The sequence below is a fragment of the Rhinoraja longicauda genome, chromosome 15 (assembly GCF_053455715.1).
Source record: "Rhinoraja longicauda isolate Sanriku21f chromosome 15, sRhiLon1.1, whole genome shotgun sequence".
NCBI classification, from domain to species: Eukaryota; Metazoa; Chordata; class Chondrichthyes; order Rajiformes; family Arhynchobatidae; genus Rhinoraja; species Rhinoraja longicauda.
In genome coordinates, this window is record NC_135967.1 from 43397925 (window position 1) to 43542103 (window position 144179).

At 43.9% G+C, this 144179-nt stretch overlaps 4 protein-coding genes across 13 annotated transcripts in view; 3 read left to right on the forward strand and 1 right to left on the reverse strand.

The window, feature by feature from the left end:
* The first annotated feature begins 15799 nt into the window (after nucleotides 1-15799).
* Nucleotides 15800-34397, forward strand: cdx4 (caudal type homeobox 4). Its single transcript, XM_078411855.1, has 4 exons — nucleotides 15800-16226; nucleotides 22665-22810; nucleotides 23804-23983; nucleotides 34290-34397. The coding sequence occupies exons 1-4, from the start codon at nucleotides 15800-15802 to the stop codon at nucleotides 34395-34397; spliced, it is 861 nt and encodes a 286-aa protein (XP_078267981.1).
* A 241-nt stretch (nucleotides 34398-34638) lies between these two features.
* chic1 (cysteine-rich hydrophobic domain 1) lies at nucleotides 34639-59162 on the forward strand. 2 transcript variants are annotated; one of them, XM_078412565.1, is made up of 6 exons: nucleotides 34639-34871; nucleotides 43481-43535; nucleotides 48533-48688; nucleotides 55175-55231; nucleotides 56864-56923; nucleotides 58588-59162. In XM_078412565.1, exons 1-6 carry the CDS (start codon nucleotides 34750-34752, stop codon nucleotides 58636-58638), a joined length of 501 nt encoding a protein of 166 aa, XP_078268691.1. In that variant the 5' UTR covers nucleotides 34639-34749; the 3' UTR covers nucleotides 58639-59162. The 2 variants fall into 2 exon arrangements, with proteins under 2 accessions (XP_078268691.1, XP_078268692.1); XM_078412566.1 differs by lacking the exon at nucleotides 34639-34871 and adding an exon at nucleotides 42950-43006.
* Nucleotides 59163-65621: 6459 nt separating this feature from the next.
* On the forward strand, nucleotides 65622-113487 carry LOC144600685 (pre-mRNA 3'-end-processing factor FIP1-like). Of its 6 annotated transcripts, none has more exons than XM_078412569.1 (16): nucleotides 65622-65961; nucleotides 73329-73371; nucleotides 75164-75239; nucleotides 76367-76470; nucleotides 79544-79599; nucleotides 82023-82133; nucleotides 83141-83271; nucleotides 84982-85106; nucleotides 92689-92806; nucleotides 94626-94764; nucleotides 96635-96661; nucleotides 100270-100327; nucleotides 103951-104009; nucleotides 107436-107628; nucleotides 110078-110223; nucleotides 113177-113487. In XM_078412569.1, exons 1-16 carry the CDS (start codon nucleotides 65874-65876, stop codon nucleotides 113362-113364), a joined length of 1662 nt encoding a protein of 553 aa, XP_078268695.1. In that variant the 5' UTR covers nucleotides 65622-65873; the 3' UTR covers nucleotides 113365-113487. The 6 variants fall into 6 exon arrangements, with proteins under 6 accessions (XP_078268695.1, XP_078268698.1, XP_078268700.1 ...); XM_078412572.1 differs by having other exon boundaries at nucleotides 110101-110223; XM_078412574.1 differs by having other exon boundaries at nucleotides 110104-110223.
* Nucleotides 113488-115327: 1840 nt separating this feature from the next.
* lnx2b (ligand of numb-protein X 2b) overlaps nucleotides 115328-144179 on the reverse strand; it is a 61719-nt gene continuing 32867 nt past the window's right edge. For all 4 annotated transcript variants that reach the window (XM_078412024.1, XM_078412025.1, XM_078412023.1 and 1 more), the window contains 9 exons: nucleotides 139719-140182; nucleotides 133220-133407; nucleotides 128803-128999; nucleotides 125982-126356; nucleotides 123787-123942; nucleotides 121680-121854; nucleotides 119395-119617; nucleotides 118089-118247; nucleotides 115328-115904 (listed from right to left, as the gene is read on the reverse strand). In XM_078412024.1, the coding sequence (XP_078268150.1) occupies nucleotides 115769-115904; nucleotides 118089-118247; nucleotides 119395-119617; nucleotides 121680-121854; nucleotides 123787-123942; nucleotides 125982-126356; nucleotides 128803-128999; nucleotides 133220-133407; nucleotides 139719-140116 (2007 nt within the window). In that variant the 5' untranslated portion in view covers nucleotides 140117-140182 and the 3' untranslated portion in view covers nucleotides 115328-115768. The remainder of the gene's footprint in view (nucleotides 115905-118088; nucleotides 118248-119394; nucleotides 119618-121679; nucleotides 121855-123786; nucleotides 123943-125981; nucleotides 126357-128802; nucleotides 129000-133219; nucleotides 133408-139718; nucleotides 140183-144179) is intronic.

Below are 144179 nucleotides of genomic sequence, written 5' to 3' on the forward strand. Positions count from 1 at the left end.
TGTCTCCACCTATATCCTTCCTTTGTCCCGCCCCCCTGACATCAGTCTGAAGAAGGGTCTCGACTCGAAACGTCACCCATTCCTTCTCTCCTGAGATGCTGCCTGACCTGCTGAGTTACTCCAGCATTTTGTAAATAAATACCTTCGATTTGTACCAGCATCTGCAGTTATTTTCTTATTGTACTTGACTTAAAACATAGAGCTAATGCATTGCATAAGTTACGAATAAACTATAAAAAGTTACTTTTTTACAGCAGCACATCAATCTCCTTCAATGACTAAAACAACAGAAGACTGTGATTTGAATTTTTAAGTAGCTCTAAAATACACATTTAATGGACTAGAGATTAAAACAATGGTAGATCTCACTGAAGAAGGGTCTCGACCCGAAACATGGTCAGTCTGAACAAGGGTCTCGACCCAAAAAGTCACCCATTCCTGTCCCGTTGAGTTACTCCAGCAGTTTGTGTCTATCTTCAGTTTAAACCAGCATCTGCAGTTCCTTCCTGCACATCGATATCAGTTCACTTTTTTAACTCGTCATACATGATATTTTTGCTGCCAAACCTGGTCAAAGTAATGTCAATACCACTCTTACAACTGGAATCTGAGGAAAGACATTCTTGCCATAGAGGGAGTACAGAGAAGGTTCACCAGATTGATTCCTGGGATGGCAGGACTTTCATATGAAGAAAGACTGGATAGACTCGGCTTGTACTCGCTGGAATTTAGAAGATTGAGGGGGGATCTTATAGAAACTTACAAAATTCTTAAGGGGTTGGACAGGCTAGATGCAGGAAGATTGTTCCCGATATTGGGGAAGTCCAGAACAAGGGGTCACAGTTTAAGGATAAGGGGGAAGTCTTTTAGGACCGAGATGAGAACGTTTTTTTTCACACAGGGAGTGGTGAATCTGTGGAATTCTCTGCCACAGAAGGTAGTTGAGGCCAGTTCATTGGCTATATTTAAGAGGGAGTTAGATGTGGCCCTTGTGGCTAAAGGGATGGGGGTATGGAGAGAAGGCAGGTACAGGATACTGAGTTGGATGATCAGCCATGATCATATTGAATGGCGGTGCAGGCTCGAAGGGCCGAATGGCCTACTCCTGCACCTACTTTCTATGTTTCTATGTTTCTATGAACCCAGGGAACTTACAGCCAAAAGTCCATTCCCTTCAAGTTCACTTCGCAAGAATTCGTCCCCCAACCATCCTTTCAAACAGTGAAAGACACAAAGTGCGAGAATAATTCAGTGAGTCAGACAAAGAAGGGTAGGAAAATAACTGCAGATGCTGGTACAAATCGAAGGTATCACAAAATGCTGGAGTAACTCAGCGGATCAGGCAGCATCTCTGGAGAGAGGGAATGGGTGACGTTTCGGGTCGAGACCCTTCTTCAGACAAAGAAGGGTTCTGATCTGAAATGTCACCTATTCTTTTACTCCAGTGAGTCCCGTCGAGTTACTCCAGCACTTCGTATCTTTCTAGTGTACTTCCAGGTGCTCATTTAGCCATCATCGAAATGAGCCAAGATCATGAGACATGACACTCAGCTGGGAACTCCAACGCTGAACCTGGATGGATTTGCATTATAGATACAAAATGCTGGAGTAACTCAACGGGTCAGGCAGCATCTGTGGAGAAAAGGAAGAGGTGACGTTTCGGGTCGAGACCCTGCTTCGGACTGCATTATTCTGCCCTCCCATCAAAACGCATTTGGAATGAAAAATGTCGACCGATTTTTGTTTGGAGACTCAAGGAACTGCAGATGCTGAAATGTTGAGCAAAACGCAAAGAGGAAATGAACAGGAAGACATTTTGGGTTGGGACCCTGCAGATTTTTTCTGAAGCTCTTTGTAAATCTTTTCTGCAGTGATCTCGTGTCACCACATGGTGGCGAGAGAGTCCACGTTAACAGACAGTACCAAGTGAGTTGCCACAGCCAAGGTAAATGATGGAGACAAATATTGGAACTGTCAAATGTCAAAGATCAGTCAGTGTCTTAAAGGAAAAAATCTATGTTCATATTTCTATTTTCTTTGATATTTCTATTGGAAACAATTTATTGCTGTGTGTTCTTTGTGTAAAGCAATTGGTTTTTAGATTTTCACTGGCAAAATAAATTTTATTTCAAGTTTTGGTTATCTTCATTCAGCATTTTGGTTTCATCCACTCCAAGGATGCCACAGAAAGATTTACCACTTGATATTAAACCACACAGCGGGTAATAAGTGCCTGGAAGGCACTGCTGGGGCTGGTGGTGAAGGCAGATATGACAGTGGCATTTACGAGGTATCTGGATAGGCATGTGGACAATCAGAGAATGTAGGGATATTAGAATCAGAATCAGAATTACCTTTATTGTCATCCAAAAAAAACAAGTCTTTTGGACGAGATTTCGTCGCCCACAGTCCAACAGTAAGAGCAATAAAATAAGCAATTACAAAACCACAAACCAACACAAAACAAAAACAAAAAGAAACATCCATCACAGTGAGTCTCCTCCAGGCACCTCCTCACTGTGATGGAAGGCCAGAATGTCTTTTCTCTTCCCCTGCCGTCTTCTCCCGCGGTCAGGCTGTTGAAGTTGCCACGTTCCAGGCCGCACCGGACGGTGAAAGGTCCGCAGCGGGCCAACCCAAGCCCCGCGATCCGTGCAGGCAGAGGAGATTAGTTTAACTTGGCGAACTGTTATCAGGCAACTGAACCATCCTACTAAAGAACAACCCTGAACTATCTACCTCATTGGAGACCCTCGGACTATCTTTGCAGGAAAAAAACTGCAGATGCTGGTTTAAATCGAAGGTGGACACAAAATGCTGGAGTAACTCAGCAGGTCACGCTGCATCTCGGGAGAGAAGGAATGGGAGACGTTTCGGGTCGAGACCCAAAACGTCACCCATTCCTTCTCTTCCGAGATGCTGCCTGGCCCTCTGAGTTACTCCAGCATTTTGTGTCTACCTCGAACTATCTTTGTTTGAACTTTACTGGCTCTATCTTGCACTAAACATTATTCACATTATTCCCTCTATCATGTATCTGTCCACTGTGGACGGCTCGATTGTAATCATGCACTGTCTTTCCGCTGACTGGATAGCAGGCAACAAAAGCTTTTCACTGCACCACGGTACACGTGATAATGAACTAAACTGAAACTTGGCATGATGTTTGGCATGGACATTGTTTGCTGAAGGGCCTGTTCCCGTGCTGTACTGTTCAATGTTCTATGTTTGTTCTCCAGGTGTAGCGCAAGAGTGTGTGTACTGACAATGCTTCTACCTTGCTCAATCTGAGGTTGGATCCCATCTTCCCCATGTTTCCATTTGAAACCACTGGCATTCAGCAATGTAAACTGCAGGGAAACATTGCAGACTGTGTGCATGCTGAGCACTTGAACATCAAAAGGACCCAAAGTGCTGGAGTAACTCGGCAGGTCAGGCAGCATCTCTGGAGAACACGGATAGATGACGTTTCTGGTCAAGACCACCTGACGAAGGGTCACGAACCAAAACGTCACCTAGGCACGTTCTCCAGAGATGCTGCCTGACCCACTGAGTTACTGAAGACGATGATGACGTTTCTGGTCAAGACCATCTGAAGAAGGGTCTCGACCCGAAATGTCACCCATTCCTTCTCTGGTGAGATGCTGCCTGACCTGCTGAATTACTCCAGCATTTTGTGAATAAATACCTTCACTGAGTTACTCCAGCACCTTGTGTCTATCTTTGGTATAAACCAGCATCTGCCATTCTTAATTTTGTAAACGATGTATTAGTACTGGCTTTCTCCAGCCATAGAACTCATCACATAAGAGGCAGGTTGCACTGACAAATATGATGATGCCAACTCAAGTCTAAGAAGTAAATGTGAAAAGCTTCAATTAATTAACATTACAGGTACTCCCCGGCTTACGATGTAGGTCTCCGAATCTGAGGAAAGACATTCTTGCCATAGAGGGAGTACAGAGAAGGTTCACCAGATTGATTCCTGGGATGGCAGGACTTTCATATGAAGAAAGACTGGATAGACTCGGCTTGTACTCGCTGGAATTTAGAAGATTGAGGGGGGATCTTATAGAAACTTACAAACTTCTTAAGGGGTTGGACAGGCTAGATGCAGGAAGATTGTTCCCGATGTTGGGGAAGTCCAGAACAAGGGGTCACAGTTTAAGGATAAGGGGGAAGTCTTTTAGGACCGAGATGAGAACGCTTTTTTTTCACACAGAGAGTGGTGAATCTGTGGAATTCTCTGCCACAGAAGGTAGTTGAGGCCAGTTCATTGGCTATATTTAAGATGGAGTTAGATGTGGCCCTTGTGGCTAAAGGGATCAGGGGGTATGGAGAGAAGGCAGGTACGGGATACTGAGTTGGATGATCAGCCATGATCATATTGAATGGCGGTGCAGGCTCGAAGGGCCGAATGGCCTACTCCTGCACCTATTTTCTATGTTTCTATGTTTCTATGTTTCTATGTTTCTATGTTGCAACTTCCGGCCAAGTGATCGCGTGTATTACAATGCATTTCGACTTACGATACTTTTGGTTTCTAATGGGTTTCTCGGAACAGAACCCCATCCGAAGCTGAGGAGCACCTGTGTTCCCTTGTCATGTATCTGTACAATGTAAATGGATCGATTGTAACCATGCATTGTCTTTCCACTGACTGGTTAGCACGCAACACAAGCTTTTCACTGTACCTCGGTACACGTGGCAATAAACTAGACTCAAACGTAATGAGTGCTACTCACAGCATCACAAAATCCGTCATTCAAAGGCTGGCAACGTTCTACCACGGGCCACTTTTTAACAGGCTCGCTTCCAATTTATTACTCAGGTTTAAAGGACGATTTTCTTTAACGTGTGAGTTTTTTAACAGGGCATTTCCAGGCAGGTTTGTGATAAATTGCTTATAATGTACCTTTTTATATGATTGTCCAGAATGCCGTTAATTATTTTCTTAGCGATTTGCCTCCAGTTAAATTAGTTTGGCTCTTGAAACATGTGGTACATGATAAACGGGGTGGGTTTCATTGATGTAATTGAGTCTGAACAAGGGTCTCGACCTTGTATACACTGGAATTTAGAAGGATGAGAGGGGATCTTATCGAAACGTATAAGATTATTAAGGGGTTGGACACATTAGAGGCAGGAAACATGTTCCCAATGTTGGGGGAGTCCAGAACCAGGGGCCACAGTTTAAGAATAAGGGGTAGGCCATTTAGAACAGAGATGAGGAAAAACCTTTTTCAGTCAGAGAGTTGTGAATCTGTGGAATTCTCTGCCTCAGAAGGCAGTGGAGACCAATTCTCTGAATACATTCAAGGGAGAGCTAGATAGAGCTCTTAAGGATAGCGGAGTCAGGGGGTATGGGGAGAAAGCAGGAATGGGGTACTGATTGAGAATGATCAGCCATGATCACATTGAATGGCGGTGCTGGTTCGAAGGGCCGAATGGCCTACTCCTGCACCTATTGTCTATTGTCTATTGTCTATTGAAACGTCATCCATTCTTTCTCTCCAGAAATGCTGCCTGTCCTGCTGAGTTACTCCAGCATTTAAACCAGCATCTGCAGTTCTTTCCCACGGATTTCATTGATGATGAGCACAGCTTGTACAGAAACTGACCTGGAATCCTTTGCTGAGTTGATCCTTCTTCAGAGCCAAACATGATCCAGCCTCATTAATTTGAAGGAATTTTTTGAAGATATAGCCGAGTGTATCAATAAGCATAGTCTGCAGGAAGGAACTGCAGATGCAGTGGAGTGAGGTGTAGACAGGTACATAGTTCCTTGAAGGTGGAGTCACAGGTAGATAGGGTGGTCAAGAAGGCCTTTGGTACTTTGGCCTTCATCAGTCAGGGCGGCACAGTGGCGCAGCGGTAGAGTTGCTGCCTTACAGCGAATGCAGCGCCGGAGACTCAGGTTCGATCCTGACTACGGGCGCCGTCTGTACGGAGTTTGTACGTTCTCCCCGTGACCTGCGTGGGTTTTCTCCGAGATCTTCGGTTTCCTCCCGCACTCCAAAGACGTACGGGTCTGTAGGTTAATTGACTGGGTAAATGTAAAAATTTGCCCTAGTGTGTGCAGGATAGTGTTAATGTGTGGGGATCGCTGGGCGGCGCGGACTCGGTGGGCCGAAGGGCCTGTTTCCGCGCTGTATCTCTAAATCTAAAAATCAGATTCCTATTAAATCTTCTCCCCCTCACCTTAAAGCTATGTCCTCTGGTCCTCGATTCACCTCCTCTGGGCAAGAGACTGTGCATCTACCCGAAGATAGACACAAAAAGCTGGAGTAACTCAGCGGGACAGGCAGCATCTCTGGAGAGGTCACCCATTCCTTCTCTCCAGAGATGCTGCCTGTCCCGCTGAGTTACTCCAGCTTTCTATGTCTATCTTCGGTTTAAACCAGCATCTGTAGTTCCTTCCTACACTGAGCTTCTACCAGATCTATTCCTCATTTTAATATTTTTTTAGATTTAGAGATACAGCGCGGAAACAGGCCCTTCGGCCCACTGAGGCCGCGCCGCCCAACGATCCCCGCGCACATTAACACTATCCCACACACACTAGGGACAATTTTTACATTTACCCAGTCAATTAATCTACATACCTGTACGTCTTTGGAGTGTGGGAGGAAACCGAAGATCTCGGAGAAAACCCACGCAGGTCACGGGGAGAACGTACAAACTCCGTACAGACGGCGCCCGTAGTCAGGATTGAATCTGAGTCTCCGGCGTTGCATTCGTTGTAAGGCAGCAACTCTACCGCTGCGCCACCGTGCCGCCCTGATTTTGTACACCTCTGTATAATCATCCCTCATCCTCCTGCGCTCCAAGGAATAGAGTCCTAGGCTACTCAACCTCTCCCTGTAGCTCAGACCCTCTAGTCCTGGCAACATCCTCGTAAATCATCTCTGTACCCTTTCCAGCTTGACAATGTCTTTCCTATAACACAATACTCTAAATGCGGTCTCACCAACCTCTTCTACAACTGCAGCATGACCTCCCAACTTCTATACTCAACACTCTGATTGATGAAGGCCAATGTGCCAAAAGCCTCTTTGACCCCCCTATCTACCTGTGACTCCACCTACAAGGAATCATGCACCTGCACTCCTAGTTCCGAACGATGGAGGTTAACAATCTAGTTGTGAATGCAGGAGGTACCATAGGATGTTCACGGGTGGCGTGAACATTGGCGGTGGTGTTGAGAATAAACAGGGCAGGCTTCGGCTACAGAATGAGTGTATTGAGTTGGTCAGAGCATTAGAAATCAAAGGCCTTAAATTAAATTTCATGAATAGTGAAAGCTCCTGGATAGAGTGGATGTGGAGATGTTTCCACTAGTGGGGAAGCCTAGGCCCAGAGGCCGCAGCCTCAGAATAAAAGGGTGTACCTTTAGAAAGGAGATGAGAAGGAATTTCTTTAGTCAAAGGACAGTGAATCTGTGGAATTCGTTGCCACAGACGGCTGTGGAGGCCAAGTCAATGGGTATTTTTTTAAGGCATAGATTGACAGATTCTTAATTAGTGCGGGTGCCGGGAGTTGCGGGGAGAAGGCAGGAGAATGGGGCTGGACGGGAAAGATAGATCAGCCGTGATTGAACGGCAGGGTGGACTTGAAGAGCCGAATGGTCTAATCCCGTTCCTGGAACTTGGGAATGTATGAATTAGCCCTGAAAATCCCGGCAGGCTGCTCTGCAGAAGGACTAAGAAGGCCGGGATATACATAATAAACGGCATGGCCCAGGGAACTTTTTTTATTTTTTTATATCAAAAAATACTTTATTCAAGTAATAAATATTTACTTACAAAACATCTTTTTTAACAAACCCATCCGACATTTCCGGAGGTTACACATTCGATACAGGCATTCACTTCCAAATTTACACACCTTTACACAGTATCCCTTATTTGGAGGGGCGTCTCTCTCCACCACACCCTGCCCCCCATGTCCAGCAGCGGAAGGACCCTAGACTGTGGTCCTCCCCCACAGGGCCTTGGCGTTGGCTGCACTGAGCTTCAGTGCGTCCCTCAGCACGTACTCCTGCAGTCTGCAACGGGCCAGTCGGCAACATTCCCCCACGGACAGCTCGCTCCGCTGGGAGGTCAACAAGGCCCGGGGAACTGCTGAGGAACATTGCATTCCCCAGTCCCACTCCTTCCACAAGCACCTCTGACTGCCCCAGCAAGGGTTACGCTGACTCCTATCGGGGCCACAGTTGCGGTAGATCCGAGGAAAGGCGGCGTTGTGTCTGGGTAAAGTTCTCCCATTGAAGAACGACGCAGCCCCCGCGATCTGGAAAAGGAGCATTAATTCATTCAGATTGAAAGTGAAACCGCGATCAGACGCACATTTCCTTGGACCTGCAAACCTATTCAACAAAGTGTGACTATTAAAACAAAATGTTTGCCTTGAGAGGAGAAAGCGCTTCGCACCTATTGGCACGATGAATACTCGCACGTTGTTGTGTCAGGTCCATTCATCAACTCGTCGGCAGAACAATCTGAAAAACCCTTCAATGAAATCGTCTCTTTTCCCCTTGGTTAAGGACCGAGAACCCTGAACCACACATTACATGGAAATACCACTAACGGGTGTTTAAGACAAACCCATCACTGCAGCACTTTGTGCCAGAGATACTAACTAGCACGTTCCCCCCGTGACTTGCGTGGGTTTTCTCCGGGTTCTCCAGTTTCCTCCCACACGTTAGAGGCAGGAAACATGTTCCCCATGTTGGGGGAGTCCAGAACAAGGGGCCACAGTTTAAGAATAAGGGGTAGGCCATTTAGAACTGAGATGAGGAAAAACTTTTTCAGTCAGAGAGTTGTGAATCTGTGGAATTCTCTGCCTCAGAAGGCAGTGGAGGCCAATTCTCTGAATGCATTCAAGAGAGAGCTAGATAGAGCTCTTAAGGATAGCGGAGTCAGGGGGTATGGGGAGAAGGCAGGAACGGGGTACTGATTGAGAATGATCAGCCATGATCACATTGAATGGCGGTGCTGGCTCGAAGGGCCGAATGGCCTCCTCCTGCACCTATTGTCTATTGTCTATTGTCTATCTCTCATTCCCCTCTCCCCTGACTCTCAGTCGGAAAAAAAAATCTCTCGACCCGAATCGTTGCCTATTCCTTCTCTCCAGAGATGCTGCCTGACCCGCTGAGTTACTCCAGCTTTTTGTGTCTATCTTCGCCAAACCACAGGTCGCACTTGGGCACGTCCAAGACATGGCACGGCCCGGCGACTGGTGTGTCCAAACTGACCAAGGGAAACAGTCTGAAGAAGGGTCTCGACCCGAAACGTCGCCCATCCATCTTCTCCAGAGAAGCTGCCTGTTAGTTACTGTCACGCGCTGAGTTACTCCAGCATTTTATGTCTACATATTTTCGGTATATGCCAGCCTTACTACACAAGGAAAGCTTGCTATCGTTTAAAGTATTTAAACCGTAAAAGAAAAACAAAACCGCAGGATCTTCAGTCTTATTGTTTGAAAAGAATGCTGCATGATTTCTTGACCAGTTTCGCGAATTAAATCTAAAGTCTTAAAACGGGACTGGAGAACGGGTCGCGACCCGAAACCTTGCCTGTCCATTCCTTCCACAGATGCTCCCTGACCCGCTGAGTTCCTCCGGCACTTTGTGTTTTGCTCCTGAGTTGAACGGGTCGCCTGGTCGCCTGCAGGTTCCTACTCCTCAGATCCAGAAGCGAGACGCACCCTGCCTCTGGGGTCGTTTTTATTTTTAATCGATTAGTTATGAATGGGAAATTGTCATTGAAACATTCAGCCCATGTGGAGTCACACAATAAACTGCAGATGCTGGGATCTTGAGCACAAGGCAAAAAGTGTTGGAGGAACTCGTTGGGTCAGGCAGCATCTGTGGGGGGAATGGACGGGCCACGTCTTGGGTTGGAACTCGTCTTCAGACTTCCATTCGCATCTCAGATACTGCCTGAGCCGCTGAGATCCTCCAGCAATTTATTAGACTGACCAATTTGTTAGACCTTTTCATTTTAGTCACAGAGTCATACAGCATGGGAAAAGGCCCTTCGGCCCAACTTGCCCATGCCAATCAATTTGTCCCATCTACACTAGTCCCACCTGCAACCATTTGACCCGTATCCCTCTAAACCTATCCTATCTCTGTATCTGTCTATTCACAAAATGCTGGAGTAACTCAGCAGGTCAGGCAGCATCTCAGGAGAGAAGGAATGGGTGACGTTTCGGGTCGAGACCCTTCTTCAGACTGATGTCAGGGGGGGCGGGACAAAGGAAGGATATAGGTGGAGACAGGAAGATAGAGGGAGAACTGGGAAGGGGGGGGAAGAGAGGGACAGAGGAACTATCTAAAGTTGGAGAAGTCAATGTTCATACCGCTGGGCTGCAAGCTGCCCTAGCGAAATATGAGGTGCTGTTCCTCTAATTTCTGGTGGACCTCACTATGGCACTGGAGGAGGCCCATGACAGAAAGGACAGACTGGGAGTGGGAGGGGGAGTTGAAGTGCTCAGCCACCGGGAGATCAGGTTGGTTAAGGTGGACTGAGCGAAGGTGTTGAGTGAAACAATCGCCGAGCATGCGTTTGGTTTCGCCGATGTAAAGAAGTTGGCATCTAGAGTAGCGGATACAATAGATGAGGTTGGAGGAGGTGCAGGTGAACCTTTGTCTCACCTGGAAAGACTGTTTGGGTCCTTGGATGGAGTTGAGGGGGGAGGTAAAGGGACAGGTGTTGCATCTCGTGCGGTTGCAGGGGAAAGTGCCCGGGGATGGGGTGGTTTGGGTAGGAAGGGACGAGTGGACCAGGGAGTTACGGAGGGAATGTTCTCTGCGGAACGAAGAAAGGGGAGGGGATGGGAAGATATGGCCAGTGGTGGGGTCCCATTAGAGGTGACGGAAATGTTGGAGGATGATTTGTTGGATCCGCTGGCTGGTGGGGTGGAAGCTGAGAATGAGGGGGATTCTGTCCCTGTTACAAATGGGGGGAGGGGGAGCAAGAGCGGTGCTGCGGGATGTAGAAGAGACCCTAGTGAGAGCCTCATCTATAATGGAAGAGGGGAAGCCCCGTTTCCTGAAGAATGAGGACATCTCTGATGCCCTAGTGTGAAACACCTCATCCCGGGTGCAGATGCGGCGTAGATGGAGGAATTGGGAGTAGGGGATAGACTTTTTGCAGGAGACATGGTGGGAAGAAGTGAAGTCCAAATAGCTGTGTGAGGCAGTGGGTTTATAGTATATGTCAGCCACTAGTCTGTCTCCTGTGATGGAGATGGTGAGGTTCAGAAATGGTAGGGAGATGTTGGAGATAGTCCAAGTATATTTAAGAGCAGGATGGAAATTGGAAGTGAAGTGTATGAAGTCAGTGAGTTCTGCATGGGTACAAGAGGTACAAGATTGTTCGACGTACCCGACAAAGAGGCAGGCATAGCTAGGCCCCATGCGAGTGCCCATAGCTACGCCTCTGGTTTGGAGGAAGTGGGAGGAGTCAAAGGAGAAGTTGTTGAGGGTAAGAACCAGCTCTGCTAGGCGGAGGAGAGTGTTGGTAAATGGGGATTGGCTGGTTCTACAGTCGAGGAAGAAACGGAGGGCTTTGAGACCATCCTTGTGGGGGATGGAAGTGTAGAGTGACTGGACATCCATGGTAAAGATGAGGGAGTGGGGGCCTGGGAACCGGAAGTTATTGAGGAGATGGAGAGCATGTGAGGTGTCTTGGACGTAGGTGGGGCGGGATTTAACCAGGGGGGATAGGATGGAGTCAAGGTAGGTGGAAATAAGTTCAATGGGACATGAGCAGGCAGAGACAATGGGTCTGCCAGGACAGTTCTGTTTATGGATTTTAGTTCGAAGGTAAAATCGGGCCGTGCGGGGCTGGGGAACGATAAGTTTGGAGGCATTAGAGGGTAGAGCGCCCGAAATGGTGAGGTCCGTGATGGTGTTGATGATTAAGGTCTGGTGTTCGTCAGTGGGGTCATGGTCCAAGGATAAGTGGGAGGAGGTGTCTGAGAGTTGTCGTCTGCCTCGGTCCGATAGAGGTCAGCTCGCCAGACTACCACAGCACCTCCCTTGTCAGCGGGTTTGATGACTAAGTCAGGGTTGTTGCAGAGTGAGTGGAGGGCTGCACGTTCAGGAGGGGAGAGGTTAGAGTGAGTCAGGGGAGTGGAGAATTTGAGGCGGTTAATGTCACGCCGGCAGTTGGAGATGAAAAGTTCTAGTGAGGGTAGTTGGCCAGCTGGGGGAGTCCAAGAGGAGCACCTGCCCTCTGTATCTGTCTAAGTATCTTTAACTTTTATCGTTCCTGCCTCAACAACTTCCTCTGGCAGCTTGTGCCATATACCCACCACACTCTTATGTGAAAAAGTTGCCACTCAGGTTCCTATTAAGTCTTTCCCCTTTCAACATAAACCTGTGTCCTCTACCGGCACGGTGGCGCAGCGGTAGAGTTGCCGCCTTACAGCGAATGCAGCGCCGGAGACTCAGGTTCGATTCTGACTACGGGCGCTGTCTGTACGGAGTTTGTGCTTTCCCCCTGTGATCTGCGTGGGTTTTCTCCGAGATCTTCGGTTTCCTCCCACACTCCAAAGACGTACAGATATGTAGGTTAATTGACTGGGTAAATGTAAAAATTGTCCCTGGTGTGTGTAGGATAGTGTTAATGTGCGGGGATCGCTGGGCGGCGCGGACCCGGTGGGCCGAAGGGCCTGTTTCCGCGCTGTATCTCTAAATCTAAAATCCTCTACTTCTGGATTCCCCTACTCTTCATCTAGCTTAAAATACTCTTTTAAGTCTTCAGGTCAAAGTCTAAAGGTAAAAGACTCTTCCTCTACCTTATCAATTCCTCTCATGATCTTTTACACCTCTATAAGATCATCCCTCATCCTCCTGTGCTCCGTGGAATAAAGTCCTTGCCTGCTCAACCGCTCCCTAAAGCTCAGGGTCTCAAGGCCTCTAAACCTGCTCGTAAATCTTCTCTGCACTCTTTCCAGCTTAACAGTGTCTTTCTTGTAGCAGGTTGATCAATACTGAACACAAACCACCATTGGTGGTCGCCTCATCAATGTCTTGTACAGCTGTAACATAACATCCCGACGTCTATACTCAGAGACTATTATGGTCAAATAGATAGAATTAGGAGCTCAAATGTTTTCAAATATGTTCAAAAAGGATGCAGGAATAAAGTAGGTAATAACAGACCAGTCATTTATCCGCCATGATGGGGACATTTTTGGAATCAGTAATCAGGAACATATATTTTCTATCTCACTATATCACCATCCATATCTCTCATTTCCCTTTCCCCTAGGATGCTATTCATTGCTGACAACTCAGCGATAATACCAAATATGCTCACCTCTAAACTCCTAGACCTTGGGACATCCATCTTTCAACTGGCTTCTGAATTATAGACAATAAACATAGACAATAGGTGCAGGAGTGGGCCATTCGGCCCTTCGAGCCAGCACCGCCATTCAAAGTGATCATGGCTGATCATTCACAATCAGTACCCCGTTCCTGCCTTCTCCCCATACCCCCCTGACTCCGTTATCATTAAGAGCTCTATCTAGCTGATAGAATTCCTAACCTGCAGACCTCAATTGGTTAGAATTGGCCATAGCATCTCCTCCATCCTGACCCTCAGCACTGGTTTTTTCCCTGTTCTACTCTCTGTACATTTGCATGGCCAGGTACAATGCCGACTGGTTTTGAAGGATATGGGCCAAATGTGGGTAAAATTGAGTTGTTTAGATGGGGCAACTTTGTCTGCATGGGCGAACTCGGTCCATGCTGTGTGACTCTATGCCTCTGTAACCAAGATTATCTGCCAGAGGTGACAGTGATGGCAGATTCAGTGAGAGAGTGCAAAGGGTAGTTGGCTTGTGTATCAATGAACTGCAGATGATGGTTTAAACCAAAGATAGACACATAAAGCTGGAGTAACTCAGCGGGACAGGCAGCATCTCTGGAGGGCGTGCAGCGTAGGTTCACTAGGTTAATTCCCGGAATGGCGGGACTGTCGTATGTTGAAAGGCTGGAGCAATTAGGCTTGTATACACTGGAATTTAGAAGGATGAGGGGGGATCTTATTGAAACATATAAGATAATTAGGGGATTGGACACATTAGAGGCAGGAAACATGTTCCCAATGTTGGGGGAGTCCAGAACAAGGGGCCACAGTTTAAGAATAAGGGGTAGGCCATTTAGAACGGAGATGAGGAAGAACTTTTTCAGTCAGAGAGTGGTGAAGGTGTGGAATTCTCTGCCTCAGAAGGCAATGGAGGCCAGTTCATTGGATGCTTTCAAGAGAGAGCTGGATAGAGCTCTTAAGGATAGCGGAGTGAGGGGGTATGGGGAGAAGGCAGGAACGGGGTACTGATTGAGAGTGATCAGCCATGATCGCATTGAATGGCGGTGCTGGCTCGAAGGGCTGAATGGCCTACTCCTGCACCTATTGTCTATTGTCTATTGAATGGGTGACATTTCTGGTTTAGACCCTTCTTTGGCTGCATGGGCAATCTGGGTTGAAGGGCCTGAGTCCGTGCTGTGTGACTCTATAACCAAGAGTAAAATTAGGTGTGTGGGGGGTTGCTTTACAATTGAGTGGTTGGTATCAGCCAAACCAAAACGTCGCTCATTCCTTCTCTCCAGAGGCGCTGCCTGTCCCGTTGAGTTACTCCAGCTTTTTGTGTCTATCTGCAGTTGGCTTCTTCTATGCAAGCAAAGACTCTGCAAGGCTGAGTAGTGATGCTGGGTCCAACGTGCAGCCTGTGAGAATTCGACAGGCCAATTTACCTCCTTCAGTGTTGCAACCATTTTATGATTCTATAACGTCAGATTAAGTAACAGCCATAGAGTGAAGCAGCGTGGAACAGGCCCTTCAGCCCAACTTGCTCACACCGGCCAACATGTCCCACCTACACTAGTCCCACCTGCCTGTGCTTGGCCCATATCCCTCTAAACCTGTCCTATCCATGTACCTGTCTAAATGTTTCTTAAACGTTGTGAATGTCCCTGCCTCAACTACCTCCGGCAGCTCGTTCCATACACCCACCACCATTTGTGTGTAAAAGTTACACCTCAGGTTCCTATTAAATCTTTTCCCCCCTCCCCTTAAACTTATGTCCTATGTTTCTTAATTCCTCTGCTCTGGGCAAGAGACACTGTGCAAGAGACACCCGATCTATTCCTCTCACGATTTTGTACACCTCTAAAACAATCACCCCTCGTCCTCCTGCGCTCCAAGGAATAGAGTCCCAGCCAGCTCCAAACTCTCCCTGTAGCTCAGGCCCTCTAGTCCTGACAACATCCTCGTAAATCTTCTCAGTTTGGTAAGTGCTCCAGACTAGTCCGTAAATAATCACGCGTGATTTATATCTAAATAAAACTTGGAACTGATTATGGCCAGGGAGATGGATGGATGGACACGAAAAGCTGGAGTAACTCAGCTTCTCTGGAGAGAAGGAATTGGTGAGGTTTCGGGTCGAGACCCTTCTCCAGCATTTTTTTGCGTCTATCTTCGGTTTAAACCAGCACCTGCAGTTTCTTCCTAGACGAGATGGATAGATACGTCTCTTGGAAAGAGGCAGAAAGGTGGGGTTTCGCCAGATCAACGTCGGTTCTTATTTGTATGTAAATGGGTGTCCAGGCGTTGCAATGACGTGGCGGTGCCTTTGGTGGGTGATCGGTAGCAGGGTCCTGTAAAACAATGGTCAGTCGTGCGCGATAGGGCCAAGTCAGTATGAGCCTCGGCAGACCAGTGCCAGTCGGGGCACAGAGCCGCATCTGGCTGCAGCATGCGTGTGAAGCCTAACCTTAGCCATGTACGTGGGCTACATATTGGATAAAGAAGTAAGCATGTACCCGGGGTCAGTTAGACGGTCAAGCATCAATCTGTCCGCACAGAACTTCGTTTCTCCCTCACAGTATTCGGAGTACGCTGGATATCATGTGCCTAACATGGAGCACCATCCACAAGGCTCGGTGTCCTGGACCTCTCCTTATGGTCCACCAAGGGAGGATTGGAGCTCCTACGGGCCAGGTCCATCCAACACAGTGCCGGTCCAGATAAGCAACTCTTCTCCGGTCCAGGTTTCCTACAGTTCGCCCGACTACAATGCCATGACCCCGACATCCGCGGGGATCCTTCCTCCCTTAGACACCATCTCAGTGGGACAAACTTCCCCCGACAGTCAAAGGCGCAATCCATATGAATGGATGAAGAAAACGACACAGATCTCTGCAGCAGGTAAGCAACACTCTCCTAACTTCTGCGGGTTATGTTCACAAGTCAAACGGCGAGCTGTTAAATGATAGGAACAACGCGTGGGACATTGCAACGTCAATTGCTGTGTACAGTTGCAATAATCAATTGGCTAACGGTTGAAATAAACAAGAGTATCTTATTTAAAGGTGTCAACACAGCGACACTTCTTCCTTATAGAAAGTTGTAAGTGTTGGCCCTTTGCTTTTATCGACACTGAAAACTGTCTAAGGGCGATGCTGGTTCAAATCTGGGCAGAGTTCAGAGTTGATTATTTGCTTTACAAAATGTTTCGTGATTTCTTTAGACTTTTATAGACAGCTCTTCACATCTCTTCGGCGGGGTGGACATTCGATGGTCTGTAACAGTTTTACAGGCGCTTTTCCGTTTTTATTTTCCCGCAGTAAAATCATGTTTATTGGCTGTGTACTAAACCTCCTGCATCAAGATCAAGCACTAGGTCTTTCAGATGAGGGAATAATTAGTATTTTTTTCACTGTTTGGCTAATATGGTTGAATTTCTGGCAATTCAGGGTTCTTTTCGTTGGTTTAACAAGATATGAAGTTATTGGCAGGTTAATGAAGGGTAATAATGTTGATCCAAATTGCATCTTACTTAATTGTTACTGTGTGCTCAGTCGGGCTAGACCGGTCCATGCGATCAATTGGATTGAATGGAACAGTTAAGACCAATGTTACAATAGACCGAAAGAACAGTGACAAGGCTACAAGGATACATTACAAGACGAACAAGGGTCTCGACCCGAAACGTCACCCATTCCTTCTCTCCAGAGATGCTGCCTGTCCCGCTGAATTACTCCAGCATTTTGTGTCGACCTGCAATATATGAAATGCTGGACCAATGCTCTAAACAACTTTTTGTGTAAGAAGGAACTGCAGATGCTGGTTACCGAAGATAGACACAAGATGCTGGAGTAACTTTGTGGGTCAAACAGCATCTCTGGAGAACATGAATCGGCGACGCTTCAAAGGGTCTCGACCCAAAACGTAACCCATTCCTTTTCTCCAGAGATGTCGCCTGACCCGCTGAGTTACTCCAACATTTTGTGTCTATAAACACCTATCAGATGCTGGCTGTCAATGTCTGCGTGTGAAAGGAGTGTTTTATTCCGCGTAAAGGTCGCCAGATTAGCAAAGTGCCCTACGTTTGCTTTACTTTAATGTTGAGGGGGGACTGCCAATATGCGGGCCAAGAACGTTTACGAAATCTTGCCCAATCGCATGTAACGAATCCTTCATTGTTTTCGCCACAATATTTCTGACTGAATTAGTCAGGCAGATTTTGATCATATCATAGAATCTTACAGCACGAAATCAGGCCATTCTGCCCAACTCGTCCACGCCGACCACGATGCCCAAAGGGTCCTGATCCGAAACGTCACCAATCCACGTTCTCCAGAGATGCTGCCTGACCCGCTGAGTTACTCCAGCACTTTGTGTCCTTTTACCCCATCGAAGTTAGTCCCATTTGCCCGCGTTTGGCCCATGTCCCTTTCAACCTGTCCATGTACGTCCAGATGTCTTTCAAATATTGTTATTGTTCCTGCCTCAACTTCCACTCTCCAGTGATGCAGCCTGGCCTGCTGAGTTACTCCAGCATTTCGTGTCTTATCTACCTCCTCTTGACAGCTCGTTCCATACTCCCACCATTCCTCGCTCCAACAAATGCAGATAGACGTATCTCATGGTCTTGGATACTATATCATCTAAGGTTGAGAATAACTACACGGAGCCGTCCTTCAAACGTTTTCTCAGCGAGGCCGCTTCGGATGATTAGAAAATACCTGAAATCAATTATTATTGTTCCATATAACCATATAACAATTACAGCACGGAAACAGGCCCGTTCGGCCCTACCAGTCCACGCCGACCACTTTATTCGAAGTCAGTTTACCACTCATTAGTGTCCATTTGGTGACATCTTCGTCATGCCAGCTATATTTCACGTAAAACTCACAAAGAGAATTTCAAGTAGATTGGTTTCTCCGATTAGAACAGTGGAAGAAACTAGGAACAGATCACACGCATCGGCCGAGGTGCCTTCAGCTTCAAAGACGTTTACCAAAGTTGTTGCCCTTCAATCGCTTATGGCGTTTGACAATTATTTCGATATTATCTAAACGTCGTCGTCTGCCAGTGAAATGACACACCTCTGCCGAGTTCGTTTCCTGTGGAATATGGGAAATCAGAGTGTCCCAATATTAACGATCAGATTGGCAAAGAAGGAGGTTTAAGGTGTAGGAAGGAACTGCAGACTCTGGTTTATACCGAGGATAGACACAATATGCTGGGGTAACTCAGCGGGCCAGGCAGCATCTCTCGAGAAAAGGAATGGGTGACGTTTCGGGTCGGGTCTGAAGAAGGGTCCTGACCCTATTCTCTTTCTCTGGAGATTCTGCCTGACCCGCTGAGTTATTCCAGCATTTTGTGTCTATCTAGGAGGTTTGAGGTGTTAGCTCCGGGCATCTTGGTGTTTTGAAGGCAACTGGTGAATGCAGAGAATGCTTCCTCTCCAGCTCCTGTTCGAAGGTCACGCAGAGGTTATTACATAGTGTGTGGGTGTATGTGTGAACAAAGCCTCGTAAGCTGCCAACGTTATTCCTACACATCGTGCAGGGCTCCACCTTATTCCTGTTGTCACTGCCGTGTGACGACTCCTCCGGCACTCCACAAGCATGTTTCAAACCACTTTAGTTTCCACGGATCTCCTCGCAATATTCAGCGATTGGAAAAGGCTTTTGAAGAAAAAATATATATTGAGTTGAGTTCAGTTTCATTTACCGAGCTCATTGCAGGTTGCACCTGGCACATGGTGAACCAAATGCACTCTTTGTGATATTCAATGGAAGTAGAGATGTTGGTTTGTATTCAATCAACAGAAATTGTTAATTGCATAAAATCAATTTAACTCTGCATGCCATTAGCCGACAGCAAATTTGTATCAATTGAACCCAGTAAGTTTAGTTCGAGACAAATATTCCCGATCCAGTGCCGAGAAATCAGATCTACTTTTGCTTTCAGTTTTATCTGTTCTAGATAGCAGTGTTAGAATCCCATGCAAATGGCAGGAGGTTGGATTGAAGTCAGGCGCCGGTCGCGGTTGTAATGCTAATTTGCCATCCTGTAAACGAGCTGTGAGGTCTCGTTTCTTCAGTCACTACATTGTTATTTGTCATATTCAGGCGGCATGCTCTTTCAACACTCTCTTCGCTTTGATATGCGCCCTGTTACGCTTCCTAACTCCTCATTATCTGGGAACATGGACTCTTTATATTACCGGAAAGAGTGCCGATTTTCACAATAAATAATGAATCTTGTCCTCGTAGCATTGTCTGGCTCGCAATGTCCCTGAATTTTATTGCAAAGGTGAATAATACCCGTGCGGATGGCCGCGTTATAAACCGAGGTCATATTTACATAGGCTTCGTGTAACCTGTTGAATTTTAACCCTTGATACACCACCAAGACGGGTCATTTCTTGTTCAAATGCAAATATGCAGCATCCGTGAACCAGTGTGCAGACATAAACTCCAATTATTTCTAAGTTGGATCAACGATCTGAAAACCTTTACTAATGGTTCATAAGGATATCCCGAAATTAACCAAAAAAACTATTTCGTTACTCCAGCATTTTGTGAATAAATCGATTTGTACCAGCATCTGCAGTTATTTTCTTAAACTATTTCGTTTGTTTGTGACGAACCAACTTACCGTTTACAATATTTAAACCATTAAATATTAAAAAGGATATGGAAAGTAAATAGATTTTGTGAGATAAATACAAATGTGATGGGTTTTAACATAACACATGCATACATGCATATACATACATACACACACATACATACACACACACACACACACGTATATATACACATTATATATACAGTACTATATAAGGATGCATTATATATATGTATCCTTATATATTATATATATAATGTATATCCTTATATACGTACTATATATATACATATAATACGTACACACATATCTATGAAAAAACTATATATATATGTACGTTATATATGTGTGTACGTTATATATATATAACGTACACACATCTATGTGCATATGTACATACAATGTAACCGTTCAATAGGCAAGGCATAATGTAAAGGGGAACGGTTAAAAATGTTAAGGTCAATATTTTCTACGTTCTAAATCACTTCAAATAGTTGTTAATACTCACCTACTGTAAGTAAATCGTGGTGTATTATTTTGAGGAAAATTGCTAGTATCAACGCAGTTATATTACATGAGGATGCCCCTGTATGGTTTATTTGGAGAGGATTTATCGAAATACCATGGTCTATGAGAAAGCATTGTTTTTAAAGAGTGATCGATATTATGGTCAGTTAGTATAAACTAACAAATTAATTAAGTAAATGTCAAGTATAGACCGCACTATAAATGCAAACCAACTTACCGTTTGCAACATTTAAAAAGTAAACCATCACATATTACCAGATCTCATTTAACAATCCTTAAAGATATGTGGCTCCCTCTTTTTAAGTATTTGTCGCCCAAGGAACCAGGTAAATGCTTACGTTTTCAATGTTATTTTTAGGCAAAACAAAATGCTTGAGAAGATTAAAGTCGATGCCGCTGCTTGTTTATGCGAACTAAATCAGATGGTCCTGTGATCCAGCTACCAGAAAGTCAACCTTTTGTAAAATTGGCTTGTAGCTCTTTGTATGGAGTGTGTTGATTTTATCATATGAATGTGGTGTTGTTAAATAGTCCACAAACTGGGTGTGTGCTTCATCGAGTCGTCTGTTCCTACCTCTCAATTACCAGGATTAGATTAACGAACTGCAAATGTTTACAAGAAGTAAAAGCTTTTGAGGAGAGATGACCCTTTTATTCGCTGTTCTCCGAAGCATTTAGATTGAGATTTCAAAAATTGTCAGATATACGTCCCGAAACGGAGCAATTAAATTCTTATTTGCAGCGGCACAACAGATATTTAAACATAGTACTCTGTAAAACCCATAATAAACAAAAAGTTCAGTATATAAAAATATAGAATATAATAATAGTACAAAAATAATGTCTCCAAGTTATATAGCGTGTTTGACAGTTATAATTGTAAATAAAATTTCCTTCTCCAATAATATAATACATGTTTTTAATGGAAATCTGGAGTTCTGCTTTAAATTAAGTTTCAGCATTGGGCAATTGGGAACTAATGTGAGCAGGAGGGTTGTATTCAATGTGGGACATGGCGGAGTCCGTAGAAAACTGGGCTGCCGAAAATGACACCTCGGTGGTGTCATTTTGTACACCTAACTACATTTTGTTTTGAGAACTTACTTATCTGGGAAACAGCTTTGATGGGAAGGCATTGCTTATAGAAGTACGGGCATGTTTAACAGCAAGGCGCTGGAGTTAGACTGCTGAAGAAATTAGAATTTGGCGAACCCTATGTGCTTTAAATTGTTCCGTGAGGGTCAATACCGCAAGACCAAAATCAAAATTGGTTTATTCGCAAAAAAAGTTGGGACATTGTATGTGCCGAGAAGGGAGTTCGTTTTAATTATTACCACCGATATCTGACTGCAACTATTAAAAATATAAGAAGTCTGAAGAAGGATCTCAAGCCCGAAACGTTACCTATTCATTTTCTCCAGAGATGCTGCCCGTCCCGCTGAGTCACTCCGGCATTTTGTGTCTATCTTCGGTTTAAACCAGCCCCTGCAGTTCTTTCCTGTACATTTAAAATATTATGCGCGTCGGCGCGCTTTAGTGGAACATTATCTCCAATGATTAAATGTGATTCTGTGTCTCCAAGAATCGCAATTGTATTTATTTACATTCTTCAAATGCAGAACATTATAATGTTGTTCGAAATGCGAGCAATTCCATTATCGGTAGCTATGATAAATCAGATAACAATGGCAATCAGCTAACTATCTGGACAGGCAGCATCTCTGGAGAGAAGGAATGGGTGCCGTTTCGGGTCAAGACCCTTCAGTCTGAAGAAGTGTCTCGAACCGAAACGTCACCAATCGCAGAGTTACTCCAGCAGTTTGTGTCTATCGTCGGTTTAAACCAACATCTACAGCTCCTTCCTATACAAACTATTGAAAATGGGAAATACAGTTTTACAAGACTTTACAAGTGTTTTATTGTCACATGTCCCAGCCAGAACAATGAAATTCTTACTTGCTGCAACACAACAGAATATGTAAACATAGAACTCTTCTATCTCGTTCTTCCTCTATCTAAATATTAAACCGGGCTCCCAAAACTAGCACGCACTGACTAGAAAATACCATTGACGCGTCTGACAGGCGAATGGCCAAAAATCAAATGGTTTAACGAAAGACCCGGCTTTCACAATCTGGTCGTTTTGAAATCGCTTCTTATGTGTGTTTACTTTTTAACGTCGTTTTCCAGGTAAAACCCGGACAAAAGACAAATACAGGGTGGTTTATACAGATCATCAGAGACTTGAGCTGGAGAAGGAGTTTCACTACAACAGGTACATCACTATCAAGAGAAAAGCTGAACTGGCATCGATACTTGGACTCTCTGAAAGACAGGTTCGTTGGCAGACTTTCATAGATATAAGATTCCACTTACGCCGTGACCCCTCCCTCACATGTTATATAGATTATTTATTTCATGTGACTGTACACTATAAATGGCTCCATTGTAATCATGTATTGTCTTTCCGCTGATAGACACAAAATGCTGGAGTAACTCAGCGGCACAGGCAGCATCTCGGGAGAGAAGGAATGGGTGACGTTTCGGGTCGAGACCCTTCTTCAGGCTGGTTAGCACTCGACACAAGTTTTTCACTGTACCTCGGTACACATGACAATAAACTAAACTAAACTTATAGTTGGGACCCAAGAACTGATCCCTGTGATACCCAGTGAATCATAACTTGCAAACAGCCTGCAAACAATACATTTATTCCCATTCTTTGATTTCTGTTCAATGCCCAATTACAATCCAGGACTGAATAAATGTAATATCTTTTTTATCCCTAAAATATCTTACAAAATTTGTCTGAATAAGGGTCTTGACCCAAAACGTCACCCATTCCTTCTCTCCAGAGATGCTGCCTGTCCCACTGGGTTACTCCAGCATTTTGTGTCTATCTTCAATGTAAACCAGCATCTGTAGTTCCTTCCTACAACTTACTGATTGTTGCTGAGGTCATGTTTTATAAGGTCATGTGATAGGAGCAGAATTAGACCATTCGGCTCATCGTCTACACCGGCATTCAATCAGGGCTGATCTATCTCTCCCTCCTAACCCTATTCTCCTGCCTTCTCCCCATAACCCCTGCCACCCGTCCTAATCAAGAATCCACCTGTCTCTGCCTTAAAAATATCTATGGACTTGGTCTCCACAGCCTTCTGTGGCAAAGAATCCAATGGATTCACCACCCTCTGACGAAATAAATTCATCCTCATCTCCTTCCTATAGGAACGTTCTTTAATTCTGAGGTTATGCCCTCTAGTCCTAGACTCCCCCACTAACGGAAACATTCAAGACTTTCATTGTTTTCATTTGATTCCACTCAGGTAAAAATCTGGTTCCAGAATCGAAGGGCTAAGGAGCGAAAGATGAACAAGAAACAGGCTCAGTCTGATGGCTGTCTAACACACCACGGGCCGGGTCCAGGAAGTTCTGTGGAGATGGCAGGCCAGATGTTGCTTGGAGGCCACATCTCGGGGGGCCCATCTGTTGGGAATATGGCTCAAGTAACTGTCACACTCTAATCAGTGCACGACCACAAGGACCTCAAAGCTTGAGGATGAACCAGCCACATGCCAAGGATTATGTACAGAGAGCACTCCATTTAAGAGAAAAGACGCTTTACATTTTCAGAAGATGTGAATTTTTTTTAAGGATATCATGGAGCGATTCACGATTTGTTAATAGGTGATCGCCAGTGGACGTTGTAAGTGCAAATCGACCATTGCTTGAAAATTATTCAGAAGATTTTTGTTTAAAGTCTTCATTACATTCCTCCCACACTGCATGGTAATTCCTTGACTAAGGAGGTCGATTCAATTCAATGATACTTTATTGTCACATGTACCTAGGTACAGTGAAATGTTTTGTTTTTGCGTAAACCTGGTAAAATCATGCAGCAGACCTCACCTAGGCAGTGCCACAAGTGTCGCCATGTTTTGGCGCGGACTAAGTTACAAAAGTTCACCGAACAGTCTGATCTCCTGAGGTAAAAAGTTACCGCCAGATATGAACGGACAGCAGAATGCATCATTTTGCCTGTTATGTTGTTAAATGGAGGGTTATACTCTGTAAGCTATGTCACGACACACAGCTGCTTTGACAAAATATATGATGGTTGTTCAGCAAAATTGGATTCCATTTGCAAGTACTGTACCTTATTTTTAATCCAAAATGTTTCAGACAACATAGTGACGTCAGCCTTATGCATTTGAGTACCAGTATGAAACTAGAACTGGGTTGCCACTCTTGTAGCTTTTAATGGTGTGTGTGTGTGTGGGTGGGTGGGGTTGAGGGGAGATTTGTTAAGCACAATCAAAATAAAACAAGATTTTCAATCGTGTAGGATATAAATCCAACCCCTGCTTGTTGAGCTATTGTTTGGTATGTCACGGAATGTCATCTTATTACTTTGCGCCTCCAAAAATGTCAAATGTAACATAAAAATAAGGGAGACACGAGAGACTGCAGATGTTGGAATCTTCAGCAAAAAGCAACACGCTGGAGGAACTCAGCGAGTGCAGAAGTGTGGTGACTCAAAACGTCACCTGTCTGTTCCCTCCACAGATGCTGCCTGACCTGCTGAGGTCTTCCAGTGCTTTATTTTTCAAGAGTCAAGAGTGTTTAATTGTCATATGTACCGACAATGGTATGTTGGAATCCTTTACACACTTAAGCTACTTTATCTCTGCATATTTATTGGAGTTTGTATATCTTTACACAAATAAGTGCATAATGTTTTCCAATTACATTATGTGCAGCGATATGCCAATGAAGTTTCTTCAATCTAAATTGTTTTAAAAAGATGAAAATGGGCTATTTTGGGCTGGAGTTGACCTAATGCCCATGCTCTTTGCCCACAGTCCTGCTAACCCATGCTTATCAAGGATGTGTGTGGTGGGCCAAATAAGCTCCCAGTCCGACATCTAGAAGTAGTCCAGCAAAATGCAGGAAGCCACCAGCAGCAAGTTGACTTCACACAACAAACTGCTGAGGCCTCATCCCCAGAACGCTTGCCAAGTAGAGCCTCAGATCCTTAAAAGTCTGTTGTCAAGTATGTTAAAACACTCAGAAATAATTCAACACATTGAAATAAAGTAACTAAAATACAGGTAACTGAACTTACCTATTCCCATCCAATCTATGAATTTGAGAACTTCCATTCAAATTAATCACATTGCTATTCTTATGCAAGACATACAGGCATAATATGGGAGAAACAGATTCCTTAGCTTTACGCTGGAATCTACAACTCGACTATGGTGTGCAGCATTAGAAAAGAGACTAATGCATCTTCCAAAACTCAGAACATCTGTGTCATATAATAGTTCAGCATAAGTCTAGAGAAGGTTCACCAGATTGATCCCTGGGATGGCAGGACTTTCATATGAAGAAAGACTGGATAGACTAGGCTTATACTCACTGGAATTTAGAAGACTGAGGGGCCACAATTCTTAAGGGGTTGGAGAGGCTAGATGCGGGAAGATTGTTCCCGATGTTGGGGAAGTCCAGAACCAGGGGTCACAGCTTAAGGATAAGGGGGAAGTCTTTTAGGACCGAGATGAGAAAACATTTCTTCACACAGAGAGTGGTGAGTCTGTGGAATTCTCTGCCACAGAAGGTAGTTGAGGCCAGTTCATTGGCTATATTTACGAGGGAGTTAGATGTGGCCCTTGTGGCTAAAGGGATCAGGGGGTATGGAGAGAAGGCAGGTACAGGTTACTGAGCTGGATGATCAGCTCGAAGGGCCGAATGGCCTACTCCTGCACATATTTTCTATGTTTCTATGTTTCTATGACTCAAGGAACTGCAGATTCTGGAATCTTGAACAAAACACAAATTGCTGGATGAACTCAGCAGGTCATGCAACATCTATAGAGGGAATGTTCAGATGGCATTTCGGGTTGGGTCTGAAGAAGGATGCCGGCCTGAAAGGTCGCCTGTCCATTCCCTTTACAGATGTTGCCTGACCCACCAAGTTCCTCCAACGCTTTAGATTTTGCTCAATTTAAATCAACTTGCTCCACACAACTCCTTTAAACTGTGAACTTCTCACCTTAATGCTCTCTGGTCTGACATTTTTCACAGGGAGATTTTTCCCGTCTTAAAAGGACTATTCTAATTACAAAGCTCAACTACATCTACCATCATAAAAACAGACAATGTTGGAGATATTCAACAGGTCATGTAACACCTGCGAGAGAGAAACCCTGAGTTAATATTACAGGTCAATAAGTCTGAATCTAAATTTATCTTCCAATTATTTCTCAGATAATGACTTCAGAGGGATGGTTATTGTGGTTCAGTTGACGGCATCTCCACAAGTCAAAATTTTGTAGGTTCAAATCCTATTCTGGAGGTTTGAATATAAATGTTTAAAATGTTAAACTAGTGGGATCTCCAGTGGTTATGAGCCAGACTATGTGAATGAAAGTCTTTCTTGGTATGAGAAGTTAGTAATCAGCAATTATAATATTTTTATTGTTATCTGTCTAAAATAAATTGAACTTGATGGTGTTCACATATTTAAACCCTGTGCAAAGTTCCATATGCTGGTCCTTGAAATTAAAATACATTTGAACAGGTACATGAATGGGATAGGTTTAGAGGGATATATAAACATAGAAAATAGGTACAGGAGGAGGCCATTTGGCTCTTCGAGCCAGCACCGCCATTCATTGTGATCTTGGCTGATTATCCACAATCAGTAACCTGCCTTCTTCCCATATCCCTTGATTCTGCTAGCCCCTAGAGCTCTATCAAACTCTTTTAAATTTATCTAGTAAATTGGCCTCCACTGCCTTCTGTGGCAGAGAATTCCACAAATTCACAACTCTCTGGGTGAAAAAGTTTTTTCTCATCTCAGTTTTAAAGGCCTCCCCTTTATTCTTAGACTGTGACCCGTTTCTGCATATGGGCCAAATGCAGGCAGGAGGGGCAGTGTGGATAGGGCATGTGATCGGCATGGGCTCTTTGGGCCAAAGTGCCTATTCCATGCTGTATAACTATGACACTAAGACTTAAGGTTGGAAAAAGTTCTAAATGTAAGAAAAGCACTGATGCCAGATTTTACCAAATGGAAAACGAAAGGCTTCAGTGGTTTCTGGCTCGTGAGTATGTTTACAAATGTTATTATAAAATTTCAAATTTTACAAAAATGCAGTAATAATCTGTGAAACCCACTGAGTTTATGTTGTAATGTCTAATCCCCTTTACACTTTATGTTTCTGATGGATCAAGTTTTAAACTATTCAGTTTATACATCTAACACAGCAATCTTGAAGTCAGGTTAGATTATCTGCTCCAGATGATTTCACTGGATCATCTGGTGTTGGGCAGTGTGGGCAAATTGGGCTGAAGGGCCTGTTTCCACTTTGTATGACTTGATAACTTAAATATCTGGATAACTGGTGTTTTGCAATACATATCCATTTTCCTCTTTAACCTCAGCATTGTTGGCTGTGAACATTAGCAGATTATATCAGAAGGTAAAGATTAAAACCAGTTGTCAAATTTCTGATGCGTGAGACGATCACACGGTTAGACTGTAATTTTGCAGTTTTTTGCTTGATACAGCCACGTCAAAATACTGAAGAGGTCAGCAGCCCCTAGGCGGTACCCTGCATGCAGTAATGCTCTGATTTCCACAATGGACTGCAAATGTAATCAAGAGACCTTTCAGTTACTACATAATGGCTTGTATTTTCAGGTGCCTCTAAACAGAAATGTAATATATGACTTTTAAGAAGTTTTGGGGATTGATCATGTGGTACCAGGCCTCAAGTGTGAAGTGAAAAGGAAGAGGAGTTACTTCACAAGCAGTTGGTGGCACATAGGCCTTTTTATCAGGTGTGAACTAAAAGGCAGGAGGGTAACTTCACAAGATAACTGCATCACTTAAACTGCTTCATCACATGAGAACTAGAATAAAGGAGCTGCTATTTCTCATGCAGGGGACCACTATGTTCCTAAAAGCCATAGAAAATATGAGTTTCTGTATGTCTATTGGAAAGATATTGTTGAAAAATTCAGCCCCTTTGGAGTATTTTACGTGATATTTCAAAATGCTTCAGTTAATGAAATCCGAAGCAAAAACAAAACTATTGTTGTTGGAAATCTAAAACAATAATATCATGCTCTGAATACTTAGCAAGTCGAGCAGCTTTGAAGGAGAGTGTTAATTTTTAAAACCCAATGATTTTTCATCAGAATTAAATTACATCTGAAATGTAATTATAATTGTTGAAGGTGCCACAGGCAATCTTTTTCGCAGCAGGTATGTTACAACAAATTTTGAAGGGTTCCGACCTGAAACGTCACAAATCTGAAAAAGGGTGCCGACCTGAAACGTCACCCCTTTTTCTCCAGAGATGCTGCCTGACCCGCTGATTTACTCCAGCACTTTGTGTGTTATCTTCAGTAGCTACAGTTCCTTACTACAAATTAACTTTGGTTTCAGTCAGAATATTGCCCATAATAGTTTTTAACATGGGATCTTGCATCCCATGTTAACATATCATGTTTTAACTTCTAACATTTTAACTTTAAGTGGCAAATAACATTTGCTCCACAAGTGCCAGGAAATGACTATTCTGAGGGGAGTCCAGCCACAATAAAAGGTGAAAATGCCGGAAATACTTAGCAGGTCAAGCAGCACCTATTGGGACAAAAAACATATTCATTTCAGAATGATGCTTTTCAATCAATCTTGATTTTCAATGCGATTATCACTGCTGAGGTGACTACAATCAACAACCTGGGGGTCACCAGAAACACAAATGAACTCAAAGCCTTAGAGGGAGTACAGAGAAGGTTCACCAGATTGATCCCTGGGATGGCAGGACTTTCATATGAAGAAAGACTGGATAGACTAGGCTTATACTCGCTGGAATTTAGAAGACTGAGGGGGGATCTTATAGAAACATATAAAATCCTTAAGGGGTTGGAGAGGCTAGATGCGGGAAGATTGTTCCCAATGTTGGGGAAGTCCAGAACCAGGGGTCACAGCTTAAGGATAAGGGGTAAGTCTTTTAGGACCGAGATGAGAAAACATTTCTTCACACAGAGAGTGGTGAGTCTGTGGAATTCTCTGCCACAGAAGGTAGTTGAGGCCAGTTCATTGGCTATATTTAAGAGGGAGTTAGATGTGGCCCTTGTGGCTAAAGGGATCAGGGGGTATGGAGAGAAGGCAGGTACAGGTTACTGAGCTGGATGATCAGCCATGATCATATTGAATGGCGGTGCAGGCTCGAAGGGCCGAATGGCCTACTCCTGCACCTATTTTCTATGTTTCTAAAGGACAGCACGGTGGTGCAGCGGTAAAATTGCTGCCTTACAATGCTAAGAACACCAGAGACCCGGGTTTAATCCCGGCTACGGGTGCTTGTCTATACAGAGTTTGTACGTTCTCCCCGTGACCGCGTGGGTTTTCTCCGAGGTCTTGTTTCCTCTCATACTCCAAAGACATACGGTTTTGTAGGTTAATTGGCTTGGTATATATAAACTTGTCCCCAGTGTACGTAGGATAGAGTTGATGTGTGCGAGGATCGCTGGCTGGTGCGGACTCGGTGGGCCGAAGGGCCTGTTTCCGTGCCGTATCAATAAAACAATCTAAACCAGTCGCCTGTCTGGTGTGGCTGGCTGCAAGAGCAGATCAAAAGCTCCTGGGTTTCCTGTGACGAGTGATGCCCAGTTGATGACAGCTTGGATCCCAGCCTGCAAGCAAGTGTAAATGGAAGCATCATCTGCACACGACAGCAGGACCACTGAGGGCTTAGGTAACTTTGGTTCTGGAGTGTATTAGTCACAGATTGTTCAATTTCCCTCAGAGAACGAATAAAAGCTGCACTCCCTCGGGAACGGTGTTGGATAGGAAGTGCAACATTGGGGTAATAAAACAGCCTTGTTTGAAAGATCGACTTCTCCAACTTTAGATAGTTCCTCTGTCCCTCCCGTCCCCTCCTCCTTCCCAGATCTCCCTCTATCTTCCTGTCTCCACCAATATCCTTCCTTTGTCCCGCCCCCCTGACATCAGTCTGAAGAAGGGTCTTGACCTGAAACGTCACCCATTCCTTCTCTCCTGAGATGCTGCCTGACCTGCTGAGTTACTCCAGCATTTTGTGAATAAATACCTTCGATTTGTACCAGCATCTGCAGTTATCTTCTTACAATAAAATATTTTCTGGATACAAGGAACTGGAGATGCTAGTTTGCAAAGAAGGACAGCTGGAGCAACTCAGCCGGTCAGGCAGATTTCTGGAGAACATGTACAGGTGACATTTCGGGTCAGGACCCTTCTTCAGTTCTGACTGAAACGTCATCTATCCATCTTCTCCAGAGATGTTGCCTGACCCGCTGAGTTACTCCAGCACTTTGTGACTTTTCTTTTTGTAAACCAGCATCTGCAGTTCCTTGTGTCTCCATAGACTTGTTTAATACTGATCTTCATTGAGAATGGCTCTGAGGGCTTGCTGGTTAAGAACCTGGCTTGCATGGCATCAATGAAGCGATGGAGATGAATTTCAATGAATAGCCCATTTTGGGTGAGTACTCCACACTCCCTCCTGGCCGATGAAAGTCATATGGCGGTATTGCTCCCTGCATTTGTATTGGAGTATCACAAGGTGAAGAACATATTCACTGAACTTCTAAATGGACAAAATCCACAATGTAAATCAGCATGCGGACCGTCAGTCAGTGGGTGGAGGTGATTGTGGAGGACCTTGGCAATGATTTTGCCTGTGATAGACAGCAGGAAAATCTCTCTATAGTTCCCAGTTAGATCCAACTTCTTTCTCAAAGCTGACCAGAATTACTGCATATCTCCTAAGAGCAAAAGGATAAACAGATTGAGTAGTTCTCCTTAAGGATCTGTGTGTTTGTGTGGATCTGTGTGGATAGCTTGACTGTAGTCATGTGCAGTCTTTCCGCTGACTGGTTAGCACGAGGTAAAAAGCTTTTCACTGTACAATAAACTAAACTATCTATGTGTGGTGCCACAGGAGATAGCCGAGGTCTTACAAAGAACCTATTCCTTCTCTCCCGAGATGCTGCCTGACCTGCTGAGTTACTCCAGCATTTTGTGAATAAATCGATTTGTACCAGCATCTGCAGTTATTTTCTTATACCTCATCCTTAATTATGTGGAAAAGGAAGGGAACAGTGGCGTCCTGAATTATATTGACAGTATAAGGAGGAGATGCTGGCAGTCATGGTGCATAATGGTGAATGTTCATATGGTATAGGTGCAGAATTAGGCCATCGGCTCATCATTCCGCCAATCATGGCTGATCTATCTTTCCCTCTCAACCCCATTCTCCTGCCTTCTCCCCATAACCCCTGACACACTTACTAATAAATTCCTGGGTCCTAACCAGGTGTATCTCAGAATGTTCTGGGCAGCAAGGGAGGAGATTGCTGGTGTCCTGGAAAACATTTTTGTATCTTCATTAGCCAAAGGTGAAGCACCGTAAGACTGGAGAGCTAACGTTGTGCCTTTATTTAAGAAGGGCTGCAAGGACAAGTCAAGGAACTTCAGATTAGTAAGCCTGACATCAGTGGTAGGAAGTTATGGGTGACATGATTTATTTGCACTTGATTAGGGACAGTCAACAAGAATTTGCTCATGGAAGATCACATCTGACAAATGTGATTTGAGTTTTTTTAGGCGACCAAGAGAATTGATGAGGGCATAGCAATCAATATAGTCTACTTAGATTTCAGCTAGACCCTTGATAATATCCCACATGGCAAACTGGTACAGAAGGGTAGAATACAGGGGGGAGATAGCAAATTTGATATATAATTGGCTTGGTAGTAGGAGAGGGTGCTAGTGGAGGCTTGCCTTTCAGATTGGAGATCTGTAACCATTGGTGCGCTGCAGGGATCGGTGCTGAGTGCTTTATTGTTTAACATATACAGTGTATGAATGATTTGGAAGAGAACGTTGGTGGCATTATTAGTGCCACCAGATGACATAAAAATTGCAGATGACATAAAAATTGGCAATACAGTGGATAATGAAGATGAAAAAGGTTGGCTAAGGACACAACAGGATTTAGATCAACTGGGAATCTGGGCAAGAGAATTGTTGGCGAAATTGAACCTTGACAAGTGAGGTCATGCATTTTGAGGTTCAACTTGGTCAGGAAATACACAAGTGAATAGCAGGGCAAGCTATTTTCTACTAAACTGTTGCTTCACCATTCCACTATTTGTTATAAGAACCATAAGACATATCAGCAGAATTAGCCCATCTGGCCTAGCAAGTCTGCTCTGTCATTCGATCATGGCTGATCTATTTTTCCCTATCAACTCCAATTTCCTACCTTCCCCCCATAACATTTAACACCATTACAAATGACGAACCTATCAATCTCTGATTTAAAAATACCTAATGAGTCAGCCTCCATAGCTGTCCATAGCTGCCTGTGGCAATGAATTCCACTTATTCACCACTCTCTAGCAAAATAAATTCCCTCTCATCTCCATTCTAAAGGTACGTCCTTTCATACTGAGGCTGTACCCTCTGGTCCTAGACTCACTACTGGAAACATGCTCACCACATCCACTCTATCTAGGCCGTTCATTATTTGGTAGGTTTCAATGAGATCCCCCTCTCATCCTTCATTATTGACTTAATGGCAATCGGCTTGCAGTTGTTCAAAAGTTAAATTTGATTTAACACACAAATGTTATGCTTTCAGTCTTCACAAAGCCATACAATAATACCAATAGCCAATGCTTCACACAATCACTTTGGGTTGCATTCAATTGTACGAAAAGTGCTGTACAAATAAAGTTGTTATTATTTCCTCCTTCAGGATTCATCTTCGGCTGCATAGTGGTTCATGTGTTCCTGTACACGTGCTATGTGCATGGTTACTTGAATGTATTAAATGCTACAGGTTGTTCTGCTATAATGCGTCTCTTGTTCGAACAGGATAAATGGAATGATTTCATGGCAAATTAGAATGTTTGTTTGTTTTTGGTACCTGGGCATCATTGACAAGGCCAGCATTTATCATTCAGGGGCTTTGTATTTATTTTTTCACTATACTGTATTGTATTTTTTAATAAACTTTTTTTTGTTTGTTTATTATATTATCTATTGCGTGCCGTGCATACAAACCTGTTGTGCTGCTGCTGTGAGAATTTGAGAATTTCATTGTTCAGACACAAAGGTACAAAATCGTGACGGGAAAACTCCCCCTCCCCCCAACCTTTCTCCCCACCCTCCCGTCTCCCCCCACCCTCTCCTCTCTTCCCCCCTCTCTTCCTGTCACCCCCACCCTCTCCCCCTCCCTCCCCGTCTCTCTCACCCCCCCCCGCTCTTTGTCTTCTTCTCACCCCCACCCTCCCTCCCCTCTCTCTCCCCCCCTCTTCCTCTCACCCCCTCTTCCCCCTCTCTTCCTCACACCCCCTCCCTCCCTCCTCTCTCCCTTTCTCCCCCTCTCTCCCTCTCCCTTTCTCCCCCCACTCTCTCTCTCCCCCCCCACTCTCTCTCTCCCCCCCCTCTCTCTCCCCCCTCTCCCTCCCCCTCTCTCTCTCTCTCTCCTTCTCCCTCTATTGCGGCCCGGTGGTGTCGCGGTAAGTTATTCAATTCACTGGATGTTTTCAAGAGAGTTAGATTTAGCTCTTCGGGCTGAAGGAATCAAAGGGATATGAGGAGAAAACAGGAACTGGGTACTGATTTTGGATGATCAGCCATGATCATATTGAATGGCGGTGCTGGCTCCAAGGGCCGAATGACTTACTCTTCTTGGGCCTATGTTTCTCTGTTTTTTCCGTTTCTTTTTCTCTTCACTCTTCTAGGAGCCGCCGCCATCGTCGAAGGACCACCCACCCCACGTGACCGTCAAAGCGCGCCCGCGGAACCCACGTGACCGTCGAAGCGCGGCCCCGCCCGCGGAACCCACGTGACCGTCGAAGCGCGGTCCCGCCCGCGGACCCCACGTGACCCTCGCCCGCCCTCTCAGGCGAATCTTCAACCCGCCCGCTTGCCCACGTGACCGTCAACCCGGCTCCGCCCCTAACTCCCCCCACCTGATCTCCAAGGCGCGCCGCCGCCGCTTGTGACGTCATCCCGCCCCCCCCCGCACACACACACCCACTGACATGCGCGCCCCCGGGCGGCGGCGCAGTCGCAGTGGCAGTCGCAGTGTCGGGGGAGCAGCAGCACTAGCAGCAGCTGCGCGCCGCGCCCCTCCCCCCCGCCCCCTCCCCCTCCCTCCCTCCCTCCCCTCACCTCGCTCCCTCACTCACTCACTCCAACATGGCCGACTTCGATACCATTTACGAGCTGGACGAGGACGAGGAGCGGGTGGTGATGGACGAGCACTTGATCCGCTACACGCCCGACCCGGTGGTGGTGCGAGGGGCCGGCCACATTACTGTGTAAGCCGTAGGGACCGCAAAATGCTGGTTTAAACCGAAGATCAGGCAATAAAACACCACTGTGACTGGGAGTAAACTCAGCGGGACCAGGCAGCAGCATCACTCTGGAGAGAAGGAATGGGTGACGTTTCGGCTTCAGATCCCTGAAGAAGGGTCTCGACCCGAAGGCAGCGTCACCCATTCTTACTGTGTGCAAGTTGCTGCCTGTGTTGGTGGTGGTGGTGGAGACAAACCTCCTCCCTCCGTCTCCCGGCGGTGGGGCCGGCGGCCTGGGCTGACAGAAGCCGCCCGAGAGAGGAGCTGCAACCGGGTTAAAACAAAACAAATGTGTAGGAAGCAACTGTATGTAGATGCTGCTTCACACCGAAAATGCTGCTGGAGTGACTCACAACGGGTCAGACAGCATCTCTGGAGGATGCTCTGAATATAGGTGACATTTCGGGTCGAGATCTTGTTCAGACTAAAATCCAGTCTGAGGAAGGGTCTGGACCCGAAGTGTCACCCATTCCTTTTTTTTTAAATCCAGAGACCCTGCCTGTCCAGCATTTTGTGGAGCATTACTCCCGCTGTAACCAGGCAAGGGACGCGCAAACACTCCCACGGAGAACCTCAGCACTGCAGTGCCACCGGGCCGTGCTGCAATCAGCGCATCCCTTCTTGGCATTCCATGTTTAATCTCCCAATTACATCTTATTTCCAATTCAGCTCCCTTCACGTGTAACATCTCCAGCTATTTACCACTTGAAAGAAAAATTGTATTGGAATTTATTGCAAAACCATCTTAATTCCCCGTGATGTTGTCTTGACTTGAGCATTCCGTAGGAAACTGTCGTGATATCTATGTAATCTGAATATTTTGGCTGTCAGCCCATTGAAGCTAACAGGATTTAATTTGGAATCGTGTAAAGATGTGTCAGTGGGCATGATATTTTCAATCCAGATTTCTGTGAGTTGCTCATCCAATAGTTTAAAGACGTGCAATTGTCCTAAAACCCCGAGATTTATGATCAGCCCTATTGATTTAATTACTGATGCAGTGTTGTCATCAGCTTTGAATAAATACTCGTCCCTTTTGTTGCTTGAAATGTAATTATACAGGTTATACCTGCAGAGTTTGGGGGTTTGAATACGCAGTGATCTTTGGTACAGAGGTTTTAAATAATCCTGTTGTAACTGCTGTAACTTTTTAAATGTTTCTGCCTCTTAACATTCAAATTATCCATTACACTTAATTCTAATAATACATGTTTAAAAAATAGTCTTCAATAGAACAAATATTAGTTCTGTATTAATGCAGGAAAGAGATTCTGCAGGGCAATGCACCCTATTGTTTCAGTGCTTTATTTTTTAAAAGGGGTGTATATAAAAGCATTTAATATAATTTGCCACTTTTGATACCAATCAAGAAATTTAAACACAACTTTTCCTGACCATTAACATTTTAATGAATAGAAAATCATAGGCTTGGATTGTGGAATTGTCAAAGGAAGAAAAATATGCTTACGCATAGCTTTTTCATTACCTTGTATTTTGCAAAACATTTTACAGTCAATTAAGTATTTTGGGTGTAGCCATAGTTATTGTATAGGAACCACAGCAGCCAATTTGAATTTGGGCCTGAAGAAGGGTCTCGACCCGAAAAGTCACCCATTTCTTCTCTCCACAGATGCTGCCTATCCTGGCTGAGTTACTCCAGCATTTGTGTCTATCTTGAGTGTGACAAGCTCATCCAAATAAGGTGATATAATAACCTGGTAATCTGCTTTATTTAATGGTAAGAAGGGAGAAGTATTAGCTAGGACACTGGAGTAACCCGCCTGCAATTCTCCAAAATAATGCCACTTTATCTTCTGTGTCCAGAAATGGAAACTGTGCGTGGGGGGGGGGGGGGGGGGGGGGGGAGGCTTCATTTAATATCTCATGGAAACCTTTAAGCTCCAAATGCCATTTTTTATAAAAGAAACAAAATACACTAGTCATGTAATATTGGTGAACTGATTTATTAGTTTTTCCCCTCCCCCCATTCGCAACAAGGACAGAATCCCCCTCGTTCTCACCTTCCACCCCACCAGCCAGCGGATCCAACAAATCATCCGCCAACATTTCCGTCACCTACAACGGGACCCCACCACTGGCCATATCTTCCCATCCCCTCCCCTCTCTGCGTTCCGCAGAGACCGTTCCCTCCGTAACTCCCTGGTCCACTCGTCCCTTCCTACCCAAACCACCCCATCCCCGGGCACTTTCCCCTGCAACCGCACGAGATGCAACACCTTTACCTCCCCCCTCAACTCCATCCAAGGACCCAAACAGTCTTTCCAGGTGAGACAAAGGTTCACCTGCACCTCCTCCAACCTCATCTATTGCATCCGCAGGCTCGGCGATCGCTTTGCTCAACACCTGCGCTCGGTCCGCATTGACCAAACTGATCTCCCGGTGGCCGAGCACTTCAACTCCCCCTCCCATTCCCAGTCTGACCTTTCTGTCATGGGCCTCCTCCAGTGCCATAGTGAGGCCCACCGGAAATTGGAGGAACAGCACCTCATATTTCGCCTGGGCAGCTTGCAGCCCAGTGGTATGAACATCGACGTCTCCAACTTTAGATAGTTCCTCTGTCCCTCTCTTCCCCTCCTCCTTCCCAGATCTCCCTCTATCTTCCTGTCTCCACCTATATCCTTCCTTTGTCCCGCCCCCTGACATCAGTCTGAAGAAGGGTCTCGACCCGAAACGACACCCATTCCTTCTCTCCTGAGATGCTGCCTGACCTGCTGAGTTTTGTGAATAAATACCTTCGATTTGTACCAGCATCTGCAGTTATTTTCTTATACTATTAGTTAAACTTTGTTTCGTGTGTTAAAGTAATGTTATGGTCTGTAATGGACGGGCCGTGTCACGAAGAACAAGGAGGGGGGATGCCAAGAACAGTGGGAGGGCTGCCAAGAACAAGAGACTTGGTCTCCAAAGTAGTGGGGTGGGGGGGAGAGACAAAGAAGGGACAAACAATATTTTTAGGTACTTTTGCATATTGTGTTTGCAAAAACAAAGAATTTCACAGTACCTTCAAGGTATCTATCTATTTTCCGCTTTGGTATGTGCAGCGAAGTTGGGGGAATATGACATTTAAGGCAGATTTGAGGGAATATAACCTGTTTTGTTTGATAAAGCATCCATCGGATCATCAGAATTTTTTCTAACCACTGGGGAATTCATCAGTGTGAAAATATAGCAGCTTTAGGTTTTGTGTTGATGTCCCAAACTCTATGTGCAATTGAACAGCTGTCTTTGGAGTTAATATGCACGTGTACAATGTGATACAGCACTAAGCTATGGAAAACACTTGCTGATGTGGTTTGGGCCACGCAGATCAACAGTTCTTCAAATTTGATTCCTTGTTTTAGCTACTGACTGATGTTGGGTTGTCGGAGGAGGTTCTGCATTAGACTCTGGCACATTGTACCGAGAAAACAGAAAACAATTCAGCAAGGGGTTTCAACTAATTGCTACCTCGTGACCTTGAACATCTCTTGATAATTAATCACAACATGCTGGGTTGTGATTTTATTTTTGAAAAAATGGGGTGATTATGCAGTCTTGTTTGAACAGGATAAATGGAGTGATTTATTGGTAAAAGAAAATTTAGGAATCTGGGCATCATTGACAAGGCCAGCATTTCTCATTTATTTCCAGTTGCTCTTGTAAAGGTGATGGTGTACCTCTTTTTTGAAATTCTACACTACTTCTGGTAAAGGAAATTTAATTGGAGTACGTACCACAATCTGTATCAGTGGTGCTGATGTGGAGATGGTCAAGAGTTTCAAGTTCTTGGGTGTAAATATCAGCAACAATTTGTCCGGATCCAAACACATTGACGTCACGACCAAAGAAGAACTCGAATAGCTTTACTTCCTTAGAAGTGTCTCGACTCGAAACATCACCTATTCCATCTTTCCAGCCTATCCTGCTGAGTTACACCGGCATGTTGTGTCTAACTATCTTAGAAGACTAAGGTAATACAGCAAGTCTCTAATGACTCTTAGCTATTTTGACAGATGCTCCAGAGAAAGCATCCTAACTGGATGCATCACAGCTTGGAAAGGCAATAGCTCTGCTCAAGACTAAGTTGTAAAGAGTGAACATGGGCCAGTCCATCTCACAAAACAGCCTCCCCCCCCCCCCCCTTCCAATCATCTCCATTTGTACTTTGTTGCCTTGAGAAAGCAGCCAACATAATCAAGGACTACTCGCACCCCCGCCATTAGTTCTTCTCTCCTCTTCTATTGGGCATAAGATACAAAAACCTGAAAGGACGCACCACCACAATCAAGAGTAGCTTCTTGAATGGACTGTTATCAGATTCTTGAATGGACTCTCGTACGCTAAGGATACATTCCCAGTCTTTCAATCTACTTCGTCGTGGCCTTTGCACTTTTGTTTTCTTTGCACCTTCTCTGTAGTTATAACACTAGATTCGGCATAGTCCTGTTTTGAACTACCAGATATACTCATGTATGGCATGATTTGCCTGGATAACACGTAAAACAACTCTTTTAACTGTATCCTGATACACACAACAATAACATACCAGTATCAATGCTGACCACCAACAATGAAATTACTGTAATGTATTTCTAAGTCGGGGTTGAGTGCAACCTGGAGAGGATCCTCTGATGGTGATGGTGTTTACGTCGACCCATTGCCTGTTCCTTCTCAGTGGTAAAAGTTTCAGGTTTGGAAGGTGCAATTGAATTAGTCTAAGTAAGTAACAACAGGTGCATCGTGTGGTAGGATATCTTTTATTGTATAAAGGCGAGGTTGATGTGATGTGTAAGGTATTGTCTGAGGACAGAATTCAATCCAAGACTTTGCTTTCTTTGGGAATCAAAATATTTATGAAAATACTTCAGGTTATGCCATTAGTCGATCAATAAAATAAATAGAGTTTTGAGTTCCAAGTTATTCAGAATAATGCATGAGTGATTTGTGATGCAGTATGTTGGGGAAACGTCGACAGGCATGTTATGACTTGATCATGGTAATTGACACATGGGAAATGGATATTATGGCACCCATGAGATTTTTTTATGCAGTGAGCTGTTATGATTTAGAGCATATTGCCAGGAAGGTAAATAGAAGCAGATTCAATATTCATTTTCAGAAGAAAATTTAATGTAGTCTTCAAAGGTGGTGGTGGAGCTGGTGCGAACTAGATGCAGGGGGAAAAGAAGAGAAGTGAACTCTCATCTACATAAGATGAATGATTTTGTAGTTCCGCAAACCGAGTTACCGTTATCACCCTTTACTTTCACCATGAATAAATAAATAAATCTGCATCAATATCAGAACAATGTCTTATGAAGTCAGCCTGATGAAGGGTCTCAACCCAAAATGTCACTTATTCATTTTCTCCAGATGCTGCCTGACCCGCTGAGATACTCCACAATTTTGTGTTTATCTTCAGAACAATGTTTTATCTGTGCTTCGTAATATGTATAAAGAAGTTGCATCACAAATATGGAATTTTGTACTCAGCCTAACCATGTTATGTCAACATTTCCACTCCTTGTGAGCATTTGTGTCTATTGGGAATAAATTTGTATTTGCATGCAATGATTTTAAGATACTGGAATTGTTTCCACATGATTTGAGAATACTTACATTTATAAAAATGTGTGTATGTATGGAGGAAAATGATTTCCTCTTAGTTTCATTGACAGTGGAATGTGAATTTAACATATTTGCCGAGAATGTGTGAAGAGATTGTGTTCTTGTTTTGTTCTGTGAAGAGTTGTTGGTGCAGTGAATGCTTTCCCCCAGACAGTAGTTGAAAAGACAGCAAGGGAAAGGTAAATAAAACACTTGAACTATCAGACTGTGAGTCAGGAGACAGCAGCAAAGTTACTCCAGTATTTTGTGTAGGTTTGGTGGAGTAGGTTTAGTGTTAGACTTCTTGGAAAGAGGAGTGTGGATATAGTTAGACAAATAGACTGCACTTGTGCTGGAAGCTTTATATTTACAATAATGTCTTTAAAAGGACTAAGAAAATTAAGCAATAAATACCAGCATGGAGAAATAAAGCAGCTTTATACGGATTAATATAAGACGCAAATATGTTGGAGAGGAAAAATTGACAGTGGCATGGTTAAAGGGAGAACAGAAGTGAAAACTACAAGATAACAGCAAAATAAATGAAGGTTGAACATGATAAAGAATGTGTTAAATCTTTCACAAATCTTTTGTTAATTTCACCACTCATTTACTAGGAAAAGACCTAGTGCCACTTTCTCACAGCAAATAATCCATGTTGAATTAATTAATTTTAATGTAAATTGCTGACAGGTTTAAATTTCTGTAGACGAATGGCATTTATTCCAGTGTATTAAGGGAGTTGTATGATATTGAAGATAGACATAAAAGACCTTTGGTCTCGACCCGACACGTCACCCACTCCTTCTCTGGAGATGCTGCCTGTCCCGCTGATTTACTCCAGCATTTTGTGTCTATCTTCAATGTAAACCAGCATCTGCTGTTCCTTCCTACACTTCTAGTATGACATTGTTGTTTCTAATACATACGTTCATCAATGGGAATGGAGGTCTTGGTAACAAAGTCGTGCGGAACAAAATTGGGAGTGGGAGAAAGAGAATTATTCAGTCTTCCTCCATTATCAGATAAATTAATGGAAACGACGATATCTGTGGAATCAACACCTGCATTTAATCTAGATGAACGATATGCCTAACTGAATGTCTCTGTCTTCCCCCTTTAACTATTCCACTGTTCATTTTTACATGAATAGGAAGAGAGAGATATGGGCAAAATGCAGACAAATGGGAATAGCTAGTAGGGCTGAAAGTGTCTGTTTCCATAATATCTGACTCAATGTTGGTTTAGGAATAACAGTTATTGATGTGTGCAGTTTAGTTGATCTTCCTGCTTACCAGAATCATTTTCTTTGTCTTCTGCTTGTAACAAAGTGGAATGGATTCTACATATTGCACTTTTTTTCCTGTGGATTAATGTGCTGAGGTAGCGTGCAATCTGGTTCAAACTCAAACTGTGGTTAGAGATCAGTGCTTGTGGTGGGAATGAAATTAATGCCTTTCATCTGACTGATTATGTCTTTTGAATTTCCCTATTCATCCAGGTCAGCGAATTATTGATAAGTTTAGCAATGAGTGGGTATTGAGCCTACATAAGATCATGTTATAGGAGCAGAATTAGGCCATTCAGCCCATCAAGTCTAGTCTACTCCGCCATTCAATCATGGCTGATATATCTCTCCCTCCTAACCCCATTCTCCTGCCTTCACCCTATAACCTCTGACACCTGTACCATGTGAAAAGTGCCATGTCTGAGGTGATATCAATTAGGGGAGAGTCACTTGGTTACTTTTTGTCCAGCAGTTTAACCATTAATCATTCATTGGAATGTGCAATTTTTAATCCTCATTACTCTGAATTTTTTTAATCAATTTCAACAAATAAGAAGCTAATGCGCTGCAACATTTTTAAATGTCTGAGGCTTAAAAAAGCATAATTCTAATAACTGTCAAGATTGGTCGTATTTCCAGTGAAAAAGCTTTCCTTAATTACATTGCCAAAATGGTCTATATTTTTTCCCCATATTGTATTTCTAATCTAATCTGGATTGGACTAATTTGGATTATGTGATTGTACTTAAACCATCCACTATTTTCTGTAATCGGATATGCTTAAATTGCCGTTCACAGACCTTTATTAATATTTTATTTCACTTCACACCATTCTGAGATTAAAAGGAATTTTAAAACAGGATTCATTTCCTTTTCTCCTTGAATTTTGTACATAACATCCAATCTTTCTGCTATATCAAGCCAATTCACATACTTAGTTTTTGTATGTATAGGCATGACTTTTTTTTTGCTCTATTAATCAATGTTACATCTACGTATTCATTGAATAGATAGAAAATCTGGAATTTTCATTCGGGAGTTGTTGCTGTCATTTTGGAAAATGTTCCAAATTGAAATGCTGGGTTGAAACTGATGTTTTTTTATTATGTCATTTTTGCTCTTTGATATTTTAGCTGGCATATTTAAGGATGAATGGAGGTGGTGCATTTGAAAAATTGTGCAAAAATATTCTAACTTTAAATTGGTGAGTTTTGGAAAGCATTTCATGCAGTTATAGGATATGGTATCAACTTTTTAAAAAACTAGGAGTGACTTTAGTGGCATCTGCATTTAGCTTAGTCCAAAAGATGTCAACTCCAAAGGAAAACACGACTTCTAACTTTGATACCAATTCTACCTTATCTGGTTTCCAATTAGTCACTTTTAGTTTATTTTCCATCTAATTGACCCATCCTTGCTGAACTTTACCCCATTGAGTTAAGTAATTACCAACAATTTTATTGGAGATTTAAAGAGAGATCATGTGAAGTTATTCTGTGAATTGAAATTAACACCTTAGTATCAATTGTAATAAATAATTTATTTTTAGAAAAGAGCACACCTGCCTCTCCCCTTCTCTCTCTCGCTCTCATTTCAGAATATAGTACTTGCAAAATAGCCTTTTGCTAAAGAGTCAGTCTCCTTGGGTAAACATTTTTATTTGTGTTTTTTTCTTCAGGTTTGGCCTCAGCAACAAATTTGATCCAGAATTTCCTTCAGTGCTTACAGGAAAGGTGAGTTGTAATTGTATACTGGTGATTTTCCTCCTCTCAATGTTTTTCTTTCCTTTCATGTATTGTCACCCAAGACTTGTTCAGAAAACCTTTTTGCATTTATCTCATGATTAAATCTTAAACAAATTTGATCCATACTATTTAAGCAAGTGTTTTCTTTAAAATCTACTTCCAACAGCTACTGAAGTACAAAAGAAGATGTTTTGGCGACCTCTTGGTTGCAATAACGGGATCATTCAGATATCAATTTCCCTCCTGGGATAAATAAAGTTCTATCGTATTGTAGATTCAAGATTTAATCTCTGATCCATGTTGAATGAGCTACTTCAGATGGGATTGTAAATCTTGACTATAATCTGGTTTTTGTAGCTGAAAATCATGAAGAACCATCCCAACTTGCTTTTTGTGCAATTTCCTGCAACTAAGACTAATTTTAATACTTTGAATATTGTCCTTTTTTTTAAATCAGGTGTTCGCTGAGTCAGTAATGTATGACAATGCACTGACAACCCATTTATATATGCAGGCCTATCAGGAGTAAGATGCATTTTAATTTCTTTGCTTCCCTCCTTGCTAGTAAGAATTACGTATTAAACCAGTAATGCATAGTTTGTAAGTAACTTTATAATTACATTTCAATAGAAACTATTTAACATGAGCTTCCTTTTATTATCACTAGTCCAACCTTTATAAATAAGTCACAAAATGTTAACAAAAGCTTTTCACCTCAGTACACGTGACAATAAACAAAACTAAACAACTTAAATTAAAATTATACTTTGAATGTTCATTGAGTAAGGTTCCTGAATTTAATATTTCAGGCAAAATTCATTGTTTGGTGAATTTAGGAAGATATTATCTGCAACTAATTTGATTTTGAAAACAAAACTTGCTTTCATTCTGCAGCTTCCTTTAAAAAATATTGTGGGTGTGATGATGCAGGTCCAGAATCGATGATTCATACCCTTAACATCCACAAAAATGAAAATGTCAAAGTATTTCGTCAATCTGGTTCCTTCGGTGAAGTTCGTTCTTCTGAGTCATGAGGTTATGGTTCAAACCCAGATAAACGAGTACACAAATTTTAGACTAAAGCTATATGGCAGTGCTTGACGCTCTGCTACACTGACAGAGACACCATCTTTAGTTCAGGATATTTACCAGTTTGCTATGTAGTGGAGATCTATCAGTTTGATTTAAGGATTAACTAGGGATCATTGCAGCATTCTTCCATAGATAATTAAAATGGCCATAAAAATAATTGACAAATTGCTTGAGCCTTCTGTAGTAGTCATAGATTTGAAGAACTAAATTGCTTTTAATGAATAATCTAAATCAAAGCATTAAAATTCTGCCTCTTATTTCCTTTCATGTTCTCCAAAAGCTGCTGAATTTTTATTCCATCTATTCTAATGACATTTAATGATTAAATATAACTCAAATGTTAATTTGATCATTAAAAAGTTGAATTTGGCAGAGAATTCCTGTGTTTTTTTCTCCAAAATACTATCCCCTTCCTATCTTTTCCTTTCCTAACACACAATCCTGTCGACAATACAGATCTGCAAACTCTCAGTACCACCTTTAAATCTCCCATAGGTACATAGCAAAGTTATCTGCCTCTGAGTATTTCCAGCAGGAATTATTGGATTGAGATCATAAGCCTCATCTCTGAAAGAAGCTTAGATCAAGTAAATACCATATCACAAAATGGGAATCAACAAGGGAACCTTTCTGTGGTTTTAGGCTGAAAAATGTGGTTGGATGAGTTGTGGGGGGGGGGGGGGGGGGGGGGGGACACAAGCAGTCCAGCAGATCAGCAAAAATAATTGATATTGTGGGCTTTATGAGTAATTATAAGAAACCTGACTGCACACATGCTGTAGAAAGCAGTTCCATAAAATTGCTTGTGACAGATTATATGGAAACCAATCATGAATGTTTATTTGCATTTGCTCAAAGATTTCATGAGGGACGGAGTGAGGAGGACTTGTGGGGAGTAGTGAAGGATATTGTTTGGGGAGAGAGGGGATAGGAAAAGATTATTAAGGGGTTGGACACATCAGAGGCAGGAAATATGTTCCCAATGTTGGGGGAGTCCAGAACCAGGGGCCACAGCTTAAGAATAAGGGGTAGCCCATTTAGAACGGAGATGAGGGAAAAACCTTTTCAGTCAGAGAGTTGTGAATCTGTGGAATTCTCTGCCTCAGAAGGCAGTGGAGGCCAATTCTCTGAATGCATTCAAGAGAGAGCTAGATAGAGCTCTTAAGGATAGCGGAGTCAGGGGGTATGGGGAGAAGGCAGGAACGGGGTACTGATTGAGAATGATCAGCCATGATCACATTGAATGGCGGTGCTGGCTCGAAGGGCCGAATGGCCTACTCCTGCACCTATTGTCTATTGTCTATTATGGATACCTGATTAGTGGTTGGATTTGGTAAGAAGGGTATTGTAATATCCTTCCCATTTTTGATATTTTAAGGAAATTCAACCAAAATTACTTTAAATGTACTTTGTCATGGTTAAAAGAATAAAAACGTTTGCTATCATAAAGCAGTAGCTTCAATATCAACCTTTTTTTCAATTGTCAACTTGAGAGAAATAGTTTAATTTGTTGAGGTTGGATAGGTTGATTCGTGTTAAAAATGTTGATTAGTACAAGAACTTTATTGGAACAAATGCCAATGACACCAAATTCCTCAATTATCATACAATAGATTTGCAGGTTATGACCTTTTATCAACTGCCACAGAAAAGGGGCATCTATGTAAAGAAATTTGTAAGCAATAAATTATCTTTTTTAAAACAAAGCCATGTGGCTCACTGTATTAATTTTAGGTGTGCACAACAAATTTTATTGACAAAAGTTGACCCTTTTCTAGGACTTCATCTTAATAGGATCTAGCTAACTTAATATTATAATTCTGTTCTTGACCTGTACTTTCTCTTTGCCATCTCCTGGCAGAAGAGAAGCATGGAGTAATGCCACAATGTTGCAATAGACAACTCTCTTGGAATACACTTGATGACTAGACCTTAATAGTGATAGGAAGAAAATAACCTTCCTTCTCTAAATCTGCAACAAAGAGCGAGCCTGTGGAGAGCTGGTTGTGCATTGCAGAGAAGTGCAAGCAATAAACAAGCCAGTTGCATTGTGACTGTACCTGACACTTGATAGATTACAGGGCTTATTATGATTGAAGAGGTATGGTTAGCCTGCTGGGCTCTGCCAGGCTTTTCACTATTTGTGAAGTGTTTTTGCATCCTGTCGTAAAATGTTACAACCATGTTTTATTAGCAGGTCCAATATAAAGCTCGGAGGAAGTAAGGCTCATTTGCGGTGTGGGAAGGACGCCTTCCTGACCAGTAGCTGAATAGCCATTCACATTTTTCTTGCGGCCAGAATACACAGCTTAAGGCTTGTAATAAATATGTTGCTGTCTAGTAATAACTCGGATGTTTTTTAACATTTGATTATATTTACAAATGTGTCACAAATGAGCTAATCTGTTAGGCTGCCTTGTACAAGTCGTATAAAAGTGACATATTTCATTTTTCACTCCATTCAGTAAATTATAACATGCTTTCCCCAGCTGTTAGATTGATATTAAAATTTTCTAAACTCTGCACTCAAAAGAAACTATTTCTCTCAAGTTGACAATTGAAAAAAAGGCTGACATTCAAGCTACTGCTTTATGATAGCAAACATTTTATTCTTTTAACCATGACAAAGTACATTTGAAGTAATTTTGGTTGAATTTCCTTAAAATATCAAAAAATGGGAAGGATATTACAATACCCTTCTTACCAAATCCAACCACTAAGCAGGAGTAGGCCATTAGTGAGTCCAATTTTAACGCTTTTAATGCTTAAACGGTTCAATGTGGATTCAGTTTTTATTCAAAAAGCTAGAGTATATCTGAAAAGTGGGAAACAGAGCTATTATACCTTGATCATTTTTATGGAAATTAATGTGCACTCGTTTCTCCCCAGCACCCGTTTATCTCCTAACCAGCTCCTCTTAAAGACCACTGTAACACTTGGTATGCCACATAAATAGTTGTTGCTCATCTCTTTCATCCTTCTTTAGAGGATCACTTGCTTTGGTATTAACTTTATAAGGGACAGTAATATTGTAAAATATTTTGTAAACCATATGTATCCTTGCATCTTTTGCTGGATTTGATTATATCTTTGAAGATACACACCACGTTATTAAATACCTGGAGGAAAATTAATATGCAACCTTATTGTCTCACTAAATATTTTTCCAAAATAATTAAACGAGTGTTTGATTGTCATCTGTAAATACTGAGTGATTATTACATCTTGGAAACTGTATCTATTTAATCCCAAATAATGTTTCAGACCTTTGAGGTGAGTTTTCTTCTAACCAAAAGCTTTTCACTGTACTTCGGTACGCATGACAATAATTAACTCAACTAAACTTTTTCTGGCATAAACACGATGGGCTAAATGGCCTAACGCACTGTGACTTTTAAAAATTCTGACAGATGATGCATTTTTTGAAAAACTGTTCTACTTCAAATCTTACTGGAAAATGATCTAGCAGCACATGAGAGGTTATGGAAATAGAGGGAACAAATCAATCAAATTCATGTTGATTTCTTCATGTTCATATTACTTCTTTCCTGCATTTTGAAGCCAGAAAGAAAAATGGGAATATATGATTTTTTTTTAATTGTAAAAATGATGGTCAATACTTTTATATTGAATTCGCTGAACGCTTCAATTAAATTGTAACAATATTTGCAACCGGAACAGAGCAGGTTCCAAGTGCATTATGGATGTTACAGTTTTTAAAATAATAATTAACTGGTACATACAAGCACACTTGTACACAGGAACAAATTGATTCAAAACTGCAAATGGGAGGGATCAGTGTCCTCTGTTAAATGCTTTTTGTTTGATTACTAACAATTTGTAACTTGCCCATTTTTCTACAAATAAATTCATGATAATTCATCCCTTTATAGGTGGCTCCAGAAGAGTATAAAACAAGCATTGGCCGAGTAAATGGATGTTTAAAGAAAAATCTCCCCATCAATGTGAAATGGCTTCTTTGTGGTTGTTTATGCTGCTGTTGCACCTTGGGCTGCAGTCTGTGGCCTGTCATCTGTCTTAACAAAAGAGTAAGTACCTTTTAATTTGGACCAAACACACAAATAGGTTAATGTTATGAATTGGTCACTAACATGGAGCTATTGAGCGAACATTATTACTTCCTTGAAGGAGACAAAGTACTTTTTTTTTGTCCTTTTTCTAGCACAATGAGCACTGGTTACAATCTTCCCTAAGTAGCCAGTGTTCATATGTAATATTTTGTAAGTATTAACACACAAGTTGATCACAAGGTATTGTCACTGAGTTCACTTCTATCCATACTTATTTTCAGTGCTGGATAAAGAATCAGGCATGTGAATTTTCTGCGTTTCCCCGCATTTTTAAAATCCATTTTCCGTGCTTTTTGCATGGTTTCCGCATTTTTCACTTGGCCAAATAAACTGAGAAATCGGATCAAAAAAAAGAAAGAAAAAAACCCGATGTATAGACTTGTAATGAACACTAGGTTCCGCTAGAGGTCGCTAGGGGTTCCGCGAGAAATCACCCGCGCCCTGGAAGTTAGGAAAAGGGGATGTACAACGAGATCGGGGTGTCCTAGTGCATCAGTCACTGGAAGGAAGCATGCAGGTACAGCAGGCAGTGAAGAAAGCCAATGGAATGTTGGCCTTCATAACAAGAGGAGTTGAGTCTGGGAGCAAAGAGGTCCTTCTGCAGTTGTACAGGGCCCTAGTGAGACCGCACCTGGAGTACTGTGTGCAGTTTTGGTCTCCAAATTTGAGGAAGGATATTCTTGCTATTGAGGGCATGCAGCGTAGGTTTACTAGGTTAATTCCCGGAATGGCGGGACTGTCATATGTTGAAAGACTGGAGCGAGTAGGCTTGTATACACTGGAATTTAGACGGATGAGAGGAGATCTTATCGAAACGTATAAGATTATTAAGGGTGTGGACACGTTAGAGGCAGGAAACATGTTCCCAATGTTGGGGGAGTCCAGAACAAGGGGCCACAGTTTAAGAATAAGGGGTAGGCCATTTAGAACTGAGATGAGGAAAAACTTTTTCAGTCAGAGCGTTGTGAATCTATGGAATTCTCTGCCTCAGAAGGCAGTGGAGGCCAATTCTCTGAATGCATTCAAGAGAGAGCTAGATAGAGCTCTTAAGGATAGCGGAGTCAGTGGGTATAGGAAGAAGGCAGGAACGGGGTACTGATTGAGAATGATCAGCCATGATCACATTAAATAGCGGTGCTGGCTCGAAGGGCCGAATGGCCTCCTCCTGCACCTATTGTCGATTGTCCCTAGAAATGTGGCACATAGGCTGGGCAAGGCAGCCAATCCTGACCTCATCGGGACTTCCATGGCCAATTTGTCAATTCAGCCGCTAGAGGTCGCTAGGGTTTCCGCGAGAAATCCCCCGCGCGCTGGAAGTCTTCCCGAAAATGTGGCACCTAGGCTGGGCAAGGCCGCTAATCTCAACTTTATCGGGACTTCCACGGCCGATCGGTGGGTTGAATGTGCAACCTGCGGCCAGGGCTCTGGAACTCCAGCCCAGCTGGAGCCAACACATTTATCCCCATAGCTGACTTCCTTGGCCTGCTGGATAAACCAGCAAAGCTCTGGAACCAATGACAAAATCCACCGCTACCATTCCCATATTGACTTGTGTGTAGGAAGGAACTGCAGATGCTGGTTTAAACTGAAGATAGACACAAAATGCTGGTGTAACTCAGCAGGACAGGCAGAATCTCTGGAGAGAAGGGTGATGTTTCGGTTCTGAGGAAGCGTCTCGACCCAAAACGTCAACCATTCCTTCTTTTCAGAGATGCTGCCTGTCCCACTGAGTTACTCCGGCATTTTGTGTCTACCCATACTGACCTTTCTGTTCTGGGCCTCTTCCACTGTCAGGGTGAGGCCGTATGCAAATTGGAGGAACAGCGCCCCGTATTTCACTTGGGCAGTTTACAACCCAGCGGTATGAGTCTTGATTTATTTCACTTCAAATAGCCCTTGCATTCCCTCTCACTCCGTCCCTACCCCATCCTAGTCGTCTTGCTAGTTTGACTGTTTGTATCTCTTCATTATCACCTCTTCCAGAGTTAAGAATGGCGCATTGTGGGCTCCACCTTTCTTGTGTCATCGGTGCTGGCTGTAATTTGTTCTGTACCTTTTTATATCTCTAGTTTTCCTCTCCCCTGACTCTCAGTCTGAAGAAGCGTCTCGGACGATACGTCACCTATTTTTTTTTCTCTCCAGATACGCTGTCTGACCCGCTGAGTTACTCCAGAATTTTGTCTACCTTCAGTGCAAACCAGCATCTGCAGTTCCTTCATGCATAAAACTAATGCAATCAATTTGCACACCTATCCCATGTGAGGCAGAAGATAGACACAAAATGCTGGAGTAACTCAGCAGGACAGGCAACATCTCTGGAGAGAAGGAATGGATGACGTTTCGGGTCGAGATCCTTCTTCAGACCATGTGAGACAGGGTCTGTGGTGCCCACTTAGGAGTCATCCTCGACCCTGATGGACTGCTGTGGAGGTTATCCTACAAAACACAGTGTTGCTCTGGTGAATCTTAATTAGATATTCTTTCATTGGATGATCACATTTTTTCAACACACTGCTGTCAGAATAAACAAAGGAAGCTGCTACAGACAATTACATATTGTTTTTGCAGTAAGTGTCTCTCTAATGAGAGAACGACATTACATTTGTAACTGAGCTAAGCAAGTTTTCTGCTTGAAAGATTGAAGCAATTGTTCAGATTGACGTCCGTGTCCAGAAACACCTGCTGTATTTATTCAACTCATGCCTCTTTTTATGAGGCTGTTGTCAGGATTTACGAGCATGTTGCCAGGAATAGAGGGTCTACGCTACAGGGAGAGGTTGAGTAGGCTGGGACTCTATTCCTTGGAGCGCAGGAGGATGAGGGGTGAACTCGTAGAGATATATGAAATCATGAGAGGAATGGATCGGGTAGATGCACATTCTCTTGCCCAGAGTAGGTGAATCAAGAACCAGAGACCATAGGTTTAAGGTGAAGGGGAAAAGATTTAATGGGAATCTGAGGGCTAACTTTTTCACACAAAGGGTGGTGTGTGTATGGAACAAGCTGCTAGCGGAGGTAGGTGAGGCAGACATTTAAGAAACAGACAGGTACATGAATAGGACGGATTCGGTCAGATATGGACCAAATGCGGTCAGATATGGACCAAATGCGGGCAGGTGGGACTAATGCAGCTGGGACATGTTGGCCGATGTGGGCAAGTTGGGCTGAAGGACCTGTTTCCACACTGTGTCATTGTATGACTACGACTCTTTTTGAAACTTTTTTTCAACAGTAATGAATTTTGAGTGCAGAGATGATGTAGGCAAAATCGATGTTTATATTTGTCATGTTTATATTAGTGGCATTTAACAGATAGCAATGATTAGAGTGGTATTGACTGAGAGAGGAATATTATTACTTCAAATTGTATTGCTGAACAGGCAGATGGAACTTAAGCATAACATATAATGGAAGCACATCACATGACAATGCAGCAGTCTTGCATTTTTAGAGTATGATGAGATTATAATCCTAAGTATAGAGATGAAGTACTAATAAAATTGCAATAACATTTTATTAACTTAGAATTTTTAAATATTCAAACTTTATGGGTTTTCCAAATTTAGTGTTTTAACGATGAAAGTTTGTGGATGTCAGCACGACATTATTGAAGGCTGAACATTTTGCAATGGGAAATGCAGTTATTAATGTTAACTTTATTTGATGTTTGTAAGTTGGATCAGTCCTGCTGATAATGATTATAAAAAATATATATCTTGCGTACAAATATATATCTTTGGTTATTCCATGCAATGTTTAAGACTATTTTGGCCATGGCCCAACCTTGAAAACTTTGATAATGCCCAAGGACTAAAACTTTGGGTGCTACTAAACAAGTGTTGCATTCACATACTTCACAGTGTTGCATGGAGTGCTACATCAGGATCATCGGGGAGTGGGTAAAAGGAGAGGACTTGGTGGTGAGAGAAGGGGGGTCAATTGATGGAGGTCAGGTTGGGGATGCAGGAAAGATTGGAAGCATTGAGGGTTCAAGGCCTGGGCTAATTTTGGGGAATGGGTGATGGAAGAAGAATCCAAAGCAATGTGCTAGGACCACTTTAATGGACATCTGGTATTGGTAAGAAAGTGTGGGGTGTAACAAGAGAATAATGTCATATGGATAGCCAACACTTTATTGAATGTGAAAGGTTGAATTTCTGGAATGATATAAAAGAGCTGCATTTTCAATTCTGTGGGACAGAAATACAAAGCTTCTAGGCCAGAGTTTAATGTCAAGTAGATCGTAAGCACAATTAATTTATAGAACCTGTTACTGCAGAAGTAAATTGCACTTGTTACAGACCACACATCTTGGATCCCCCAGATCCTTCAACAACCATATCTTGACATGTTTTGCTGCTAAAGAAAGGGTTCTTCGCCACCTTATCTACCTGTGACCGCACTTTCGCGGAACTTTGTAGTTATACTCCTAGATCTCTCTGGTCTTCAACATTCTCCAAAGCCTTACTGTTCACTGTGAAGGTTCTGCCCCAAATGCAGCAACACCTCATCTAAATTAAATTCCATTAGCCATTGTTTGGCCCACTTGCCCACCTGATCAAGCCACCACTGTGATTCTTATTAACCATTTTCATTGTCTATACCACCTATTTAAGTGTCATCTACAAACTTACTAGATCATGCTTGTACATTCTCATCCAAATTGTTGACATAGATGCCAGACAGCCAGCACTAATCCCTGCACACATCGCCAGTCAGCACAACCACCTTGTTTCCTATACTTAAGCCAAGTCGGTATCCAGTTAGATAACTCTTCCTGAATGCCATGCAATTTTGGTGTTGATGTCATGAAATGTTCAGTTGTCAGTTGTTGCACTATGCTCAACTTTGCCCAATCACTGTCCTTAGTCAATTAAAAACCTGCATATTTGCAGTCTCCACCCTATCATGGATCTTTGTTCTTTTCACCTTTCCTTCTCTGCAACTTCAATTGTTCAACTTCCAACGTAGTTTTGATGGAAGATCATCAACCTGAAACATCAGTCTTTTCTCTCTCCACAGATACTGCTGGACCCTAGCATATTTCAGGGTTTTTTTTGTTCATTTCAGAGCTTTCTTGTTTTGCTCTCCGCTTTGGAATGTTCTCTAATATCTTCCAGTGCTTCAAAAGAAGTAATCATGGCAAAATTACTTAATTTGAAAGGTTGTTTACTGCAGTCCTCAATTACAACTTTAAACTAATGCCATTGTACTCTATATACCATATGTCTCAGATATAGGATAGAAAGAGGAAGGAGTACTTCCATTCATTTATTTATTTAGCTATTTTATCTGAGGAAGGATGTGCTGGTGTTGGAGAGGATGCAGAAATGTACGAGAATGATCCTGGGAGAGAATAGGTTAACGTATGAGGAGCGTCTGATGGTTCTCCTGTCCTCGCTGGAGTTTAGAAGAATAAGGGGGGGGGGGGTCCCATTGAAATCTTCTAAATAATGAAGGCCCTAGGTAAAATGGATGAGGAGAGAATGTTTCTCATGCTGTGCGTGTCTAGGATCAGAGGATACAACCTCACAATAAAAGGATATATACCTTTTAGAATGGGGATGAGGAGGTGGTGAATCTGTGGAATTCATTGCCACAGAAGGCAGTGAAGGCCAAGTTATTGGGTACTTTTAAATTGAAGATTGATAGGTTCTTGATTAGTAAGTGTGTCAAAGGTTACTGGGAGCAGGCAGGAGAAGGGTTGAGAGGGAAAAATAGATCAGCCATGATCTAATGGCAGAGCAAACTCAATGGAACGAATGGCCTATTTCTGCTCCTTTGCCATATGAATCTTAATTTAGACAATAGGTGCAGGAGTAGGCCATTCGGCCCTAAGAGCCAGCACCACCATTCAATGTGATCATGGCTGATCATTCTCAATCAGTACCCCGTTCCTGCGTTCTTCCCATACCCCCTGACTCCGCTATCCTTAAGAGCTCTATCTGGCTCTTTATTTGTGTATATTTCTTCTCTAAACCTCCCCAAAATTAAAATGACGTAAAATGTTTACAACTCCAGTAGCAAAACCAGCTTTAAAAAAAAACATTAGTTAAATTTATCTGTCCAAGCATTTCTAATATTTTCTATGTTTGGACCAAATTTTCTTTGCTCTTGCTTTGAAGCTTTTCTGAAATTCCTACGAAGGCTAGTAGAATTAATAACCTGAAGCTCCGGTGTTTAATGTCTTTTATTCTTAATAGTATTTATTATTATTCTTTTAGTAAACCTTTTTGTAAAGAAATGGATTTGCTGTTTGTTTTTAAGTAGACTGTTTACTATCTCTTCTGATGGTCTTGATTTAAAAAGCAAGCTTCAGCTTTGCAGTGGGCAACTTTTGTAATGCTAGAGCAAAATGATAAACGCTTTTACGAATTGCCTACGTTATTGTATAAATGCTCTGTTAAGTATATTACTGAAAGAAACCTCTTTAATATTTTTCAGACTAGAAGATCAATACAAAAGCTGTTAGAATGGGAGAACAACAGATTGTATCACAAGGTGAAGAAATAGTCATTCTATATTCGGAGCATACATATTGTAATTACGCTGTTTTATGACTTGAAGATAAAGCTATCATGCCAGATTATTGATAAAGATTCTCGACGTGGAAATTCAACCAGTACATTCCACATGGTGGCGCTATATTTTGCTTGTGCACTTCAACATCTTGGCCTGAAGAAACATTTTAAAGTATTAAAGATGTTATATTTTGTCCACATTCAAACTATTGTATTGTGTTCATTCGCATTGAGAGAATTTGGACATGCATTCAATCTTGATTCTAAATCACTTATATTGCTGAATTGTGAAGGTTTCTCTTAGGAAGGGCTGGATGAAAACTTAAAACTGTAGGAGTGTTACCACCATTCTTGATCTTGAACTCTGCTGAAACTATTCAAACTGCTCTAACTTTCAGGAGTTATCACTGCATTGGCCCTGGGACAACAGACAGGTTGCTTCCAAAATGATTGAAACTACCTATCTGCAACAGTTCCATTCTGCTTCACTGATTCTCCATGACAGTGCATTTACACTTCTGTTCACTTCTAACAAAAGCCAATATTCCCTTCATTGACATCTAGTCATCTCCAAGAATGTGTTTTTGGGGTGGGGAGATAGTCTTCCATAACATGTTGCTCCTCGGTGATGTGTTATGCACACATTGGATCAGTTCACATATGCATACTGATAACAAACAGATCTACTATATTATCACAGGCTGTCACTTTCATGCTGATGCACTAATGTTCTGGTATGAAGTCCTGGGCATATTGCATCTTCTTTCAGATGAATATGAAGACATCAGATTGAGGCTTTCATTTTTCAGGACCTGCCACTTAAAGCTGTGGGCATTTTCTCAGGAGGATTCCAAGTCCAGATTATGTATCGTGTTTGATTTTTCTGAACTGGATTTTATATTCATCATTAAGACATTTTAAGATCAGAAATTGCTCTGTCTGCTCTTCATACCAAAAATTTACAGTTGGATTTGTACTTATCCAAGTTCAGTCAGCTTGTTTAAATTGGAGTTGTCAATATCTTGAACCAGTGTTTGATTTGCGCATTCATAAATGTCTTCTTTATATTTAATTACAATCCTTGTCCTAATTTTAGATTCAACCATGACAGTGTTTCTTTTGCAATCCTTGCTACTTTTCTCGGCAATTTTGGGCTCTTGTGAATTTCCCTCATTAAAACTTGTCTAGAACATTCCTCTCAATTCCCATAATGTCTCACATTCACTATAATCTTTTAGGTACATCTTTTCAGCATGGCCTTGAGCTATCCCTTGTTCTCCCTGCAGGTTTATCTGCCTCTCAGGAATTCTGTATAAACCATCTTTAGGATGTGTTACACATTGGTTTGGTCCATCTTCTATGGTGAAATACAACTTGTTTGTTAAATGTAGAGAAGTAGGAAGAACAATCTTAACCTAATTCAGTGATGCCAGTATTACTGAGATATCACTTGCAGCATTTAAAACTCCTTCAATATTCTGAATGTAGATGGTTTAATAATTTAATGGAATTTTTGTTAATTGTCATATAGTTTGATTACTTCTGCACAAAGTTTGGCTCATGTATTGCTTTTATTCCTCAACTAAATTTATTCTTCTATTTCTGAAATTAGCTTGGGTTGCACTGGAAGTTAAGTAAAAGGAAATGCGAGTCCAGTAACATGATGGAATATGTAAGTATAACTTCTTTCTAGTCGTGTAGTTCTTTTGTTGATGGCACTATCAAACAGAGTTTGTTCGCCAACCTCTATTTGCGTTTTGCTGTGAACAGTCACCTGCAGACCTCATTAGAATCATGACCAAATGTGATTTTTTAAAAGCCATTGAATCCCTGGTGTTAATTCCTTTGATAGCAATATTTATCGAAGTATGATTTTAATGAGTCCTTGGAAAGCTGAACTTGACTGGAATTCCATGGGAAATCTCTATACAGTATTTAAACAATAATGAGCACCAAGGTGATAGATTATGGTTGTTACCCAATCAGCTGAACCCCAGGACATAACCAGGGATGTTTCATAACCCAGTGATTTTTCCAATGCTTCAGCAGTGATCTTCTTTCCATCATGACCTCAGAAGATATTTATTGATTGTAAAATATATCATTCCATATCCAAATCCATGGCAAATAAAGCAACAAGAAGTGGGCACCATTCAAGCTGAGGTTGAGGTGTTGATTGACACCTTTTATTGTTATGCGAGTACCTGGTATTGACCTGAACTAGAAACAAAATTTGTCTGCCTCTTCTAGACAATCAGTAATTCTCCAATTATCCCACTGCCGACATCATCGCAGTCATCATTTTACTTGAAACTTCACCAGATCAGCCATATGATTACTGTTGTTACAACAGTTCAAAAGATAGGTATTCTGTGTTAAGGGACTCTCACAATTCAATCACCACCCTTTCCAACAATCCCCATCTACAAAGTATAAGTTATGAGCCAGATAAAATAGTCTATCTGAATTGGTGTAATGATGACACTGGAAGTTTGACACTCCAGTGGCCTGCTTGATTGACACCAGTTAATCGTACTGAATATTTACTCAAACATGGTTTGCTATATCATGTATCAATATGCAATGCAGCTACTGGCTAAGACTACTTTGACAGCACCATTTTAAAATGGGTAATGTCTTATTGCTAAGGCTACTGGCAACAACACCGCATGTAAACATTGTCGCTCCCATTCCAGCTAATCCCAAATGCAGCCTAACTTGGATTTGTTGTGTCAAAATATTGAAGCTCCCAACACCGCAAATAATGCAGCAATACCTTCTCACGGTCTCTGAGTTTTAGTTTGGTTCATTATTGTCACATGTACCGAGGTATCCAGTCAGCGGAAAGACTGAATATGATTACAATCAAGCCGTCCACAGTGTGCAGATACAGGATGGAATGTTTAGTGCAAGATAAACATTAAAGATAGTCCGAGGGTCTCCAATGAGGTAGATGGTCGATCAGGGCCGCTCTCTAGTTGTCAACAATGGGCTCTGATAGCTATTGTAATTGGCTAACCAGTCCCAGACCTAGAATTATAATGAAACTATACACCTTATTCTTAATGTCTTCTTGATTGGCTGAAGAATAGATTCTGTTAAAGTCTGAAACTAATCACTCCCCTGCTTAGTTTAAAATAAAACAGCACGTGAGAATTAGTTTTGTGAAATATATTAGTTGCGTCAGCATACATGTAAAATTAATCTATTTCAATGAAATTTACTACACAGCACTCTATTGTTCTCTGTACATTTCAGATGCTTTTTTGCTATTTGCAGAATGTTCAACGTAAAATGCTGTTTAAGGACAAAGTAACTTGTTCTTGTTCTCCACAGGTAATATTAATAGAATTCTTACCAAAATTCCCTATATTCCGACCGGACTAAGAAAAAAAGCCAGCCATCAAGAAAAACCATATCATTCCTGCCCTGAGTGCCTTGTAGATACCTGAACAGATGACTGCCAATACACCTGTTTTAAGTAATCTACTGTAGTGAGTGTAGATACCTTTCTAATGTATTTTTCCTTCACAAGCATATTTTGCACATGTATTATTTTCTTTCTTTGAGGTGTTGCATTCCCTCACTTGAAGACTGAGGTGTTTCACTTTGAAAGAATTTCAATCTTGTACATAATGCTTCAGTTCATATTGTACATTGTGATATGTTAATGTTTACAAAATGTTGCTCTTTTACTACACCCCAAGAATATTGAAATATAGAAGGATTTTTTCATTAACTGTGACAATGTTTGCGTAGATTTCTATCTGTTTTCATAATGAGATTAGCAATGCAACTGGAAGAGAAAGTGCCTTTTGTGTTATTGCAAGAACAATTACTCCCATTGAAGTAAAATATAAAATCTAATATATTCTGCATTTGAAAATGACCTAGGACGTGGAGTAGATAGTGTGGGGGGGGGGGGGGGTTGGAAGGGGGTAAATTAGGTCACTGGTGCAAATTTGATGTGAAGCATCAATCTTTACTTGTGCCTGACTCCTGAAATTCAGATCAATTTGAGCTCAATTTTCAGTGGCAAGTACAGGTTTTGATTAATAATTATAACCAAAAACTAAGCTTCCCTCAATATATTCGACACTAATTCAATTTCTCAAGTATTCTGGTCGTTTAAGTGTAATTTTAGTGTGCTAATCATTGAAAGTAATATTGAATTTTGTATCTCATTTTGGATGAAGGAGTAAATGGATGAAAGATTTAAGTATATAGCAATCAAAGAAGATTGTTTTCTTGTGGTTTCAGTGATCAGACTGTCCTCGTAAATAGTTTTTAACCACTCTCGCATTACACTACTCATTGCTTTTCTTGGTCTTTGCTTTACCTTATTTTGTCTTCCCTGAAATTGACTGAAATATTTATTTCCTTTGCAAGTGTTCTTGGCTTCATTGGTTAAACATCAAGTTTGATTCCTTTTAAGTAATAGTTGCAGGCTTCATGAGTGTTGGAGGTTATTATAGGGGAAAATACATTATAAATATTTGCTTCAGCCAAACAAAAAAAATTCTCTTGCTCCAAAGCATGTTGTTATAAAATGGGTATCTTTGCATCTCCAAAGGTACAGGAGACAATGTTAGTGAAATTATATTTGTGGTTAAACTTTCTAGCCAGGAATATAAACTGCAAATTTTGTATTTAAAACACATCACAGCAACTTTTTAGTGAATAGAGTAGATCCTCTGAATTAAAAAAATATATCAAGTATAAACTGTTCTTTCAGGGTTCAGCAAAAATTTGATTTAAGAAATTAATTAATGGTAACAAATTTGTTTTTTTATATATATTGTTGAAAATGGCAGAATGCTTGGATACTTCCATAGTCCAATTCCATTCAGTACAATGTGTTTCTGATTGTGTTGGGGATTAGGAAATGGACCTTTTTGATCCAATGAAACCAATGCTGCAGTAGCCATTATCTACTGTCATAGTCTCCAGCTACACGTTTAATTTGCTTGGTTTCACTGCCTCATGGTTCCAGGAATTTGATGGTTCCAGGAATTTGATGATTTAAATAAATATGGTCCCCATACTCTTTATTTTAATTTCCTTTATCAACATTGTTTATTTACACTATTCATTCACAGATTTTTGGCAGTTCATTGAGGACCTCTTTTTACTATTTCCCTTCGACCTTCACCCCTCTCACCCTTCCACCACGCCACATTTTAATTTCGAGAACTTTTAAGAATTTGTCAAATGTAATTTTTAACCTGATCTTAAACTGAATAATGTTTGTTCAGAGATAGGTGGAAGTGCCAAGCTAATTATATGGTTGCATCCATGGGAGTAATTGCCCAAACCACTAAAACCAATGAGAGTTTTTTATCTGTTTGTCAAAAACGACAAAATCCAGTATAACTACAGGATGAAACTAGGATAAAAGTGATGGATTACAAATATATCAAACTGCAATTGACCAAGACTTTTTAATGTAGCTCCCAATTAAGAATGGGTTCCCAGGTTAACAAAGCATGTTGATCACCATAAGCTACACTAACCCACATTTTTAAAAACAATTAACCAAATTTTGCCATGCATTTCTTCATTTTAATTTTTGGGGATGGGGTGGGGAAAAGAGTAGTTTAAAACTATATACTTGCAGGAAGAAGAGGAAGACATCAATACCAGGAATTAATTAGGTAAAATTTAATACACGTCAGATTTTAAAAAAACTTGTGTGCTTAGCATGTTGCATCACAATTTGAAAGATTCCTGCATAACAGCTTTGGTGCCCGTTTTACTCTAATTGTGCTTTTTGCCAGAACATTTCATCATAAATGGATTGAAAAATGTTATAATGTAATAGCAATTTGAAATATTCAGAAGATAGATATGTGAGTGAGCCCTGATATTCCTGCACTCTCAAAATATGTACTTTTTTTTACTCTGACCTTTTTAAAAAGAAGGGAATGTTAATTTTCAAATCTTTTTAAATAACCAATTTCAAGTTTTTATAATTTGGATGTGCCACAAATGGATCTTAACTGCAGGAAAACAAAAAATTGAATTGCAGTTTTATGCTATTAAGGAGGCAAATTCTTCAAACCTGCTTGTGGTTAAAAGGAGTTTAAAAACAATAATTGTTCCAACAATCAAGATTACGATGCAGATGCACGATGGATTTGACACCTGTAAATTACATCAAAAGTTATTATTTGCCGGTAACTCTTTTAGGGGTGAAAAATGCAGAACACACATTCTTAGTTGTTCAATAACTTTATTTGACAGATTAATTATCAAGCGGTGCATGTCAGTTTATAAATTATGTCAGCAGAAGGATATAAACACATTTTCATTTGAATAAGGAGTTAAATTTGCAAAGGCTCATCAAGGTCGGCTTTATGTATTATTAAACACAAGCAGGGGAAGACAAGAAATATACCTAAATATTAGTCTTTGCACTGTATTCCAAGTTCATACCAACATGCTCAAGTGTTGAATGTACTGTAGAGCAATTGATAAGTACATGATTAAAATTCCAGTGTTTTGTGAAAAAAGTATTGGCCAAAACAGTAAAATGCTGTACTTGTGAATTGTAGATGGCATTAGAAATGTTTAACAGGCCATTTATTCAATTACTTATTTACATTTTTTTAATCTCTCTGATTTGAGTTTCTTTAATTCCCTTCTTCTCTTCTCCACTTCTTTCCCAAAAATCAAGTTGTCATAGTTAAGGTGTTAGTTATTTGTCTATTTCTGGAATGTATTATTTTCAGCTGATGTTTTTCATCTTAATAAGTCATTATCAACATGTATAAATAAAGTAAGTTTAAATATATTGATGTTTTGACTTTCTTCCACTCCTCTTGCTACCCTTATTAAATTTTCACATGTAATTATTACAAAAATACAATTAACCCACAATTTTTAATTTTGCATAAAGGACTTTCTGGGCAGGTATAACATATATAACATATATAACAAGGTATTGATATTAAATGGTTCCATAGTCCTCTCATTCCTATACAGACTAACAAATTTCTATACACTATATGCCTTTCATCCTTAAGAACACAACTGTTTACTGCTTGCTAATTAAATGAAGTTGAATAAGGTAAAATGCCCACATTTTCTTTCCAAGTTTTTTCCTTCCATCACATAAAATTATGACAAAATGGCTTGCACAGAACTGGTTACCTTTTTCAGAATTAAATACAATAAGTAGATGCTGTTCCTTGGATCTTTACCCTGTGCCAGACCAAAAAATGACATTATACAACAAGTATTAATGAAATCTGGTAACTAACTAAACTCTGCTCCTGACTTAATCAGATGTCAAAAACATCACAGTGAATGCCAGAACCATTTAAAACCCATAAACTCCTCAAATGATTAAATATTTTAATTAAAGAGCACAGTTTATTTTCTTTAAGGTTTCTATAACTAATCTTTCCCTTATGACCATTTTCCTCTGAATTAAATGGTGAAGCTGCCTGTGCCAAATCCAGTGGCATTAAAACGGACACAACGTGCTGGAGTAACTCAGCGGTCAGTCAAAATCTCTGGAGAACATGGATAGGTAACATTTCAGGTTGGGGCTCTTCTGACAGATCCAAAGAAGGGTGCCGATGCACAGCGTTCCTTGTCCATGCTCTCCAGAGATGCTGCCTGACCAGCACTGTCTTTTTTGTAAACCAGAACATGCAGTTCCATGCGTCTCCAGCTTTGGTATGGCTTGTTGAAGCAGTTTCCCGACATTTGAGTACTGGAGAAACTATGCACAGTGTGCTCTTTGTGGACTCTGAGGTATCTAATATTTGAAGAGCACTAGACTACTGAAATTTCAGGAATTAAATTTGTATAGAAATCCCAAAGTTACATGGTTACACAGGGCAGCACTCGCAGTTGTACAAGAAACTCAATATTTTCCAGCAAAATCTGTGCCAATATACTGGCAACACTATTCTCATTTATTATCCAAGGGAAGTTTTCCAATTAAAGTAGATTTGTTCCATGGACATATTCTTTTTTAATTTAAGACTGCTTAAATTCTTTAATCTGGAGTGATTTTTGTTTTGTATTTGGACAAGTATGTCGTTGATAGATGAACAGAACCTAAACAGGAAGAGTTAAGAGCAGTTTTGTCGTGTGAAGCAACTCTTTTAGAGAGTTTGAATGTACACCAGGAACCACCTCCAAGGGTTGCTTCCAGTTTCTGAATTGCTTTGGAGTTATATAATACTCAGTGTGGATATCAAGAATTATTACATATCGCATAACCTCATCGTCCATGGCGAACAGCCCTTACAGCCAGCTGTCAAGTAGCAAGGTAAGGAGCATGAACGTAAGAGGAGAAAGCAGAAAAATGTGAAATAGAAAACTCACAAAAGCAATAGCCCCTTTCTGCCTGGGCTCTGACAAAGTAATTAATAGTGGTATCAGGAAACCTAACTCCCTCATTCACCAGTAGTCACGAAGTTTAACTTTACTCTATTAGTGGCCACCCTACCAGCTGCATCTGAGAATACAAAAAATTAAAAATCGCCACAAATGAACATTCCAATCACAATTTATAAATGAAGTCATTACATTATCTGGAGTAACTCACTGGGCCCGGCAGCATCTCTGGAGGACACTTGACAGGTGACGTTGAGGGTCAGGACCTTCTTCAGATTTAAATAAGTGATATTTGACTTGCTTTTTTTGATGATCGGTCTGGTTGGTAAGAGGATGGTACATTTGCCTGATAACTGCTGGGCAGAAACTAAAAAGAAATTCCCTCTGCCAAACAAAACTTCGAGAATGCTTGTGGTCATGTCAAATCTTCTCTGATTCTGATAAGTAAATTATTCATTTAGTTTATTATTGTCACATGCACAGAGTTACAGTGAAAAGCTTTTTGTTTGCGTGCTATTCAGTCAGCGGAAAGACTACATCATTCCAATCAAGCCGCCCACAGTGTACAGATAAAGGGAATATGTTTGGTGTAAGTAAAGTCTAATTAAAAATAGTCCGAGGGTCTCCAATGAGGTAGATAATAGCTCAGGACCACACTCTAGTTGGGAACAGGATGGTTCAGTTGCCTGATAACTGCTGGGAAGAAACTGAAAATAAATCTATCTCCGACAAACAAAAATTTAGCGAGAATGCTCATGTTCATGTCAAATCAAAGACAATAAATTAGTTTAGTTTATTATTGTCACATGTACCGAGTTGCAGTGAAAGGTTTTTTATTTACATGATATCCAGTCAGCAAAAAGACCATACATGTTTACCATCAAGCAGTCTACAGTACACAGATACAGGATAAAAGGAATAATGAGAACAATATTCTGCACTCTATCTTCCCCATTGCTCTATCTATTTGTTCTTGTGTTTGATTTGATTGTATTTATGTGTAGTATATCTGATCAGTTTGTACAGCATGCAAACCAAAATTTTTCACTGTCCTTCGGTACATGTGACAATAAATATTTTTATTTCATAAATTCTGGGTGCAAAATTAGGCCATTCGGACCATCAATTCAATTACTCTGCAATTCAATCGTAGCCGATCTATCTTTCCTTCTCAACCCCATTCTCCTGCCTTTGCCCCATAACCCCAGACATTATTATTTGAATTTGCTTCAAAACAGACTTCTTATTAAGAGATGAAGGCACAAAGTACTGGAGTAACTCAGTGGGCCAGGCAGCATCTCTGGAGAATTGGAATAGGTGACATTTCGGGTCAGGAATCTCCTTCAGACAGATGCTGCCTGACCCAAGAGTCAAGAGTGTTTTATTGTCAGCCCATGCTCTCCTGCATTTGTGCAGATTCCTCTCCTCCCCCCTCTCTGCTCCCCCCCCCAACCCACCTTACCTTCCTCCTCCTCCTCCATCCCCCTCCCTCCCTGTGAGATAGATTTAAACTTTAAAATGCGAATAACTTTAAAAATATAACATCAATTTCAATGAAACTTCTTCCATTCGCACCAAAGGGATGACAGTGAGTAAGGTGGGCTATTTGTGTACATTTTGGCTGTAGTTCAAGAACAAACAAACAAACAAACAAACGAGAGTTTTAGTATATAGATGTCCCAGGTAGAACAAATAAATTCTTACTTGCAGCAGCACACCAGAATTATGTAAAGTCTGAAGAAGAGTCTCGACCCAAAATGTCACCTATTTTCTCCTGTCCTGCTGAGTTACTCTCTCCAGCATTTTGTGCCAGAGGTAGTTGAGGAACGGACTATCGCGGCGACATTTAAGAATAAGATGATAGCTAGACAGGTACATGGATAGGACAAGTTTGGAGGGATATGGGCCAAACGCGGACAGGTGGGACTAGCGTAGCTGGGACATGTTGGTGAATGTGTGGGGCCGAAGGGCCTGTTTCCCCCTGTGACATCTGTGAGGGTGGGCGCTAGGACCCAGCGGAGGTGCGCGCCGGAGGCGAGGCATGGCGGTGCGGACTCAATAGAGCGGATCGTGCGGCCGCGGCGGTGGCAATGGGCGACTAAGGCTGTCCGCCATTCATTGACCGTCCGCGACTGAGTCTGAGCGACGCGACGGGATCTTATTATTTTTTTTTGTTTCGTCGCTTTTTACTTGCGGCTCTGCAGTTTTCGGGACTCGCTCGCCCTCTCCCTCCCCCTCCCTTCCTCTCTCCCTTCCTTCTCGGCGCGGCGATGGCCACCACCGACATGGAGGCGCTGGGCTCGGCCGAGGCAGCGGGCAGCGGCCTAGACGACGAGGAGGAGAGCTGGCTGTACGGAGGTGGGCGCCGCCGGGCGGGCGGGCCGGGCCGGGCGCGAGAGCGGGCGGGCGGGCGGGAGGCGGGAGGGAGGCGCGAGCGGCGGTGGCAGTTGGTGCCCCCCCCCCCTCTCTCCCGGCCCTTAAAGGGACGATGCCCTTTGTGTCGGCCCAACACAAAATGTGCTCCCGCCTTAGACAATAGGTGCCATTCGGCCCTTCCAGCCAGCACCACCATTCAATGTGATCATGGCTGATCATTCTCAATCAGTACCCCGTTCCTGCCTTCTCCCCATACCACCTGACTCCGCTATCCTTAAGAGCTCTATCTAGCTCTCTCTTGAATGCATTCAGAGAATTGGCCTCCACTGCCCTCTGAGGCAGAGAATTCCACAGATTCACAACTCTCTGACTGAAAAGGTTTTTCCTCATCTCTGTTCTAAATGGCCTACCCCTTATTCCTAAACCGTGGCCCCTGGTTCTGGACTCCCCCAACATTGGGAACATGTTTCCTGCCTCTAACGTGTCCAACCCCTTAATAATCTTATACGTTTCGATAAGATCCCCTCTCATCCTTCTAAATTCCAGTGTACATAAGCCTAGTCGCTCCAGTCTTTCAACATATGACAGTCCCGCCATTCCGGGAATTAACCTAGTAAACCTTCGCTGCACGCCCTCAACAGCAAGAAGTATAAGAAAATAACTGCAGATGCTGGTACGAATCGAAGGTATTTATTCACAAAATGCTGGAGTAACTCAGCAGGTCAGGCAGCATCTCTGGAGAGAAGGAATGGGTGACGTTTCGGGTCGAGACGTCTGAAGAAGGTTCTCGACCCGAAACGTCACCCATTCCTTCTCTCCAGAGATGCTGCCTGACCTGCTCAACAGCAAGAATATCCTTCCTCAAATTTGGAGACCAAAACTGCACACAGTACTCCAGGTGCGGTCTCACTAGGGCCCTGTACAACTGCAGAAAGACCTCTTTGCTCCTATACTCAACTCCTCTTGTTATGACGGCCACCATTCCATTGGCTTTCTTCACTGCCTGCTTTACCTGCATGCTTCCTTTCAGTGACTGATGCACTAGGACACCCAGATCTCATTGTACGTCCCCTTTTCCTAACTTGACACCATTCAGATAATAATCTGCCTTCCTATTCTTACCACCAAAGTGGATAACCTCACACATATCCATATTAAACTGCATCTGCCATGCATCCGCCCACTCACACAACCTGTCCAAGTCACCCTACAACCTCATAGCATCTTCCTCACAGTTCACACTACCACCCAGCTTTGTATCATCTGCAAATTTGCTAATGATACTTTTAATCCCTTCATCCAAATCATTAATGTATAATGTAAATAGCTGCGGTCCCTGCACCGAGCCTTGTGGTACCCCACTAGTCACTGCCTGCCATTCTGAAAGGGACCCATTTATCCCCACTCTTTGCTTTCTGTCTGTCAACCAATTTTCTATCCATGTCAGCACCCCACCCCCAATACCATGTGCTCTAATTTTGCCCACTAATCTCCTATGTGGGACTTTGTCGAAGGCTTTCTGAAAGTCGAGGTACACCACATCCTAGTTACATCCTCAAAAACTTCCAGAAGATTAGTCAAGCTTGATTTCCCCTTCGTAAATCCATGCTGACTCGGAACGATCCTGTTACTGCTATCCAAATGCTCCGCAATTTCGTCTTTTATAATTGACTCCAGCCTCTTCACCACCACTGATGTCAGACTAACTGGTCTATAATTTCCCGCTTTCTCTCTCCCTCCTTTCTTAAAAAGTAGGATAACATTAGCTACCCTCCAATCCACAGGAACTGATCCTGAATCTATAGAATATTGTACTGGATCTGCCATGCATATGCCCACTCACCCAAACTATCTGTCACCCTGCAGCCTCATAGCATCCTCATCGCAGTTCACACTGCCACTCAGCTTTGTGTCATCCGCAAACTTGGAGATGTCACATTTAATTCCCTTGTCTAAATCGTTAATATATATACCCTACCCTCAATACCATGTGCTCTAATTTTGCACACTAATCTCTTGTGTGGAACCTTGTCAAAGGCTTTTGAAAGGCCAGATACACCACATCCACTGGCTCTCCCTTATCCATTCTACTTGTTACAACCTCAAAAAATTCCAGAAGATTTGTCAAACATGATTTCCTCTTCATAAATCCATGCTGACTTTGACCAATCCTGTCATCGATTTTCCTGTCCCGCTGAGTTACTCCAGCTTTTTGTGTCTACGTTCTTTCACTTAAACGATTTGCAATGTTTTGTTTTCTTGTTTAAAAGACGTTTCTAAAATAGATCACTGCCAAAGGGTTCTATTACGCAAACTGTTTGCAATGTCTTTTTGACCCCAAAAAACGTTTCTAAAATCGATCAATGCTAAGGGTTCTAAAACTCTTTGCAATGTCTCCCCCCCCCCCCCCAAACATTTCAAAAATAGATCACTGCTAATGGTTCTATTACTTAAACTTTTTGCAATGCCTATTTTCCCCTTTTAAAAGACATTTCCAGAATTGATCACTGCTAAGGGTTCTATCACTTAAACTCTTTGCAGTCTCCTTTTTACCTGCAAATAAATTTTCCAAACTAGATCATTGCCAATGGATCTTTCACTTAAACTCTTTCCATGGTTACAGTGCAGTTGAGCCATCCCTTCGGGGTTATTAAAAGTGTTTATTAAGCCATTTCCAAAATAGATTACTGCCAATGGTTCTTTCACAAACTCTTTGCAATGTATTTTTTCCCCTTTTAAAAGACGTTTGCAAAATAGATCACTGCTCAGGGTTCTATCACTTAAACTCTATCCATGGTTACAGTGCCATTGAGCCAACCCTTCAGGTTTTTAAAGTGTTTATTAAGCCATTTCCAAAATAGATTCCTGCTAATGGTTCTTTCACAAGCTCTTTCTATGGTTATGGTGCTGCTGTGCCATGTTAATCTTTCATGTGCAAACAGCAAGACTTCTGACGGGCCTTCACTTTGCCTATTCCCCCCTACTACTTCATAAAGAATGTCTTCAAATCTTAGCATATAAAGACAAACAATGCGATACACTAGCATGGTAATCAAGAACGTCATTTGTTGCTGACAGGATTTACCCAGTTAATTTGCTCACTTAACCCTTCCTTGGCAATGTATTTTTTAATTTCAATAATAAACTTTATTCATGACATGTATGCAAAACAAAGCCCTTGCAAAACTTAACACTTTCTTAGTGTGTATGCATTCAATATTGCTAGAGTTACACCCAGTAGTGTTTGACTGAAAGATACAGCATGGAAACTGGTCCTTAGGCCCACCGAGTCTATGCCGATCATCGATCACCCGTTCACACTAGCTCCATGTTATCCCCCTTTTCATCTATTCCCGCCACACTAGGGGCCAATTAACCTGCAAACCCGCACGTCTTTGGGATGTGGGAGGAAACCGGAGCACCTGGAGGAAACCCACATGGTCACAGTGAGAACGTGTAAACTTCACACAGACAGCGCCCGAGGTCAGGATCGAACACTGATCTCTGATGCTGTAAGGCAGCAGCTTTACCAGCTGTGCCACTGTGCCGCCCCACCAGTGTTAGCACCTCCTTGGCAATGTCTACGCTTGGTTCATGCACTCGAGAGCATTGCAAGCATTTCACTAATTTGCACACCAAGCTTTTAAACAAGTTTATTTGCAATGACAGAGGATAACCACCAAGTTCTCCCAATGGTGAACCGCTTGCAGAAGAATGCAGTTGTACTTTTTTTATTTATTTAAAATTCTACATTAAACAAGTGCACTAGCTTGTAAACACAAGGAACTGCAGATGCTGGAATCTTGAGCAAAACACAAAAGCCCTGACCCCAGATCAGGCAACATCTGTGGAGGGAATGGACAAATGAAGTTTCGGGTTGGGACCCTTCTTCAGTCTGAAGAAAAGTCCTGACCTGAAAAGTCATCTATCCGTTCCCTCCACAGATGCTGCCTGACGTGCTGAGTTACATTAACTTGTATTTGGTTCCCCGAAAAGTGTCAGTTAGAGAGAACAGTTTATTTTGAATGGTTCTGTAAATCATTATAGTTTTCGCACCTTAATGCTGTTGAAAAGTTCTTAGCAACCTGAAAATAATTTTATGAAATGAATCTCTGGGAAATAATATAAATCACAAGAGTCAACATCCACACAACAAGATTGCAGAAGCAAGTGTATAAATATTGGCCAAAATACCAGGGATAACTCACCTACCCTCTGACATTATGCGATGGGAACTTTACCGCCCACTTGAGAGAGTGTACAGGGACTCAGTTTAATCACAAAATGCTGGAGTAACTCAGCAGGTCAGGCAGCATCTCAGGAGAGAAGGAATGGGTGACCTTTCGGGTCGAGACCCTTCTTCAGACTGAAGAAGGGTCTCGACCTGAAACGTCACCCATTCCTTCTCTCCTGAGATGCTGCCTGACCTGCTGAGTTACTCCAGCATTTTGTGAATAAATACCTTCGATTTGTACCAGCATCTGCAGTTATTTTCTTACACTACGGGACTCAGTTTAAGATCTCATCTGAAGGTTTAGGTTTCTTATGGTCACATGTACCAAGGTACAGCACATAGCTCTGTTTTACCTGCTGTCCAATCTGATCAGATAATACAATACATAAATACAATCAAGTCCAACCCAAGTCAGACACAGTAACCTGGAGTACCTCAGCGGGGCAGGCAGCATCTCTGGAGAAAAGGAATCGGTGATGTTTCGGGTTAAGACCCTTCACACTCAAAACGTCAATACTCAGGTCTGTGTGTGTTTTGCAAAACTCAAAGCCGTCCATAAATATGCTATTTTGGGAACAAAATGATTTCTGTGGGTAGAAATTTTCTTACCACCGTAAATAAAATATGTGACGGATTACACTATTATGACTATCAGTGTGGTCACTGCCGAACCTGGCATCGTCCCCAACGCCACAACTGAAGAAACATCCTGGCCCAAGAGCAAGCAGCTTGCAGTCGTGAAGCAACTGAAAATCTGCCACATGGCCAATTTTTCATCACTGAATATTGAAACATTTGGTACAGTTATTCTTTGATTTATGAAAATATTTCTAGAAAATATCCCATTAGACAAGAAGTTGTGCATCATAGAGATATTTCTTTAGTTTCAATGTAAAATCAGGAACTGCGATTAAAAACCAATGCTTAAAAAAATCAATATAAACCTAAAATAAATACTTTTATTAGCAATTTAAATTTTAATTAATAAAATTGGAGATAATAAAAACACGATGTTCCTTTCGCTTCATGGCTCTTGTACTTCATCAGACTTAGTCTCAGTTGCTAAACTTATTTTCTTGAATATTTTTCAGTGGCTTGTAAAAGGAGACATGCACAAACTCTAGCCATAATTTTCTCCTTGTACAATTTATTGCTACAATAAGCACTAATGCTTCTATGGTTATCTTGAACTCACACCTCTTCTAGATACTGAATAGCGTATTCATCATTGCTACTTAACTCCGGAGTGACATGCCTCACTCTGCACTGCAAGTCGTAATCCTTGAATGTAGCAGCAGCATCTTGGTCCAAAGCTTATAACAATGAAGTAGTCACAAAACGCTGGAGTAACTCCACATTTTCAGTATAAACTAGCATCTGCAGTTCCTTCTCACTCGATGAAGTAGTGTCTGGGAGTACAAAATAAACACTGAATGTTATTGGCCACGACTGTCATAGCCTTCATGTTGACTAGAGGTCCATGGGTATTGTATTGCTCATTCTCTGCATAATATTGTTTAATAAAACAATGCCTGAATAAAAGCATTTTTGTTAAATGGCCACACCATTGGAAGATCAGCCTCTGAGAAGCTCCTTGAAGCCTTCAGGTTCTTTGAATGGTAAAACACAAGAGGCTTAAGCTTGCAGTCAATTTCTGCATTAGTTCGAAGGTTGGCTTTTGGCTGCCTCAAAACCTGAAGTAATTTTCTCATCCCTCACGTACTCCCAATCCTATCTCATCCATGTTAAACACTGGGTTAGCAGAGTAACCACCTTCCTCGATTCAGTTCAGCTGCTTAGGAAAATATCCTGTCGCCTTGGTATCTGCAATTACTGCCTCCCCCACAAAACAAATATTATGCAGGTCTGATAATTTCTTGAATCATTAAAAACAATCTGGCCCTGAACAGATTGACTAACCCCTTTCACTAACCCCTCACTAAGACTCTCCATAAAGATGTGGTTTTTTTCCTGGATCAAACTCATGGGCATGTGCTGTTGAATCTGACGTTCTTAATCTTTTTTTTACATTGTAACATCTCTTCATTTTGTAACATGTTATGCAATCCAGGGATAACATTTTGGACACTAAATTTTATTTAGTCTGCATTAAGGATTGATAGCACTGTTGACGCTGCAAGAATGAACAAACAGCTGATGTCCATCTTAGCGTTCATTTATTTTTCTTCTGTTAATTAACGTCTGCAGTCTCTTATGTCTCTAGTATTAGTGCCAAGAGTCATGAGCATTTAATTGTAACATCTGGAATTTAGAAGGATGAGAGGGGATCTTATCGAAACATATAAGATTAGTAAGGGGTTGGACACGTTAGAGGCAGGAAACATGTTCCCAATGTTGGGGGAGTCCAGAACCAGGGGCCACAGTTTAAGAATAAGGGGTAGGCCATTTAGAACGGAGATGAGGAAAAACGTTTTCAGTCAGAGAGTTGTAAATCTGTGGAATTAACTGCCTCAGAAGGCAGTGGAGGCCAAATCTCCGAATGCATTCAAGAGAGAACTAGATAGAGCTCTTAAGGATAGCGGAGTCGGGGTATGGGGAGAAGGCAGGAACGGGGTACTGATTGAGAATGAACAGCCATGATCACATTGAATGGTGGTGCTGGCTCGAAGGGCCGAATGGCCTACTCCTGCACCTATTGTCTATTGTCATACGTACTGGCAATGGAACAATGAAATTCTTACTTGCAGCTTTACAGGCCTATTAACTCAAAACACTCAAATAAATATATCACACTCCGTAATATAGTAAATTAATAATCAGTGATACTAGGTCACCAGACCATAAATGTGCAAAACCAAAGTCCTTAGAGCAACCAATAACAAAGTCCATGGCAGATCATAGTTGCTGAAGTAGTGGTTAGTGTTGTGCTGTGTTTTACAGCCTGATGGTTACTGGGAAGAAGCTGTTCTTGATCTTTGAGGTCATTGTTTTCAGACCCCTGTTAGTGTTGATTTGAGAGCATGACCAGGGGGGCGTGGGTCCTTCATGATATTTCAATGTGAAGGTTACACTTTGTCACAGTGCTGGCTATTTTTCCAAATCATTAAATTTGAGATAATTTGTCTGAGTTATGCCTTTTATCTTCTGTTTGTAGATGAAAACTGTGGTAAACAAGAAGAGATGTCTTTGATTGATGGGTAAGAATCTCAATTTTAATATACGATACTCCATTGGGTGCTTCAGATTTATTTACTTCATTGGGAAGTTGAATGTTGAATTTAAACATGTAGTACAATTGACTAGACACAAAATGCTGGAGGGGCAGGCAACATCTCTGGAGAGGAGGAATGGGGAGGACCCATTCCTTCTCTCCAGAGATGCTGCCTGTCCCGCTGAGTTACTCCAGCATTTTGTGTCTACATTCGATTTAAACCAGTATCTGCAGTCCTCTCTTACGCATAGTACAATTGACTAATCCGTTGTCTAATTGTAATCTTTTTATTTACTTATAAAGCTTTGAAATGGCTCTCTGCACGTTTTTAACATCCCTGTATTTCTGCAACACATGCTTTATTTAATTATTTATCTTTTCAGATGTTATCAGCATGATCATCCGTTGTGCCTTTCTAGAATTAGTTTAGATTATTTTGAATAGGTTGCATTTGCAAAGATTTTCAAATTATTTACATACAAGCTGCTAAACTTGATTTCTTACTTTTCAAGTTGTTGCTGTGACTGAACCTTTTTTTTATCCCCAGCTCGCCTTGAACTGTTATTGTTGCCGTGTTCAGCAAAGCATTTTTTCGTGTAACTAGAAAAAAAAAACAAGGTTGTCAAATACACATAGAATTATAGGGTGGCACGGTGGCGTAGCGGTAGAGCTACTGCCTTACAGTACCAGAGACTCAGTTCGATCCTGACTACTGGTGCTTGTCTGAACGGAGTTTGTATGTTCTCCCCTTAACCTGCGTGGGTTTTCTCCGAGATGTTCGATTTCCTCCCATACTCCAAAGACGTACAGGTTTGTAGGTTAATTGGCTTGGTAGAAATGTAAAAAAATATTGTCCCTAGTGTATGTAGGGTAGTGTTAATGTGCGGGGATCATTGGTCGGTGCGGACTCGGTGGGCCGAAGGGCCTGTATCTCTAAACTTTTTTTAAATTGCTTTCTGTGACCCTTCAGATTAGTTTTGTAAAAATGCCCATTTATACCATAAATTCTTTCCCTTTTTCTTTTACTCCCATTCTATGAGATAGAAACACAAAGAATTTCTTGTTCATGGGAAATCTGACATGAACGTTTTGCATGTTAACAGAAACTGTTAAACTACAATCTAATTCAAAAGCTGTCCCGTGTAAAATTCCACCTGGAAACCTAATTGGGATGTGCTTTACCATGTGACAAAGATTTGTGAGCTGTGTGTATCTTCATAAAGGAGCAGTTCACAAATATTATTTTTTTTAACTGAAGATTTGGAAACCAACTATAAAGGAAACTTTGGTGGGCAAATGGCCTTGAATGCACATGTACATCGGCTAACAAAATATGGCATGGCTACTTGCATATAGAAAGACTGTAACTGCTAGTTTCTAGGCAACTATTGTAAAAGATTAATACATTGCTGGTAAATCTAAAGGAAAGAATGGGCGGCACAGTGGCGCAGAGGTAGAGTTGCTGCCTTACAGCGAATGCAGCGCCGGAGACTCAGGTTCGATCCTGACTACGGGCGCTGTCTGTATGGAGTTTGTACGTTCGCCCTGTGACCTGCGTGGGTTTTCTCCGAGAACTTCGGTTTCCTCCCACACTCCAAAGACGTACAGGTATGTAGGTTAATTGGCTGGGCAAATGTAATGGTGGGCCAAAGGGCCTGTTTCCGTGCTGTATCTCTAAAAAAAAGAATGGAGTTACACAATGTTGTAATTTTTGAAATTATCTTTCAAGTATGCCGATCGCTTTGGTTTTGATTTAACTTGCCATTTTGCTTGTGCAGGGATGAAGATTCTGTAAAACCCTTGCAGGAGATGTCACTTGAATTTAAGGTCAACAACCTGGAAATGGCTGACGGTGTAAGTTTTGGAATGGCATTTTCCATCATTAGATCACATTCCTTATTTGTTTTGGTAAAGTTCCAATTCACAAATATTGCAATATTCCAATGAGAAAACTCAGATTCTCTGTAATAGGTTTAAAATTGTTACCATATTGTTCCCCTGAATGGTAGGATTGGTTGTAAGACCATTATTCCATGCTTACTCCAGGGAAGTCCATGTCTGGAGCCTTTGGCTTTGGTTTCTTGTTTTCTGGGAAGGACTCCTGCTGAATGTGAATAAGTATTGTCCTTTCAAGTTAAAATTCTGTCATCAGAAGTGGAAAATTATTTGCTAAAAATAGTCTCCCATTATTCCTCGACATTATGTCCCGAAACCTACGTCAATACACCTTGTCACTATAACGTTTCTGTTTCCTGGGTTGGTCATCCTTGTGACTCCAGTGCCAGTCAAATGGTGGATAGTTGAATTATGGACTGTAGCCACGTAGGAACGGATTGGAAACAACATTGGCCTTACTCCGAGAGCATTCTTCCAGTTATCACAGAGAAATCATTCTCTCACCTGGCAACTGCTAGATTTAAATAATGTCTTAAAATGCCAGCGCATCAATGTACTGTGGGATCCTTTCTCAACGTAAAGAATCCTACTTTAATAATGATACTTTGTGATTTACTGCAGTATCTTGAAAAAGGAATCATCAACCACCTAGCCGCAGCAAATTGATTTGAACACATCTTTCTCTCGCAGTTCAGTTTCAGTTTAGTCCAACGTCACGTACAGTGAAAAGCTTTTGTTGCCTGTTAACCAGCCAGCGGAAAGACAATACATGATTACAATCAAGCCATTTGCAGTGTACAGATACATGATAAGGGAATAACGTTTAGTGCAAGTTGAAGCCAGTAAAGTCCAATCAAAGATAGTTTGAGGGTCTCCGATGAAGTAGGTAGTAGTTCAGGACTGCTCTCTGGTTGTAGTAGGATGATTTCAGTTGCCTGATAACAGTTGGGAAAAATCAGCCTCTAAATCTGGAGGTGTGCATTTGACCAATGTCCCTCGATAAGATAATTAAGATATTATTGTCCTGATCTTTATCAAGATGGTATTAGGACACTTATAATTGTAAAGGATTTTTATGTTTTTAGATGTCACAAAATGGTGGTGACGAGAATGACAGTGATAGTGACAGTGATGACGATGATGTGAAGGTCACCATTGGCAACATTAAAACGGGTGCACCACAGTATATGTAAGTGATTTCACAGGTGTATTCTCTTATTTCACTGAAATTGGCACTGAAAATGAGCCTTGGGGCTAATCTTACTACCATTTCATCACATTCCTAAATTTCTTCATCAATGCATCTCTCTTGAATTTATGGCACCTTCTGCGGGATTTCCCGTCAATTAATCCTCAAGTCCGCCACATAAAGCCTCTCATGTAGATTACTTAAAACTATAATGAAACTACCTATATCTATTCTCGATTTAACTTAATAACCCAAGATTGACTTTCTACCCGCAGAAGTGTTCCCAAAATAGCATGTTTGCTGTATGGACGGCTTTGAGTTTTGTAAAAAACACACACAGACCAGAGTATTGAAGTATTGAGCGTGGAGAAGGGCCTTAACCCAAAACATCACCTATTCCTTTTCTCCAGAGATGCTGCCTGACCCACTAAGTTACTCCAGCTTTTTGTGTCCATCTTTGGTTTAAACCAGCATCTGCAGTTCCTACACACAGTATTGAAAGACATTGTATTCTATGTATAGGGTGATAGATATAGAGTTATACAGCACAGAACAAGCCCTTTAGTCCAGCTAGCCCATGACGATTTTGGTGCCCTTCTGAGTTCGTTTCATTTGCCTACATGTAGCCCATATTTCTCTCAACCTTTCGTATCCACATATGTCCAAATATCTATTGAATATAATTGCATCTTCCCTACTATTTCCTCTCGCATAATCCACTTGTGGCCAACCAGTTTTTTATAACAGTTCATAATAGCTTCCTTGTTCTTACACACCCCACCTCCATAAATAAAGTACAGCATCCCAACTGTTTTCAACATTTTTTCAATCTACCCCTTTTAACAAACAACGCACAAATCTTCGCAGGGCCTTTATAACATTTTAGAATTGTGCCCTCATGTTTTCATTACTTCCAGAGAAAGGTGACATTTTGTGTTTCTCACCATTGAATTCCATTTCCCACCTCCCCACTCATTCCAGCAGCCTGAATATACTTCCACAAAGACTACTGCTAACCTCCTTAGAGTTCACTACACAGGTGGCAATGTGGTCACAGCAGCAGAAACCTAGCTTCAATCCTGCCCTCTGGTGTCATCAGTGTGAAGCCTGCATGCTTTCCCCATTTGCACGAGGTATTATGGAGGATGGACGGGCGAATTAGTAGCTGGGGGAGGGGTTGAAGGCGAGGAGGACAAGGAGACCCTATTCTTTCCCTCGAATAGAGAAAAAAGGAAAAGTGCAAGAGGTGATTTCCAACAACTGCTGGTTTTTGTTGCTCAATTAGTATTGAGGTATGTTCTCTGGTCATTATTGTTTCAGTTCAGTTTAGTTTATTGTCACATTTACAGCAAAAAGCTTTTTTTAGAGTTGGGAGCTGTAGGCGCTGTAAGTCAAGTCAAGTCATGTCAAGTCAATTTTATTTGTATAGCACATTTAAAAACAACCCACGTTGACCAAAGTGCTGTACATCAGTTCAGGTACTAAGAAACGAACATACAATGGCACACAAACATAACAGTACATACATAATCAGTTCATAGCGCCCCCTCAGAGGGCCTCAAACGCTAGGGAGTAGAAATAGGTTTTGAGCCTGGACTTAAAGGAGTCGATGGAGGGGGCAGTTCTGATGGGGAGCGGGATGCTGTTCCACAGTCTCGGAGCTGCAACCGCAAAAGCGCGGTCACCCCTGAGCTTAAGCCTAGACCGCGGGATAGTGAGTAGCCCCAAGTCGGCCGACCTGAGGGACCTGGAGATAGAGTGGTGGGTTAGAAGATTTTTGATGTAGGGGGGGGGGGGGGGGGGGGGGGGCAAGCCCGTTTAGGGCTTTGTATGTGAATAGGAGGAGAATGTGAATGTAAGGCAACAACTCTACCCCTGTGCCATCCTGCCGCCCCTTTTGTTGCGCGTTAACCAGTCAGCGGAAAGACAATACATGATTACATTCGAGGCACTTACAGTGTACAGATTCATAATATTGGAATAATGTTTAGTGAAAATAAGAAATACCGCTGTAGGGGTAGAGATTTAAAAGTGTGGTGCGATTGTAACAAGTGATTGCAGATCTGCTTCTGTGGCTGTCACACAAAGAGTTGCCTGGTTGGGCACCATCTTGGAAGCAGGAAGCATTTTTTGTTAAGACCAAATTATTAAACGGTGGAAGTCCTTCCGAATATTAATTAATTGGTCGTAGAGTATTCTAGGGATCATTGGTAGATGTGAGAGGGCAGCCCGGTGTAGCACTTAGTACGACTGTCTCGTAGCACCATTCATATCATATCATATCATATATATACAGCCGGAAACAGGCCTTTTCGGCCCTCCAAGTCCGTGCCGCCCAGTGATCCCCGTACGTTAACACTATCCTACACCCACTAGGGACAATTTTTACATTTACCCAGCCAATTAACCTACATACCTGTACGTCTTTGGAGTGTGGGAGGAAACCGAAGATCTCGGAGTAAACCCACGCAGGTCACGGGGAGAACGTACAAACTCCTTACAGTGCACCACCCGTAGTCAGGATCGAACCTGAGTCTCCGGCGCTGCATTCGCTGTAAAGCAGCAACTCTACCGCTGCGCTACCGTATTTATTCACAAAATGCTGGAGTAACTCAGCAGGTCAGGCAGCATCTCAGGAGAGAAGGAATGGGCGACGTTTCGGGATTTTGTGAATAAATACCTTCGATTTGTACCAGCATCTGCAGTTATTTTCTTATACTGTCTCATAGCTCCAGGTACCTAGGCGTTGTTTGTAGAGAGTTTGCAGATTTAGGATTTAGAATTGACCTCCTGTGCCATAATAAAACATAAAATATCTTTTGATATTTGCTTATGATGCTTACGATAGTTAAAAGGAAAGTGTCTTCTAATTATCCAAACCATCTCATTTTTGAACCAAGAGAAGTTTAAAAAAAAATTAGGGATATATGAAAATGCATTTTTCATTCAATACAGTGAGATAGAATAATGAATAATGACATAGAGTTGTCCTACTAACAGTATACTGTGTGTACTGATGGCTTTTAAGTTATGTATTGGAAACTTTTAATTTATTGATTTTAAATTTATATAGGGGCACTCCAATGAATTTGAATCTGAAGACTGGACGTACCTACGGCTCTTCTGCAGGTAAGTGAGGGTGTTTAGATTTTTAGATTGAGATTTAGATTTAGAGATACAGCGCGGAAACAGGCCCCTCGGCCCACCGGGTCCGCGCAGTCCAGCGATCCCCGCACATCAACACTATCCTACACCACACTAGGGACAATTTTTACATTTTGCCCAGCCAATTAACCTACAAACCTGTACGTCTTTGGAGTGTGGGAGGAAACCGAAGATCTCGGGGAAAACCCACGCAGGTCACGGGGAGAACGTACAAACTCCGTACAGACGGCGCCCGTAGTCAGGATCGAACCTGAGTTTCCGGCGCTGCATTCACTGTAAGGCAGCAACTCTACCGCAGCGCCACCGTAATTGATGGATAATCGGCATTTGTTTTGACTATGAATGCATATTTTTATTCATAACCCCTTATATTATTAATAAGCGATAATGGAGCACACACAAAATATACAACGCTGAAGAAGCAGAGTAAGTGTGTGCTGACACGGTGGCGCAGTGGTAGAGTTGCTGGCTTACAGCGCCAGAGATCCGGGTTCGATCCTGGCTACAGGTGCTGTCTGTACGGAGTTTGTACGTTCTCCCAGTGACCTGTGTGGGCTTTTCCTCCGAGATCTTGGGTTTTCCCCCCCACATTCCAAAGGCGTGCAGGTTTGTAGTTTAATTTGCTTGGTATAAATGTAATTGTGTAAGGCCCTGTTTTCCGCGCGCTGTATCTCTAAACTAAACTAACGTTTTGAGATAAGGAATCCTAAAGCTATTCCACTGTTGTGCTTCACCAATTTCATAGTTTTGGTTCCTGTTTGTGCATCCACTTAAAATGATACCATGTTTCAACCTGACTTGCCTCCATGGCCAAAACTCAAAACAACAGTTCAAATTTCTCCTAATCTCTCCTCTTTCTGTTGTAACAAGTTTCCCATTTTTGAATCCTGGCCAGGAGTAGTATTTTCCTGCTTGCTCTACCAAAATGCTAGACGTTCTTTAAACAACGTTACAATAAATTTCCTATTTGTCTCCATTATATCCATTTCTTTTCCTCAAAACTTTTTTTATTTTTTAACTCTCCCAGCCTTGAATCTGAATCAATCTTTTATGCTCTCCATTAATGTAATTTTTAATAAATGGGATGTCCTGAACCGTATACTGGGATAACATATATTAAGCACTTCACAAAAATAATGATGTTCTTTGAAAGATTTTGTTCACTCAATAATTTTTGGTGATAGTGTAACACAGCGGCAGTGCAAGTATTTAAGCTGTCTAACAGCTCCAGCATCTTGTGCTTGACCTGAGCTCTGCGTTGGTCTGTGTGGAGTTTGTATTTTCCCCTCGTGATTGCATGGGTTTTCATCGGGTGCTCTTCTCTCCTCCCATGTCCCAAAGACGTGCTAGATATTCGGATGACTATTGTAAATTCGTGTAGGTTGCTAGTAGGGGAACAAAGTGATGTTAATAGGCTTATTTAATGTAGTTTAGTTTAGAGATACAGTGTGGAAACAGGCCCTTCTGCCCACTGAGTCCGCTCTGACCACAAGCAAGGCCGCCAGTTCACTAGTTCTATCACGTACACAGTATAGAGAATTTGCAGAAGCCAATTAACCCACAAACCTGCACGTCTTTGGAATGTGGGAGGAAATTGTAGCTCCCGGTGAAAACCCACACAGTCACAGAGAGAATGTATAGGAATGTAGGATAATAACTGCAGATGCTGGTACAAATCGAAGGTATAACAAAATGCTGCAGTAACTCAGCAGGGGGGCGGGACAAAGAAAGGATATAGGTGGAGACAGGAAGACAGTGGGAGAACTGGGAAGGGGGAGGGGAAGAGATGGACAGAGGAACTATCTAAAGTTGGAGAAGTCAATGTTCATACCGCTAGGCTGTAAGCTGCCCAAGCGAAAGATGAGGTGCTGTTCCTCCAATTTCCGGTGGACTTCACTATGGCACTGGAGGAGGCCCATGACGGAAAGGTCAGACAGGGAGTTGGAGGGGGAGTTGAAGTGCTCCGCCACCGGGAGATCAGGTTGGTTACGACGGACTGAGCGAAGAGAGAATGTATAAACTCCATACAGACAGCACCCTTAGTCAGGATTGAACCTGAGTCTCCGCCACTGTGCCGCCCTGTGTGGGAGAATATCAAGATACAAGTGGCACAACGCGACTGGTTGTATTAAAATGGACGTGTTAGCCTCCTTGATCATAAGGAAACATAATATGAGTAATATTGTCATTGTTTGAATCAGATTCCTGATATGTCCAAGTAGTCAATATTGGGAGTGTGAAGTGAATGTGCAAATAGAGGTAACTGGTACCATTGCTGCAAACTCCTAAAATAGGTTGTTATAGGAATTATGCAGATCAATGCATAAACAATTTGAATAATGATAAATTTGAATCATTCTAAAATGTCTTCTTTGTTCCTGCCACAGCAAAACTACATTCTAGAGGTATTGACCTTGATGCCCCTGGAAGCATCAATGGAATTCCTGTGATTGAAGCAGAATTGGACACATTTGAAGATAAACCATGGAGGAAACCAGGTACGTTTTAAACATGGAACCTCTTTTTTTTTGTCTTTCGGTGTTTCGAATAGTCTACATTGCAAATATGCAATATTTCTATCTGTAGGTTCTCTGCAGTTGCAACATCATATTCTACAATCTGGTTATTTTTCTCTTTGCTCCACTTGTACTTGTGTATGGTTTGATTTGACGGGATAGCACGTCAGGACATGTGACGATGATAACAAACTTATTTAGTGTCGTCAGTTCCTTGGACATTCTAAATATGATACGATAGAACTTTATTTATCGCAGGAGGGAAATTGATCTGCCAACAGTCATAAAACACAAGGTACATGCAACATGAAATTAAAGTGAGCAGTTTAATTAAAGTGAGTGAGTGGAAACTAAAGTGCGTGGAAAGGATTGGGGATGTGTAAAGATTGGGGAAGGGGGAGGGTGGTCAGTCTACCCCACGACAGAAGGGGGAGGAGTTGTGCAGTTTGATAGCCACAGGGAAGAAGGATCTCCTGTGGCGTTCTGTGCTGCATCTTGGTGGGACCAGTCTGTTGCTGAAGGTGCTCCTCAGGTTGACCAGTGTGTCATGGAGGGGGTGAGCTGTATTGTCCAGGATGCTCCGCAGTTTGAGGAGCATCCTCCCCTCCAAGACCACCTCCCGTGAATCCAACTCCGCCCCCAGGACGGAGCCGGCTTTCCTGATGAATACTTCACAGTAGGCTAATTAATTTTAAAGTGATCACCACTGTTACATATACAAAGGCAAATCTGTTTTATTATGTCATAGTTGGCAGAATGATCAGACTAGATTTTTTTTATCTGTTGTGTTTTTGCATAAGAAATCTTGATTGCGCCTATTACATTTTCTCTAATGTTGTAAATCTCCTGTAAAATTGAGAATGGAAATTTGAAGCTGCCTCCCTGTTCCAGTATAATTTCCAAAGAGGATATAATTTGATGGAGTCAAATTTACCGTGGGACTAATTGACCCTGAAGCAGCATGTACATATTTTGTTTCTTTTTCTTAGGTGCTGACCTTTCGGACTACTTTAACTATGGCTTTAATGAAGAGACCTGGAAAGCATATTGTGAAAAGCAACGAAGACTTCAGTTAGGTCTTGATCCCATCCTTGCAACGGTTTCGGAGAACAAAATAATGGTGCGGAAAACTTAACTGCTTAATAACTAAAACGTATGATAATTAGTTTGTAAGTTCAGTTTATATCATTTGATATAAAATTATTAAAACTGCTTTGGATGGGGTAGGTTCAAAGTTATGTTAAAAAAAATGCTTGGGTCCATCTTTTCATTTTCTAGGCATTGGGCCCAGCTTCTCTTTGTCCTGAATTAGTTAACTCCAAAGAAGCAAATACCTTAAGGAAGCCTCCTTATCAAAGTTGACATACTGTATGTGATAAAATGCATGTCAGAAAACATTCCACATTTGGCGTTCAAGGAGATGTGTAGAGTGTACTCCACACAACCCAAGGTGTCTTGCTGGAATTTACAGTTTTGCTAGACCAAGTGGACCCGTTGGGCCCAAACCTCTCCTGCATTGGTGCAGCACCTTCTCCTCCCTCCCCCCCCCCCCACCTCCCCCTCCCCCTACTCCCCTTTCTTTCCCCCTTCCCTCCCCCCTTTCCTCCCCTCTCCCTCCCCCCTCCTCCCCTGCCCTTCTCCCCCTCCCTCCCCCCTCCTTCCTCCCTCGCTCCCCTCTCCCTCTTCCCCCCTCCTCCCCTTCCCTTCCCCCTCATCCTCTCCTTCTCCACCTCCCCTCCTCCCCCTCCCACCTCCCCTCCTCCCTTCCCCCCCTCTCCTTCCGATGAAACTTCCTCCATTAGCACCAAAGGGACGACGGTGAGTAAGGTGGGCCTAAAATTGTCACACTATCGTGTACCGTTTTGGCAAACAAACAAATAAATTAGAGTTTTAGTATATAGATGTGAGCAAAGAAAGAGCTGGAGTTTGCACGTTAATCGGACTCTGAAAAATGCCCCTAGTGTGTAGGGACTGGATGCTAAAGGGCAATAACATTGAACTAGTGTAAACGGGTCTGAAGAAGGGTCTCGACCTGAAACGTCACCCATTCCTTGTCTCCAGAGATAATGCCTGTCCCGCTGAGTTCATGCAGCATATTGTGTCTATAAGGGGGTGATCAATAGACAATAGGTGCAGGAGGAGGCCATTCGGCCCTTCGAGCCAGCGCCGCCATTCAATGTGATCATGGCTGATCATTCTCAATCAGTACCCCGTTCCTGCCTTCTCCCCTTACCCACTGACTCCGCTATCCTTAAGAGCTCTATCCAGCTCTCTCTTGAATGCTCAGCATGGACTTAATGGGCTGAAGAGCCTATTTCCATGTTGTACCTTTCAATCAACACAAACAATTTGTATAAGAAAATAACTGCAGATGCTGGTACAAATCGATTTATTCACAAAATGCTGGAGTAACTCAGCAGGTCAGGCAGCATCTCGGGAGAGAAGGAATGGGTGACGTTTAGGGTCTCGACCCGAAACGTCACCCACTCCTTCTCTCCCGAGATGCTGCCTGACCTGCTGAGTTACTCCAGCATTTTGTGAATCAATCAATTTGTATAGCAGGTTTCATCCTCACAATGATGAAGCAATTCATGGACAGTTCAATTGTTTTTGTGCATTGTCACCAATACAAATATGGATGTTCATTTGGGAAAAATGGGTATTTTTTAATAAATGTCTTGGTGGGCCTTGATAATGAGAAATGTTGTGCTGGACATTTTCTATGTTCAATTGTTACATGTAGTCTCTATATCCCTGTGGGGGTTTGTTGGGGGGAAAAATGCGTATCTGCCATTAAAGATATTATTTAGGACACTTTTCTTTTATTTAGTTTCAGCAACTGAGAGTGTGCAACATGGAGAAAGATGTGGAAAACAATTTCCCCTTAGTGGAAGTGAAGGCTGATTTCATGTCTCCACCTGGAGGAAGGATGAAAGCGGGCCCACCACCCAATAGGTAAGATGCAGGACAACTGGAGACAACCCAGTATTTAATTGTAATGTTAAATAAAAATTAAAACAAGGTACAGTAGGTAGAGATGGAGCCCGGCACAGAAGAAATTATTTAGACTTTAGAGATACAGCGCAGAAATAAGCCCTTCGGCCCACCGGGTCCACGCCGACCAGCGATGACCCTGTACACTAGCCTACATATGAGGGACAATTTACAAATTACAGATACCTACAAACCTGTATGTCTTTGTGTGGTTCCATTTGTGATTAAACAATGTAGGAAAGAACTGCAGATGCTGGTTTACACCGAAACCGAAAACAGACTCAGTGGGACAGGCAGCATCTCTGGATAGAGGGAATGGGTGATGTTTCGGGTCGAGACCCTCCGTCAGTCTGAGCTCAGTCGTTATCAGAAGTTGTTGAACTTATGGGCATTACTACAGAAGAAGGGTCTCGACCTGAAACGTCGCCCATTCCTTCTCTCCAGAGATGCTGCCTGTCCCACTGAGTTATTCCAGCTTTTTGTGTCTATCTTTAACTAAATTTTTTCCTAGGTTGGGGAGTCTAAAACTGGAAGGCAAAGGGTTTCAGATGAGAGGAGGAGAAATCTAAAGGAGATCTGAGAGGCACATTTTTCACACAGAAGGTGGTGGTGACCTGGAACAAATTTCCAGAGACAGTGGTCGAGGCAGATACAATTACAAAGTGCTGGACAGATGGGAGCAGTGTGGGGAGAAGAGATGTTTGTGATGCTTTGAAGGAGAGGTTTCATTTTGGAAATGTAAACACAGAATTGCATTGCTTCCAAATGGAGTCATATAGTGTGGAAACAGGCCCTTTGGCCCAATCTGCCCACACCAGCCAACATGTCCCAGCTACACAAGTCACACCTGCCTGTGTTTGGCCCATGTCCCTCCAAACCTGTCCTATCCATGTACCTGTCTAACTGTTTCTTAAGTGTTGGAATAGTCCCTGGCTCAACTGCCTCCTCCGGCAGCTCGTTCCATACACCCACCACCCTTTGTGTGAAAAAGTTACCCCTCAGATTCCTATTAAATCTTTTCCACCTTAAACCTGTGTCCTCTGGTCACCCATTCACCTACTCTGGGCAAGAGACTCTCTTAAAATGGTTTATTAATGAAATAAACATTGACAATGATTCAGCTGGAGAGCTAATATTTTCTTTTTTTAAAGTTGGGTGTGACTCTGTGTTGTGAATGAAGAAAATATAAAACTTTGCTGTAAGATCCTTCTGCAGTTGTGCAGGGCCCTAGTGAGACCGCACCTGGAGTACTGTGTGCAGTTTTGGTCTCCAAATTTGAGGAAGGATATTCTTGCTATTGAGGGCGTGCGGCGTAGGTTTACTAGGTTAATTCCCGGAATGGCGGGACTGTCCTATGTTGAAATACTGGAGCAGCTAGGCTTGTATACACTGGAATTTAGAAGGATGAGAGGGGATCTTATCGAATTATATGAGAGGCCCAGAAGCGGTTGGAGGCGGTTGGAGCAGCGTCCGGGCGGTAGGTTTAAAAACCCAGCGCGGGGCTTTGTTCACCCAGAGGCCCAGAAGCGGTTGGAGGCGGTTGGAGCAGGGGATAAAAACGTTCCCACACACTTTAAAAGAAGTGTTCTGGAGGAAGCCGCTGATTGGTGGAAGCGGACTAGAGGAAGCAGCTGATTGGGGGTTGTAATTCTGCTTTTTATTCGTACTTTTAGTTAAGGGTTCAGGAAGTTAAGGGTTCAGGAAGTTAAGGGTTCAGTGAGTTAAGGGTTCAGTGCTTTTTAGTAAAGGTACAGTTTAAAGGATTAAGAGGGATTTGATTTAATTTGGGGGTAAGACATGTCAGATGAGATCGGCCCCGTGGAATGCTCATCCTGCAACATGTGGGAGATCAGGGATATTGTCGGTGTCCCTGATGACTACGTGTGCAGGAAGTGTGTCCAGCTGCAGCTCCTGGCAAACCGCATTGAACGGTTGGAGCTGCGGTTGGACTCATTCTGGAGCATCCACGAGGCTGAGAAGGTCGTGGATAGCACGTATAGCGAGTTGGCCACACCACAAGTAAAAGATAAGCGGACAGAAAGGAAACGGGTGGCCACTAGCCAGCGTAGCAGTAGGCAGGTAATGCAGGAGTCCCCTGCGGTCATCTCCCTCCTAAACAGATATGCCATTTTGGATATTGTTGGGGGAGATGCCTCATCAGGGGAAGGCAGCAGTAGCCAAGTTCATGGCACCGTGGGTGGCTCTGCGGCAAAAGAGGGGAGGAAAAAGAGTGGAAGGGCTATAGTGATAGGGGATTCAATTGTAAGGGGAATAGATAGGCGTTTCTGCGGCCGCAAACGAGACTCCAGGATGGTATGTTGCCTCCCTGGTGCAAGGGTCAGGGATATCTCTGAGCGGCTGCAGGACATTCTGAAGGGGGAGGGTGAGCAGCCAGTTGTCGTGGTGCACGTTGGCACCAACGATTTAGGTAAAAAACGGGATGAGGTCCTACAAGGTGAATTTAGAGAGCTAGGAGATAAACTAAAAAGTAGGACCTCAAAGGTAATAATCTCTGGATTACTACCAGTGCCACGTGCTAGTCAGAGTAGGAATAGGAGGATATTTCATATGTATACGTGGCTTGAAAAATGGTGCAAGGGGGAGGGATTCAAATTTTTAGGACATTGGAACCAGTTCTGGGAGAGCTGGGACCAGTACAAACAGGACGGTCTGCACCTGAGCTGGAATGGAACCAATGTCCTAGGGGGAGTGTTTGCTAGTGCTGTCGGGGAGGATTTAAACTAATGTGGCAGGGGGATGGGAGCTGGAGCAGAGAGACAGAGGGGTGTAAAATGAGGGTAGAAGCAACAGGTAGCAAGGTGAAAAGTAAAAGTGGCAGGCAGACAAATCCAGGGCAAAAATCAAAAAGGGCCACTTTTCAACATAATCGTACAAGGGGTAAGAGAGTTGTAAAAACAAGCCTGAAGGCTTTGTGTCTCAATGCAAGGAGTATACGTAATAAGGTGGATGAATTAAATGTGGAGATAGTTATTAATGATTATGATATAGTCGGGATTGCGGAGACATGGCTCCAGGGTGACCAAGGCTGGGAGCTCAACATCCAGGGATATTCTATATTCAGGCGGGATAGACAGAAAGGAAAAGGAGGTGGGGTAGCGTTACTGGTTAGAGAGGAGATTAAAGCAGTGGAAAGGAAGGACATTAGCTTGGAGGAAGTGGAATCGATATGGGTAGAGCTACGAAACACTAAGGGGCAGAAAACGCTAGTGGGAGTTGTGTACAGGCCACCTAACAGCAGTAGGGAGGTTGGGGGATGGCATCAAGCAGGAAATTAGAAATGCATGCACTAAAGGCGCAGCAGTTATAATGGGTGACTTCAATCTACATATAGATTGGGTGAACCAAACTGGCAGGGGTGCTGAGGAAGAGGATTTCTTGGAATGTTTGAGAGATGGTTTTCTAAACCAACATGTCGAGGAACCAACGAGAGAACAGGCCATTCTAGACTGGGTATTGAGTAATGAGGAAGGGTTTGTTAGCAGTCTTGTTGTGCGAGGCCCCTTGGGCAAGAGTGATCATAATATGGTAGAGTTCTTCATTAGGATGGAGAGTGACAAAGTCGATACAGAAACAAGTGTTCTGAACTTAAAGATAGGTAACTTTGAGGGTATGAGGCGTGAATTGTCCAAGATAGACTGGCGATTGATGCTGAAAGGGTTGACGGTGGACATGCAATGGAAGGCATTTAAAGGTCGCATGGATGAACTACAACAAGTGTTCATCCCAGTTTGGCAAAAGAACAAACCAGGAAAGGTAGTGCATCCGTGGCTAACAAGGGAAATCAAGGATAGTATTAAAACAAAAGATGAAGCATACAGATTAGCCAGAAAAAGTAGCATACCAGAGGACTGGGAGAAATTCAAAGTCCAGCAGAGGAGGACAAAGGGCTTAATTAGGAAAGGGAAAATAGATTATGAGGGAAAACTGGCAAGGAACATAAAAACAGACTGCAAAAGCTTTTATAGATATGTCAAGAGAAAAAGATTAGTTAAGGCAAATGTAGGTCCCTTGCAGTCGGAAACAGGTGAATTGATCATAGTGAACAAGGAGATGGCAGACCAATTGAACAAATACTTTGGTTCTGTCTTCACTAAGGAAGACATAAACCGTCTGCCGGAAATAGTGGGGGACCGGGGGTCTAAAGAGATGGAGGAACTGAGGGAAATCCAGGTTAGTCGGGAAGTGGTGTTAGGTAAATTAAATGGATTAAAGGCAGATACATCCCCAGGGCCAGATAGGCTGTATCCCAGAGTGCTTAAGGAAGTAGCCTCAGAAATAGTGGATGCATTAGTGATAATTTTTCAAAACTCTTTAGATTCTGGAGTAGTTCCTGAGGACTGGAGGGTAGCTAATGTAACCCCACTTTTTAAAAAGGGAGGGAGAGAGAAAACGGGGAATTATAGACCAGTTAGCCTAACATCGGTAGTGGGGAAAATGCTAGAGTCAGTTATTAAAGATGTGATAGCATTACATTTGGAAAGTGGTGAAATCATCGGACAAAGTCAGCATGGATTTACCAAAGGCAAATCATGTCTGACGAATCTTATAGAATTTTTCGAGGATGTAACTAGTAGAGTAGATAAGGGAGAACCAGTCGATGTGTTATATCTGGACTTTCAGAAGGCCTTCGACAAGGTCCCACATAGGAGATTGGTGTACAAACTTAAAGCACACGGTATTGAGGGTTCAGTGTTGAGGTGGATAGAAAATTGGTTGGCAGACAGGAAGCAAAGAGTAGGAATAAACGGGTCCTTTTCGGAATGGCAGGCAGTGACTAGTGGGGTACCGCAAGGCTCAGTGCTGGGACCCCAGTTATTTACAGTGTATATTAATGATTTGGACGAGGGAATTGAATGCAACATCTCTAAGTTTGCGGATGACACGAAGCTGGGTGGCAGTGTTAGCTGCGAGGAGGATGCTAGGAGGCTGCAGAGTGACTTGGATAGATTAGGCGAGTGGGCAAATGCATGGCAGATGCAATATAATGTGGATAAATGTGAGGTTATTTACTGGCGGCAAGAACAGGAAAGCAGAGTATTACCTGAATGGTGACCGATTGGGAGAAGGGGAGATGCAACGTGACCTGGGTGTCATGGTACACTAGTCATTGAAAGCAAGCATGCAGGTGCAGCAGGCAGTGAAGAAAGCGAATGGTATGTTGGCATTCATAGCAAGAGGATTTGAGTTTAGGAGCAGGGAGGTTCTGCTGCAGTTGTACAGGGCCTTGGTGAGACCGCACCTGGAGTATTGTGTGCAGTTTTGGTCTCCTAACCTGAGGAAAGACGTTCTTGCCTTAGAGGGAGTACAGAGAAGGTTCACCAGATTGATCCCTGGGATGGCGGGACTTACATATGAGGAAAGACTAGATAGACTGGGCTTGTACTCGCTGGAATTTAGAAGACTGAGGGGGGATCTTATAGAAACATATAAAATTCTTAAGGGGTTGGAGAGGCTAGATGCGGGAAGATTGTTCCCGATGTTGGGGGAGTCCAGAACCAGGGGTCACAGCTTAAGGATAAGGGGGAAGTCTTTTAGGACCGAGATGAGAAAACATTTCTTCACACAGAGAGTGGTGAGTCTGTGGAATTCTCTGCCACAGAAGGTAGTTGAGGCCAGTTCATTGGCTATATTTAAGAGGGAGTAAGATGTGGCCCTTTTTGCTAAAGGGATCAGGGGGTATGGAGAGAAGGCAGGTACAGGCTACTGAGCTGAATGATCAGCCATGATCATATTGAATGGCGGTGCAGGCTCGAAGGGCCGAATGGCCTACTCCTGCACCTATTTTCTATGTTTCTATGTTTCTATTAAGGGGTTGGACACGTTAGAGGCAGGAAACATGTTCCCAATGTTGGGGGAGTCCAGAACCAGGGGCCACAGTTTAAGAGTAAGGGGTAGGCCATTTAGAACGGAGATGAGGAAAAACTTTTTCAGTCAGAGAGTTGTAAATCAGTGGAATTCTCTGCCTCAGAAGGCAGTGGAGGCCAATTCTCTGAATGCATTCAAGAGAGAGCTAGATAGAGCTCTTAAGGATAGTGGAGTCAGGGGGTATGGGGAGAAGGCAGGAACGGGGTACTGATTGAGAATGATCAGCCATGATCACATTGAATGGTGGTGCTGGCTCGAAGGGCCGAAAGGCCTACTCCTGCACCTATTGTCTATTGTCTGAGGTTAGTTCCCATTGACATTGTACTGTTGAGCCATAAAGAAAAGGAAAATTCCCAAATTCTCCAAATTCAATCAGTGATCTGCGATAAACTGTCCAATCTGAATCAACTGTAGAAGAACACAAAGGAACCCAGCGGAGGGGGAATCTCCGAGAACAAAGAGGGTCCATCGGGGCTTCAACGAATACTTTTGTAACTTGGTCACGACTCTTTGTGCACTTTGTGTATTGTATGCACAAAACAAGGACTTTCACTGTACCTCGGTACCTGTGATAATAAAGTATCATCAACTAAAGAATCGTTGACTGAGTCACGTCACATAATCAGTGTAAGGGTGGAGGAATAATTATGAAAACAAGTGCATATTTGTGAAAGACTATATAAAACATTTGGGACGCAGGAATTTAAAAAGCATTGATTATTGCCTGTTGGACAAGAAATGATGACTGGGATTAAACATCTTGCAAAGTGTGCTTGTGTCACGCAGCATAGGACAGAAACTAAAATGTTTATCGCTGATTTGGCAGATTCACTTAAACTGCACGAACGGATTATGTTGCAAATCTTAATGCCACAATGGTTTATCTACAAAGGCAGGGATACGTAATAGAAAAAGCTGCTCTCCGTTGTAAATGTTGCTGCTGCAAATTTGTCTGGGAGTACTTGTACCTATCACCTAGATGAGGACCAAAGCGTTTTTACTAGCCTAAAATTCATGAAATTCACAGCGCTTTGGAACTGGTGAATGTAAGATTAAGTAACCTGGGATAAATAATAGAGGTCCACACAAAAAGCTGGAGTAACTCAGCGGGTCAGGCAGCATCTCTGGAGAAAAGGAATAGGTGGTGTTTCAGGTAAAGACCCTTCTTCAGATTCTTATTCCTTTTCTCCAGAGATGCTGTCTGACCTGATGAGTTACTCCACCTTTTTGTGTATATCTTCGGTTTAAACCAGCATCTGCAGTTCCTTCCTACACATAAATAAAAGGTCTTTAGCGTTGCACTGTGTTTAGTTCATTCTTAAAGGCACAATCTGTAAGGCTTGAAAAAAAGTTTAAAGTTTTAAATAAGTTTTAAGAGGACTTGCGGGTGCATCATATTTGCAGTGCAGCGATTTGAAAGCGAACAGGAGAGACACTGCTCCTTCACTTCTAAAGTATATTTGTTTGACTTAGTGTTGATTTATTTTGCTCACCGCCTTGCAATAATTAAAAACAAAAAATAGTGGAAGGGCTGCAAATGATTCATGTTGATAGTAGTTAGCTAACAATATCATGACAATATCAACCTTGTTTTTTTAAATGTGTGTTATTATTTGACCATACTCTTTGGAACTGTCAGATTTAATGTAAAATGAAGTATGTACTGCAGAAAACTGGCTGGCGCGATTGATGTTATTGGCGGATACACGGGTTCGATCCGGAGGGTGGAAGGACGGCGGCGGGACAAGCACGGAGGGGATGAGAGTGCAATTCAGGTACATTCCTTTGTGGCGGCACGGTGGCGCGGCGGTAGAGTTGCTGCCTTACAGCGAATGCAGCGCCGGAGTCTCGGGTTCGATCCTGACTACGGGCGCCGTTTGTACGTTCTCCCCGTGGCCTGCGTGGGTTTCCCCCCGAGATCTTCGGTTTCCTCCCACACTCCAAAGACCTACGTGTATGTAGGTTAATTGACTGGGTAAATGTAAAAAAAAATTGTCCCTAGTGTGTGTAGGATATTGTTAGTGTGCGGGGATCGCTGGGCGGCGCGGACCCGGTGGGCCGAAGGGCCTGTTTACGCGCTGTATCTCTAAATCTAAAATCTAATGATACAAACAACAAAAATAACAAATTGAATCATGTTTGGTTGAAAGCAAGCGGCCACAATGTAAGGATGGACACAAAATGCTGGAGTAACTCAGCGGGCGGGATGCATTGCTGTAAAAGATTCCATTCCTGCTTCGGTGCTCCTGACAAATGTGAAGGTGGAGATGCTCCATTCTGAAAACAAATTTTGAGGGGTTTGAGAGGTACGAGATGTTTGGTGCATGTGACAGAATACGGCATCAAGGTCATAATTTTCAGCAACAGAACCTCATAATTTGCTTGGGCAGCTTGCAACCCAGTGGTTTGAATATTGATTTCTCAAACTTCAGGTAACCTTTGCATCCCCTCTCTCTATCCCTCCCCCACCCTAACCGTCGCACTAGTTTCACTGTCGTCTTGCTGTGTTTCACTGTTTGTATTCCTCGTTATCACCTTCCCCACAGCCAACAATAGACCATTGTGGGCTCCACCTTTTTTTTGATCATCGTTGCTGGCTTTGATCTGTCTTTTTGCATATCTTTCATTAATTTGTTCCATGTACCTTTTCGCATATCTTGGTTACCTCTCCTCTGAAGAAGTTGTCTCGACCTGAAACGTCACTTATTCCTTTTCTCCTGAGATGCTGCCTGACCCGCTGAGTTACTCCAGTTTTTTGTGTCTATTTCAAAGCGTTTCTTATGTTGGGTAGTTAATCTTAGTTTGGAGTTATCAATAAATGGTAAGCACATATTCCTCCAGGATTCACTTAGCTAAGAATGTAGCGCTATCACATAGTTTAAAAAACATTTGTACAACTACATAGATGGCATAGGCCGAGAGGGAGACAGGCCAAACGTAGGCACATGAGACTAGTGTGCATGGGGCATGTTGGTCGTCGTGAGCAAATCCTGTTTCCACACCGAGCTCAACACCGGTGCTTGGTCCTCGTTGGCCAATCTGATCTCCCGGTGGCCGAGCACTTCAACTCCCCCTCCCATTCCCAGTCTGACCTTTCTGTCATGGGCCTCCTCCAGTGCCATAGTGAGGCCCACCGGAAATTGGAGGAACAGCACCTCATATTTCGCCTGGGCAGTTTGCAGCCCAGTGGTATGAACATCGACTTCTCCAACTTAAGATAGTTCATCTGTCCCTCTCTTCCCCTCCCCCTTCCCAGATCTCCCTGTCTCCACCTATATCCTTCCTTTGTCCCGCCCCCCTGACATCAGTCTGAAGAAGGGTCTCGACCCGAAACGTTGCCCATTCTTTCTCTCCTAAGATGCTGCCTGACCTGCTGAGTTACTCCAGCATTTTGTGAATAAATACCTTCGATTTGTACCAGCATCTGCAGTTATTTTCTTATAGTACTGTTTCCATGCTGCGTAACTCTATGGCACTTACAAACTGTGTGAATGGTTTGTTGTCAAACTTGTCACCTTCCTCATGAGAAATTGTGATACTTGAATATATATTGGTTGTTACATGCAAAGATTTGTTTTTTGCTTTTGGGATTAGGTTCTTGGAGATCATGCAAACAAACGGCCGCCATTTGCACCCCCTACAGGCCCTCCTCCTCCGATGCCAGGACCACCCTGCCACTTCCTGCACCCACCCCCTCCTGTCACAAGTGGGCCACCGCCCATGCACCCACCAGGTAAAGCAGCATGAAATACCATTGCACTTTCTAAAGTTGTATTAAAAGTTCACTCCCAATTTCCTGGCACCCTTGGTTCCAGAGCCTTGCTGTATTATCCGTTTTGCCGTTCCAACAGAATTCGCTGCCTTTGGGGGGGCCGAGATACCAGAGCCCCAGCCGCAGGGGGGCAAATTCCACCCGCCGATTGGCACAGAAGTCCCGATGAGGTCGAGATTGGCTCCCTCACCCGGCATGGGCACCACATTTTCGGGGGGGGGGGGGGGGGGCTTCAAGGGGGGTGAGATGAGTTTCAAGTGCACTCTCGTAATTTTGTCCGGATTAAAGGGGGCGCCGAACCAGGATTTGCCGGAAAAATGGTGGTTGGACTGTACCCAATGAAGAATACTGGGATTTTTATTGTGAGTAAACCTGGCCTTGATTAGTGCTTTGAGAGAAGTCACACATGTTAAAGGCTGCTACCAGAAATAAACTCTGCCAGTGCTAACCTATTTCTGGTTTTTGTCATGTCATTTGTTTCAACTTGTAACCTGCTGTGATTTAACATCGTTTTCTGAATTTAGAACGCCGTGATTTATCGATTTAAAAGACATGAGGAATTTTTCAAACATTTTAATTGTCTCTAATCTCATGTTTCTTCATTTTCAAAAGGCTTCAAGCATTGCTATTTCCAGAAAAACATTGTTTTCTTTAGTTGCAATCATGTCGAGCAGGAGAATGTCTACCTCCTTTGTAGAGTGGGTTAAAAAAGTCTTGCTAAAGTAAAAATAACATTTTTGGCATTCTTATTGGTTCCATGCAGTGGAAAATCATGATTTTTGGTGTCAGTCTAGCAAATTGGTTGAGAAAATGAAATCAGGATTATAGTTTATTTGGTAATATCTACGCTGTCATTAGCTCACATCACTCCAATGGGTGACAAATATTGAAACATTGAGGGCAGTGGAATTCACTTGATATTCATCTCATAAAGGCAGTGAAGAAAGCCAATGGAATGTTGGCCTTCATAACAAGAGGAGTTGAGTATAGGAGCAAAGAGGTCCTTCTGCAGTTGTATAGGGCCCTAGTGAGACCGCACCTGGAGTACTGTGTGCAGTTTTGGTCTCCAAATTTGAGGAAGGATATTCTTGCTATTGAGGGCATGCAGCATAGGTTTACTAGGTTAATTCCCGGAATGGCGGGACTGTCATATGTTGAAAGACTGGAGCGGCTAGGCTTGTATACACTTGAATTTAGAAGGATGAGAGGGGATCTTATCGAAACATATAATATTATTAAGGGGTTGGACACGTTAGAGGCAGGAAACATGTTCCCAATGTTGGGGGAGTCCAGAACCAGGGGCCACAGTTTAAGAATAAGGGGTAGGCCATTTAGAACGGAGATGAGGAAAAGCTTTTTCACTCAAAGAGTTGTAAATCTGTGGAATTCACTGCCTCAGAAGGCAGTGGAGGCCAATTCTCTGAATGAATTCAAGAGAGAGCTAGATAGAGCTCTTAAGGATAGCGGAGTCAGGGGGTATGGGGAGAAGGCAGGAACGGGGTACTGATTGAGAATGATCAGCCATGATCACATTGAATGGTGGTGCTGGCTCGAAGGGCCGTATGGCCTACTCCTGCACCTATTGTATATTGTCTATTGTCTATTATCACTAGGTTAAATATATTTGTCTTTACTGCCTTGGGATGGTTCAGAAGGAACCTCTCTTCAAGGTAATGCAGTGCTGGCTCAAAGGGCCAAATGGCCTCCTCCTTTTACCTATTTTCTATGTCATTGAAGTATTTGCTTTTTATCAATTAAAATGAATGCTATGAGTCAGCGAATGGTCTTCTGCAGTTGGTTTGTACTAAGTGAAACCTCTTGTATTTTGCAGGAATGCCCCCACCTGGATCGCTACCAGGTAATCCTGCATTCAATGTATATGTACTACTGTGGGAAATGCATTTGCTTTTCTCAAAGGATTTACTCTGAGGTTGATTATTCTCATGAAATGATTTTGTTGCATTCGGCGATTTTTCCACTGAGCTCTGTTCTGCGGCTTAGGTGGCTGCTCTTTGCATACCTTGGGTATGCAAGCAAAGAATTTCACTGTGCGTTGTCACATGCGACCATAAAGTATTCTATTGTATTCCATTCTGGAGTAATAATGCAGTCGTTAGAGTCATAGAGTGATACAGTGTGGAAACGGGCCCCACTTGCCCACGCCGGACAACTTGTCCCATCGACACTAGTCCCATCCGCCTGCGCTTGGTCCATATCCCTCCAAACCTGTCCTATCCATGTACCTGTCCCAGCCTCAGCAACCTCCTCTGGCAGCTTGTTCCATACACCCACTACTCATTTCCTCAAATTCATTCTCACAAATATTACAAGTAATACTGTAGAGATCATCTCACAGTTGACAAAATGATAAGTATGTAGTATTTTTGTATGGAATCACCTTTAAATATCTGATGAAGTAATCTTCTAACTGAAGAAATTTTACCAGCAGGCAAAAACTATGCTTGAGCTTATTTAAAACCCACAAATGCAAAATTCTTTTTTTTGTTTGACTTGAACATAATGTAAATGGATGATACAGATGCACTTGCCTCTTGAAGTATTCCCTGAAATAGTCTGGATAAGGTCATTGCTTATTGTAGTACAAATGGTTGACACAGAATGCTGGAGTTACTTAGCATGTCTGGCAACATCTCTGGAGAAAAGGAATGGGTGACGTTTCAAGTCGAAACCCTTCTTCAGACTCAGATTGAGGGTTCTCAGTCTGAAGAAAAGTTTTGACGCAAAACATCACCTAATCCTATTCTCCAGAGATGTTGCCTGACCTGCTGAGTAACACCAGCATTCTGTGTCGATCTTCTGGGTAAACCAGCAACTGCAGTTCCTTCCTACTAGTGAATGGTGTTTGTCTGTTGTTTGTGTAGAAACAGAGTAGCTATTTCTAAGACCTAATGGCAATACAGAAGTAGCAATGGACAATAGACAATAGACAATAGACAATAGGTGCAGGAGTAGGCCATTCAGCCCTTCGAGCCAGCACCGCCATTCAATGCGATCATGGCTGATCACTCTCAATCAGTACCCCGTTCCTGCCTTCTCCCCATACCCCCTCACTCCGCTATCCTTAAGAGCTCTATCCAGCTCTCTCTTGAAAGCATCCAACGAACTGGCCTCCACTGCCTTCTGAGGCAGAGAATTCCACACCTTCACCACCCTCTGACTGAAAAAGTTCTTCCTCATCTCCGTTCTAAATGGCCTACTCCTTATTCTTAAACTGTGGCCCCTTGTTCTGGACTCCCCCAACATTGGGAACATGTTATCTGCCTCTAATGTGTCCAATCCCCTAATTATCTTATATGTTTCAATAAGATCCCCCCTCATCCTTCTAAATTCCAGTGTATACAAGCCCAATCGCTCCAGCCTTTCAACATACGACAGTCCCGCCATTCCGGGAATTAACCTAGTGAACCTACGCTGCACGCCCTCCATAGCAAGAATATCCTTCCTCAAATTTGGAGACCAAAACTGCACACAGTACTCCAGGTGCGGTCTCACCAGGGCCCGGTACAACTGTAGAAGGACCTCTTTGCTCCTATACTCAACTCCTCTTGTTACGAAGGCCAACATTCCATTGGCTTTCTTCACTGCCTGCTGTACCTGCATGCTTCCTTTCATTGACTGATGCACTAGGACACCCAGATCTCGTTGAACTCCCCCTCCTCCTAACTTGACACCATTCAGATAATAATCTGACTTTCTATTCTTGCTTCCAAAGTGAATAACCTCACACTTATCTACATTAAACTGCATCTGCCATGTATCCGCCCACTCACACAACCTGTCCAAGTCACCCTGCAGCCTTATTGCATCTTCCTCACAATTCACACTACCCCCCAACTTAGTATCATCTGCAAATTTGCTAATGGTACTTTTAATCCCTTCGTCTAAGTCATTAATGTATATCGTAAATAGCTGGGGTCCCAGCACCGAACCTTGCGGTACCCCACTGGTCACTGCCTGCCATTCCGAAAGGGACCCATTTATCCCCACTCTTTGCTTTCTGTCTGTCAACCAATTTTCTATCCATGTCAGTACCCTACCCCCAATACCATGTGCCCTAATTTTGCCCACTAATCTCCTATGTGGGACCTTGTCGAAGGCTTTCTGAAAGTCGAGGTACACCACATCCACTGACTCTCCCTTGTCAATTTTCCTAGTTACATCCTCAAAAAATTCCAGTAGATTTGTCAAGCATGATTTCCCCTTCGTAAATCCATGCTGACTCGGAATGATCCCGTTACTGCTATCCAAATGCTCAGCAATTTCGTCTTTTATAATTGACTCCAGCATCTTCCCCACCACTGATGTCAGACTAACTGGTCTATAATTACCCGTTTTCTCTCTCCCTCCTTTCTTAAAAAGTGGGATAACATTTGCTATCCTCCAATCCACAGGAACTGATCCTGAATCTATAGAACATTGAAAAATGATCTCCAATGCTTCCACTATTTCTAGAGCCACCTCCTTAAGTACTCTGGGATGCAGACCATCAGGCCCTGGGGATTTATCAGCCTTCAGTCCCATCAGTCTACCCAAAACCATTTCCTGCCTAATGTGGATTTCCTTCAGTTCCTCCATCACCCTAGGTTCTCCGGCCCCTAGAACATTTGGGAGATTGTGTGTATCTTCCTCAGTGAAGACAGATCCAAAGTAACGGTTTAATTCGTCTGCCATTTCTTTGTTCCCCATAATAAATTCCCCTGCTTCTGTCTTCAAGGGACCCACATTTGCCTTGACTATTTTTTTCCTCTTCACGTACCTAAAAAAACTTTTGCTATCCTCCTTTATATTATTGGCTAGTTTACCCTCGTACCTCATCTTTTCTCCCCGTATTGCCTTTTTAGTTAACTTTTGTTGCTCTTTAAAAGAGTCCCAATCCCCTGTCTTCCCACTCTTCTTTGCTATGTTATACTTCCTCTCCTTAATTTTTATGCTGTCCCTGACTTCCCTCGTCAGCCACAGGTGTCTCTTACTCCCCTTAGAGTCTTTCCACCTCTTTGGAATAAATTGATCCTGCAACCTCTGCATTATTTCTTTACAACATTTTCAAGAATTATGTTCATGTTTTCCTTTTTAATGTAATATGTTGAGGTCACTTTAAAACTCTTATTAATGCCCACTCTGAGATCTACCAACTCAGCACAGATCAGGGATCAAATCGTGTACTTTTCTATTCTTTACTGCTCTGCAGTGGCAAGATAAATGTCGAAACTATCGTAGAAACAGTCACTTCTGTGCTTGCTTGACAGTAACCAATCAAACCAGATTGGAGAACTGCAATGTATGGAATAGTTGTCATCAAACTGTTAGAGATATAACGTGAACCCTGTAAGCCACGCTGCCTTACAACAAACTTTGTAGTTTTTATGAATCATTGTTTAATCATGAAATTATATTTTTTCTAGATTTTGTTTGACTTTGTAAAATGAACTTGCTTTCTTCTTGCAGGGTTATTTCCACCACCAACTGTGCCCCCTCCAGCTTTACTGCTGCCCAATGTGGACGGGTAAGATCAAATCTGTCTCACGTGTGTCTTGTGTTAGTCAGAGTGGAGAAAGAAAAACACTGCAGTGTGGTGAAAGAAATTCTTTGCATTCAGATCATCACGTTCACATTTCAGATACCTTCTGCAGCACCATCCATTCAGTACCATGCTTGTGTTTGAATCCTGGCTGTTATCAGAGCAGAAATTTTTAGATTTTAACGTGAATAAGGTTAAAATGTGCACTTGAGGGCTGTTAATTAATTGAATAGCAAGCTTGCTACAAAACAGAAAACAGGAGAGCAAGATTCAGAGTAAACCACTCAGACTAGTAAATGGTATTAGTGCTTTCCACAGAAATTGTCACGAGGATCATCATATTTTATATAAATACTCTGGAACCAGGAGTGCAATTTCAAAATTTGCAGTTAGCACTAAACCGGGATGTTAATAATACTGAAGGTTGAATGGGACACAAGGGAAATCAATAAACTTGTCCTGAGATGGTTTATTTCAGCACGAAGAACGATTCAGCCAATTAATAAACATCCTTGGGTGGTTTATTTTGTAAGAAGGATGATTTTGCAATGATTTGGATAATAGCCTTGATTGCCCTACACGACAATGAGCCCCACTTTAGAGAGATTTATTCTTTTTAGATCCCTCCATTCCACTTGCCGCATATAAGATACTAATTGTTCATTTCACCTAACAATCTCTGTTCACAGGGAAGAATCTCCCCTCAGTTTGAAATTCAGCAGCTCAGGGAATCTAGGGTAGACACAAAATGCTGGAGTAACTCAGCGGGACAGGCAGCATCTCTAGGGAGAAGAAATGGGTGACGTTTCGGGCCGAGACCCTTCTTCAGACTGATGTCAGGGGAGTGGGCGGGACAGAGATAGAATATAGTCGGAGACAGTAAGACTGGTGGGAGAACTCGGAAGAGGGAGGGGATGGAGAGAGAGGGAAAGCAAGGACTATTTGAAGTTAGAGGTCAATGTTCACACCGCTGGGGTGTAAGCTACCCAAGTGAAATATGAGGTGCTGTTCCTCCAATTTGCGCTGGGCCTCACTCTGACAATGGAGGAGGCCCAGGACAGAAAGGTCTGATTGGGAATGGGAGGGGGAGATCAGGTAGGTTAAGGCAGACTGAGCGGAGGTGTTCAGCGAAACGATCGCCGAGCCTGCGCTTGGTCTCGCCGATGTACAGAAGTTAAGGTGGACTGAGCATATAGAGAATCTAGGGATACATAAGCACTAATCACTAAACAATAGTTGATAGGTGTAGTAACAGTTGCTAGACAGTAGCGCAGTGGTAGAGTTGCTGCCTTACTGTGCCAGAGACCCGGATTTGATCCTGACTACGGGTGCTTTCCATACGTTCTCCACATGACCGCGTGGGTTTTCTCCAGATGCTCCGCTTTCCTCCCACGCTCCAAAGACGTTAGTAGGTTAGTAGGTTAATCGACTTTGGTAAAGATTATAAATTGTCCCTAGTGTGTCGGGTAGTACTAGCGCATGGAGATCGTTGGTTCGCGCGGACTCGGGCCGAAGGGCCTGTTTCCACGCTGTATTTCCAAACTAAAGGTGCAAAGAAAGTTCACTGCGAAAATAACCAAAAGGATGCAAGCGAGGCGGAACAGGCCAGCCCTTCTACTGTAGAAAATAGAATACTGAGCACTGATCCGAGATTATGCCTGATTAACCATGCTGGACTGAGAGAAGTGAGTGGGAACATTCAGATTGAGATACTTTTATTGTCTTTTGATGTTGTGATGTGATAAGTCAGAGTGAGGTGCTTTGTTTTGGATACCTAGGCATAGTTACAAAACAGGCGTTGACAAGTTACGCTAAAAGTTACACTTTTTTGCCCCAGTTGTCCTCCCCTTCCCCCCCCCTTTAGTTGTCGACGGCCCCCCAGGCCTGGTCCCCCGTCCCCCTCTTAGTTCTCGGTGGCCCTCCACTCCTGGACCCCTGTGGTCCTCGGAGGCTTGGGGTCTCTATAGACCACTGCTGTGCTAGACCACAGCACCGTTCCAATTGTGGAGGAAGGAGGCGAGTGGAAGGCTTGCAGACTGTGTCATAGTCATGGAGCCACACAGTGTGGGAACAGGCCCTTTGGCCCAACTTACTCACACTGACCTACACTAGTCCCACCTGTCTGCGTTTGGCCCATATCCGACTACACCTGTTCCGTCCATTAATGTGGTAGGAGCGGTGATTGGATAGCTTGTTGGTGTTGTAGGAGTTGCTCTTCTGGCCCTCACTCACTTTGCTCTTTGACTCGGGCAAACCGCTTAAAAATAGAATGACTGTTACGAGATTTCAGATGTTTATTTTAATATCTGAATGACTAATGCACCTCCCAGAGAGGCTATCACAGAAAGGGGTCGGCCATTTGGAACTGAGATGAGGAAAAACTTTTTCAGTCAGAGAGTTGTGAATCTGTGGAATTCTCTGCCTCAGAAGGCAGTGGAGGCTAATTCTCTAAATGCATTCAACAGAGAGCTGGATAGAGCTCTTAAGGATAGCGGAGTCAGGGGGTATGGGGAGAAGGCAGGAACGGGGTACTGATTGAGAATGATCAGCCATGATCCCTTTGAATGGCGATGCTGGCTCAAAGGGCCGAATGGCCTCCTCCTGCCCCTATTGTCTAAAGAGGCCATTCGGCCCATTCAATGGGTTCAGGCTCACATGAACAATTTGATCAATCTCAATTCTCACCCCTGCCCCCCCCCCCTACATTAGTGGAAGGAGCAACAAAGAAAGATCTGCATTGGATGATCAGAGAGGATCCATGTACAGAGTTGCCAATCTGGGAGCTTATTTGTCTCCCAGTGATGACATTGCAGAATAAAAGCTGTGACTTTAGAGATATAGTGTGGAAACAGGTGGATCAGCCCACCGAGTCCGCGCCGTACACTAGCACTACCCTACACAACAGAGGCAATTTACAATCGTTACCGAAACCAATTAACCTACACACCTGTACATCTTTGGAACGTGGGAGGGAACTGGAGCACCCGGAAAAACCCCCCGCACGATCATAGGGCGAACATGCAAACTCCATACAGACAGCATCCGTAGTCCAGATCAAACCTGGGTCACTGGAGCGATAAGGCAGCAACTCTACCGCTGCGCCACCGTGCTTTAAAGGAATATTTACTGTACTGAATGGAGATGGTTTAACCAGGTTAGTAGACACGATATGAGCAAACGAGTAGAAGTGGGGTGATTGACTATTTATTCTCTTCAGTGGCAGTAGTTTTATTTGACATTTGCTATATCCAGCATTGGTTATCTGTAAATTTAAAGTTAAAAAAAATAATTTCAAACTGTGTGAAATTTAAGAACAGAAAACTATTTCAAATTCCAAGATGAAATTCAATCTAATCGGTGTGTAACACAAGGAAAAATTAAAATGTTGATTTGAATTTAAGGGTGCTGTAAACTCAAATTCCTTTTAAACGTTAAACAGAATTGTACCTTTCTGAACATATCTTTGTATTTCGCGATGCTCTGATAATAAGTCAATTTCACTTGGATATCTATTTATATTTTAATTTGCATGAAGGGTGTAATGGTAATAAAATGACATACCGTGTGAAAATAATTTTGTGCCTAATTTATATTTCCTGCTCGCACAGTGCTCTACCTCCAGGCTTTGACAACAGGCCACCCCCTCTCTTTCCCTTTAATCCTACAGGTAATTGCTCATCAATTCTATAAGATATATCTTTATATAAGTATGATATTTATCAAGTAGAGGGAATATCTTTGATGGGGAGCAGACCAAGAGAACTCAGGTGACATAAGTGTTGTTGTTGTTGCTGTCTCAGAAATTGAGTGGTAAAGGCTTGTTAATCAAGAGATGTAAATAGGTAAGAGGAATGAGGCCTCAAGACTAACAATTCTGGAATTAAGAAATGCCGAGTACAACAGTGCCTGGAAAACCAAAGTAATGCAGATTGCTGCCGATTTACGAAGGGGAAATCATGCTTGACAAATCTACTGGAATTTTTTGAGGATGTAACTAGGAAAATTGACAGGGGAGAGTCAGTGGATGTGGTGTACCTCGACTTTCAGAAAGCCTTCGACAAGGTCCCACGTAGGAGATTAGTGGGCAAAATTAGGGCACATGGTATTGGGGGTAGGGTACTGACATGGATAGAAAATTGGTTGACAGACAGAAAGCAAAGAGTGGGGATAAATGGGTCCCTTTCGGAATGGGAGGCAGTGACCAGTGGGGTACCGCAAGGTTCGGTGCTGGGACCCCAGCTATTTACGATATACATTAATGACTTAGACGAAGGGATTAAAAGTACCATTAGCAAATTTGCAGATGATACTAAGCTGGGGGGTAGTGTGAATTGTGAGGAAGATGCAATAAGGCTGCAGGGTGACTTGGACAGGTTGTGTGAGTGGGCGGATACATGGCAGATGCAGTTTAATGTAGATAAGTGTGAGGTTATTCACTTTGGAAGTAAGAATAGAAAGGCAGATTATTATCTGAATGGTGTCAAGTTAGGAGGAGGGGGAGTTCAATGAGATCTGGGTGTCCTAGTGCATCAGTCAATGAAAGGAAGCATGCAGGAGTTGAGTATAGGAGCAAAGAGGTCCTTCTACAGTTGTACCGGGCCCTGGTGAGACCGCACCTGGAGTACTGTGTGCAGTTTTGGTCTCCAAATTTGAGGAAGGATATTCTTGCTATGGAGGGCGTGCAGCGTAGGTTCACTAGGTTAATTCCCGGAATGGCGGGACTGTCGTATGTTGAAAGGCTGGAGCGATTGGGCTTGTATACACTGGAATTTAGAAGGATGAGGGGGGATCTTATTGAAACATATAAGATAATTAGGGGATTGGACACATTAGAGGCAGGAAACATGTTCCCAATGTTGGGGGAGTCCAGAACAAGGGGCCACAGTTTAAGAATAAGGGGTAGGCCATTTAGAACGGAGATGAAGAAGAACTTTTTCAGTCAGAGAGTGGTGAAGGTGTGGAATTCTCTGCCTCAGAAGGCAGTGGAGGCCAATTCGTTGGATGCTTTCAAGAGAGAGCTGGATAGAGCTCTTAAGGATAGCGGAGTGAGGGGGTATGGGGAGAAGGCAGGAACGGGTAATGTTTCATTTCACTACACATTTATGTGTATGTGACAAATAAACGACTATTGACTATTGATATTGGGGTACTGATTGAGAGTGATCAGCCATGATCGCATTGAATGGCGGTGCTGGCTCGAAGGGCTGAATGGCCTACTCCTGCACCTATTGTCTATTGTCTATCAAGTAGGGCGGCACGGTGGCGCAGCGGTACAGCTACTGCCTTACAGCGCCAAGGATCCGTTTCAATCCTGACTATGGGTGCTGTCTGTACGGTTTGTATGTACTCCCCATGACCTGCGTGGGTTTTCTCCGGGAGCTCCCGTTTCCTACCACACTCCAAAAGACGTACAGATTTGCTGGGTAATTGGATTGGTAAAGTTTGTAAATTGTCCCTCGTGTATGTAGGATGATGTTCGTTTGCAGGGATCGCTGGTCTGCGCGGACTCGGTGGGCCGAAGGGCCTATTTCCTCTCTGTATCTCGAAACTAAACTATCAATGTGGGAGTGGAATGCAGAATTAAGCTGATGGGCAATGGGAAGACAAATAGACCGGAGAGAAGTCCACTCATTAACCTAAGGCAGGAGCTGGGAAAGATAGATTGGGAGCCTCCACTTGCAAGTAAGTCTATATATCTGCACAGTTGGATACATTCAAAGGAGATGCAGCAGGAATTTCCAGACCAATATGTGTTAAAGTTAAAAGCCAGGGATAGTAAGTGTGAGGAACTCTAGATGCCAAGGAATAAAAAGAAAGAAGGAAGCATATAGAACGTAGGGAATTAATGACAGGAAATGTCTGTCAATAGTATAAAAAGTGTAGGGAGCGGGTTAAAAGGGAAATTACAAAGGCTAGGAGGGTCATAAAAAAAATCACTGGAAGACAGGATTATGGTAAATCTAAAGGTATTCTGTAAGTCTATTAAGGACAACAGAACAACCAGCAGAAAACAAGATACGATGGCAAATAAAGCTGCAACAATATATATTCATAAACATAATATCAATCAGAACAAAATGGTGGCACGGCGGTAGAGTTGCTGCCTTACAGCGCTTGCAGCTGTCTGAACGGAGTTTGTACGTTCTCCCCGTGACTGCGTGGATTTTCTCCGAGATCTTCGGTTTCCTCCCACACTCCAAAGACGTACAGGTTTGTAGATTAATTGGCTTGGGTTTGTATACTAGGTATAAGTGTAAATTGTCCCTAGTGTGTGTAGGGTTGTGTTAATGTGCAAGAATCGCTGGTCGTTGCGAACTCGGTGGCTTGAAGGGCCGCTCTGTACATGGAGTAATCTAGGATTTACCATTTGTCATGTCAGTAGTGACTGACTTAAAGAGAAGGTTGGAGGAATCTGAGAAGAATGTAATGGATTCACCCTTGTTCTCCATTAATCTCCACCACTTTAATGTGATGCTTGGTTATTGACTAATTTCCAAATGTGTAAAAGAAATGAATTTCAGTTCCATGCCTCGTCAGTAAATAGACAATAGACAATAGACAATAGGTGCAGGAGGAGGCCATTCGGCCCTTCGAGACAGCACCGCCATTCAATGTGATCATGGCTGATCGTTCTCAATCACTACCCCGTTCCTGCCTTCTCCCCATACCCCCTGACTCCACTATCCTTAAGAGCTCTATCCAGCTCTCTCTTGAATGCATTCAGAGAATTGGCCTCCACTGCCTTCTGAGGCAGAGAATTCCACAGATTCACAACTCTCTGACTGAAAAAGTTTTTCCTCATCTCAGTTCTAAATGGCCTACCCCTTATTCTTAAACTGTGGCCCCTTGTTCTGGACTCCCCCAACATTGGGAACATGTTTCCTGCCTCTAACGTGTCCAACCCCTTAATAATCTTATACTTTTCGATAAGATAAACTAAAACATTGCATTTTAATTTCACCATTTTTCAAGTTTACATTGCCTATTTTTCAACGTATTATTGTAAAACTGTTTGTTGCAACTGAATTTCCTTCTCTGTTTCCAGAATCTTGCTGCTAACATCCACTTTGTTTTCCTGACATTTATTTTCCAGAAGCTGGTTTAATTGTATATCCAGCAGTCACCACAACCCAGGCACCCTGGATAAGCACGGTGGATAAAAGTACCAATAGCCACTGGGAGTACAAAGGGCCACGTAGAGAACGCGAGCGCGAGCGAGAACGCGAGCCCGATCGAGACAGAAACCGTGAACGAGATCGAGGCCCAACCCCGACGGCCGAATATAAGTAAGTAAATTTGTAGGAAGGAACTGCAGATGCTGGTTTAAACCGAAGATAGACACAAAAAGGTGGAGTAACTCAGCGGGACAGGCAGCATCTCTGGATTGAAGGAAAGGGTGACGTTTTGGGACCTGAAACGTCACCCAATCCTTCTCTGCAGGGCAGTTTTTACAGCATTATGGGCCCCCGGGCAAAGCAGTGTACTGGGGCCCCTACCGTTACTCTCCCCCACCCCCCTTTCCCTACCAGCCCCCCCCCCCCCCCCGTCGTGCCGGCAAAAAGCACTTACCGAAAAGCACTTAGCGATGGACTTAGGGTGCTACATTGTTGCGAAAAGCACTTACAGATCACTGTGAGAAGCACTTAGTGACCGAAAATGTTGCGAAAAAAGCACTTATTGAACCTACATTTTTAAAGTAATATTTATTTATTGCAAGTCACTTAACATACACAGATCAGCATGGGGCCCCTATACTCGTGGGCCCCCGGGCAAGTGCCCATCAGGCCCATGCGTTAAGACGGCCCTGCTTCTCTGCAGACATGCTGCCTGTCCCGCTGAGTTACTCCAGCTTTTTGGGTCTATTATAAGTAAATGTTATGTTGTTTGCATGTAGGATGTTGACATCATCAACAATGTCATATTTTGTTGGCCTTGCCTCATTGCTCCTGAGTTTAGGTAGCAGTCCATGAGCATATAGAGAACCGCACTATGTCTCTCCTTTCCCTTTGCCCTGACTCTCAGTCTGCTGAAAGGTCTCAACCCAAAACGTCACCTGCTCGTTTTCCCCATAGATGCTGCCTGACCCGCTGAGTTTCTCCAGTTTTTTGTGTCTATCTTCGGTTTAGACCAACATCTGCAGCTCTTTCCTACACACTGATGGGTCTGGGGTTAGATGGAGGCCAGATCAGTTAGGATAACAGATTTTCTTCCATGAGGAGCATTTATTAATTAGACAAGTTATAGCAATTAATCCCACAGTTTCACGGTTCCAGTTACTGGGAGACCAGAACTGCTGGATGCTCCAATTGTGGCCGAACCAATGTTTTCAAAAGTTGTACCATCTCACCTCTCTGCTCTTGTTTTCCATGTCCTGACTAATGTAGGCAAGTATCCCATTCATCACCATATCTAGCTGTGCTCACACCTTTAAAGATCTTTGAATGTATAAGAGAGACCCGTTTATTTCTTGTTACTGCCCTAACACTGTAAGCAAGATGGCGCCCAAACCAGGGCGTGCTGCGTGCTAGTCCCAGAAGTGGATCTACAATCATTCATTACAATCTCTCCACTCTTTTAAACTTGCACTCAGCTGTATTTCTGCACTGTGGACACCTTGATTGTAATCATGTATAGTCTTTCCGCTGACTGGATAGCACGCAACAAAAAAGCTTCTCACTGTACCACGGTACACCTGGCAATTAAACTAAATGGCTTGTACTCGCTGGAATTTAGAAGATTGAGGGGGGATCTTATAGAAACTTACAAAATTCTTAAGGGGTTGGACAGGCTAGATGCAGGAAGATTGTTCCCGATGTTGGGGAAGTCCAGAACAAGGGGTCACAGTTTAAGGATAAGGGGGAAGTCTTTTAGAACCGAGATGAGAACGTTTTTTTTCACACAGAGAGTGGTGAATCTGTGGAATTCTCTGCCACAGAAGGTAGTTGAGGCCAGTTCATTGGCTATATTTAAGAGGGAGTTAGATGTGGCCCTTGTGGCTAAAGGGATCAGGGGGTATGGAGAAAAGGCAGGTACAGGATACTGAGTTGGATGATCAGCCATGATCATATTGAATGGCGGTGCAGGCTCGAAGGGCCGAATGGCCTCCTCCTGCACCTATTGTCTATTGTCTAAGTTCTCCTGCAGCCATAAAGGGCTTTGAACTCAATAGTCCAGATCCCAAGATTACTGTCACTCCCCTGACACTGTCCCACCCTTTCCCTCACCATTCATTATACCAATCGTACTTATTTCATTCTATCAGATTAGTGCCATAGCCCATTAGTTTAGTTTAGTTTAGTTTAGTTTAGGGATGCAGCGTGGAAACAGGCCCACCGAGCCCGCACCGACCAGCGATCCCCGCACATTAACGCTACCGTACACACAATAGGGACAATCTTTTCACATCTCCACCAAGACAATGAACCTACTAACCATGATGTGGTGAAAACCGAAGCTCTTGGGGAAAACCCATGTCGGAGCGCCTGCAGGTTCAGTTCCAATAAACATCGTCTATTTTTTGTTAATTATCGCGCACAATTTGACATTTTCCTTCACCTAAGTTTTTAAAAATTCATTTCTGATCTCCCTGTTGCTATTATCCGTGTTGGATGCAAGAGCATTTTGACTAATTACACAGATCTAATTGCACATGATGACATGGCTCACATCAATTTGGATTTTAGTTCAACTAATGGGAGAACTTGTACTTCTGCATCTCTTCAATTGTTTATGAAGCATGCCGGATATTGTTTGTGCAGCAGAGAACGGACCTATGAGAGAGAGTATCACCGGAGCAGAGATCGCAGTAGAGACGGAGAAGATCGCCACAGGGAAAGGCGGCACAAAGACAAGGATGACAGCAAGCACAAGTCATCAAGGCGGTGTGTACCTCTTCAGAAATTCTACTTCTGCGGAATTTGTACAGTGATTCTTATCCAAGTAACAATTAAATTGTTGGCAGCAAAATGCATACTCCAGTTCTGGTAATGTGGTCAAGATGCAATCCAGTTGAACACTAATGATTACGTTCAAGGGATTGCTTAATTATGGTTTGAAAATTGCTTGTAGTGATTGTATTCCCACAAAAAAAAACAGCATGCGTTAAGAAAATTACCAGTTCGATCCCTGGTGTGGATTGGCACCTGAGAATTAACTTGTGGTTAGAGGTATAAGAGGTAATTTCTTTGAGACATGGACATTTCCTATGGGGGCTTGCCAGGGTAGATGCTTAGATAATTTTTCCACTGGCTGGGGTTTCAAGAACCTTTGGTTACAACTCTCAAAATAACAGATCAGCCATTCATGACTGAATTGAGGGATTTCCTCACACGGGATAACCGGACTGTGTGCAGATCCACCGATTTACCGACACCCTTGGTACCAGATCTTTGCTGTTTAGTTTAGTTTAGAGATACAGCGCGGAAACAGGCCCTTTGGCCCACCGGGTCCGCACCGACCAGCAATCCCTGTACATTAACACAATCCTGCACACACTTGGGACTCTTGGGATATTCTTGCTATTGAGAGCGTGCAGCGTAGGTTTACTAGGTTAATTCCCGGGATGGCGGGACTACCATATGTTGAAAGACTGGAGCGACTAGGCTTGTATACACTGGAATTTAGAAGGATGAGAGGAGATCTTATCGAAACGTATAAGATTATTAAGGGGTTGGACACGTTAGAGGCAGGAAACATGTTCCCAATGTTGGGGGAGTCCAGAACAAGGGGCCACAGTTTAAGAATAAGGGGTAGGCCATTTAGAACTGAGATGAGGAAAAACTTTTTCAGTCAGAGAGTTGTGAATCTGTGGAATTCTCTGCCTCAGAAGGCAGTGGAGGCCAATTCTCTGAATGCATTCAAGAGAGAGCTAGATAGAGCTCTTAAGGATAGCGGAGTCAGGGGGTATGGGAAGAAGGCAGGAACGGGGTACTGATTGAGAATGATCAGCCATGATCACATTGAATGGTGGTGATGGCTTGAAGGGCCGAATGGCCTCCTCCTGCACCTATTGTTTATAATTTACACTTACACCAAGCCAAATTACGTACAAACCTGTACATCTTTGGAATGTGGCTACGAAGGTAATGAAACGCGCGGCGGGAGTGCCCCGCCCTGGGAGCCGCGTGGGCACGATCCACCTGCCGAACAACCACGGCGCCAAAGACCAGAACGCGCCCCGGTAGGCCCGACTTGTCACACAGGCCTCCCAGGGGACTGCAGCGAAGCCGGGAGGCAAAGCCTGCCTGGGCCGAAGGAGCCTCAGCGTTGGCGGCAATGGGAGCCTCGGTGGCGGCAGCGTGAGACTCAGCAGCTGCAGTGGGAGCCGCAGCGGCAGTGGAGCCTCAGTGGCAACGGGGCTCTCGGCGGCAACGTGGGCCTCAGCGGCAACGGGAGCAACGGTGGCGATGGGACCTCGCAGTCAATGAGCGTGGGGGGGGGGGGGGAGGGGAAGACAATGGGGACCCGGCGGGGGGGGGGGGGGTACTGCCGTGAGGGACTGGGAGAACAAAGGGGGACTGGGGAGGGGGAGGGCACTCCAGTTTAGGATCCTCTGCCCAGGGGATAAGTCTGTGTTTGGCGGTTTCTTCTTGTGAAGGCGCTGTGCACACGGCAGCCAGCCAACGGTCATTTTCTTTTTGTTTTCACTTTTAATTTCAAGTTTTTTGTGTACTTGGTGCGTTGTGACTGCCGGCAGACCAATTTCCCTCCGGGGATGAATAAAGTTTGATCGTATCGTATCGAAACACACCGCAAATTGAGTAAACCTATTTTCACCATTGTGCCATGTAGGATTCCTTCCTATTGCTTGTGGTGTTCTTGTCTATGAAGTTGCAGAGAGTGAAATGTTTAATGGAATCCAGGAACACCTCCAGGCTTTTAAGGAAAGAATAGTTTTATGTGGTTGCCTCTTGGTTGCATTCATACACCTAGCCTCAGTGTGATGATTATCCCAAAGTTTAAATGCACGTTCTTTTGCTCTAACTGGACTTGCCCATTTATTTTCTCATTAACAACTCTTTCAGTTCAGCATACAAAGGCAGCATGGGACTAGCATTGACAGGAAAATGTCTGGCTCAATCAAAGAATATACTGAATAGTTGATCTTGTTTCAAATTCCCAAAGTGTTGGGTGCTTACAATCATGGGTTGTTCAGAGAAAAAAAATGTTTTCTCTCCCCATTTACTTAATTGAGGAAATTCTAGAACCAGTAAATGTGTGAACATTAATAATGTTTCCTTGTGTTGTGTAATGATCAATCACCAAATTTAATTTCTCAGCTCTTGGTGATTGCATAAGTTACATGCAATATTTAACCTAAGTAATCATTGGTCATAGCTTTACTGCTTTCCACTATGACTTTTTCAGAAGTCGTCACTGCACATGATTGGAAATGTTCTTGTGTGTTATAACTGGTTGGATCCAATAGCCTTGGAAAGTATAAACTTTTTTTCCTAGGATTTGTGGTTCTTCCACCAATGAAAAGGTACACTTACTTATGGCAAAAGACACAAAGTGCTGGAGTAACTCAGCGGGTCAGGCGGCATCTCTGGAGGACATCAATAGGTGACAGTTCAGGACAGGATCCTTCTCCAGAAGAAGGGCCCCAACTGGAAACGTCACCTACTGATATCCTACAGAGATGCTGCCTGATCCATTGAGTTACTCCAGCACTTTGTCTTTTTTTTGTAAACCAGCATGCACAATCCCTTGTATCTACATTTTACCCATTCTGAAATTCACCCTCATGCAAATAGCTACTCATTTGATAATCTTGGATTTCCAAATTCTCTGGCTTACAAAGAGATATTTACCGGTGGTAATTTACTTTCACAGCAAACAGCATGAGAACGAGGAAGGAGAAAGTCACAGACGTCACAAACACAAGAAGAATAAACGGAGCAAAGAAGACAAAGAGGCAGGGGATGAAGGTACTGCAACGGCTGAGGCAGAGACAAAGGAATAACTCAGTTGCTGAACTGGTTTCCATATCGGGACATATTCGTGATGTGCAGCTTTGGTGAATGCAACTTTGGGGGGGAAAAAACAACTCCATGGACTCTGATGCCCAATAGTTCAATGAGGAGCCTGATCCTACCTTTCTACGTACCTACACTTGGATTTTTTTTTGTAAAGTGTGCTTGTAAAAGAAACATTAAAACTTTTTTTCTAAATAGTTTGCGTAATTCTCTCAACTCGGAATGTCAAATCCAAGCAGGCAGATTTAACTTTCTAAAAAAATTAAATATGTTCAATTTGAAAATCTGTTGCAAGTGCAAACTTTGGAAAAAAATGTGAAAAAGGGCAGATGAAGCACAGTCTTGATTCAAATGATCGAATCGTAACTTTCAAAAAGCTTGCGGATAGACCTGATTGAATAATTAAATGTTGAAGATTTGGTTTAATTTTACGTTCAAAATACAACTGTGTAATAACCAACGGGCCTGCATATGTACGATCACAAAATAAGAGCTGGAATAGGGCAGCACGATGATGCATCGGTAGAGCTGCGGCCTTACAGCGCCAGAGACCAGGGTTTGATTCTGACAAAGGGTGCCGTCTGTATGGAGTTTGTACGTTCGCCCTTTATTTGCAATTCTTTCATTCATTGTTCTTTATCTCTCTACATCATCGTCTACATCTCTTGTTTCCCTTATCCCTAACCAGACTGAAGAAGAGTCCCGACCCGAAGCGTCACCCATTCCTTCTCTCTAGTGATGCTGCCTGTCCCACTGAGTTACTCCAGCTTTTTGTGTCTATCTCCCTGTGACCAGGTGGGTTTTCTCTGGGTGCTTCGGTTTCTTCCCGTATACCAGACATGTACAGGTTTGTGGATTAATTGGCTTTGGTAAAAATTGTTTTAAAAAGTCCCATGTGTGTAGTGTGGGTGTACAGGGTGATTGCTGGTCTGTGCGGACTCGGTGGGCCGAAGGGCCTGTTTCCGCACTGTATCTCTAAAGTCTAAAAGTAAAGAATAGACCACCGGGCTTTCAAACATACCGTACCATTCAAATCCTATTCTGTGCCAAATAGCCATCCACCCTCACCTTAAATACTTCTACTAATCCAGCTTCTAACATCCTCTGTGAAAAAAATCTACTTGCATCAGTTTTAAATGACCTACTCCATAACAGTTATGCCTCATTGTTTGAAACTAGCCCACGAGTCAAAATATCCCCCTTGTCTTCTCACTACCTTGGCTGTTATTTTCTCAATTTAGTTTAGAGATAAAGTGCGGAAACAGGCCCTTCGGCCTACCGAGTCTGCACCGACTAGCGATCCCTGCACAGTATCAACACTATCCTACACACACACAAAGGAATTTTTTTACATTTATACCATAACAATTAACCTACAAACCTGCACGTCTTTGGAGTGTGGAAGGAAACCGAAGATCTCGGAGAAAACCCACGCGGTCACGGGGAGAACGTACAAACTCCGTACAGACTTCACACCCATAGTCAGGATCTCTGGCACTGTGAGCGCTGCAAAGCAGCTACGCTACCATTGCACCACCGTGCCGCCCCTTGTTTTATGGTATCCCAACAAAGGCCGGCATGGTGGCGCAGCGATAGAGTTGTTGCCTTACAGCGACTGTAGCGCCGGAGACTCAGGTTCGATCCTGACTACGGGCGCCGTCTGTACGGAGTTTGTACGTTCTCCCCGTGACCTGCGTGGGTTTTCTCCGAGATCTTCGGTTTCCTCCCACACTCCAAAGACGTAGGCATGTAGGTTAATTGACTGGGTAAATGTAAAAATTGTCCCTAGTGGGTGTAGGATAGTGTTAATGTGCGGGGATCGCTGGGCGGCGCGGACCCGGTGGGCCGAAGGGCCTGTTTCCGCGCTGCATATCTAAATCTAAAAATCCAACTATGGGTGTCCTCCATTTATGGTTCCATGAATTTGTTCGTGCGACAAACGCATTGAGTTCATCATTCAGTTAAGACAGGAGGCAGGGGTAAAGTTTGATCTCAAAAAATTTATTTTCATTTTGCATTGAAGTAGATCTGAGAAAAATGAACTGGGATTTAAAAGTACAGCTTGACTGCTCATGTAAAAGTGATAATCTTCTATTTAATCTTTTTAGATCAAAAAAAAAATTATGTTCAACAAGTCTGTGCCTAAATGCTTTTAATTGGCAGGAGCAAGATCAGATAATGAATGATTCCATTTCTGTACAGCTCTGTAGTCCAGATACGTGGCAGTTGTATAACTTGGTATGGAAACTTAAACTTTGGATAAGAATTTATGGCAGGACTTATCACAATCCCCTACACCTTTCCTGCCTTTATAAATTCATGTAAAAATCTCAAATATCCAGAACCATGCCGCTGAAATGTGTTAACAAATGCACTTTGGTGATCTGCTCATTTCCACTGCTCTCGCTTTCCTGATTAAAACCGTGTGGTGATTTATGTCTTGCGGTTTTCACACACAACTCCCAGGCCACGACACAACGGTGAGAGTGACTCGGTTCCTCTGTTCTTTCAGCATCGGGATGACAGCTGAGTTGCTCATGCCTGCTGTAGAAACACCATTCACTGTGACAATCTCATCCCCGCACCTGTGGAGAATAGAGAAAGTTAGACCCTGCCCCATTGAACATGGAAGCTCCAAAGTGCAAGTTAGAGATACAGCGCGGAAAGAGGCCCTTCGGCCCGCCGAGTCTGCACCGACCAGCGATCCCCGCACACTAAACACAATCCTACACAATTCACATTTATACCAAGCCAATCAACCGACAAACCTGTACGTCTTTGGAGTGTGGGAGGAGACCAAAGATCTCGGGGGGGGGGGGGGGGGGAACTCACACGGTCACGGGGAGAACGAACAAACTCCGTACAGATAGCAGGCGTAGTCAGGATCGAACCTGGGTCTCTGGCGCTGTGAGGCAGCATGTGGTGTGATAGTCGTGTGAACAGCATGTAGTTCGGTGTTTATTCTGCCACTCAATCAGATCTTGACAGATCCAATACTTACCTACATTTACCTTGGCTCTGCAATTAGTTACTTAACTAAAATGCATAGCTCAAAAACTGACCGGCACAATGAAAACGGAAAACATCAGGGCTTAGCTTTCATCTATAGTCATGCCTTCTAGGTTCACCTATATGGCTTCCAACAGCAGTACTGAATTATAGGAAGGGGTCATACCTCAAATCTCCCTCACTTAACATAGTTGCAAGCAGAAGGTGCTATGGAGAGCAGAGTATTCTTGACTAGATTATTGCTGCCACATTATTTGAGAGATAAATTAAGGCTGTAAATTGCACCTTTAAGTTCTCATACACAATGGCCAACACAAATGGGCACTTGGTTTCTATGTCCGTTGAGGACAATTAAAATTGGAGGTGACCGTTAGTGGCAACACATTGGGTAAAATGTTTTATAAGAAAATAACTGCAGATGCTGGTACAAATCGAAGGTATTTATTCACAAAATGCTGGAGTAACTCAGCAGGTCAGGCAGCATCTCAGGAGAGAAGCACAAAATGCTGGAGAAACTCAGCAGGTCAGGCAGCATCCCAGGAGAGAAGCACAAAATGCTGGAGTAACTCAGCACACAAAATGCTGGAGGAAGTCAGTAACAAATGTTTTAGGCAAAATGTTTTAGTGCACAATTGGTGCAGCATGGAAACTGGCCCAACTCGCCCACACCGACCAACATGTCCCAGCTACACTAGTCTCACCTGCGTGCATTTGGCCCATATCCCTCCAAACCAATCCTATCCATGTACCTGTCTAACTGTTTCTAAATGTTGGGATAGTCCCTGCCTCAACTACCTCCTCTGGCAGCTCGTTCCATACACCCGCCACCCTTTGTATGAAAAAGTCACCCTTATATTCCTATTAAATCTTTACCTCTTCAACTTAAATCTATGTCCTCTGGTTCTCAATTTCCCTATTTTGGGCAAGGGACACTGTGTGTCTACCTGATCGTTCCCAAATGGAAATAAATCCAAATTGTCTTTCAACTGACCTTGCTGCAACCACCTTTTATTTTCGGGTCGAGAACCTTCTTCAGACTTGCCAGGTTTTGTCCTGCCGTCTCCTCTCTTCCAGCTTTCTTTCTCTTTCCTCCCCTCCCGCCCCCACAATCAGTCTGAAGAAAGATACCGACCCAAAACGCCATCTATCCACGTTCTCCAGAGCTGCTGCTTGGCCCACTGAATTGCTCCAGCACTTTGTGTCATTGAGTTCTTACAGCAGTTTACTTTTGCTCCACTTTCCAGCATCTGCCGTCTCTTGTGTGTCCAGAATATAAGTTGATTTGTGGTGCTCATTTCAATTTCTGAAATAAATTCTGTGAGCTATCAATCTTTTAGGTCACCATGAACCTTTCAAAAAGTTGAAAATATTGATAACAAATTCCTTTGTTTCTCAAGTCTTGTGATTTTGTGAGCACTTCTGCACATATTACTCGAATTGGAGTGTAACCAATGCCTAACACAGACACGTATTTTCTGAGCATATCACCGTCCATATCTCTCGTTCCCCTCTCCCCTGACTCTCGGTCTGAAGAAGGGTCTCGACCCAAAACGTTACCCATTCCTTCTCTCCAGAGATGCTGCCTCTTCCTGCCGAGTTACTCCAGCATTTTGTGTTTATCTTTGGTTTAAACCAGCATCTGCAGTTCCTTCCTATGCAAATTCTCCGAGCTTTACTGGTGATGTGATAAAAAAGCTGCAGCCAAGTTATTTTTTTAGTGCAGCCAAGCATCACCTTGGTTGTTGTTGAATTTCACTTACTTTAATCTTCCATCAAAGTACGCTGGTGTGCCGGGTACAATGGTTTTGATGAAGAAAGGATGGTTTTCCTGGCTGTCTTCAAAGCCCCCAACTATGCTGAATCCCCAGCTTTCAGAGTTACTCTTGAACAAAGTAATGTCTTTGCAACAGTGAAGGTAACTGCAAACGGAGAACGAAAAAGGTCAACAGGTGTCTGTGCATTAAGATCATTCTCGCTAAAGACACAATTTTGTTCAAGTCCAGCTATTACAGACACCAAATTTACGGTAATTCTTTGACAATTAAATCAAGTTAAATCAATTTTTAGTCCAAATTTAATTGGTCTATTTGTAGATTAGTACAATAACACAATTTAGGCACAAAATGCTGGAGTAACTCAGCGGGACAGGCAGCATCTCTGGAGAGAAGGAATAGGTGACGTTTCGGGTCGAGACACTTCTTCATTGTGTCTTTGTCTGAAGAAGGGTCTCGACCCGGAATGTCACCCATTCCTTCTCTCCAGAGATCATGCCTGTCCCGCTGAGATGCTCCAGCATTCTGTGTCTATCTTCAGTGTCAACCAGCATCTGCAGTTCCTTCCTACACATTTTGTTTTGGTTTGTGCTTATGTACAGTCATATTTTGATCAGATTTTCAATTTTGAAACATATCAACATTTTTCAAGGATACTGAATGGTCTTAAGTTTTAATGACCAAACATCCGAAAAAAACAATCAAAGAACGTTATCCAATATTCCGGCCTCAATAGAGTGGATGTGGAGAGGATGTTTCCACTAGTGGGAGAGACTAGGACCAGAGGTCACAGCCTCAGAATAAAAGGACAAACTTTTAGAAAGATGAGGATGAATTTCTTTAGTCAGAGGGTGATGAATCTGTGGAATTCATTGCCACAGAAGACTGTGGAGGCCAAGTCAGTGGAGGCCAAGTTAAGGCAGAGATGAACAGAATATTGATCAGTACGGGTGTCGGGGTTATGGGGAGATGGCAGGAGAATGGGATTAGGAGAGAGAGATAGATCAGCCATGATTGAATGGCGGAGTAGACTTGATGGGCCGAACGGCCTAATTCTGCTCCTATAACCTATGAATTATTCTCTTATCTATTTTTAAATCTTCTTAAAAATGCAAGTTGTGGTTTTTTCATTGTTCAATTGATTTAGTTGCCTGGTAGACGACTAAACTTGTTTAATCGCAACCCTTTTATGGAACACTATTACATTATCTGCCATTTTTTCTTCTACTCCACTATAACAATTATGCAACAAAGGAATAATTATGCGTCTATCATTTCGATAGTCTGGCTTCACCTTGGTAAACTTAGCCACACGACCCACAATGGTGACCAATCGTAACTGTTCTCCTTCCCCGCTTCCAAAAGCTCGTCTGATGTCGACAACACCTCTGGCTCGGGCAAATCCAGCACTTTCAGCGTCACCGTTGAAGAGGCCGCGTTCAACTTGAGAACCGAGACGGCTTCACCATAACTCAACTGCGTGAGATCCACACCATTGATGTTCAGCAGCACATTTCCTAGGGCAGAAAATATTCAACACATCAAAGTGGCATGCCCCCTTCAAGGGTGGCACGGCGTGCTGGAGTAACTCAGCGGGGACAGGCAGCATCTCTGGCGAGAAGGAATGGGTGACGTTTCCGGTCGAGAGTCCCGCTGAGTTACTCCAGCATTTTGTCACCATCTTCAGCTTAGTTTATTAGTTTAGAGATACAGCGCGGAAACAGACCCTTTGGCCCACCAAGTCCGCACCGACCAGTGATGCCCGCGCATTAACACTACCCTACACTAGGGACAATTTTCACATTTATACCAAGCCAATTGGCTTACAACCCTGTACGTTTTTGGAGTGTGGGAGGAAACCGAAGTTCTCAGAGAAAACCCACGCAAGTCACGGGGAGAACGTACAGACAAGCACCCGTAGCCAGGATTGAACATGGATAGACAAAATTGAATGTCAGAAAGATCCCAACCCGAAACGTTGTCTATCCATCCCCCCCACAGATGCTGCCTGACCCGCCGAGTTACTCCAGCACTTGTGTGTCGCTGCCTTACAACGAATGCAGCGCCGGGGACCCGTGTTCAATCCCGACTACGGGTGCCGTCTGTACGGTGTTCGTACGTTCTCCCCGTGACCTGCGTGGGTTTTCTCCGAGGTCTTCGGTCTCCTCCCACACTCCAAAGACGTGCAGGTTTGCAGGTTAATTGGCTGGGTAAATTGTCCCTAGTGGGTGTAGGATAGTGTTAATGTGCGGGGATCGCTGATCGGCGGGGACCCGGTGGGCCGAAGGGCCTGTTTCCGCGCTGTATCTCAAAACTAAACTAAAACTAAACGTTCTAACTTCTGCAGTTCCTTGTGTCGCTAGAGTCAATGAACACCGAATTATTTAAAATAAAGAACTAATACATTTATTTTCCTTTCAGTCCTATCACCACATTCCCTTACGGCATATAATTAGATAAGTTCTGGTTGTACAATTGTCTATTCTTTTTGTGCAATTAACTGACATAAACAGAAAAGGACAATTTTAACCCAAAAGCTTCAGATCAGATTTCCATTTACAATCCACCCGATCCAATACTGGACTCGATGGGCCGATGGGCCTGTTCCAATGCTGCATCTTTCTATCAATTCAATTAATCAGATTGTAACACCAAATATTGTGAGCCATTTTAGGCACCATATCTGAGGAAGGATGTGCTGGCTCAGGAGAGGGTCCAGAGGAAGTTTACGAGAATGATCCCAGGAACGAGTGTTATCATTAACATATGGTGAGCGTTTGACGGCACTGGCCCTACACTCACTAGAGTTTAGAAGGAAGAGGGAGGGACCTCATTGAAACTTACCAAATAGATAAAGGCCTGAATAAAGTGGATGTGGAGAGGATGTTTCCACTAGTGGGAGAGTCTAGGACCAGAGGTCACAGCCTCAGAATTAAAAGACGTTCCTTTAGGAAGGAGATGAGGAGGAATTTCTTTAGTTAGAAGGTGGTGAATCTGTGGAATTCATTGCAACAGAAGGCTGTGGAGGCCAAGTCAGTGGATATTTTTACGGCAGAGATAGATAGATTCTTGATTAGTACGGGTGTCAGGGGTTATGGGGAGAAGGCAGGAGAATGGGGTGAAGAGGGATAGATCTGCCATGATTGAATGGTAGAGTGGACAATGGGCCAAATGGCCTAATTCTGCTCCTGTCACTTTTTTAGATTTAGATTTAGATTTAGAGATACAGCGCGGAAACAGGCCCTTCGGCCCACCGGGCCCGCGCCGCCCAGCGATCCCCGCACATTAACACTATCCCACACACACTAGGGACAATTTTTACATTTAATTAACCCAGCCAATTAACCTACATACCTGTACGTCTTTGGAGTGTGGGAGGAAACCGAAGATCTCGGAGAAAACCCACACAGGTCACGGGGAGAACGTACAAACTCCGTACGGACTTTTGAACATAAAATACACACTGCGTGCAGTAGCGTGAAATCTAAAAGCATGCCCTGATGGTGCACTGTGTATTTGTAGACTACGATTGGGATGTATGGTAATGCAACCATCACAAAAATGCTCTCAAAATCTTACCTCTCTTGATTCTGCGGTCCCTGTACAGGCAGCCAACAGGTTGGATGCTGGTCACGTATATCGGAACCTTGTACCTATTTTCACGGCCGCCTGATATTGTTATACCCAGAGAATCGCGAGGTTCCTTTTTTACCAGAACTGTTTTCTCGACGCACATTGAAGCCTGTGATAAATCCTGAAAGGAAATAGCTGTACCGTTAGACGATTAAAAGAGTGAAGTTTCATGGTGGTAGAGTTGCTGCCTTACAGTGCCAGAGAAACGGGTTCCATCCTGACTATGGGTGCTTGTCTGTACGGAGGTTGTATGTTCTTCCCGTGAAATATGTGAGGGTTTTCCCTGAGTGCTCCTGTTTCCTCCTACACTCTCAAGTTTTAAGTTTTGTAGGTTAATTGACCTGGGTAAAATCGTAAATCGTCCCTAATGTGTTTAGGATGGTGTTAGTGTGCGGGGATCGCTGGTCGGTGCGGACTCAGTGGGCAGGAGGGCCTGTTTCCACGATGTATCTCTAAACTAAACTAAACTAAACTAAAGATGTTGATCTTATAGAAACTTACAAAATTCTTAAGGGGTTGGACAGGCTAGATGCAGGAAGATTGTTCCCGATGTTGGGGAAGTCCAGAACAAGGGGTCACAGTTTAAGGATAAGGGGGAAGTCTTTTAGGACCGAGATGAGAAAGTTTATTTTCACACAGAGAGTGGTGAATCTGTGGAATTCTCTGCCACAGAAGGTAGTTGAGGCCAGTTCATTGGCTATATTTAAGAGGGAGTTAGATGTAGCCCTTGTGGCTAAAGGGATCAGGGGGTATGGAGAGAAGGCAGGTACAGGATACTGAGTTGGATGATCAGCCATGATCATATTGAATGGCGGTGCAGGCTCGAAGGGCCAAATGGCCTACTCCTGCACCTATTTTCTATGTTTCTATGTTGAACTCATGGTGGTTGGCTAGTTTGGCAAATTAAAACAAAAGTAGTTTGGCCCAATTCAACAAAAGAGTTTTAGGCTTTTAAGTTTGTTGACAAGTTAGTTTGCAGCTCTGAGAATTTTATTGACGTATACATCAAAAGAATCTAACATTTGACAATAAATTATAGATTTGCGAACCAATTGCTAAAAGTGAAACCTCCTGCGCACAATGTGAGGAATGAAAATTGGTCAAACTTTTGGGTATCGAGGAATTTGGAAATGGTTATCGAAATTATCCAATAGACAATAGGTGCAGGAGTAGGCCATTCGGCCCTTCGAGCCAGCACCGCCATTCAATGTGATCATGGCTGATCATTCTCAATCAGTACCCCGTTCCTGCTTTCTCCCCATACCCCCTGACTCCGCTATCCTTAAGAGCTCTATCTAGCTCTCTCTTGAATGTATTCAGAGAATTGGCCTCCACTGCCCTCTGAGGCAGAGAATTCCACAGATTCACAACTCTCTGACTGAAAAAGTTTTTCCTCATCTCTGTTCTAAATGGCCTACCCCTTATTCTTAAACTGTGGCCCCTGGTTCTGGACTCCCCCAACATTGGGAACATGTTTCCTGCCTCTAATGTGTCCAACCCCTTAATAATATTGTACGTTTCTATAAGATCCCCTCTCATCCTTCTAAATTCCAGTGTATACAAGCCTAGTCGCTCCAGTCTTTCAACATATGACAGTCCCGCCATTCCGGGAATTAACCTAGTAAACCTACGCTGCACGCCCTCAATGGCAAGTTTAGTCCAGTTCAGAGATGCAGCATGGAAACAGGCCCTTCGGCCCACTGGGTCTGTGCTAACCAACCAACCATACTCGGGTTCCATCCTACACACTAGGTCCAATTTACAGAAGCCAATTAACCTCCAAATCTGCACGACTTTGGAGCATGGGGGGAAACCGGAGAAAACCCACATGGTCACAGGGAGAGGGTACAAACTCCAACTAGACAGCACCCATTGTCAGGATCGAACCGGGGTCTCTGGCGCTTTAAGGCAGCAACTCTACCGCTGTGCCGCTATGCTGCCCACAGCGTTCTAAGTTAAAGCATTGACTTTTGAAAGGGGAAATAAAGCAATGTGGAATAGGTACGTACGCGTGTTAGCCATTTGCCGTTTAGGGCATCGCCCTGCCACTTACCTTTTGGTAGTGAGAGCGTCGGCGACAATGATGATGCACAGACTTGTTCCGCTGCCGAGAGGGGCTACTGTTGCTCGAGCCCGCCTCCTCAATAATCTCCGGGCTTTGTTGGTCAAGGCACCTTTGGACGGTAAAGCTGACGACTCCCTCACTAGACTGACAAAGGGATGAACAGAAAGGTATTCATCTATTTCACAATGAAACGAAGGGGAGATTATTTTTTTTACCTTAACCTGTTCAGTGCCACACTCCGGTATACACAGAAAGTGGTGATTCACACAGAGAGTGGTGAACCTGGGTGTCATGGTGCACCAGTCATTGAAAGCAAGCGTGCAGGTGCAGCAGGCAGTGAAGAAAGCGAATGGTATGTTAGCATTCATAGCAAGAGGATTTGAGTATAGGAGCAGGGAGGTTCTGCTGCAGTTGTACAGGGCCTTGGTGAGACCGTACCTGGAGTATTGTGTACAGTTTTGGTCTCCTAATCTGAGGAAAGACATTCTAGCCTTAGAGGGAGTACAGAGAAGGTTCACCAGATTGATCCCTGGGATGGCAGGACTTTCATATGAAGAAAGATTGGATAGACTGGGCTTATACTCGCTGGAATTTAGAAGACTGAGGGGGGATCTTATTGAAATATATAAAATTCTTAAGGGGTTGGAGAGGCTAGATGCGGGAAGATTGTTCCCGATGTTGGAGAAGTCCAGAACCAGGGGTCACAGCTTAAGGATAAGGGGGAAGTCTTTTAGGACCGAGATGAGAAAACATTTCTTCACACAGAGAGTGGTGAGTCTGTGGAATTCTCTGCCGCAGAAGGTAGTTGAGGCCAGTTCATTGGTTATATTTAAGAGGGAGTTAGATGTGGCCCTTATGGCTAAAGGGATCAGGGGGTATGGAGAGAAGGCAGGTACAGGTTACTGAGCTGGATGATCAGCCATGATCATATTGAATGGCAGTGCAGGCTCGAAGGGCCGAATGGCCTACTCCTGCACCTATTTTCTATGTTTCTATACACGGGCCATGGCCAATGGTGAAACAAAAACTTGGCAGTGAACCGGTTAAAATCGAAAAATCCCTGCTTAGAGAGGACTACGTTTTACCACAGTATAGTGGCATATCACAGATACCAAAACTTGGTTCCACCAAGATGCAGCCCAGAACGCCACAGAAGATCCTTTATCCTTGTGGCTATCAAACTGCACGATTCGTCCCCCTTCTGTCGTGGGGTAGACTGACCCCCCCCCCCCCCCCCCAATCTTTGCACATCCCCAATCCTTTCCAATCGTCACTTTAATTTTATGTCTCATGTATCTTGTGTTTTATGACTGTTGGCAGATCAATTTCCCTCCTGGGATAAATAAAGTTCTATCGTATCGTATCGTATCGTATCGTACCATCCCTGCACAAATCAACGCTTTTAGTTTGGATCATATGACAATAGACAATAGGTGCAGGAGGAGGCCATTCGGCCCTTCGAGCCAGCACCGCCATTCAATCAGTACCCCGTTCTCAATCAGTACCCCGCTGATCATTCTCAATCAGTACCCCGTTCCTGCCTTCTCCCCGTACCCCCTGACTCCGCTATCCTTAACAGCTCTATCTAGCTCTCTCTTGGATGCATTCAGAGAATTGGCCTCCACTGCCTTCTGAGGCAGAGAATTCCACAGATTCTCTGGCTGAAAACGTTTTTCCTCATCTCTGTTCTAAATGGCCTACCCCTTATTCTTAAACTGTGGCCCCTTGTTCTGGACTCCCCCAACATTGGGAACATGTTTCCTGCCTCTAACGTGTCCAACCCCTTAATAATCTTATACGTTTCGATAAGATCCCCTCTCATCCTCATTTATTTCTAATCCCCCCTCTCTGACCCAGGTACTGTTGCAACGTTCGTAGGTTCTAGGATCGGAATTAGGCCATTCAGCCCATCAAGTCTACTCTGCCATTCAATCATGGCTGATCTATCTCTCCCTCTCAACCCCATTCTCCTGCCTTCTCCCCGTAATCCCTGACACCCGTAATAATCAAGAATCTGCCAATCTCCGTCTTAAAAATATCCATTGACTTGGCCTCCACAGCCGAGGTGCGGGAGGAGGCCATTCGGCCCTTCGAGCCAGCACCGCCATTCAGTGTGATCATGGCTGATCATTCTCGATCAGTACCCCGTTTTGCTCCTAACTCCGGAGCCTGGCTGCACTTACCTGTATGATATGTGCTGCCATCTCTGGGGTGCCTGATGCGACGTCCTGCTGGTTAATCATCAGCACCTTATCATTATTGTGGAGCTTCCCGTCGCGAGCAGCCAATCCACCCTCCAGCAGATCCAGGATGAACACGCCGGCCTCCTCTCCTTTCCGGATGAGTTTGATGCCCAGGGGTTCATTGCGGTCTCGTTTGTGCAAGGCGACTTGCACAGTCTGCCTCTGGGCGCCTTTGCCACCGCTTCTCTCCTGCCCTGACCCTCGGATGGCGAAGCCCCTCTCCTGGAGCACGGAGAGACGCGAGACGGGGCACGGCTTCCGCAGGACGCTGACGGCGTAGCTGTGCGGTACGCTGGTGATGTTCACTCCATTCACCTGGGGCGGAGGGAAGCAGGTAACAACACCGGATCCATCATCGCAGCGGAATCGTAAGATCCATTTTAACCGTGACTCATGGAGACGTATAAAATTATGAAAGGACTGGACAAGCTAGATGCAGGAAAAATGTTCCCAGTCCAGAACCAGGGGCCACAGCCTTAGAATAAAGGGGAGGCCATTTAAAAGGGCAGCACGGTGGCGCAGCGGTAGAGTTGCTGCCTTACAGCGAATGCAGCGCCAGAGACTCAGGTTCGATCCTGACTACGGGCGCCGTCTGTACAGAGTTTGTACGTTCTCCCTGTGCGGGAGAAGACGGCAGGGGAAGAGATAGACATTCTAGCCTTCCATCACAGTGAGGAGGGACTGGAGGAGACTCACTGTGATGGATGTTTCTTTTGTTTGGTGTTAGTTTATGATTGTATGTGTTATTGCATTTTTATTGATTATTCTTATTGGTCTTATTGTTGAACTGCGGGTAATGTTTCATTTCACTGCACATTTATGTGTATGTGACAAATAAACGATTATTGACTATTGACCTGCGAGGGTTTTCTCTGAGATCTTCGGTTTCCTCCCACACTCCAAAGACGTATAGGTATGTAGGTTAATTGGCTGGGCAAAAGTTTTAAAAAATTGTCCCTAGTGTGTGTAGGATAGTGTTAGTGTGCGGGGATCGTTGGGCGGCGCGGACCCGGTGGGCTGAAGGGCCTGTTTTTGTGCTGTATCTCTAAATCTAAAACTGAGGTGAGAAGGAACTTTTTCACCCAGAGAGTTGTGAATTTGTGGAATTCTCTGCCACAGAGGGCAGTGGAGGCCAAATCACTGGATGGATTTAAGAGAGAGTTAGAAAGAGCTCTCGGGGCTAGTAGAATCAAGGGATATGGGGAGAAGGGAGGCACGGGTTATTGCTTGTGGATGATCAGCCATGATCACAATGAATGGCGGTGCTGGCTCGAAGGGCCGAATGGCCTCCTCCTGCACCTATTTCCTATGTTTCTATGTTTCTATGTGACAACTTCATAAGTTCATAGGTTATTGAAGCAGAATTCACCCATGTCATAGAGTCATAGAGTCCCACAGCACAGAAAGAGGCCCTTCGGCCCATCGTGTCCGCGCCGCCCGTTACCAAACACAGTCTAATTTTAATCCCATTTTCCCGCATTTGGACCGTAGCCCTGAATGTTGTAGCATTTCAAGTGCCCATCCAAATGCCTCTTAAACGTTGTGAGTGTTCCCGCCTCCACCACCACCCCAGGCAGTGAGTTCCAGACTCCAACCACCCTCTGGGTGAAAAAGTTCTTTCTCACATCCCCCCGAAACCTCCCTCCCCTTACCCTGTATCTATGTCCCCTCGTTGTTGAACCTTCCACCAGTGGAAGAAGTTCCCCGCCATCTACCTTATCTATGTCTCTCATTATCTTGTACACCTCGATCATGTCCCCTCTCTGCTCCAGGGAAAACAACCCCAGTATGCTCAGTCTCTCCTCATAGCCGAGGCCCTTCATCCCTGGCAGCATCCATGTGGCCCATCCATTCTACTCCGCCAATCAATCATTCAACCCTAAAGGTTTAGTTTAGTTTATTGTCTCGTGTACCGAGGTACAGTACATAGCTTTTCGTGGCGTGCTCACCAGTCAGTGGAAAGACTATACTCGATTACAATGTATGCAGTGTTCAGATACAGAGTAAAGGGAATAACGTTTAGTGCAAGATAAAATCCAGCAAAGTCTGATTAAATATAGTCCCAGGGTCTCCAATGAGACAGATGGTAAGTCAGGACCGCTCTGTAGTTGTGGATAGGATGGTTCAGTTGCCTGATAACAGCTGGGGAGAAACTGTCCCACTTAGGATGGCACTGATAGAGTTGCTGCCTTACAGCACCAGAGACCCGGCTTCAATCCTGACTGCAGGTGCTGTCTGTATAGAGTTTCAACGTTCTCCCTATGACCATGTCAGTTTTCTCCCCCCTCCCCCCCCCCCCCCACCCCCACATTCCAAAGATGTGCAGGTAGTCGGTTAATTGGTTTCGATAACAATTGTAAATTGTCCCTAGAGCGTGTGTAGGATAGTGCGAGTGTACGGGACGATTTTTAAAAAAGATTTTTAGATTTAGAGATACAGCGCGGAAACAGGCCCTTCGGCCCACCGGGTCCGCGCCGCCCAGCGATCCCAACACACTAACACTATCCTACACACGCTCTAGGGTGGGGGGGGCGGGGAGGGACAAAGAAGGAGCCGGCGTGTGGGAGGGGGAAGAACAATGGAGGACCTGGGATGGGGGGACTGCTAGGGGGGGGGGGCAAAGGAGGGGCCAACATACTGAGGGAGGCCGCTACTTGTACACATTGGGAATCTCACTGTTCCTTGTCACATTCCATAATTGTAAAAGGATAACACACAGGCTTTGCACAGGTAGCTGCAACATTGCCCGTCAGCCACGTACCTCTGTGATGTGATCTCCGGGTGCCAGCTTCCCGTTGAGGGCAACGATGCTGTCGCGAAGGATCTCCTGAATGACAATGTTGCACAGGGGCGTGTCCTTCCCACCGACTATCTGGATGCCCAGCTCCTCCTGAGGGTCGGACCGATGAATTTCAACAATGGTCGTTTCAGCCAGAAGGCTGGAGAGCCGAGGCAAGTCTGCAAAGAAGCAAACCCCTGAGAGTTTCACACCTGACGGCAGCACACGGTGTCACATCGATTGCAGCTTGGTTCAGGAACACTTACTTTACTTTAGATACCGCTCGGAAACAGGCCCTTCAACCCACTGAGTCCACGCCGACCAGCGATCACACACTACACTAGCACTATCCTACACACACTAAGGACAATTTACAATTTTACCAAAGCCAATTAACCTACAGACCTGCACGCCTTCGGAGTGCAGGGGGAAACCGGAGCACCCGGGGAAAACCCACGCGGTCACGGGGAGAACGTGCAAACTCCGTGCAGACAGCAACCATAGAACCCGGGTCTCTGACACGTGAGGCGGCAGCTCTACCGCTGCGCCACCATGCTGCCCTGGTCCGCAAGAAATTGCAGAGAGTTGTAGATGTAGCCTAGTCCATCACACAGACCAGAATCCCCACCATTGACTCCAGTTACCCCTCACACTGCCATTGGAACAGCAGCCAAAGCAGCCAAGGACCTTTACACCTTGGTCATTCTCTCCTCTCCCCTCTCTCATCAGGCAGAAGGCGCGAAAGCTTGAAAGCGAGTAGCACCAGACACAGGGACAACTTTGTCTTCTCCTCGGTTATCAGAATTATGTCAGAGTTCTCCCATAAGCTAGGGTGCAGTCACAATCCTCCAACCTACCTCATTGCAGGCGTTGGATTCTTTTCACCAGAACTGCAACATCTCATCCTACAGACAACACCTCTACTCAGCCACTCTGTCACAGTGACCAATGCAACATGGAACCAGGCCCTTCGGCCCACCGAGTCCACGCCGACCAGTGATCACCCTCTCACACTAGTTCTATGTCATCCCACTTTCACATCCACTCCCGACATACTGGGAACAATTTACAGAGGGCCAATCGACCGACAAACCCGCACGTCTTTGGGATGTGGAAAGAAACCGGAGCACCCGGAGGAAACTCAAGCGGTCACAAGTAGAACGTGCAAACTCCACACCGACAGCACCTGTGGTCAGGATCGAACCCGGGTCTCTGGCGCTGTAATGCAGCAACTCTACCAGCTGCCCCACCTGGCACAACACTGGGATCGGATCTAGTTTATTAGACTAGACTAAACTAGGCTAAACTAAACATGCACAACCCTATGTTTAATAGAACCCAATTTATTGACTCAGATTTCATAATAATAGGACGATGTAGCAGATGGAATTGAAATCAAAATATCATTCTATATAAGCAACCATTTGAACTATTGTGTCTGTGCGCGTAGATGCAGGTGGGACTAGCGTAGATGCAAGTGGGACTAGCGTAGATGCAGGTGGGACTAGTGTAGATGCAGGTGGGACTACCGCTGATGCAGGTGGGACTAGCGTAGATGCAGGTGGGACTAGCATAGATGCAGGTGGGACTAGCGTAGATGCAGGTGGGACTAGCGTAGATGCAGGTGGGACTAGCTTAGATGCAGGTGGGACTAGCGCAGATGAAGGTGGGACTACCGCTGATGCAGGTGGGACTACCGTAGATGCAGGTGGGACTAGCGTAGATGCAGGTGGGACTAGTGTAGATGCAGGTGGGACTACCGCTGATGCAGGTGGGACTAGCGTAGATGCAGGTGGGACTAGCGTAGATGCAGGTGGGACTAGTGTAGATGCAGGTGGGACTACCGCTGATGCAGGTGGGACTAGCGTAGATGCAGGTGGGACTAGCGTAGATACAGGTGGGACTAGCGTAGATGCAGGTGGGACTAGCGTAGATGCAGGTGGGACTAGCTTAGATGCAGGTGGGACTAGTGTAGATGCAGGTGGGACTAGTGCAGATGCAGGTGGGACTAGCGTAGATGCAGGTGGGACTACCGTAGATGCAGGTGGTACTAGCGTAGATGCAGGTGGGACTACCGTAGATGCAGGTGGTACTAGCGTAGATGCAGGTGGGCCTAGCTTAGATGGGGCATCTTGGTCGGCATCAACGTTAGGCCGAAGGGCCTGTTTCCGTGCTAGACGCCTCTATGATTCTATGACCTACTTTTCCCAAAGAAAACAACATGCAGCTGATACAATCTCTCCTCACAGCTGTCAATATCCTGCAATTCCCCTCTACAGCTCAATCACATCCTTCCTACATTGTGTTGGCCAGAATTGCATGTACACACATTGTTGTCAAACTCAATGTGTAGGAAGGAACTGCAGACGCTGGTTTAAACCGAAGATGGACACAAAATGCTGGAGTAACACAGCGGGGCAGGCAGCATCTCTGGAGAGAAGGAATGTTTCGGGTCGAGACCCAGGCAGTGTCCACCACTCAAACAGCTACAAGATATTAATTAATATTAATAATTAATTAATATAAGATATTTGGAGTATGGTATTTAATTTTTGGTCTCTGTCACAGGAAAGATGTTGCTGGGCTGGAGGGCCTGAGTGATAGGGAGAGGGGGTATGGGGAGAAGGCAGGAACGGGGTACTGATTGGGAAAGATTAGCCATGATCACATTGAATGGTGGTGCTGGCTCGAAGGGCCGAATGGCCTACTCCTGCACCCATTGTCTATTGTCCAGGACTAGGACTAGGACTGGGCTAGGACTCTATTCCTTGGAGCAGTGGGGTGATTTATTTATTCCTTGGAGTGTAGGAGGATGAGGGGTGATTTTTTAATAGAGGTGGGGAAGATCTTGAGGGAAATAGATAGGGGAGAAGTACACAGAGTAGGGAAAATCAGAGTGATATGAGCCAAACACAGGTGTAGATGGGGCATGTTGGTCGGTGTGGGCAGGTGGGACGAGTGTAGATTGGGCATGTTGGTCGGTGTGGGCAGATGGGACGAGTGTAGATGGGGCATGTTGGTCGGTGTGGGCAGGTGGGACGAGTGTAGATGGGGCATGTTGGTCGGTGTGGGCAAGTTGGGCAGAAGAGCCTGACTTTATGACTCTATTTTAATGGGTCTGCAGTCTAATTGGCTTGGTAAAATTGTAAATTGCCCCTAGTGTGTGCAGGATTATGCAAGGGTGCGTGGATCGCTGGTCGGTGTGTACTCGGTTGTCCGAAGGGCCTGTTTCCACGGTGAATCTCTAAACTAAACTAAACTAAACTAAACTAAACAAATCTATCCTTGTGTTTCAGTAACAGGAACAAGAACCTTGCAGGAAACCAATGTGTATAAAATAAAATGCCCTCGGCGTTTTGCTTTGTTCATGAGTGTTTCGGCTTCCCCCTCTGATGCAAGTCCATGCAGGAGACTGGGAAGGAACAACGGTACATTTCCAAGCCTTGAACCGAAGATGGACACAAAATGCTGGGGTAACTCAGGGGGCCAGGCAGCATCTCTGGAGAGAAGGAATGGGTGGGTGACTTTTTGAGTCAGACTGAAGAAGGGTCTCGACCCGAAAGGTCACCCATTCCTTCTCTCCAGAGATGTTTTCTGTCCCGCTGCGTTACTCCAGCATTTTTTGTCTATCTTAGACAATAGACAATAGGTGCAGGAGGAGGCCATTCGGCCCTTCGAGCCAGCACCGCCATTCAATGTGATCATGGCTGATCATTCTCAATCAGTACCCCGTTCCTGCCTTCTCCCCATACCCCCTGACTCCGCTATCCTTAAGAGCTTTATCTAGTTCTCTCTTGAATGCATTCAGAGAATTGGCCTCCACTGCCTTCTGAGGCAGAGAATTCCACAGATTCACAACTCTCTGACTGAAAAAGTTTTTCCTCATCTCAGTTCTAAATGGCCTACCCCTTATTCTTAAACTGTGGCCCCTTGTTCTGGACTCCCCCAACATTGGGAACATGTTTCCTGCCTCTAACGTGTCCAACCCCTTAATAATCTTATACGTTTCAATAAGATCCCCTCTCACCCATCTAAATTCCAGTGTATACAAGCCTAGTCGCTCCAGTCTTTCAACATACGACAGTCCCGCCATTCAGGATGTTATGTGTCGTGGTAAGGTTACAAGATGAGCTAATACACGGCCAACAAAGGCACAAGTTCAAATACTGGACGAACATTGCAGTTGTCAAAGTTAAATTTAATTAAATAAACGTTAAATCTAATTAAAAACAAGAATAACCGTAAAAAAAACGCTCACCACAAGGCTTCTGAAGAAACCCATAGGAATTACTGATGCTGCATTTAATCTCCCAGTGTTGCAATATCTCTACACCACACTAAATTAAGGGCCATATTTCCCAGGCAGGGCCACTGACAACGTTCCAGAGGCAGTTCTTACCGTCTTCGTCTCGGTCTTCTTCGAAGGCGGGGTTCACGAGCCCGGGCTCAGCCGCTGAGGTGGCAGCGGCGGCTGTGGACTCCTCTGGTGCTGACGCTGGGTCCTCAGCCGCGTTGTGTTGGCTCCCCTTCAAGCTCGCCTGCCGCTTGTTCTCAGCCTTGGCCCGATACTTCGTCAGACCAGCGCACCTACGAGACATGAAACTTCATTACATTTCATCGGGGTTCACACTCTGAACCTTTAGGCCCCGGCGCGGAAACGCCAAAGACCAGAGGGCACAGCTTTAAGTAGAAAGGGGCAGAGTGTAAAGGGAGATTGGTGTGACGCAGCGGTAGAGTCGCTGCCTGACAGCTCCGGAGACCCGGGTTCGAACCTGGGGACGGGTGCTTGTCTGTACGGAGATTGAACGTTCTCCCCGTGACCTCGTGGGTTTTCTCCGGGTGCTCCGGTTTCCTCCCACACTCCAAAGAGGTGCGGGTTTGTCGGTTAATTGGCAAATTGTAAATTGTCCCTAGTGTGTGCAGGACAGTGCTAGTGTTCGGAGTGAACGTGGTGTGTGCTGACTCGATGGGCCGAAAGGCCTGTGTCCATACAGTATCTCTAAACTAAACTAAACAGGGTAGACATTCAGAGCCTTCTTGCCCCGAGGGTGAAAATGTCAAAGAGTTTAGAAGAATGAGGGGGGCGGGCTCATTGAATCACACAGAATAGTGAAAGGTTTGGATAGAGTGGGCGTGGGGAGGATGTTTCCACTTGCGGGAGAGTCCAGGACTAGAGGTCACAGCCTCAGAATTAAAGAACGTTCTTTTAGGAACGAGAGGAGCAGAAATATCAGTCTGACGAAGGGTCTCGACCCGAAACCTCACCCATTCCTTCTCTCCTGAGATGCTGCCTGACCTGCTGAGTTACTCCAGCATTTTGGGAAGAAATATCTTTAGTCAGCGGGTGGCGAATCTGTGGAATTCTTTGCCACAGAAGGCTGTGGAGGCCAAGTCAGTGGATATTTTGAAGGCAGAGATAGATAGATTCTTGATTAGTACGGGTGTCAGAGGTAATGGGGAGAAGGCAGGAGAATGGGGTTAGGAGAGAGAGATAGATCAGCCAGGACTGATGGCAGAGACAGATGTGATAGTGGTGATTAAGAGGCTTTCAGATGAGCACATGGATATACAGGGAATGGAGGGGATATGGATCACGTGATGGCAGAGGACATTAGTTTAACTTGGCATCAAGTACAGCACAGCCAATGTGGGTCGAAGGGCCTGTCCCTGTGGTATAATATGTTCCATTAACAGCTTATTATAAATAAACAGAGAGACACTCAACCAAAACAAAACTTCATGTGTGAAAATTGAAAAACAAATATTATTAGTTCACAGTCTCCAGTTTTCAAATCTTGTTTCCGTGAGGGCTTCTGAAAATGCCACTGCAGGCCAAGGCTCCCACCCACATCACTGAAAGCTGCCAGTAATGCTTATAGTTTAGAGATACAGGCCTTTCGGCCCAAAATGTCTATGCCGACCCGTTCGCACTAGTTCCATGTCATCCCACTTTCTCATCCACTACCTACACACTGGGGGCAATTTATAGAGGGCCAATTAACCTACAATCCCGCACGTGTTTGGCAGGTGGGACGAAACCGGAGCACCTGGAGGAAACCCACGTGATCACAGGGATGCCACAAAAGGCTGTGGAGGTCAAGTCAGTGGACATTTTTAAGGCAGAGATAGACAGATTCTTGATTAGTACGGGTGTCAGGGGTTATGGCGAGAAGGCAGGAGAATGGGGTGAGGAGGGAGAGAGAGATTGAATGGAGGAGTAGAGTTGATGGGCCGAACGGCCTAATTCTACTCCTATCTCTTGTGACGTTATGTGCAAACTCCGCGCAGACAGTATCCAAGGTCAGGATTGAACCTGGGTCTCTGGTGCTGTGAGGCAGCAGCCCAACCAGGTGCCACTGTGCCACCCTAAAACTAACCACAGAACTAGACTGGGCAGTTGATCGATGGCTGGCGTGGACTCAGTGGGCCGAAGGGCCTGTTTCCATGATTGTATCTTTCAATCAATCAACTCCCAGATTCCATGTTTTAAAACATGCTCCAACAAAAATAATAATTTTGCATTTAATCAATCATCACAGCTAAATAATTACTTTTCTTGTTGAAAGAAAACACGTGCACGAAATTGCGTACAAAGTCTAACAAAACAAAAAGGTGGTTTCGTCTCATCTGTTTTTTTAAGTTTTGTTGGACAACGCTTAATTAGTTAAATTTAATTTAGTTTAATTTAGTTTACTTTAGAGATACAGAGTGGAAACAGGCCCTTTGGCCCAACTAGCCCATGCTGTCGCTAGTCCTACCTGCCCGCTTTTGGCCCATAATCATTCTAAACCATACCTATCCAAGTGCCTTTTAACTGCTGTTGCAATACCTGCATCAACTACCACCTCTGGCAGCTCGTTCCGTGTTCCACCACCCTCTGTAGAAGGTAGACACAAAATGCTGGAGTAACTCAGCGGGTCAGGCAGCATCTCTGGAGAGAAGGAATGGGCGACGTTTCGGGTCGAGACCCTTCTTCAGACCCAGGGGGAGGGGGAGGGGGAGGGACAGAGAGAGGACATTGGGAGGAACTAGCTCTGATATTATTGTTTGTGGTTCTCATTGCAGTTGGAGTAAAAACAATCTCCATCTTACTTTAAAGAAAAAGACACAAGGTGCTAGAGTATCTAGGCAGCATCTCAGGAGTCTGAAGAAGGGTCTCGACACAAAACGTCATCCATTCCTTCTCTACAGAGATGCTGCCTGACCCGCTGAGTTACTCCAGCTTTTTGTGTCTATCTTTGGTGTAAATCAGCATTGTTGGCCGGTGTGGGTGAGTTAGGCCAAAGGTCGGGGTGCCAACCACCTCACTCCCATGTCAGGGACAAGGTGACGTCACCGTCCTGCGCGACCTCACCCAGCCAGCGGCCACGTGCTCCCACTCCACCAATGGCGGCCGCCCGGGCCAGGAGGCAGGTTGCTACGCAACCTCCGTTAGGTGGCACCTACACTGTCCGGACCTACAGCGGCCCCTGGGCCTAACACGGGACAAGGGCGGTCCCATACGGGACAAACCAATTTAGCCCAAAATACAGGATGTCCCAGCTAATACGGGACAGTTGGCAACCCTAGCCGAAGGGCCTGTTTCCACACTGTATCACTCTTTGACTCTGGTCAGGCTGCATTTGGACTACTGTGAGCAAATTTGGGCCTCATATTGAGGGAAAGGTGTGCTGGCTCTGGAGAGGGTCCAGAGGAGGTTTACAAGAATGATTCCAGGAAAAAGTGGGTTAGCATATGATGAGCGTTTGACAGCACTGGGCCTGTACTCGCTGGAGTTTAGAAGGTTGAAGGGGACCTCATTGAAACGTATAGAATGATGAAAGGCGTGGATAGAGTGGATGTGGAAAGGATGTTTCCACTGGTGGGAGAGTCAAGGACTAGAGGTCATAGCCTCAGGTTCGATCCTATCTACAGGTGCTGTCTGTAAGGAGTTTGCATATTCTCCCCGTGACCCACGTGGGTTTTCTCCGGGTGCTCCAGTTTCCTCCCACACTTCAAAGACGTGCAGGTTTGTAGGTTAATTGACTTCTGCAAATTACCCCTAGTGTGTAAGATGAAACTAGTGTACAGAGTACAGAGTATCTCTAAAACTAAAAGCAAATTGGCTTAACGTAAGGAAGGAACCACAGATGCAGGTTTACACTGAAGATAGGAACAAAATACTGGAGTAACAGTGGGTCAGGCAACATCTCTGGAGAAAAGGAACAGGTGATGTTTCTCGTCGATACCCTTCTTCAGACTCTAACATCACCTATTCCCTTTCTCCAGAGATGCTGCCTGACCCGCTGAGTTACTCCAGCACTTTGTGTCTATCTTAGTGTGAGGACAGGCTGTTTATCGTTAGCTTGCATTCCCTTTCTCCGTATCCCTTTGAGTACAAGACCTTTTAAACACTGTTTATTGTAGCTTCAGATCGTTGTGACACTCAGCAATGACGCAAAAGGAAATTTCAAAAGATAGCATCAAAGCCATGACAGAATGTAAGAAGCATTTAGGGCTGATGTAAGAATCATTTAGGGTGGTGCAGCGGTAGAGTTGCTGCCTTACAGCGCCGCTGTCCCGGGTTCGATCCTGACTACGGGCGCCGTCTGTACGGAGTTTGTACGTTCACCCCGTGACCACATGGGTTTTCTCCGAGATCTTCGGTTCGGTTTCTTCCCACACTCCAAAGACGTGCAGGTTTGTAGGTTAACTGACTAGGTGTATGTGTAAATTGTCCAGAGTGTGTGTAGGATAGTGTTAGTGTGCAGGGATCGCTGGGCGGCGCGGACTCGGTGGGCCGAAGGGCCTGTTTCCGCGCTGTATCTCCAAAAACTAAAAAGCTAAAAAAAATTAAAAAGCTGCAAGGAAGTACAGCGAGAGGAATCGTGGGTTTCTTGACCGTTCTTTCGGTGCCTCAATCAATCGCTAGGTCACGACATTAGTGTTGACAGCACAAATGAACACACAGTCCACTACTGCCACAATGAATCTTCATCTGACATCCTCTTGCCAATATTCCAGTGGCAATCAGGAGCAAGAATCTTGACTAATGTTCCTGTTCACCCTGGTGCACGGGTTTGGGAGACACGCTGAAGTTCTCAGTGGTGTCCCTGGCTGAGATTAGTTTAGTTTAGTTTAGCAATACAGTGCCAGTCAGCCCACCGAGTCCGCACCGACCAGCACCATAACACTACCCCACACACACCAGGGACAATTTTACATTTTTATACCAAGCCAATTAACCTGCAAAGGTGTACGTCTTTGGAGTGCGGGAGGAAACCGAAGATCTCGGAGAAAACCCACGCGGGTCACGGGGAGAACGTATACATTCTGTACAAACAGCAACCACAGTCAGGATGGAACCCGGATCTCTGACGCTGTAAGGTGGTAGTTCTACTGCTACGCCACCGTGCCGCCCAATTAGTTGAATCAATGACGGCCAAATGCAATTTGGGATTGACATCATGATTATGATGGTACACTACACTGGTCGGTGATGTTCCCATTTTAAGGTCAGGGCAGATAACCCATTATTTACACCACCGGCTTGGAAGTCCCTAGAGGCAAAAATAAGTCATGCTGCACTTTCACAAGTCACAAGAGCAGAATTAGGCCATTCAGCCCGTCAAGTCTGCTCCGACATTCAATCATGGCTGATCTATCTCTCCCTCTCAACCCCATTCTCCTGCCTTCTCTCTCCATAACCCCTGACACCCATACTAATCAAGAATCTACCACTATCTGCCATAATAATATCCAATGACTTGGCCTCCACAGCCGCCTGTGGCCATGAATTCCACAGATTCACCACCCTCTGACTAAAGAAATTCCTCCTCATCTCCTTTCTGAAGGTGCATCCTTTTATTCTGAGGCTGTTCCCTCTGGTCCTAGACTCTCCCACTAGCATAAACATCCTCTCCACGTTTGATCTTACTTCCTGAAGTCCAAATGGAAAATAGATAGAAGCAAGGAACCGCAGATGTTGGTATTAGCGTGAAAAGACACAAAATGCTGGAATAACTCAACGAGTCCGGCAGCAACTCCGGAGAACATGGCGAGCTTTCAACGGACAGTCTGAAGAAGGGCCCCTGACTCGAAACATCACCTATCCATGTTCTCCAGAGATGCTGCCCAGCCCACATAGTTAAGTTTAGAGATTCAGCACAGAAACAGGCCCTTCCACCCACCAAGACTGTATCGACCAGTGACCCCCGCACATTAACACTATCCTACACACACTAGAGACAATTTTGCATTTACACCAAGCCAATTAACCTACAAACCTGTACATCTTTGGAATGTTGGAGGAAACCGAAGATCTCAGAGAAAACCCACGCAGGTCACGGGGAGAACGCACAAACTCTGTGCCCGTAGTCAGGATCGAACCTGGGACTCTGGCATTGTAAGGCAGTAGCTCTACCGCTGTGCCACCCCTAGTTACTCCAGCTTCTTGTGTCTGATACACTCCGTGACACATGCACATGCATGTGCACTCGCACGCACACACACAAATTCACATATGCACACAAACACGCGCGCGCTCACACACACCCACCCCACTCACGCACACACACAAATTCACACATGCACACACACACACGCTCACACACACCCAAGCACACACACCCACTCATGCACACTCATATGCACACTCACAAATCTACTCATGCACACACACACGTGCACTCACACACCCACTCACACGCACAAATTCACACATGCACACACACGCGCGTGCTCACACACACACCCATGCACACACACCCACGCACACACAGCCACTCACACGCCCACTCACGCACTCACATGCACACACACAAATTCACACATGCACACGCTCACACACACACGCTCACACAGTACACCCACTCGCACACACACACGCGCACACACTCACTCACACACCAACCACTCACCTGTTGTGAAGATGGGGGTCGAGCTCACATCGCTGCATCACTGTGTCGCAGTCAGGCCGGAAGGGGCATTGAACCATCAGCTTGTCGAGGAGGTTGCGCACCAGGAGGCTGGACTTGCGGCAGTGATGGAAGTGCAGCCTCTTGCGGTCCATGGGGCAGAAGTGCTGCTCCTGCAGGAAGTTCTCCAGGCACTTGAAGCAGAAAGTGTGCTGGCAGGGTGTGTCGAGCGGCTGCATGAGGGGCTGCAGGCAGATGTGACACACCAGCTCATCGTCCACCTCGTCCCGGTAATCGTACAGGTGGTTCTCCAGCACCATGTGAGCCTGGCCACACTCGTAGCACAGCTCACTCACACTGGAGCCCGTATCTCCACCACTCTGCTCATTCATGGTCTCCATGGAGCGCCGGGGGACCACCCCACACACTCACTCTTCCACGTTACGCCAACCAGCGGCCAATACCTGCTGCAGAGGGAAGGCAAGATCAACATTACTACATGGGTCAGACGCGAATCAAGCTGTTATCAGACTACTGAACCTATCAGACATCCCACCACAGCTCCATCCAAGACCACAAGAAATTGCAGAGGATTGTGGACGCAGCCCAGACCATCACACAAACCAACCTCCCTTCCATTGACTCCACCTACACCTCACGCTGCCTCGGCAAGGCCAGCAGCATAACCAAGGACCAGTCTCACCCTGGCCACTCCCTCTTCTCCCCTCTCCCATCAGGCAAGAGGTACAGAAGTGTGAAAACACACACCTCCAGATTCAGGGACAGTTTCTTCCCAGCTGTTATCAGGCAACTGAACCATCCTATCACAACCAGAGAGCTGTCCTGAACGTCTATCTACCTAATTGACGACCCTCGGACTATCTGAGATCAGACTTTACTGGCTTTACCTTGCACTAAATGTTAATGCCTTTATCATGTATCTGTACACTGCGAATGGCTCGATTGTAATCATGTATTGTTTTTCCGCTGACAGTTGGCACACAATAAAAGCTTTCCACTGTACCTCGTTACACGTGACAATAAGCTAAACGAACAAATATTCACTGTGGAATCCAACAGCACCATTAACAAACAAGCAGTTAAACAAATAAAAAATGCCCACACTCGAAACACTTAGTAGGTCAGGTTTCGGTTTAAGTTTATTATTGTAACGATTGTAACGAGAAACAATGAAAAGCTTTGTTCTGTGTCAAATCAGAAATAGTTTTAGTTTTAGAGATACAGCGAGGAATCAGCCCAAACCCCTCCCCTCCAAACCCCTACCATCCCTCCACAGTTCCTGACACAAGCCGCCCTCCAGCCCCCTGCCCACACCCCCCCCCCCCCCCCGTCGTGTTTTCACCATCCCCCTTGACCTACTTTGTTCCATAATACAGAACCTGAAGAAGGGCCCCGACCCAAAATGTCGCCGGTCCATGTTCTCCAGAGATGCTGCCTGACCCGCTGAGTTACTCCAGCACTCTGTGTCTTTCCTTGGTAAACCATCATCTGCAAGTCCTTGTTTCAATAGAATTAGCGTATTGTGTCAAAGATTCCGCGCAGATAGCTGGAGTAACTCAACGGGTCAGGCAGCATCTCTGGAGAAAAGAAATAGGTGGCATTTCGGGTTGAGACCTCTTCATCAAAGATTTTTCATCACAACTTATTAAGGGCCTTTGTCACAAAATACTAATTCTAAGATCCTTAATCAGTTTTAATGAAGAATCTTTGACCCAAAATACTAACTCGCTTTCTCTTTCCATAGATGCTGCCTGACCTGCTGAGGAGTTAACATAGAAACATAGAAAATAGGTGCAGGAGTAGGCCATTTAACCCTTCGAGCCAGCACCTCCATTCAATATGATCATGGCTGATCATCCACATTTTCCCCCATATCCCTCGATTCCGTTGGCCCCAAGAGCTAAATCTAACTTTCGCTTGAACACAGCTGTCTTAATATAAACTTTCAGTTTGTGCGGCTTCTAAAAATATGTTTCATGTGGTTTAGCAGATCACACTTCAAGTTGCAGGTCTAGACGTAACAAAGCTGGAATTACCGGTAACTTGAACGAGTCTGGAAAACCTCCTGATTGACAGTCTCTTCATTGCAGCTTAAAATCACCTCATTTCAAGGTATATGAACAGCACGACAATCGATCGTTTCGCTGAACACCTCCGCTCAGTCCGCCTAGACCTACCTGATCTCCCGGTGGCTCAGCACGTTAACTCCCCCCTCCCATTCCCACACTGACCTTTCTGTCCTGGGCCTCCTCCATTGTCAGAGTGAGGCCCAGCGCAAATTGGAGGAACAGCACCTCATATTTCGCTTGGGCAGCTTACACCCCCAGTGGTATAAATATTGACTTCTCTAACTTCAAGTAACCCTTGCTTTCCCTCTCTCCCCATCCCCCCCCCCCCCCCTTCCCAGTTCTCCCACCAGTCTGACTGTCTCCGATTACATTTTATCTCTGTTTGCGTTGTTGTTACCTTCTCCCAGCTAACAATGATCCATTCTACATTTTCCTTGATCTCCATTCCCTTTGTCCTGTTTTCACCCCTTACTCTTCCTTATCTATGTACCTCCCACTCCTCTGACATCAGTCTGAAGAGGGGTCTCGACCCGAAACGTCACCCATTCCTTCTCTCCAGAGATGCTGCCTGACCCACTGAGTTACTCCAGCATTTTGTGTCTATCTTAGATTTAAAGCAGTATCTACAGTTCCTTGCGACTCATCACAATAATGGTGTGCCTATGAATTCCACCTCTGCTCCAAGCATCATGTTGATGTGATGCACCTTGGGTTGCCAACTGTCCCGTATTAGCTGGGACATCCCGTATTTTGGGCTAAATTAGCTTGTCCCGTACGGGACTGCCTTTGTCCTGTATTAGTAGGGTTGCCAACTTCCTCACTCCCAAATAAGGGACAAAGGGTGACGTCACCGCCCCGCACCCCACATGACCTCGCCCAGCCAGCGGCCACGTGCTCCCGCTCCACCAATGGCGGCCGCCCAGGACTGGGCCTGTACTCACGGGTCAGGCAGCATCTGTAGAGGCAATGAACGGGCAATGTTCTTCGGATTGATTGTAGTAGGGGGGAGGAAGATGTAAATTGAGGTGGGAGCGGGACAAAGTGGGTGTAGGAGGGGGGGGGGAGGGCCACATTTGTGGAGTAAGTGACAAAGGCTAGAGATGAAAAGAAGACTAAAGGGTGTCAGATGAGGAGGGAAGAGGTGTGAAATCAAGGATGTTTGCACTTTTTGTCTTATCCGTTTTCTCCAAAGATGCTGCCTGACCCGCTATTTGAACTTTGGAGATACAGCGCAGAAACAGGACCTTCTGCCCACCGTCTCCGCGGCGACCAGCGATCGCCCTGTACACTAGCACTATCCTACACACTAGTGATTCATTGCCACATACATAGACATAGAAACATAGAAAATAGGTGCAGGAGTAGGCCATTCGGCCCTTCGAGCCTGCACCGCCATTCAATATGATCATGGCTGATCATCCAACTCAGTATCCCGTACCTGCCTTCTCTCCATACCCCCTGATCCCTTTAGCCACAAGGGCCACATCTAACTCCCTCTTAAATATAGCCAATGGACTGGCCAATTTACAGAAGCCAAGTAACCTACAAACCTGCGTGTCTTTGGAGTGTGGGAGGAAACCGGAGCACCCGGAGCAAACCCACACGGTCACAGGGGGAACGTACAAACTCCGTACGGACTGCACCCGTAGTCAGGACCGAACCCGGGTCTCTAGTGCTGTGAGGCAGCAACTCTACCTCTGCGCCACCGTGCTGCCCGGATTTAACCACAAGGACGTTTAGTTCAGTTTAGGTTATTGTCATGTGTACCGATTTACAGTGAAAAGCATTTGTCGTGTGCTAACCAGTCAATCGAGCCTTATGCAGTGCCAGAGCAATTCAGATTAGAAAGTTCTGGTAGTTTCATGGTTTTGTAATTTAATATTGAATTTAGGTTTCCTAGTTACCGTAGTATAATTACATTTCTGGCACTAAATCAATGGTGTGGACTTTGATCAGTACCTTACCAAGGCCTGAACCATTCAGTCCAAGTGCAAACACATACACCTTGTGGTAACAAATTGAAGAGGGCGAGCTGGTTGACAACTTAGTTTGAACAGAAGTTATCAGGCAATAATAAAACAGTAGCTAACTCAAAATCAGGCACACATTCGCAGTCCTGAATCACACACCACACAGATATCCAAGCCACAACGAACACAACTCCTGCTGACAAATGTTTGACAATATTAACCACTCCCTCTAACCTCCCCAGCTTTGCTTGGACTCCCCTGCCCTGCATTACAGTGCATGGCAGGAACAACATGTACCCTGCGCTAACAGCACATGACAATTTCCAAAAGAATTGGTTCTCCTTTTTTTTAAATAAAGAAGCCAGCAAGTCAGACAGACATCCATAGCAGTCAGACAAACATCC

What these genes read in the sequence shown, in the direction of transcription:
- chic1 (XM_078412565.1), top strand. Translation starts at nt 34,750, where the DNA reads ATGGCCGACTTCGATACCATTTACGAGCTGGACGAGGACGAGGAGCGG. An exon ending in CTTCAGTGCTTACAGGAAAG is followed by an intron (nt 43,536 to 48,532) that starts GTGAGTTGTAAT and finishes ATCCCTTTATAG; the next exon opens with GTGGCTCCAGAAGAGTATAA. An exon ending in TCATCTGTCTTAACAAAAGA is followed by an intron (nt 48,689 to 55,174) that starts GTAAGTACCTTT and finishes AATATTTTTCAG; the next exon opens with ACTAGAAGATCAATACAAAA.
- cdx4 (XM_078411855.1), top strand. Translation starts at nt 15,800, where the DNA reads ATGTACGTGGGCTACATATTGGATAAAGAAGTAAGCATGTACCCGGGG. An exon ending in GACACAGATCTCTGCAGCAG is followed by an intron (nt 16,227 to 22,664) that starts GTAAGCAACACT and finishes GTCGTTTTCCAG; the next exon opens with GTAAAACCCGGACAAAAGAC. An exon ending in TTGGACTCTCTGAAAGACAG is followed by an intron (nt 22,811 to 23,803) that starts GTTCGTTGGCAG and finishes GATTCCACTCAG; the next exon opens with GTAAAAATCTGGTTCCAGAA.
- LOC144600685 (XM_078412569.1), top strand. Translation starts at nt 65,874, where the DNA reads ATGGCCACCACCGACATGGAGGCGCTGGGCTCGGCCGAGGCAGCGGGC. An exon ending in TACCTACGGCTCTTCTGCAG is followed by an intron (nt 79,600 to 82,022) that starts GTAAGTGAGGGT and finishes TTCCTGCCACAG; the next exon opens with CAAAACTACATTCTAGAGGT. An exon ending in GGGATGAGAGTGCAATTCAG is followed by an intron (nt 92,807 to 94,625) that starts GTACATTCCTTT and finishes TTTTGGGATTAG; the next exon opens with GTTCTTGGAGATCATGCAAA.